Raw genomic sequence first — 144179 nt, 5'->3', positions numbered from 1 at the left:
TGAGAAACAGATCAATAATGAAATCCTTAAGTCCCTATAAATCCTCCTCCCTGCTCAGTCAGTCTTCACTTTACTTTCATTTTTTTTAATTCTTCTTCTTGTGTTTTTGGTGATTTACATTCATTATGAATATCGCCCCCTACAGGACAGTGAGGAGAATATATAATAGAAAATAACTTAAAAAATGTATCTGTTTCTCACCCACAACTATTAAATTATGTCTGAACACATGGATTTAAAAAATAGATCAATATGGATTACTTTTATGTTCCCTTTATGTGGATTTTGGAGCTTCAAAAATTTGGCATCAATTCTCCTGCATTGTATTGTCCTACAGAGCTGAAATATTCTTCTGTAAATCTTAATTTGTGGTCTGCAAAAGAAAGATCATCATACAGATCTGGGGTGCCAGGAGGATGAGTAAATAATGAGATGATTTTTACTTTTGGTTGAACTATTCCTTTAAGATAACGAAATAGGTTCCCTATCAAAAAGCTACACTTTGATGCTGCGCTGATATAGCGCTTTGGGAACAACTTTAGGAGTGACCAGCTGTGAATATGTGTGCAACATGTCAAATTGACTATAATTTATAGCCTCTGCTGGTGAGACCGTTTCATTTGTGGCTCCAAGCCAGGGGATTTCAGGGCCAATCCCCTAGGCTTATAAGGGTTACGCGCCACGTGCTATGTACCCTTTCTATGTGGTTTAGACCCCGGTTCCTCACTTTGGGTCCCACTCTAGGTGCGTCTTGCCGTCGCAGGTTGCTAACGACAGATGCCTCCCTGACGGGCTGGATAGTGGTCTTAAGTGGTCAGTCCAGCTCAAGGGGAATGGTAGGGTCATCAGCTCGATTGTCACATTAACTGTCTCGAGTTGATGGATGTATTTCTGGCCCTGAAATACTTCCTCCAGAGGCTGCAATGCAGATTCTCCTTTGGGCCCAGGACAAGCTCCTGTTAATCAGAGCAGCTTATATCCCTGGATGCCTGAATGGGAGCAGATTTACTGTTCAGACAGAAAAAACCGATGGGGGACTGGAAACTCCACCCTGAGGTAGTGGAACAAATCTGGTTGAGATTTACAGAGCAGATGTGGACCTATTCGCCTCCCAACAGACAGCGCAATGTCCTGTCTACTTCTCTCTGAGTCACCCAGCTCCCATGGGTCTGGACACGATGGCACATACATGGCCCAGAATGTGCTTGTATGCATTTCCTCCGGTTTCTCTGCTCCCGGGAGTCCTGGCCAGAGTTAGCCAGCAAGCGTCCTGCCTCTTACTGATAGCGCCACGTTGGCCGAACAGGGTATGGTTCCCAGAGATAATGTCTCTCCTCGACGGCTCGCCTTGGGCGATTCCGGACAGTAGGGACCTTCTGTCTCAGGCGCAGGGGACAATACCTCATCCCCGGCCCGAACTGTGGAACCTTCATGTTTGGCCCCTGAAGGGTACCAACTGAGGGACACTGGGCTTTCACCTGAAGTCATCGAGACCATTCTGAGCGCTAAGGCTCCCTCTACTAAATGTTATGCCAATAAATGCAGATCCAGTTAACTGCCAGATTGCTTCAGTTCTGACTTTCTGCAGGAAAATGATCAGCAGGCACATGCCCCGCCACTCACAGGGTTTACGTGGCCGCTCTATCAGCTTGCCACGCTTTGACCTATGGGATGCTGTTGGGGAGACATCCTCTGCTCGCTCGCTTCGTCCGTTGAGTCATGCGATTGAGACCTACTGCTGACAACTGCAAACAATGTTGCATTGGTTGATGCTATTGCTCTGGCCTACGAGGTTCGCGGTCAAGCTTCGCCTGTAGGGATCAGGGTTCACTCTACCAGAGGGGTCGCCTCCTCTAAAGCCTTGGCTAGAGGTGTCACTCTGCCACATGTTTGTAATGCGGCTGGCTGGTCCTCTCCACATACATTCATAAGATTCTATAGTTTGGATGTTCATGCCACTCCGGGCTCTTATGTCCTTGAGTCAAGCTCATGTCTGAGACCTCTCGCGCTCTTGTGAGCACAACTACACAACCGTAAGGGGTCCGGACATCCACAGTGCAGCGGCGTAGGTATTCTCGTTACCAAAGCGCTAAATCAGCGCAGCATCAAAGTGTAGCTTTTTGAAAGGGAACGTCTCGGGTTACTTAACTGTAACCCATTTTCCCTGATAAATGCAGAACGAGACCATCTGGGATGCATCAGGACTGCTCTTCAGACAAAATACCCTGACGATGCACCTGTGACGCATCTATTTATAGCCCTGCTACAGGTGCATCCAATGATGTCACCAGCAGAGGCTATAAATTCTAGTCAATTTCATTGAAGTGTTGCACACATATTCACAGCTGGTCATACCTAATGTTGTTCCCAAAGCACTAAATCAGCACAACATCTCAGTCTGCTTTTATCAGGGAACAGGGGTTACAGTTAAGCAACCTGAGACATTTCCTAGCAGAGTAACCACAGGACAGGTTCAACTAAGGTTTGACAACGAGACAGTGTTCAAATAATTTTGTCATTGTTTTGAACAGTATCTATTGTTAAAACAAACTACTTTTGGTGAAACGTTTTGTTACATTTCAGTTTTAAATAATACATATGCAAATTACACAATTACGTGAATACACCTCTATGTTTGCTTTGAGTTAATCATTTGGATACAGAAAAAACAAATGTTGTCATTTGACAAGAAAAGAAGAGACAAAAAAAAAACAGGAGGACCTCAGTGTGATGTTTTTACAAATCACAAATGTTTGGACATTTTTATGAAAATGAAAATTTGGTTCTGGTCAAAAGGAGTAATGCTAAGAAAACTTTTTATTTATATTAAATATTAAATAATTTATAATACATTTATTATATTAAATGTATATTTTTTACTTGGATAATTATGTTTGCCAACTTATTATTGTTAAGGTGTGCACATGTACATGTGTATCCAAGGTACATGGAAAATATTGTAATGCCTCTTGATCGTTACACCACTTGAGATTTAAGTCATTAAACAATGTATATACTGTATATATATATATATATATATATATATATATATATATATATATATATATATATATATATATGAATTAAACCAACATGGACACAAATATTACATTTCTGCGAGATGTTTTATTTTTTAAATGATTTCTCATTTTTATCATGACAACTTTAATTGTCAACAACCCATGTAACAAATTTTGATCTGAACTGACTTTATACATCCACTAAAAAGTGCCTTGAGACAAGTTGGTCAAAAGTGATTGTAAAATTGTCTCAGAAAAGTGAAGTTAGTTTAAAATTGTATTATCTAATTTAATGACATTCATACTTTTTTTAAATGTGATTTCAGTGCCCAAATATTTTGAGGGCCACTGTAGATTATAGTAATTTATTTTGGTAGTGTGTTATTCATTAATATGTAGATTATTTTTCTCTTCTTTTTTTTCCAAGCAAAGAAATTGGAAGAGAAGGGTAGGAGGCGACCTTCCTTTTGCATCTCATCGGTCAAAGGGCCTTGTGGTTTCACTCCAATTCTGGACAGTCAAAGCATATTGAGGGGTACAATTAACATCTGATTTCTACTCAAAGCTTTTGCTACTAAACATTGGGAAGGTCTGTATTGATTTATATGCCTTGTCATTAAACCAATATGCACACTGTTTTCTTATTTGAGTATAGGTTCTGAATGGAGAGATGAAAATGAGAATTTTTTTTATGGCTCCTCTAATGCAACTATGAAGCAGCAGCTAACCGATGAAAGCGATCTGAGTGTTGACATGACCTGTTTCTTTGAGGTACCGTTTGTGTATAACATACTGCATATTTTATGTTAATCATGTGAAAAGCACAAAGATGCTCTGAAAATCAATGATTAGGTACATTAATTTGTCAAGTGTTATTATTTCATGGACAACACCCTTGGAGTAACCTGGAGTTAGTGCCTTGCCCAATGGGGTTTGAATCTAAAACCTTACAGTTACCAGCCCAGAAATATAAACTCTATTATTATTTACTTACACTAAAAGTGTTACGCTATGTAATCACTTTTTTGACTATATTCAAAGTTTTTCTGAATCCACTCAATCTCTGTGTGTGAGGAACTAACAGACATGTAGCTATGTATCAAGTAGGCATGCTTTGGTGTTCAGTGTTTGCCTTTATCTTAACAGATATGCTTTCAGCTTCTAGAGATAGACTATAAGAAAGAACAGCTGACAACCTTCTCAGTATTGAGCTTATTTTATTACATTTTTTTAGTTTTACACCACTAGATGGAGCTGCTGCATAACATTATGTTTTATTGTTGGAAAACTTTGGCCTAGTAGAAATATCCTGTTATAAATAAACCCTTAATCCTTAAATTCTCACAATGTCCCACATTGCACAAGAAGGGACCTGCTAATTTGTCTAGAAAGAAAATGTTTTTCCTGTTGCCTCTCCCATTGTACACAGATTATAATTGGCATCAGACAAAGATGAGCTTGCTGTCTCAGCAGAGCCCTTATTGTACACCTAAAGTTCAATGCTTCAGAGTATGTGTGAGGTTTCCTGGCATTCCGTCTCCAGTCTTTCTCAGTTTTCAACCTCCATGGTAATTTCTTATAGCTTTACCTAGTGTCACTTACAAAATGTAATGCAATTTCATAGAAGATAAAATAAACAAATAAACTATTCAACAAAATGTAAGTTAAAAAAATCTAATTAAACTTAGAAAGTAATGGGAAAAAGCAAAGATCTTTTTGAGATTGTTGGTGGTGTAGTACTTGCCCATTGTGGGTGGTTGCCATGGGCATAAGTTGTTCTAAGTGCTTTTTATTGTGTTGCTGTGTGGTTTCAAGGGTGCTGTGGATTGTTGTTAAGGTGTTCTAGGTGGTTGCTAGATGGTTATTTACTGGCCCAAAAAATAAAAAAGCCAACCCCCAAGTCCCTACAACATGATAACACAGGAAGACAGCATGTTGTTTCCAAGAGTTCCGGTACACTTGGCCCTTTCCCTCAATGGAAATAAATAATCAGATGTTTATCGAGAGTGGGTAATTGAACTCTATTATACACTAACCGGTATTAAATCTAGAAACTGCATGGTTAACTTGCATCAAGATGTCAATGAGTGAGTATTTCAGTGCAGGAATTTATGTTGAGTCATAAAAGCCTTTATTGTAAAAGATCATTGTGGCAGCGGGGGCGTGGTCAAGCGCCCGTCCGGGAGAGAAGAGCGGTAAGGGCGCTCACACCTGGGCTAAAATTATGTCTAACACCTGTCTCTAATTGCAGTAGAGCGAGGAGAGCGGATAAAAGGCCAGCAGCCGCATGAGCAGGGGAGATCGACAGCGAACTCAGCGTTGAATCCAGAGACAAAGCCCTACTGAGTAGCTTGTCAAATTGTGTGTGTGTTCCAGTGAACAATTATTGTAAAGTTGTATCTGGTAAGGGTGCATAAATTAAAAGCCTTACGGTGCAGTTTAAAGCCCTGTTTCCTGTGTCGTCCTTCCCTCCGTGGAGAAGAGTGTTACACTGGTGCCGAAACCGGGAAGAATTATCCAAGTCATGGAAGGAAATGCGCCCGTAGAGTCCTCCCAGCTGGCGGAAGTCCTCCAGTCCCTCGCTACACTCCATCAGAGCCACCAACAATCCCTGCTTGAGCTCCGGCAAGACCAGGATCGTCGCTTCTTCGAAATCATGCGGGCTCAAGCAGAGGACCGGCACGCCATCCGGAGCCTCCTCAGCCAGGAGGCCGCTCCAGCCGCAGCCGCGACCCCGGACACCCGTGCCACATTGCCCCCACCCGCGTTACAGAAGATGGGGGCGGCAGATGACCCAGAAGCTTTCATCGACTTGTTTGAGCGAACGGCGGAAATTTGGGGGTGGCCCCAAGACCAGTGGGCAGCCCGTTTAGTCCCTCTCCTGTCCGGGGAAGCACAACTCGCGGCGCAACAGCTGCCGGCAACAAGCCTCCTGGCATACCCCGATCTGAGGAGAGCCATCTTGCAACGGGTTGGTCGGAGCCCGGAAGAAAGTCGCCAGCTCTTCCGGGCCTTGAAGCTCGATGAATCCGACTGCCCGTTTGCGTTCGCCCAGCGGCTCCGTGATGCCTGTCGGAGGTGGCTGCTCGCGCGGGACCGCGACGTCGAGGAGCTAGTCGACCAGGTGGTACTGGAGCAGTTTGTCCAGCGTTTGCCCCGGAAGACGGCCGAGTGGGTCCAGTGCCACCGCCCGGCGTCGCTGGAGGAAGCCGTCCGACTCGCGGAGGACCACATGGTGGCGATTCCCAGGGCGGATGAGCCCTCTCTCTCTGTCTCCCCTTCCCTGTGTCTTCCCCTGTTTTTTTCCCTCCCTCTTTCCTCTCGCTCTGCTCTCTCCCAGGGTCCGTTCCTGCCCCCGCAGGCGAGGAGCGTTGTGAGACCAGCTTCCCGGCCTTGGGAACACCCGCCTAGCCCTTCCCGTCCTTCAGCCGCTCTCCTCCTCAGGTGGGGGCACCCGCCAGCACGGGTGCGGCCGCGGCACCTGGGCCGGTCTGCTGGAGGTGCGGAGACCCAGACCACTTCCGGGATCAGTGTCCGCTGATGGAAATAGGGGCAGTGGTGCGGGTCTCCGATGTTCCGCAGGCTGCCCCGATCGGGCTGGAGCGTGCAGATTCGGTAAGAATCCAGGGGGGTACATACCAAGCTTTGTTGGATACCGGCTGTAACCAGACCACCATCCACCAACGCTTGGTTCAACCCGGGGCTCTGGGCTCAGCTAAACTGGTGAGGGTGAGGTGTGTGCATGGGGATATTCACAAGTATCCCGTGGTGACTCTGGCGATCAAATTCCGGGGAGAAAAACATAGTGTGGAGGCAGCGGTTAGTTCCCGCCTCACCCATCCGCTAATTTTGGGTACGGATTGGCCGAATTTTAGAAAGTTATTGGAGGGAGTTTGTGCGGATGGGTCCTGCGTGAAAGTGAAGGGGTGTGTGATGTGCGATGCTTTGGCGGGGGAGGCAGAGCCAGGGCCGTCCTCTGCTGCTCCGAGTGACGTGGGAAGGGGCGAGGTGGACGCTCCTCCTAACCGGGAATTCTCGGAGGGGGACTTCCCCTTGGAGCAGTCGCGGGATGAAACCCTTAAGCACGCCTTTGACCAAGTGAGAGTAATCGATGGTCAACATCTCCGGCCGGTGTCGCCGTTTCATACCCGTATTTTTCACTTATTAAAGATCGGTTATACAGGGTGACGCAGGGCGCTCAAACAAAGGCGGAAGTAACCCAATTATTGATTCCACGGAGCCGCCGGAAATGGTTTTCCAGGCGGCTCACTATAATCCCATGGCCGGTCACCTAGGGGAACGGAAAACACTTCTCCGTCTAATAGCCCGTTTCTATTGGCCGGGCATTGGCGGTGACGTCTGCAGGTGGTGTGCGGCGTGCCGTGAATGTCAGCTGGTAAACCCACCGGCCACCACAAAAGCGCCGTTGCGCCCTCTACCATTAATCGAGGTCCCCTTCGAAAGAATTGGGATGGACCTCGTCGGGCCATTAGAACGGTCAGCACGCGGACATCGCTTCGTGTTAGTCCTGGTGGATTACGCGACGCGATATCCGGAAGCAGTGCCTCTGAGCAACATCTCCGCACGTAGTGTTGCAGGGGCACTCTTCAAGATAATCTCCGGGTGGGGATTCCGAAAGAAATCCTCACCGATCAAGGCACGACTTTTATGTCACGGACACTTCGCGAACTTTACGAGCTCTTGGGCATCAAATCGATTCGCACTAGCGTTTACCATCCTCAGACAGATGGCCTAGTGGAACGATTTAATAAAACGCTCAAGAACATGATTCAGTAAATTGCATACACGATGACGCTAGAAATTTGGATAAGTGGCTAGACCCCTGTTGTTTGCAGTACGAGAGGTCCCGCAAGCCTCCACCGGGTTCTCCCCGTTTGAGCTGCTGTACGGGCGACGCCCGCGGTGTCCTTGACGTCATCCGTGGCGTGGGAGGAGGGACCTTCTAATAGTAAAAATGAAATTCAGTTCGTTCTCGATCTTCGAGCAAAACTCCACACACTGGGGCGACTAACACAGGAGAATTTGCTCCAAGCTCAAGAACGCCAACGCCGGCAGTATAACAGGGGTGCTCGGCTACGGGAATTTGCACCGGGAGACAAGGTACTCGTATTACTCCCAACATCGAGCTCTAAATTACTCACCAAGTGGCAAGGACCCTTTGAGGTCACATGACCGAGTGGGGATCTCGATTATGAGGTTAAACGCATGCCGATAGAGGGGCGCGTCAAATTTATCACCTCAACCTCCTGAAATTATGGAGGGAGGAGGCGGCCTCTGTGACGTTGGCCACGGTAGTTCCAGAGAGGGCGGAGCTCGGACCGGAGATAAACAAAAACTACAATCCCAGCACTCTGGTTACTTGTGGGGACCAACTCTCGCCGTGGCAGCTCACAGAGGTTTCTGAATTACAGAAGGAATTTGCGGACGTATTTTCCCCTCTACCGGGCCGTACAAACCTCATACAGCACCACATCGAGACCGAGCCGGGCGCGGTGGTGCGTTGCCGCCCCTATCGCTTACCCGAACATAAAAAGAAAACCGTACGGGAAGAATTAGATGCGATGCTGGATATGGGCGTAATAGAGGAATCCCAGTGATTGGTCCAGCCCGGTTGTTCTTGTTCCCAAGAGTGATGGGTCTGTTCGATTCTGTGTGGATTACAGAAAAGTCAACGCGGTGTCTAAATTTGACGCGTACCCAATGCCCCGTGTTGATGAACTGCTCGATCGGTTAGGTACTGCTCGATTTTATTCGACCTTGGATTTAACAAAGGGTTATTGGCAGATCCCTTGACACCAATGTCCCGTGAGAAAACAGCCTTCACCACGCCGTTTGGATTACACCAATTTGTGACGCTTCCGTTCGGTTTGTTTGGGGCACCAGCCACGTTTCAGCGACTCATGGATCGGATCCTCAGACCGCACACCGCGTACGCCGCTGCCTATTTAGATGACATTATCATTTATAGCAATGATTGGCAGCGGCACATGCAACATCTGAGGGCCGTCCTGAGATCGCTGCGGCGGCGGGCTCACAGCAAACCCCAAGAAGTCGCGGTTGGGCGGTGGAGGTACGGTATCTGGGGTTCCACTTGGGTCATGGCCAGGTGCGTCCCCAAATTGATAAGACCATGGCGATTGCGACTTGCCCTAGACCTAAGACCAAAAAGGGGTGAGGCAGTTCCTGGGGCTGGCTGGCTATTACAGAAGATTTGTGCCTAATTATTCGGACGTCACCAGCCCGCTGACTGACCTCACTAAAAGGGGACTCCAGATCCGGTCCAATGGTCAGAGCAGTGCCAACAGGCGTTACGCAGATTAAAGCTGCACTTTGTGGGGGCCGCTTTTGCATGCACCTGACTTCTCTCTCCCTTTTGTATTGCAGACGGACGCTTCAGACAGAGGGCTGGGGGCCGTACTCTGCAGCTGGTGGAGGGAGAGGAGCCCGGTGCTGTACATTAGCCAAAGCTCTCCTTAAGGGAGACTAAGTACAGCACTGTGGAGAAGGAGTGTCTGGCCATCAAGTGGGCGGTCCTCACCCTCCGGTACTACCTGCTGGGGCGGGCCTTCACCCTCTGCTCGGATCATGCCCCACTGCAGTGGCTCCACCGCATGAAAGATACTAACGCCCGGATCACCCGTTGGTATCTGGCCCTCCAGCCTTTTAAGTTCAAGGTGGTCCACAGACTGGGGGTGCAGATGGCTGCCGCCGACTTCCTCTCCAGAAATGGGGGGGGGAGTGGTAGGCAGGCCGGATGACGCCCCGGCCTGAGTCGGGCGGTGGGGGTATGTGGCAGCGGGCGTGGTCAAGCGCCGTCCGGGAGAGAAGAGCGGTAAGGGCGCTCACACCTGGGCTAAAATTATGTCTAACACCTGTCTCTAATTGCAGTAGAGCGAGGAGAGCGGATAAAAGGCCAGCAGCCGCAGAGCAGGGGGGAGATCGACAGCGAACTCAGCGTTCGAATCCAGAGACAAAGCCCTACTGAGTAGCTTGTCAAATTGTGTGTGTGTTCCAGTGAACAATTATTGTAAAGTTGTATCTGGTAAGGGTGCATAAATTAAAAGCCTTACCGGTGCAGTTTAAAGCCCTGTTTCCTGTGTCGTCCTTCCCTCCGTGGAGAAGAGTGTTACAATCATGATGATAAATACTGTAGGTTAATAGTTCATTTTCAAAATGTTGTCCGCTGCGTTCAGCATGTGCTGCATGAGCGTCTCTGCTGCCTCATCTCATCTCTCACTCTGGCTTTAGAGACACCGAATATGCAGCTCACGTGTTCAGTTTAAACTGTAACCTGAAGATACAGGCTGCATTTGAAAACTGGAAATTACTGCCTTTGGAGGCTGTATAAAGAGGTAGGATGCAATAAGGTGCTATTTAAACTGTTCAGAGACCAGTTTTCTTAAGAGATCAGCCAAAATAGCTGTTGGTCGGTTAAACCATTAAATGATGAGGTAGCTTCAGATGTAGTCGAAGTTCATATAAAACAGCCCAGACTCCGCTGTCCTCCGTCTGTGTTTTTGATATTGCTATTGAATCGCTTGTGCAAACAACGTCACAAAACACTTGGTCAAGTGACTAGATTACGTCACTATGGGGGATTTTTGGTGAGTGCGAATGCAAGCGGGGAAAAGTCTGCTTGGGTGTCCCGTTCCTCTTAAGAGTTCTAATCTAGAAAGTTAATAAGGGAAAAGTACCAGGATGGTAGGAAGGAAAGGGCCTATTATGCCAACTCATTGACAAATGGCATCTACTAACAGACATTTTTGCATCAGCTCCAGCATGTTTACCTTCCCCTGTCTAGCGAAGAGAAGCCTGTTGTGTCAGCAGCGTGGGGAACCCAGGTTCGGATACTGTGTTAAAACCATTAAGTAATTGTGTTTGCATAATCAGTGATGAGCATGATTTGGAGGTTGTGTTTTTCACATCTACATTTGTACTCAACTGATGGCTTAGGGTTGGGGTTTGTGGGGTTCAGTTTATAAAATATTCATTCCTCTTCACTGAATTACTGCCTGTACAGTTCAACTCGCTTCACAACTCACTTTTTCACCCTTCCGTGGACATTACACCCAGAAAATGAAGCTTACCTGTACCAAAACGCCCAACAATACTTACCACTTTGGCCACTGGGAGCTGTGTTTCGCATTTCAGTAAGAGCAGACAGATTTTAGATAAATAAATGTCAACCTACTGTTTCCGATTTCACTGTGAGATCAGTCTGGTCTATATGATATTCTTGTTCCTTTATATAGCTTGAATTCCTGTTTTAAAGTAAGTCTATGGATTTTTAAATGCATTTCATTGACTATAGTACACATTTTAGTATAATTTGTGTCTGTTGAACAAACGTCTAGGTTACGTATGTCACCTCCGTTCCCTGATGGAGGGAACGAGACGTTGTGTCAGAGAAGCGACACTAGGGGTCTCTCTTGAGCGCCGATATTCACCTTTGAACTATGAAAAAAGGCCAATGAGAGTTGGCAACCAGTATTTGCATGTCCCGCCCCCGGACATACGGTATTTAATACGGGAGTTCATTCAGGATTTTTCTGAGGAGCCGGAAATGGTCTGGCCACAACAGTGGCTCGGCACAGCGACGTGGCAGGGGAGACACAACGTCTCGTTCCCTCCATCAGGGAACGGAGGTTACATGCGTAACCAAGACGTTCCCCTTCTGTCGCTCTCTCCACGTTGTGTCAGAGAAGCGACACTAGGGGTCCACTTATAAAAGCGCCACGCGCTGAGCCGTGTACATGAACTGCTGATACAGGAGCGAGCAGGTATTCTTACGTGCAGGACGACCAACTGTATCAGGCTGCACGTACCCTTCCCCAATGCCCCATTTAAGCCATCAGGATTCCTTATCGTTACCCTGGAGGGGGGAACAAGGTGCTGGCCGCCAACCTGGGAATGGGCCAATCCTGGCCGGGCCTCTTTTCTCACTATGTTTCTCACATAGAGCAACTTAGGCCGGGGCCCTTACACGCATTGAGGGAAGGGGGTCTTAGCCCTTATTCAGGGCGGAGAAGACCCTGCGGAGGCCACGCCTACCCGAGATGGGAGGCAAGTTTAAGTGGCAAAACCATCAGAGGCCTGACTTAGGGCCTATGTGGAAAAGTCAGTGCGGTGGTGGATCCAGCCTATAGAGGGGGGAACATACAGCACGGCAGCCTAAGCAGGCATGACTGCCTAAGGGAAACACGGGAGTCAGCTCGCCAGAGGGGACAGAACCGTGGTGTTACACACAGGGGGAGTCCGAAGGAGGCCTTACCTGTGGAGCACCTATACCAGTACAGGGTAGCTTACGGTACCGCGAGTGGCTTGGGTCAGCAAGTTCCTCGCTGAACTGCACCCACGAGGGCTAGGGAGGAATCGACCAGTGTCCCAAACCTGAGATCTCTTGGGAATGAAGGCGCACTGTTTCCCCTGGTTAGGGGGAAGGGCACTAGGTGCAAGCGATTCACCTGGTCAGATCGTGGGCGTGCCACCAAGTTCTACGAGCTCGGTACCTGAGAGAACACAGGACGATACTGACTCAACTCGGAGATTGTAGAATCTCGCAAAAGTGTTAGGTGTTGCCCAGCCCGCTGCTCTACAAATGTCTGCTAGGGCAGTGCCTCTAGCCAGTGCCCATGAGGACGCAACACTCCTGGTGGAGTGAGCTCGGACCCGCAAGGGGGGGGGGCACGGCCTGGGTGTGATAAGCCAGGGAAATGGCGTCGTCAACCCTGTGGGCGAGTCTCTGCTTGGAGACAGCATTCCCTTTCTGCTGTCCCCCAAAGCAGACGAAGAGCTGCTCAGAGTGTCTGGTGCTGTGTGTGCGGTCCAGATAAATAAGTAAAGCACGTACTGGACACAGCAGTGAAAGGGCTGGGTCTGCCTCCTCCCGGGGCAGCGCTTGCAGGTTCACTACCTGATCCCTGAAGGGCATGGTAGGAACCTTGGGCACATAGCCCGGTCGCGGTCTTAGGATCACGAACGTATCTGCCGGACCGAACTCCAGGCAAGCGTCGCTAACAGAGAACGCATGCAGGTCCCCGACTCTCTTAGCGAGCGATCAGCAGGGCAGTCTTGAGAGAGAGGGCCCTGAGTCCAGCTGAGTCAAGCGGCTCGAAGGGGGGTCTCTGGAGGCCCGTAAGGACGACCGAGAGATCCCAGGAGGGGAACAGGTTAGGCCGGGAGGGAGTTATCCTCCGGGCACCTTTTAGGAACCTGACGATTAAGTCATGCTTACCAAGAGACTTGACGTCTACCGTGTCGTGGTGGGCCGCGATAGCGGCGACATACACCTTGAGGGTGGAAGGGGACAGCCTCCTAACCAGCCTCTCCTGAAGAAACACGAGCACTGACCTAACTGTGCACTTCTGCGGGTCTTCGGCTCGGGAAGAACACCAGTCTGCGAACAGACGCCACTTTAGAGCGTAGAGATGCCTGGTAGAGGGGGCTCTAGTTTGATTGATTGTATCTATGACGGTCGGTGGTAGGCCGGCTAGATCTTCCGCATCCCGTCCAAGGGCCAAACGTGGAGGTTCCAGAGGTCTGGGTGCGGGTGCCAGAGCGTGCCCCGTCCCTGAGAAAGAAGGTCCTTCCTCAGGGGAATCCGCCAGGGAGGGGCTGTCGTGAGGAGTGTGAGGTCCGAAAACCAAGTCCGGGTAGGCCAGTAGGGGGCTACCAGTGTGAAATGCTCCTCGTCCTCCCTGACCTTGCATAGCACCTGTGCAAGAAGGCTCACTGGGGGAAATGCGTACTTGCGCAGCCCCGTGGGCCAGCTGTGTGCCAGCGCATCTGCCCCGAGGGGAGCCTCTGTCCAGGCATACCAGAGTGGGCAGTGGGAGGTTTCTTGGGAGGCAAACAGGTCTACCTGGGCCTTGCTGAACTGGTCCCAAATCAGCTGGACCGACTGGGGGTGGAGTCTCCACTCTCCGCCGGGCAAGCTTTGTCTTAACAGCACGTCTGCCATCACATTGAGGTTGCCGGGGATGTGAGTGGCGCGCAGTGACTCCAGTCGCTGCTGACTCCATAGGAGGAGACGACAGGCCAGCTGTGACATGTAGAGGGAGCGTACTCCACTTTTTATGTAGGCTACGACCGTGGTGCTGTCTGTCCTGACTAAGACGTGTTTGTGCCGAATTAACGGAAGAAACTTCTGCAGGGCCAGAAAAACAGCCAGCAGCTCTAGGCAGTTGATGTGCCAGCGCAGCGGGCCTCGGTTCCACCGGCCTGCGGCTGCGCGCCCATTGCACACGGCACCCCAGCCCAATTTGGAGGCATCGGTCATGAACGCGTCGGGACACCTGCTGCAAGGGTACACCAGCCCTTAGAAAGCAAATGTCTGTCCAGGGTTTGAAGGTCTGGCGGCAGGCAGAGGTAACTTTTACGTTGTGCATGCCGCGGCGCCATGCTCGTCTCGGGACTCGAGTCCGGAGCCAGTGCTCAAGTGGTCTCATATGCATCAACCCCAGTGGTGCGGCTGCCGCGGAGGATGCCATATGCCCCAGGAGCTGTTGGAAACGTTTTAGCGGGACCACGGCGCCTGGCTTGAAGGAAGCGAGGCATTTCAGCACTGACTGAGCACGCTCGCTGGAGAGACGTGCTGTCATTGAGACTGAGTCTAACTCCAGACCGAGAAAAGAGATGCTCTGGACCGGGGAGAGCTTGCTCTTTTCCCAGTTGACATGAATGCCCAAACGGCTGAGGTGCCTGAGCACCTGGTCTCTGTGTGCGCATAGTAACTCTCGAGAGTGAGCCAGTATGAGCCAGTCGTCAAGGTAATTGAGTATGCGTATGCCGGCTACTCGGAGCGGGGCAAGAGCTGCCTCTGTGACTTTTGTGAAGACGTGAGGGGACAGAGACAGGCCAAAGGGGAGGACTTTGTACTGATACGCATGACCGTCGAACGCGAACCGTAGGAAGGGTCGATGTCGAGGGCAAATTGAGATGTGGAAGTACGCGTCCTTCAGGTCTACCGCTGCGAACCAATCTAGATGACGGACGCCAGATAGAATTTGTTTCTGGGTGAGTATTTTGAACGGGAGTTTTGACAAGGTCTGATTGAAAACTCGCAGGTCCAAGATCGGTCGTAAGCTGCCGCCTTTCTTGGGTACAACAAAGTAAGGGCTGTAGAAACCCTTCTTCGTTTCGGTTGGAGGGACAGGCTCTATCGCGTCCATTAATAGAAGGGAGGCGATTTCTTCATGCAGGGAATGAGCATGTTGGCCGTGTACTGCGGAAAAATGTACGACCACGAAGGGGGGCGGAGACCTGGCAAACTGAATTGCGTAACCGATTCGAATGGTCCGGTGCAGCCAGCGTGACGGTTTGGGCAGTGAAAGCCATGCCTCTAAACTCCGTGCTAGGGGCACCAAAGGGACGGGTTTTTTGGACGTAAGGTGCAGAACAGGTAACGTGGCGTCGGGAGGCAACTTGGCGTCCCGAGGCTCTGGTGCTGAGAATAAACTCAAAGCACTTACCTTGCTCCGCGCACCCGGCAGGGGGCGGGTTCATGACTGAGGAGGAGGTCTGATGCTGGCGTCCTCTGGACTCGTCTGAACCGGCCGGCCGGGGAACAGTCGTGGGGCTGAAGGCGGGGACACCGCGTCCATGGAGCCGGGACTGTTGAGGCCTGAAAGCAGAGTGCCGTGAGAACGGCATTTGCGGGCCATATGCCCCAGAGACAAAGGAAATAGCTCTTTTATTGAGAATTTGGGTACCGCAGCCCCGTTAAGGGTGCGGCAAATGAAAAAACAAAGGATTCTCCTCCCGGCCCTCCACCGGAGGACGGAGCGGTCTTACCACCTCCGGAGCTAACTTCTTGGACTCTGGGTGCATTGTCTAAGGAGCGCCTGGGAGCCTTCCGGGTCCTCGAGGGGGTCCGTGAGACAGGGGGCGTGCGCTTCCCACGGTTTGCTCGACGCTGGGGCCGAGAGCTGGGCCCGGGTTGAGGCGGAGCAGGAGCGTGTCTTCTGGCCGTGGGAGGACGCCTTCGTCGAGCAGACGGGGTATGGGCCGTGGCGGCAGGCTTGCGGCAAGGCATGATGTGAGAGATGGCCTCCGTCTGCTTCTTTACCGTGGAGAACTGCTGGGCAAAGTCCTCGACGGTGTCGCCGAAGAGGCCGAAATGGGAGACAGGGGCGTTGAGGAAGCGAGTATTGTCGGCTTCACGCATCTCGACCATGTTCAGCCACAGTTGACGTTCCTGGACCACTAGCGTGGCCATCGCCTGCCCGAGGGCTTGCGCTGTGACCTTCGTTGCTCTCAGGGCGAGGTCGGTCGCTGAGCGCAGTTCCTGCAGCATGTCAGGATCAGGGCCACCCCCGTGCATGTTGCGAAGTGCCTTGGCTTGGTGGACCTGCAGGAGAGCCATGGCATGCAGGGCGGAAGCTCGCAGCGTCCGGTGGCGCTGTAGGCCTTCGCTGTCAGCGAGGAGGTTGCTCTACAGGTCCGGGAAGGGAGTACGGGGCGACCTCGCCAGGTCGCCGCGTACCCGTGGCGCACTCCGCCGTCGAGGGTGGCGAGGGCGGACGAGCCTGTGGCGGTGTGACGAGTGGAGAGGGGTGCTCTCCACGAAGACGTCAGCTCGTCATGCACTTCCGGGAAAAACGGAACTGGGGGGGGCGAGGCTGTGAGCGGCCCCAGGAACCGAGACAGCGCCTGTGGCCGTCGGAAGCGGAGAGCACTCTACCGCATCCAGAAACAACACAGGGGCGGAAGGGCATCTTTATAAAGACACGTCCTTAAAAGGACGTTCAACGCCACTGTGTTTTGCTCTTTTAGAGGAAATTACTCTTTTAAATAAAAGTCACTCTTTTAGGGAAAAAAACTGGTGAGAGTTTTTAAATCTGCACTGTCGATGCGCCCAGGGGCAGGAATGCACAGCCGTGCAAACAGGAGAAAGCCGCTGTTGTGCGCCGTGGAATCCAACAGTTATGCAGCAGAGGGATGACAGGAACTCGGTGTGTAGTATCCAGCAGTTGCAGACACGACCATCGGCTCAGAAGAAATTTTCTGAATGAACTCCCGTATTTGCGCCGCTTAAATACCCGTATGTCCGGGGGCGGGACATGCAAATACTGGTTGCCAACTCTCATTGGCCTTTTTTCATAGTTCAGAGGTGAATATCGGTGCTCAAGAGAGACCCCTAGTGTCGCTTCTCTGACACAACGTGGAGAGAGCAACAGAAGGGGAACGACGAGTTATAAATTGAAGTTAAATACTTACCGTAGGCTTATGGGTTTATTCAAATCCTTAACCTCCCATATTAACAATAGTAATAGCGATCCTAAAACTGTGGTAAAAGTAAACTTCACTCTTCGTTGCCTTCCATTCATGGACATGCGAGTGCGGGAGAGTGAAAACAGAAGCATATGAAAACAAGCTTCATCAGAACTCCAAGAGAGAATCTTGACTTCCGCTATGCAAGATAGTTTGATGAACTTTGACTTGTGAATTAATATAGCCGAAAGATGTTTGACCAATGAAGGTTTAAATGTTACAGACAGATCTGTCTTGGTTCAATACAAAGAATATAAACTTCAAAGCTGCATGGTTTGCAGTGTTGCGGTGTCCGAAGTAATTTTACATGCTCAAAGCTTAGTGTGACTGCGCCTTTAGCAAGCACTGCAAGTAAAATGGTGAGAAAAAGACTTCAGAAAAGACATATCAGGCAACAATAAGGATTGAAGAGTGGAAGTGACAGCAAGGTCAAAACCTACATGTGGCTGTGGACTGATCTATGGAAAGGTACAATGAATCCCTCTCTCATTCTGTCAGCTGTCTATCCTCTGAACCAAGGCTCTGAATCATTCTGGGGAAGCTGCTCTGTAACAGGATAAATCTTTTGTGCAGCTGCAGCCTATATTAGTCTTTGATAATGAACAATGATACTCATTATCATTGTGCTGCCAACTTCTGCCTATAATTCAACATGCCACCTGGGTGTAAACCATGTTGTATTACTACTGCAATTATGAGGATGGGATCACTGTTCATGTCACAATATTCTATGTATATTTTTATGTCACAAATGACTTTGAGCTGAAAACCCAGAGACAGAATTTTGGCATACATATCTTTCTTTTGAGATAATTTCCCATTCTTTCCGACCCCACCATCATAACTAAGCTTAAACTTGACTATGCTGTAAAAACAGTATGCATTGAAATGTTTCTACTTTAAAATGATTTAGTAATAAAGAATAAACAATGCTCTCCAATTTTTACACTTTTGAGGATTCTTTCAAAGTTATAAAAAATAAAATATAATATAATAAAAACATTTGAGTAGAGGTCTGGGATAATTTGTTTGCAGATGCCACGTGGTTTGATAATTTGCTATTTAATGCAATGAAATTCATGCATTTGTAAGTGTGGTTTAAAGGAATAGTTCACCCAAAAATTATAATTCTTTCATTATTTACTAACCCTTTTGCTGTCTCAAACTCTTATGACTTTCTTTTGTAGAACACAAACGATGATATGTTGATGGGGATATGAGGTGTCTCAGATAAGAGATCAGATCTTCCAAAATCAAATGAAATGTTCTATAATATTTTTTAAGGCTGCTGATTTTATGTTAATTTGGTTCAATATATATATATAGAACCAAATTAACATAAAATCAGCAGCCCTAAAAAATATTATAGGCCGATTGGGGACCGGGCGCGCAATATTCCGACCTGGCCCCGCCCCCCTCCGCTCCACAATATATAATGCATATATTTTAACATGTTAAAACAAATAGCTTAATCATTAATTCATAATGCCCCTTTTCATGCATACATTTCCTAATAAAGAATTTTCCTGCCATTGGAGCAATTCAAGCTTCAAGTACCTTTTCTTGAAGCTCAAAGCATCCATTTGATGCATGTGTACTTAGTCCAACAGAAAAAACATAGATGGAACACAAAAATTCATGCTGTGAGAACATCTCTTAAATCTACCTCTGTCAGATTGACAGATTTTACAAATTGCTGTGACTGTAGGCCAGTGATTGGCTTATGCTAATTGATATGGAAATACAAGTATAAGCAAAAATATATTGATTTGCAAAGCCATTTTTTTAATCAGTACCTTTCTTTCTGCCACAATAATGTAATGTACTTGAATTATAATTACTTATTTGAATTATTGCATATATTTATTATTTTTATATATTATTATATTATATTATATTATATTATATTATATTATATTATATTATATATTCATATTCTATATATGTATGCTTTGGGGTTTTCCTTCAACTATTGAAATACTGTAAGCATTTAATTCTGATAGGTTACAACTTTTAATCGATTGATAGCCCTATGATTTTTTTTTAACTATACAAACAACAAATAGCATCAACTTGGACTGAAATCTTAGGGGGTTAACGGCACAATATGGTCTATCCTTTTATGTGAAATATTGTGTAGTGTATAAAATGTTAAAGAGGGTCAGATTTGGTGCTGTAGGTTTTAAATATGGAATATTACGATTTGTATGCAGAGGGCTTGGGAATGACACATCAGAAAGCTGCAAATCTAAGATGATGTAGTTAGCAAAAACTCTTACCTCCCCTTATAAAAAACTAAATGATTTCACAGACCAACTGAAGTGACAAGACACTGTGTGTGTGTGTGTGTGTGTGTGTGTGTGTGTGTGTGTGTGTGTGTGTGTGTGTGTGTGTGTGAGTGAGAGAGAGAGAGAGAGAGAGAGAGAGAGAGAGAGAGAGAGAGAGGTTTAACAAAAACTTTATTGTTACAATTAACAATCATACATCACAAGTTATCAAAATAATTTAGTAATGCAATCTTAAAAAAAACCTAAAAGAATAAAATACACAAATCATCATCAACCTCTTATTAAGAAAAAAACTAAAATACTCAAAAATAAATATTATTCCTTTTTGAAAAGTAAAAACAACAGACCATAATCAATTGTACATAAAATTTTATTAACTCCCCAAATTTTAGAAAACTTAATTTCATCATTGATAAGAGCATAAGAAGCAAATTCATCTTTAAGCCTTCCTGCAATTATATTCCTAAACATCTTTTCAGCATTTGTACTAAAACGTTGTAGTCCCTTATTTTTCCTTGTTTTCCAAATCACTAGTTTTGCTGTTCCTATTAAATAATTTAATAAACATGCTTTCCATCTGATAGAAAAACTATACTTCACCCCTCCAATAAAACATTTCTCTGAGAACTCCTCATTAAAAGCTTGAAACCAATTCATAAGAATCTTAAAAAGGCCTACATATCTTTCACATCTTAAAAACAAATGTTCTAAATTTTCAACCCTCCCACAAAACCTACATTCCTCGCCTACTGATGGATTCAGGTGTGCCACATTGACCCGTGAATAATCCTCTAGTGTAGATATGCAGTTCGCTTCTCTATGGGAGGTTTATACAGGGCTCTCCACCTGTCCCTCACAAGGAAGTCTGGCTCCAACATTTCTGGCCACTTTTAAAGTTTTTGTCTTGTAAGTGAGTCTTTATACAGAACTTTCACTGTAGTGTAATATATTGCTTTCTTTGATGTGTTCTCAGAAAACGCCAACTGAGGGGTTTCTAAAGATAATATAGATTCCCCTTCTGTCGCTCTCTCCACGTTGTGTCAGAGAAGCGACACTAGAGGTCTCTCTTGAGCGCCGATATTCACCTCTGAACTATGAAAAAAGGCCAATGAGAGTTGGCAACCAGTATTTGCATGTCCCGCCCCCGGACATACGGGTATTTAAGCGGCGCAAATACGGGAGTTCATTCAAAAAATTTCTTCGGAGCCGATGGTCATGTCTGCAACTGCTGCATACTACACACCGAGTTCCTGTCATCCCTCTGCTGCATAACTGTTGGATTCCACGGCGCACAAAAGCAGCTTTCTCCTGTTTGCACGGCTGTGCATTCCTGCCCCTGGGCGCATCGACAGTGCAGAATTAAAAAGCTCTCACGAGTTTTTTTCACAAAAGAGTGACTTTTATTAAAAGAGTAAATTTCACTAAAAGAGCAAAACACAGCGGCGTTGAACGTCTCTACTTTCTTCGAAGGCTGAGGAAAGCACATCTCCCAACCCCCATCCTCACTACATTCTATAGAGGGACTATTGAGAGCATCCTGAGCAGCTGCATCACTGCCTGGTTTGGTACTTGCACCGTTTCGGACCGCAAAGCCCTGCAGAGGATAGTGAGGACAGCTGAGAAGATCATTGGGGTCTCTCTTCCCTCCATCAAAGACATTTACAAAAAACACTGTATCCGCAAAGCAACCAGCATTGTGGACGACCCCACACACCCCTCACACAAACTCTTTACCCTCCTCCCGTCTGGCAAGAGGTACCGAAGCATTCGGGCCCTCACGGCCAGACTGTGTAACAGCTTCTTCCCCAAGCCATCAGACTCCTCAATACTCAGAAACTGGTTTGACACACACGTGTCCTGAGTTGCACTTTAATTACTGTCACTTTATAACTGTCTGCTACCTCAATAACTGCTATGTGCATAGAACATTATCTCATAGTATGTTATGTTTACATTTTTAGAAACTGTCATCTTTTTGCACTACTGAGTACTGGTCGGCGCTGCACTGTCTATTGTCCTGTTCATTGTCAGTAATTTGTTGTACTGTCCTGTACTTTTTGCACATGTTTGCACATGCACTTTATATAGGTATATATAGGTAGTTTATATAGGTATTTTATTTCGTTGTGTAGTCTCACGTGGTCCTATGTTGGTCCTTTGTTGTTTTTATGTAGCACCATGGTCCTGGAGGAACGTTGTCTCGTTTTGCTGTGTACTGTACTAACTGTATATGGTTGAAACGACAATAAAAACCACTTGACTTGACTTAAGGACGCGTCTTTATAAAGATGCACCTCCGCCCTGTGTTGTTCCTGGATGTGGTAGAGTGCTCTCCGCTTCAGACGGCCACAGGCATTGTCTCGTGTGTCTGGGTAGCGATCACACCGAGGCTGCGTTTGTGGATGGTTCATGTTCTCACGGCTGGATGACTGGTTCCTGGGGTCTGCGCGCCGCTCACAGCCTCGCCCCCCTCGGTTCCGTTTTTCCCGGAAGTGCATGACGAGCTGACGTCTTCATGGAGAGCACCCCTCTCCACTCGTCACACTGCCACAGGCTCGTCCGCCCTTGCCACCCTCGACGGCGGAGCGCGCGCCACGGGTACGCGGCGATTCCCCAGGTGGATAGGGCGGTTGCAATCCATCTATGCCCCGGTACCCCTACCACCTGGCGAGGTCGCCCCGTACTCCCTTCCCGGACCTGTAGAGCAACCTCCTCGCTGACAGCGAAGGCCTACAGCGCCACCGGACGTGCCGCTTCCGCCCTGCATGCCATGGCTCTCCTGCAGGTCCACCAAGCCAAGGCACTTCGCAACATGCACGGGGGTGGCCCTGATCCCAACATGCTGCAGGAACTGTGCTCAGCGACCGACCTCACCCTGAGAGCGACAAAGGTCACAGCGCAAGCACTCGGGCAGGCGATGGCCACGCTAGTGGTCCAGGAACGTCAACTGTGGCTGAACATGGTCGAGATGCGTGAAGCCGACAAGACTCGCTTCCTCAACGCCCCTGTCTCCCAGTTCGGCCTCTTCGGCGACACCGTCGAGGACTTTGCCCAGCAGTTCTCCACGGTAAAGAAGCAGACGGAGGCCATCTCTCACATCATGCCTCGCTGCAAGCCTGCCGCCACGGCCCATGCCCCGTCTGCTCGCCGAGGGCGTCCTCCCGTGGCCAGAAGACAAGCTCCTGCTCCGCCTCAATCCTGGCCCAGCTCTCAGCCCCAGCGTCGAGCAAACTGCGGGAAGCGCACGCCCCCTGTCTCACGGACCCCCTCAAGAGTCCAAGAAGTTAGCTCCGGAGGTGGTAAGACCGCTCCGTCTCCCGGTGGAGGGCCGGGAGGAGAATCCTTTGTTTTTCATTTGCTGCACCCCTTAACGGGGGCTGCGGTACCCAAATTCTCAATAAAAGAGCTATTTCCTTTGTCTCTGGGGCATATGGCCCGCAAATGCCGTTCTCACGGCACTCTGCTTTCAGGCCTCAACAGTCCCGGCTCCATGGACACGGTGTCCCCGCCTTCAGCCCCATGACTGTTCCCCGGCTGGCCGGTTCAGACGAGTCCAGAGGACGCCAGCATCAGACCTCCTCCTCAGTCATGAACCCGCCCCCTGCCGGGTGCGCGGAGCAAGGTAAGTGCTTTGAGTTTATTCTCAGCACCAGAGCCTCGGGACGCCACGTTGCCTCCCGACGCCAAGTTACATGTTCCGCACCGCTGCGAAGCCCCGCCGGGTACATCCAAAAAACCCGTCCCTTTGGTGCCCCTAGCACAGAGTTTAGAGGCGTGGCTTTCACTGCCCAACCCGTCACGCTGGCTGCACCGGACCATTCGACTCGGTTACACAATTCAGTTTGCCAGGTCTCCGCCCCCCTTCGTGGTCGTACATTTTTCCGCAGTACACGGCTAACATGCCCATTCCCTGCACGAAGAAATCGGCTTCCTTCTATTAAAGGACGCGATAGAGCCTGTCCCTGAAACCAAAATGAAGAAGGGTTTCTACAGCCCTTACTTTGTTGTACCCAAGAAAGGCGGCGGCTTACGACCGATCTTGGACCTGCGAGTTTTCAATCGGACCTTGTCCAAACTCCCGTTCAAAATGCTCACCCAGAAACAAATTCCATCTGGCGTCCGGCATATAGATTGGTTCGCAGCGGTAGACCTGAAGGACGCGTACTTCCACGTCTCAATTTGCCCTCGACATCGACCCTTCCTACGGTTTGCGTTCGACGGCCAGGCGTATCAGTACAAAGTCCTCCCCTTCGGCCTGTCTCTGTCCCCTCGCTTATTCACGAAAGTCGCAGAGGCAGCTCTTGCCCCGCTCCGAGTAGCCTGCATATGCATACTCAATTACCTCGACAACTGGCTCATACTGGCTCACTCTCGAGAGTTACTATGCGCACACAGAGACCAGGTGCTCAGGCACCTCAGCCGTTTGGGGCTTCAGGTCAACTGGGAAAAGAGCAAGCTCTCCCCGGTCCAGAGCATCTCTTTTCTCAGTCTGGAGTTAGACTCAGTCTCAATGACAGCACGTCTCTCCAACAAGCGTGCTCGGTCAGTTCTGAAATGCCTCGCTTCCTTCAAGCCAGGCACCGTGGTCCTGCTAAAACGTTTCCAACAGCTCCTGGGGCATATGGCATCCTCTGCGGCGGCCGCGCCGCTGGGGTTGATGCATATGAGACCACTTCAGCACTGGCTCTGGACTCGAGTCCCGAGACGAGCATGGCACCGCAGCACGCACAACGTAAAAGTTACCTCTGCCTGCCGCCAGAACTTCAAACCCTGGACAGACCTTTGCTTTCTAAGGGCTGGAGTACCCTTGCAGCAGGTGTCCCGACGCGTTCTGGTCACGACCGACGCCTCCAAATTAGGTTGGGGCGCCGTGTGCAACGGGCGCGCAGCCGCAGGCCGGTGGAACCGAGGCCCGCTGTGCTGGCACATCAACTGCCTAGAGCTGGAGTCACTGCGCGCCACTCACATCCCCGGCAACCTCAATGTGATGGCGGACGCGCTGTCAAGACAAAGCTTGCCCGGCGGAGAGTGGAGAATCCACCCCCAGTCGGTCCAGCTGATTTGGGACCGGTTCGGCAGGCCCAGGTAGACCTGTTTGCCTCCCAAGAAACCTCACACTGCCTGCTCTGGTATGCCTGGACAGAGGCTCCGCTCAGGGCAGATGCGCTGGCACACAGCTGGCCCACGGGGCTGCGCAAGTACGCATTTCCCCCAGTGAACCTTCTTGCACAGGTGCTATGCAAGGTCAGGGAGGACGAGGAGCAAGTCATTCTGGTAGCCCCCTACTGGCCTACCCGGACTTGGTTTTCGGACCTCACACTCCTCAAGACAGCCCCTCCCTGGCGAATTCCCCTGAGGAAGGACCTTCTTTCTCAGGGACGGGGCACGCTCTGGCACCCGCACCCAGACCTCTGGAACCTCCACATCTGGCCCCTGGACGGGATGCAGAAGATCTAGCCGGTCTACCATCTGCCGTCGTAGATGTAATCAATCAAGCCAGAGCCCCCTCTACCAGGCATCTTTACGCCCTAAAGTGGCGTCTGTTCACGGACTGGTGTTCTTCCCGAGCCGAAGACCCGCAGAAGTGCACAGTTAGGTCAGTGCTCGTGTTTCTTCAGGAGAGGCTGGAGAGGAGGCTGTCCCCCTCCACCCTCAAGGTGTATGTCGCCGCTATCTCGGCCCACCACAGCACGGTAGACGGAAAGTCTCTTGGTAAGCACGACTTAATCGTCAGATCCTAAAAGGTGCCCGGAGGATAGCTCCCTCCCGGCCTAACCTGTTCCCCTCCTGGGATCTCTCGGTCGTCCTTACGGGACTCCAGAGACCCCCCTTCGAGCCGCTTGACTCAGTTGGACTCAGGGCCCTCTGTCTCAAGACCGCCATGCTGATCACGCTCGCTTCCATCAAGAGGGTCGGGGACCTGCATGCGTTCTCTGTTAGCGACGCTTGCCTGGAGTTCGGTCCGGCAGACACTTTCGTGATCCTAAGACCGCGACTGGGCTATGTGCCCAAGGTTCCTACCACATCCTTCAGGGATCAGGTAGTGAACCTGCAAGCACTGCCCCGGGAGGAGGCAGATCCAGCCCTTTCACTGCTGTGTCCAGTACGTGCCTTACGTATCTACCTGGACCGCACACAGAGCACTAGACGCTCTGAGCAGCTCTTCATCTGCTTTGGGGGACAGCAGAAAGGGAATGCTGTCTCCAAGCAGAGACTCGCCCACTGGGTTGTCGACGCCATTTCCCTGGCTTATCACACCCAGGCCGTGCCCCCCCCTTTGCGGGTCCGAGCCCACTCCACCAGGAGTGTTGCATCCTCATGGGCACTGGCTAGGGGCACTGCCCTAGCAGACATTTGTAGAGCAGCGGGCTGGGCAACACCTAACACGTTCGCGAGATTCTACAATCTCTGAGTTGAGTCAGTATCATCCCGTGTTCTCTCAGGTACCGAGCCCGTAGAACTCGGTGGCACGCCCACGATCTGACCGGGTGAATCGCTTGCATCTAGCACCCTTCCCCCTAACCAGGGGGAAACAGTGTGCCTTCATTCCCAGGAGATCTCAGGTTTGGGACACTGGTTGATTCCTCCCTAGCCCTCGTGGGTCGCAGTTCAGCGGAGGAACCGCCGACCCAAGCCACTGCGGGTACCGCAAGCTACCCTGCACTGGTATAGGTGCTCCACAGGTAAGGCCTCCTTCGGACTCCCCCTGTGTGTAACGCCACGGTTCTGTCCCCTCTGGCGAGTGGACTCCCGTGCTTCCCTTAGGCAGCCGCGGCTGCCTCGGTTGCCATGCTGTATGTTCCCCCCTCTATAGGCTGGATCCACCACCGCACCGACTTTTCCACATAGGCCCTAAGTCAGGCCTCTGATGGTTTTGCCACTTAAACTTGCCTCCCCTCTTGGGTAGGCGTGGCCTCCGCAGGGTCTTCTCCGCCCTGAATAAGGGCTAAGACCCCCTTCCCTCAATGCATGTAAGGGCCCCGGCCTAAGTTGCTCTATGCGAGAAACATAGAGAGAAAAGAGGCCCGGCCAGGCCAGCAACATGTTCCCCCCTCCAGGGTAACGATAAGGAATCCTGATGGCTTAAATGGGGCATTGGGGAAGGGTACGTGCAGCCTGATACAGTTGGTCGTCCTGCACATAAGAATACCTGCTCGCTCATGTATCAGCAGTTCACGTACACGGCTCAGCGCGTGGCGCTTTTATAAGTGGACCCCTAGTGTCGCTTCTCTGACACAACGTGGAGAGAGCGACAGAAGGGGAACGTCTAGGTTACGTATGTAACCTCCGTTCCCCTGATGGAGGAACGAGACGTTGTGTCTCCCCTGCCACGTCACTGAGCCGAGCCACTGTTGTGGCCGGACCATTTCCGGCTCCTCAGAAAAATCCTGAATGAACTCCCGTATTTGCGCCGCTTAAATACCCGTATGTCTGGGGGCGGGACATGCAAATACTGGTTGCCAACTCTCATTGGCCTTTTTTCATAGTTCAGAGGTGAATATCGGCGCTCAAGAGAGACCCCTAGTGTCGCTTCTCTGACATAACGTCTCGTTCCCTCCATCAGGGAACGGAGGTTACATACGTAACCTAGACGATCTGCCACTCCACTTTCTTGTTCTTCATCAATGACAGAGGTGACTTTAATCCTTGAAAATTCCAGTCCACTTTTAATATCCATCAAATATATCCTCCTTATGTACTCCCTGTAACTGGTTGGCAACACGTTTAAAATTTCTTCTACCAGCTAAGATGTGAGATGTGAAGACCTCAAGCCCATCACCTCTCCAATGGCCTTTGCGTCTTTCCACCCATTTTTGTTCAGCAAGTGCCCCAACTTAACAACTCCATTTCTGAGTAAGCATGTACGTACACTTACTGAGCACAACAGCCTGGTCTGCAACATTGGGTAAAAAATTAAAGGTTCCTCAGTAACCCAGTGTCCTTATTCATCCAACACTATTTCAGTTTTAAAAACAGTCCTCCAAGTATGTAGCATTGACTGGTAAAAAGGTGTAAGTTCGGACAGACTCAGCTCTCCCGGCCTTATTAAAAATAGATGTCTGTCCAATACAAGACCACCAGCCTTCTCTAAAATCCCTTTTGCAGTCTGAGTCCAATCCAGTTCTTTATGGTATAGTAGTCTCTGTGCCGCTTGTATTTTGAAAGCGCGAATGTGGATCTTTACATCCACCAAGCCCTGTCCTCCTTCCTGAACAGGAAGATAAAGCGCTGCTGCACGAATTCAGTGCTCTCCACTCCAAAAAAAATTCCACAAATGCCTTTTGAATATTACAAATCATATCATCAGGTGGCTCCATAAAAATAGTTTGATGCCATAATGTAGAAGCGGCCAGGTTATTAACTACTAGAACTCTCCCTCTGAATGACAATTGTGGTAATAGCCATTTCCATTTAGACAATCGGGCAGACACCTTCTCCACTATTTCCTCCCAATTGTTTGCTTGAAATTGTTTATTCCCAAAAAAAAAACACAAAAAATGTTCAGCCCTTCTCTTCCTCACAGCAATCCACTCAGCAATAGTCGAGGTCCTAACCCCTCCCTCTTCCCGATAATAAAACCTTCAATTTTTCCCCAGTTTACTCTTGCTGATGATACTTTCTCATACTGTTCAATAGCCTTTGTTAACACTGTAACATAATTTTGACTAGTAATAAAAACTGTAATGTCATCAGCATAAGCTGATAGTGACACTCTAGAATTACTTATTACTCCAGGAATTGAAATTCAACACATATCTCTTCTTAGCCTACACAAAAAAATATGTTCAATCACAAGGCTGTACAATTGCCCAGAAAGTGGGCAGCCTTGTCTAATACCTCTTAATACTGGTATTGGTGCACTTAAACCACCACCTGCTTTTACTATCACAAAGTCATTAGAATATAATAATTGAACATATGATATAAAAATGTTACCAAACCTAATTTTTGTAAGACATTAAAAAGATAACCACGATCAACTCGATCAAAAGCTTTCTCTTGATCTATTGATAAAATGCCAAGGTTAGAATTATTAAGATGATTAAAATCAATTATATCCCTCACTAAAAAAAGACTGTCTATGATCGACCGATTAGAAATACAACATGTCTGATCCTTCTGAATGAATAATTCCAAGTAACACTTGAGTCTGTTTGCTAGACATTTTGAGTATATTTTGTAGTCCAGACACAACAAAGTTACTGGTCTCCAATTTTTCAGAATTCCAAGATCCCCTTTCTTTGGGATTAAGGATAGTTCTGCATGTCAACAACTTGTAGGAAGTGACTTGTTTTCAATAATTTCTAAAAGTACTTCATATACATCTTGACCAAGAAACTACCAAAATATTTTATATAACTCTGCAGGTAGTCCATCAATCCCTAAGATCGCCCGGTAGACATTTGTTGCATTGCCTCCTGTGAGCTCCAGCAATGTAATTGGTTTGTCCAAGGATATTTTCTGCTCATTCCCTAATTTGGATAATTCATTTAGTAAATCAGAACCATTCTCAAAATCACAACACTCAGCATCATATACGTCTCTATAAAAATCTGTCACCAGCTTCTTTATTTCTGCAGGATCTGATGTAAGAGTCCCGTCATTACGACAAAGGTGTTACATTTGCATTTGATGGACACATTTCTTTCAAGGTTGAAAAAGAAAGTAGTAGGAGCATCCATATCCTTAATAGAGCAAATCCTTGCCCTTATTAATGCTCCATTTACTTGCTCTTGTAGAAATAAAATAAGTTAATTCCTCTTTTTTGTAAAAGTTTTAAACATTCATCACTCGACTATTCCACATCTTATCCAAATAAAATCTATCTAACCTTGCCCCACTTATCCTACTATCAGAGACTTTAAGACACGTGTACTTTTTACTTGTATATTTCTACCTCTCCTTATGTCCATCATCTGAAATTCAGTAAAAAAAATGTACAACACTGTACTTGATTCATTATGTGGCTCCTCCCCATTTCTATCAATCGTAAAATCAATGGTACAGTTCCAATCACCTCCAATAATAAAACATACATTATTTTTATCAAATTTCTGAATTGCTTTTTCCAACTTTTTAAAAACTTCTATTTGCTCAGGACTTCAACAGCTTTCTCAAAAGTTACAAGAAATCATTTATCTTTTGCAGTGTGTATCCATCATGCATAATTTGTGATCCAAATCAGAGATATCAGATAATGTATCATCATCTCTAATCTCAGTTCCAGCAACCATTTCTATACTTTCTGACATTACAACATTGATCAACAAGAACCATTTCAACGCTATTCCTTCTATCATCATTAATCATTACTCCATTTTCATTTGCTTCTGATACATCTTCATCTTCACGAGGTTTCAACGTTTGATCAGTAGCTTTACTTTGATCATCAGTGACACTTCCAAACAATTCAACATTGTTTCTTTGCTCTGTGACCTGAGCTTGTGATTCCTCTGAAAAGGGCAAATTTTTTATCAGACTCCACCGTCACAGCAGCAGAACTAAGTCCAGCAACCTCCTCTCTAACCTGATCCTTATGTGGCCACGCCATCCTCTTATGCCCTATGTCACCACATTCAAAGCATCTCATGCTGCCAGTATTCGCGTTAACCATATAAGCTTTTCCTTCATGCTGCACTCTAAATGATATATCCAGCTCTGTGCCGTCTGTGCACTTGCCTCCTGAACGACATGACATGTTTCAAAGCTTCACTTTTGCATCTTAATGGTATCATTTTTATCTCACTTGCCAACTTTTCATATCTAGCCAGGCCCCGTTTGATCTCATCATTATGAATGAAAGGGGGTACATTGGAAAATGTTATTCTCGTAGTTGGCTTAACAAGCGATGAAACGATAACAAAATCTCCAATTACAGTGATTCCCTCGCTAATCAAATGGATAACCAGACTTTTCTCCTTGAGAAAAACCACCACTGGCTTGTTCATTCTAGACACTGAGGAAATGTTGTTAAATCCAACTTGCTAACCTACCACCAGTAGCACATCTTCCATGCTCAAATTGAGCACACCTAATGAGCGATACAGGTGATGCTCCTGAAGCGGGGGGACACGCCATTCTACCGTCACAGAGAATAAACAAAAACGTAAAAATCTGAAAGAATTTTCCACTAACAAACAAAACAATTAATAGAAAATGACAACTGAAATTTGAAAATGTAAAGAGGGAAAAAATATTCAGGATTCGTTCTCTCCACATAAGCACCCTCACCCGCACCCAAAACCTCCCAGCATGCACCAAGAGAGAAGAGAGAGAGAGAGAGAGAGAGAGAGAGAGAGAGAGAGAGAGAGAGAGAGAGAGAGAGATGTGATGTATGAGTATGTCTGTGTTTATAGTGGAACTGGCCTCTTTTTGACCCCGAGAATAAGCAGCAGAGAGTAATCTCTTGCAAGTTTACTTGCTGCTAGAAACATCTTCCATCTTGTGTGTGTCTCCAGTCATATTTTCCACAGCCCAGATATCTCCTGCTGTGTGTTAATGTAAAGTTCTCCTCAGTTTTACATGTTTTCTAAGTGGTATGTTTAGTATTTCATCCTCCATGGAGCCATTACATTTTGTTTTTAAATAAATGGTAACACGCCACACCACCCTTTATTTATGGTGTTGAAATACTGAACAAATCTGTTTTCACAAATCCATGGGTATTATGATGTGTTTTTACAGAAGTTCAATGTTCTCACTGTGATAATATTTTAGGTCTGGGCAATATAGGTAAATAAATTACATATTAAATTTTTCAACCTAATATATACATATATTGACAATCATGCATTTGCTGTGAAATGGCTAAAAAGAGTGATTTTTTTTTTTAATCTTTGGGACCAACATGTTTAAATGCTGGAAGTACACTGAAAACCCTAATAAGTTGACTTTACTAAATTGATTGAGTAAATGCATTCCCTCAGTTGAATTGATTAATAGCATCTCAAAAACTTGTGTAATAAAGTCTACTTAACTTAGAGTTCACATAGAATTAAATTAACTATTTAAGGAAAGGTAACTAGATGCAAGTAGACTAACTCAGATTTGCTTTAGTGTTGTTGCTTCAACTTAATAATTTTAATTTAATGGACTCAAATTTAGATAATGCAGTACATAACACAGCTCAAATAAAATTATAACTGATTTTAGGTCAATCATAAAATACAGAAATAGAGTTAACAGTCACCCTATCATGGAGATTGAGTCCCGCCACACCATGGAGAAAACAAATTTCAGCCATTTGTATCCGTGATCTTATTCTTTTGGTCATTACCCAGAGCTCATGACCATAGGGGAGAGTAGGGATGTAGACCAATTGGTAAATAGAGAGCTTTGCCTTGTAGCTCAGCTCCCCCTTCACCAATACAGTCCGGTACAGTGACCGCATTACTGCTGCCACTGTTAGCAGGCTGCAGCCGATCTCACGCTCCTTTCTCCTCTCACTTGTGAATGAGACCACAAGATACTTAAAATCATCCACCTGGGGTAAATTAGCTCCCCTTACCTGGAGGGTGCATGCCATTATTTTCTGTGAGAGAACTGTGGATTCAGACTTGGAAGTGCTAATCCTCAATCCTACCAACCGCTTTACTCTCGGTTGAAAACCGTTCCAGCGTGTGAATGTGACGGTGACGATGAGACATCACCTTCCGGTCCACACATAGACTGCCCTCCTGACCTTGGCTGCGCCTCAATATCCTGTACATGAAAATCACAAACAGAAGTGGAAACAAAGCACAACAAGAGTCCAACACCTACGACCATGACTTCATGCCGAGTATGTGGACACAGCTAGAGATCGAATGACCCACAATAGTGGCCACGGCACCCACGACGTAGGCCTACAAAACACATGTAGACTGGATTGGCAAACTCCCATTCCCCCTCAATTATCTGTGAAAAGTTGAAAAACTGGTCCACTGTTCCACGTCCAGGACAGAATCCGCATTGTTCCTCCTCAATCTGAGGTTCAACTATCGGCCAGAGTCTCCTTTCCAGCACCCTGGCATAGACTTTCCTTGGGAGGCTGAGAAGTGTGATACCCCGGTAGTTGGCATACACTCTCTGGTACCCTTTCTTCAATATAGGGACCACCACCCCAGTTTGCCAATCCGAAGGCACTGTCTTCGAGGTCCATGCAACATTGTAGAGGCATGTCAGCAATGACAGCCTCACAACATCCAGGGCCGTAAGCAGTTCTTGGCAAATCTCATCCACTGCCAGAGCTTTGCCACTGAGGAGCTTCCCAACTACCTCCGTGACTTCCACCAGGGAAATGGATTCTGAGACACTATATGCCTCTGGCCCTACCTCCTATAAGGGATGCATATCTCTTGGGTTTAAGAATTCCTTGAAGTGTTCCTTCCACCTCATTTGAGGTTCAAATTTCTCCACCTTGCTGAACACAGCTTGAGCAAGACTCCTCCAATCCATCCTGGGCTGCCATATTTATATATACATGTACACACACACACACACACACACACACACACACACACACACACACACACACACAGTTGTGAAAAATTAGAAAAGATTACTTTACTAGTCTAATGATTCTTTAGGAATCTTAATGGCCAAGTAAAACACACATGAAAATTGTATTAACATAACTTAATTTTATACCCCCAGCAAAATCATTTTTGAATAATTTCTGAATATTTTATGACAGTATAATGGCCATTCCAGTTACAGAATATAGTATGGCTGAGTGCACTGTTGATATAAATTTTACTAATGTCTAATGAAAGAAATGAATAAATTCAGAAACTCTAAGTTGCTTTTGTTTTCATCTATTTGATCTAATCTCACAATTTGGATACATATCTCAAAGATTAGTTTGTGTTGTGATTTAAGAGGACAAGAAGAGGACACGCTCTGAACCCAAGTGCTTGGGAATGGGAATCTTCCATTTGGAAATTCATAAAAAGAAGAATAGGTTGTCTGCTTAACCCAAAACACAGATGCAGCTATTGAATGTTTGGCTTCCAGACTGAAATTCACTCTTTTAAACAAGTCTCCCAAGGCCTGTTTCAACCAGTCGTCTATGTTTAGACCAGTGGAAAAAGCAAAACCATTGCGGCCGTCTTGATGAGGTGCACTTTATGGCTCAAGTTCACCTCTGCAGATGGCTTTGAGTTTTCTTTAGTTATTAGCTTGAAGGGTAGCAGATAGATCTGCTTTTGCAGTGTGGACCATGTCCAAAACCCATGTGCATGTGTGTACATTTAAGTGATTGTTTACTCAGAAGTGACAATACACCCCCTTGTCGTTCAATTTTTTCATGGAACACAAAATACACAATAGTACAAATTTCAGGCTGCTCTATTTCATTTAATAAAACTGTATTGTGACAAGTGGCTTTCGAGCTCCAAAATAGACTAAAAACACCATAAAAGTAATCCAAATTATTCATAATCTATATTCCAAGTCTTCTAAAGTCATTTGATAGTTATGTGTGAGGAACAGGCTGAAATGTACGATGCTATTTGCTGCAAATCTCATTCACATTTGTGCACATTCAAACCTGGCACATCACAATGGGTCATCAAACATGTGAGAATCAATAATGAATTGGACAGATTACTTTTATTGGACTTTTTTTTTGTCCTTTTTTTTTGGGGGTGTCATGCAAGTTTGGAAGTACATGGAGGTGAGAAAATGTTTTCAGAATTTTTATTTGAAATTGTCATTGGGTGAAATATCCATTTAAATTTATTATTATTATTATTATTTATTTTTTAAGATAAATAAAATATCAGTAGCTCATTCTTAACAACATGGTATGGATAGTCAAAATATATAGTTACATATGCTTAACATTTAGCAATAAATAAATCCAAATATACAGTTACAAATCTGAATATATTGTTACAAATCCAAAATATATAGTTATAAATTCTGAAAATATAGTTATAAACCAGAATATATAGATTTAAATGCATGGTTATATATCCAAATATTATTGTAAATCCAAATATATGGTTATAAATCCAAATATACAATTGTAAATCTTAAAATTTAGTTTTTTTAACTGTATAAATATTAATATATACTGTATATTTCACTATATAGTTGTAGATTTGAATATAAAGTATTTATACAGGGGTGTAGGAAATATCTGAAAACTTGGGGGACATTTTAAATCTTAGACATTCAAATCTAAATATTACAGTTTTAAAGATTCTTAGTGAACATGTGATAAGAATATGTGAGGGTTTTTTTCAGAATATGATTTATGTGTGTAAGAATATGTGATAGCATATCAGCTGAACTTTTTAGACACATCTGCAATTTTGTTGCATGATAGAATGGTAGAACTTTAACTAAAATGTATTAACCATGTATGAAACATTGGAAACATTGGTCCAGTTAGCCAGAACGAAAGAATTATGACATTAAAATATTCCTTAATGTAAGTGTCAAATATTACTTGGACAATTTCAGAAGCATGTGTCACCTCTCAGTTGTAATCTACAGTAAACTGTTTACTTGGTCAATAATTATTTTTTTTATTAATTTTTTCTTCCTAAAATAGATAAACCACTAACATCACCATTGCTAATCATTTAAATTCATATAATTGCAAAAAAAAAAAAAAAAAAAACACTATCATTGTTTAGATACTTTGATATAAGATTTTTGTTGTCACACACATGACCCTATGAAAGAAATCCTTAATGTTTGTTCCCTTCAGTTTTTTGGCTGGTGGCTGTACATGAGAGATTATTGGTCATTTATTGTTGGTCATAATATTTATTTATTTATCATTAAAATTACTAATTATAAAGAGATCAGAAATTAAAAACTTATGAAAAGTTAACAAAATGGGATTTTTTTTCCCCCATTTGTTTAACAACAACATTAATTTACAATAGTCAAAGATGACTTCTCTTTTTGCTCACAGCTTGTCACATGTAGATTGCTTACTGTCAAAAGCTCAGTGTCTGTCTTGCTGCCTAGCAGGTTGTTGGGCTCATTAATATTAATCACATTGTCTGCGTTCACCCAAACTGATTTGCCACATGACACATGAGTGCTAGCCAATGGGATAACTGCTTTGAAGTTAGTTCTGGCCAGTGCCGAAGCGACCAGCTGAATTACTGAGGCATAGTAATTTGATCTTAAATGCTTAATTTGGGGAACGGCCACACTTTTCCCCTTGCACTATGATTAAGCAAAACACCTGTATTAAAATGTAATTAATATTTCTCAAAAAGCGACACGTTTTGTTATTTCTAAAACTGAGGGGGCATGTTCCCCCAGTTACTGGCTGCTACACCCCTGTTTATCCACTGATAAGTAAAAAAAATTAATAAAAAGGCTTTCCATTAAAAAATAAAAATGTATATTCACAGTGTTACCCACATCAGTTAAACATAATACTACTACTACTACTACTACTACTACTACTAATAATAATAATAATAATAAGAAGAAGAAGAACAATAATGGAAATTGTAATGTTAAAATGTAACATTAAGTATAGGTTTTCACAATAAATTACAAGGTAATTTATACTTTTTACTTCTAAAACATAAACATTTTTACAGTAGCATTTTTACATTTTCCATAAAAATGTATAGCATTTTTACAGTGAACTAAAGCATCTACCCCTAAACCAGTGATAGGAGGAGAGGGAATAGCAGATATAACTTAATGATTAGAGAAAGAACAGTGAGGTTTATGAAGACAGACAGAATGTGTTTGAGGAGAGAGAGAGAGAGAGAGAGAGAGAGAGAGAGAGAGAGAGAGAGAGAGAGAGAGAGAGATTGTATGATTGTGACAGACCAACAGACAGAGATTGTATGAGCGAGACCGACAGACTAAGTGAAACCGTTTGTCTTCTGTGTGGCGTTATTGTTAAGTAGACAGAACTGTGTGGGAGGGGTTTAGCCGTCCGTAAAGTTAACAAAGCAGACTCCTCTCCTTATATAGCTCTCATTGTGTGTGCATGCGAGTATACATGAATGAGCGAGTGTCAGAGAGAGAAAAGAAGCTGTCTGAGACCACAAATGTTGTTTATGTGTTTGTGAGAGCGTGAGATAGACGTAAATAGTGACAGAGGGAGTGGAGATAGTGAAGGAAGGAGAGCGGTGGCTCTATGTGTTTCCTTTGTTTTGTATTAATGACACTGTGCTGTGCAGAGGAAAGGAAACACAGATCGGCTGTCAGTCCCAGCGCACATTACAGAGGGAACGGTTAAACAATTCTCTGGAAACACACACACACACACACACACACGCTCATTTGCACCTGTTGAGCTCAATCCACTTCACGACCAGGAGTCATGTTCGTCTCCACAGTTGTGTGAGACTGTTTTCGCATCCATCAGGGGTCTTCACTTCTTCTAACAAGAGAGATGTCATCGCTGTATTCACGCAACAAGGACCTGTCCTCTCGCTCCAGAAAGTCCCTGTCGGATTCTCCACCCTCATCCCCGTCACCCAGCACTAAAAGCTTCAGAGTAAGAGCCAGCCGTGATTGCTTAGTATTTGTGACAGTAACAGAGATGTTGAAATGGCATTATTGTGTCTATCTTGATGGAATATTGTCTTGTGCCATTGGAGTTAAGAATGAGGATACACATTTTCATGTGTTAGCATTCATTACAATATATATCAAAATAATGTAAATATATATATATTTTTTAATTATCTGAGACCTCACTGAAAATATTTTTTTCCAAAGCCCTATTTAAACCTGGAAATTTCTTTCTACGAAAAGTTATAATGTAAAATGAAAAAGAAAAGTCTAAGATTCTGCACCACATTTGTAATTAACTGCATATTTTTGACAGCATGTTTATTTGTACTGTACAGAAGGTCAGATTTTTTTTGCTTCCATTAAAACACACAAGAATAATCAGCTTTGGCACAAACTTGTGGAGTCCATGCATGCTGAGTACAGGGGACTTACCACATACATTTTGAAATGTATGTGCATTTTTCAATTTAACTTGTCACTAAATTGTTTCACAATTGTGCTATGCTGATAATACATTTTGTAATAATAATAAAAATAAATAAATTAGAATATATTTAGAAAATATATCAGCAATGCTTTAGGAACTCTTTCTAGTAGTTCTACACTTCCACAAGTAGGCAAGTAAATCTGTCTAATATTGAAATTAAACTTCTTTCTTGGTTCAAGGCAAAAACAAAGCATCTTTGTGATCTTAAATGATTGTGCTGTCATTGAGGGATGGCATCAGAGAATGGAATTGGTGAACAGAGAGAGTATCTGTGATGTATACAGTGATTCAGTATGAGTGGGAGTGATTCCCAGCAGTCATGGTTCACTTAGTTTTCAAAATACCCCGGCCACGTCTACACGTTTTCTTTTAATTGTTGCAGAGCAGAAAAAATAAAATAATATACAATAAAATAAATTCATGTTTGCTGTGCATGGAAATGTTCTGGGTAATTGTCAAATAACTTGAACAGTTTAAGCAGTACTTAAAGTTAGGTTTTCTGAAGTTAGTGTTTTTTTTAGTTCATTACTATATGGTTGCTGTGGTGTTTTGGGTGGTTGCTAGGGCATCGGTTGCTAGGTGGTCGATTACTGTCCCAAAAGCCCATAGCTCAAAAGAGCACATTCTGGTTTCCAGATATGGGAACCCCCCAGTATATGGTGCCCTAGGCGCCCGCCTACTTCGTCGAAGTCTAGAAACGGCCCTGTACGAAAGTTTATTATTTACATTTAGAGGTGTGTTTTAATACCTAACCCTATGGGATTGGCAAGCTCTATTAAATATGAAATCTATAAGGTGTATATCCTATTGAAGCTCATTTACCCCACCCACGGGCCTGACTTCACTTTGCTAGAATGATTCACATTAACTATAAAGTGTGCTGTTCAAAATTGTTAATAATGTTGACAAATTGTACATCTTATATATATATATATATATATATATATATATATATATATATATATATATATATAGTATATATTTAAATAGTTTTACGTGAATTATAGCATGCCATAATGAAGGACATTGTTTGACATTTCATTTCAACTAGTCATTTTTTGACCAGTTCTGAATGGCAGTTTTAGGAAATGTTTTGAATCATATTATGTGTGTGTTTGTGAACAGGGTTTGTCCTGTATTATTAACAGTTAATAGAATTTGTTTTCATAATTTTTTTTCTGAATCTGCGCTGAGCTCACGTGCAGCCAACACTGCACCCAGCTAATCCAATATTTCATTTTATTAGATTTAAACATCTTGCCTGGATAAAAATAACCTTTTTAGACTAAACCTCTTGTGTGAATTAAAGCTCTGTAATGTTCTTTGAGAATTGCACTCCAGCATTAGTTGTCTAATGATGAAATGACAGGGCATTCTGTGTGTGATAGGGAAAATGCTAAATGCCACACCTTTTGTGTTAGACATGAATGATACATCAAAACGTGCAGCTTGTTGAGTTGAGGTATAGTATTCCTTTGTAAGTGATCAGACTTGTCTTTTATACTGTCCGCCAGGCAACCCCCCCAAAAAAAGAAAACATGAGACAATCCCATAAATATACGTTTAAGAAGGGACCCAAGCCATTATCTAAGGACCACAATATCATGTTTTGGGGGGGACATGGTTTTTTACTTGGGTCAGTAAGGGTCTTTTCACACCAATAATACCGATAATCTCAGAATGACTTAACAATCACATTGGCAATCACTCACAACATAGCATTGTGGCAAGACAACTCATATTTTATTTTAGTTTTTACTTTAACTTTAATAATTATTTAAACTAAATTAATGAAAGTGCATAAACTGTTCCACATGTTGTGTGAATGCCAGATTCTAGAGGTGGTACACTACTGCACAGTTGCCTTTAGGACCAAGGAAGTTTGGCCAATATGTGGCTGCATATATCATATAAATGTCAGGGTAATAGAATTAAAAACATCTAGGTTACTATTGTAACCTCTATTCCCTGATGGAGGGAACGAGACGTTGTGTTGAAGAAGCGACACTAGGGAGAGAGCCTCCTGAGAGCCTCGTGCATCTCTGAACTTGAGAAAAGGCCAGTGATAAAATTGGCAAACATAATTTGCATGTCCCGCCCCCGGACATAAAGGGAGGGAAATATGAATCTGTCCATTTAGGTTTATGCCATGAGGAGTCGCCTCCTGAGGTTCGGCCATAATAGTGGCTCGGTTCAGCCTAGACGTTCCCGTCTGTCGCTCACTTCGATGTGTCTAAGAAGTGACAGTAGGGGTCCATATTTAATCACACCATGCGCTGAACTGTTTATGTGCGCTGCTGACGCAGGTGAGGGCAGGCAGTTGCGTGCCAAAGCGACAGGCTGCATCAGACTGCATGAACCCTTCCCAAATGCCCCATAAAATCGGCATAAACCTTTTAGGTTAAAGGCACCCCGAAGGGGGGAACAAAGCAACGTGCCAAGCATGGGAGCATGCAGCGCCAGCCATGCCTTTTCTCTCTCTATATTTCTTGCATAGAGTCAAAGCAGCTGAGGCCATCTTAACGCTATCACACGCATCGGGGAAGGTGTTCTTTTCCAACACCTATTCTTTCAGGGGAAAAGACCCCATGGAGACCACCACATGCCCAGGCTGGGGGGAGGTAAAAAGTGACGAAATATGTTACACGGTTTTCAGGGCACATGTGGGAATGGCGCGGTGGTAGATCCTACCTGCTGCGAGTGAGGAGTTGCTACAACACGGTGACCGGGGGGGCAGCGGCGACTGCGGGTCTGTCCGTAGGGGGACCGTACCGTGGAAAATACACACAGGGGGATTCGCAGAGTAGTTTCAGTACCCATAGTGGGACTGGTCGGGAATTCCTCCACTGAATTCGTGGATGAGAGGACTAGGGAGGAGTCATCCAGGGAGCCGGTTTGGCGGGGTCTCCTGGGATAAGAGCATACGTGATCGCCTTAGTGGAGGGGAAAGGCACTAGATGCAAGTGGTACACACGGTCAATTGCTCCACGTTGCCGATTTCTACCGGCTCGGACCCGAGAGAACACGGGCCGAAACTGACTCAACCCTGAGATTGTAAAATCTCGTAAAGGTATTGAGTGTTGCCCAGCCCGCTTCTCTGTATATGTCTGCTAGGGAGTTGCCACTGGCCAGTCCCCACGAGGATGCCACACTTCTTGTCGAGTGTGCGCGAACCCGCTAGGGGGCGTGCACGGCCTGGGTGTGATAGGCCAATGCTATGGCATCAACAATCCAGTGGGAAAGCCTCTGTTTGGAGACAGTGTTCCCATTTTGCTGTCCACCAAAGCAGACAAAGAGCTGCTCAGAATGTCTAAAGCTCTGCGTGCGGTCCACATAGGTACACAAAGCACGCACCGGACACAGTAACGAAAAGGCTGGGTCTGCCTCATCCCGGGGCAGTGCTTGCAGGTTCACTACTTGTTCGTAGGTACCTTGGTCATGTAGCCCGGTCGCGGTCTTAGGACGACATGAGTGTTTGCCAGACCGAACTCCAGGCAGGTGTCGCTGACAGAGAATGCTTCCAGGTCCTCAACCTTCTTGATGGAAGCAAGCGCGATCAGGATGGCCGTCTCCTGAAGGCCCAAGAGGACCACTGAGAGATCCCAGGAGGGGAACAGGCTTGGCCGAGGAGGGTTCAACCTCTGGACGCCTCTAAGGAACCTGATAATCAAGTCATGCTTACCCAAGGACTTTCCGTATACTGCGTGGTGGTAGGCCACGATAGCAGCTACATACACCCTCAAGGTGGAGGGGGACAGCCTCCCCTCCAACCTCTCCTGCAGAAATGAGAGCACTGACCCGACTGTACACCTCTGCGGGTCTTCAGACCGGGAAGAACACCAATTTGCAAACAAGCTCCACTTCAGGGCGTAAAGTTGCCTGGTAGAGGGAGCTCTGGCTTGGTTTATTGTGTCTACAACGACAGGTGGTAGGCCACTTTGATCTTAAAGTTATTGAGTGTTGCCCAGCCTGCTTCTCTGCGTATGTCTGCTAGGTAGTTGCCACTGGCCAGTCCCCACGAGGATGCCACACTTCTTGTAGAGTGTGCTCAAACCCGCAAGGGGGCGGGCACGGCCTGGGTGCGGCTACATACACCTAGCGGCGACATACACCTTCAAGGTGGAGGGGACAGCCTCCCCTCCAACCTCTCCTGCAGAAATGAGAGCACTGACCCAGCTGTGCACGTCTGCGGGTCGTCAGACCGGGAAGAACACCAATTTTCAAACAAGTGCCACTTCAGGTCGTAAAGTTGCATGGTAGAGGGAGCTCTGTCTTGGTTTATCATGTCTACGACGACAGGTGGTAGGCCACTTTGATCTTCCGCATCCCGTCCAGGGGCCAGACATGGAGGTTCCAGAGGTATGGGCGCAGATGCCAGAGGGTGCCCTGTCCCTGAGAAAGAAGGTCCTTCCTCAGGGGAATTCACCAGGGAAGGGCTGTAGCGAGGAGCACGAGATTCGAGAAACAAGTCTGAGTGGGCCATTAGGGGCCCAGAGTAAAGTGGACTTGTGAGTAAAGTGGACTTGTGAGGGAATTCACTAATTCAAATTATTTAATGTTCTATTCATCGTTTTTAACTATTTTAAGGAGAAACAATGCATTTTACAGAGATATAAAGGAAAATAAAGGCACAGAAAGCTGAACTCTGCAGTATCCATCCATCCATCCATTTACCCGCTTATACCATGTGTCACAGGGAGTGAACTTGGCAGCATGAACTTTGAACTTCATTTTGAAGTGTGCCTTTTTCCTTTCAAATTTGTATGCTCCGCATCTGTTGTGAGAAGGCTTGTGTAATCTTAGATGGTATCTGTATCATATTGAGAATCAATATAGTGGTTATAAATGATTTCTAAATTCAGCAATCAATGCGTTGAAATTTCTTTGATTCATCGATGCAATTTACAAATCTCCAGTTTATAATTCTAACCAGACAAATCCAGTATGTACTATTGCATAATAGAATGATCTTCAGATAGCAAAACAATGAATAATTTTGGGTGCTCTGTTGGGGCTGTTGTGCACATTTCTAAACCCAATAAAGGCAGTATTGATGTGTGGCGACTGTGTTTACACCAGCGAAAAGATACCCATAAAATCAGCAGGTGCTGCAGCTTTGCTGTCATAAGGAGGCAATGCACTGAACAAAAAGTGAAATAAATGTCCTTTAATAGTATCCACTGCTTTGCCAAACCTTGAAGTGATTGCAACAGTCCAGTATGACATCACTAAACCCATTTCCCAGTCTGCAGACTTTTACAGAGGTTTAATCTTTAGTGATCGTAACTGTGGGTTAGCCACATAATAAGACAAAATTAGCTGAAGGAAAGGGTCACAATGTTTTATGTTTCCTCTAATCATAACATGTCTTTTTTTCCCAACAACAAAATTGCCCATGTGGGTTTGAAATTTCCATGACGAGAGGGGGCCTGTGCACGTGAGGTCTCCTTGGGAGTAAAAGTGAAATAAAGAAAGACATATACACATTAGTTTTGTTTTTAGTGGTCTACTATCCCTTGTGTATACAGGACATTTTTACCCCAAACAACAGAACACAGGATAATAGACACTGATCTGAATCCTTGTGTGAGAGTTTTCACCTTTAATATAGAGCATAGAAATAGAAACAAGCCAAACTGGAAACAGCCAAAGATGGTTTGCTGGTCTTAGTTAACCTGGGCTCCAAGCTTGTCAAAGCTAATGCTCATTTGGTTAGCCAGCTGGATTTCCAGCCTAAAAAGTTCCTCAAACCTGTCTAAAACCACCCAGCAGACCAGCCTAAGAAAAACAAACCAGTTTCTGCTGGTTTAAGCAGGTTTTTTAGCAGAGTATAGGCATCTGATAAACAAAACAAGCAATCAGTTTGAAAACAAATGACTTCATTTGTTATTTGTTAATGTGTCTGTGTCTTATCGCATGGAAAGAGGCCGCAGCAGGGAAGAGAAAGAGAGCAGAGGAGAGAGAGATGAAGAGAGAAAGAGACAGATCTGCAAAGCAGAACCGTCTTGTTTTGGAGTTGTTGATATACTCTATTTGAGTTTGGGGACGCTCACATTTTCCATTTTGCAAGTTGGCAGATGGTCTAGCTGGCTCTCAAAGGAGGATGAAGGGATGAGTGGGGAAGAGGGAAAGAGAGGATTAAAGGGGTTGCATATAAATACTTCAGAATGAGCCAGAATCTGTAAATGTTACAGTTTGTGCAGTTATGAGATCAGGGTGAAGCCCACAGCTGCATGAAACAATCACAGACTGTTACTTCATAGCATAGGCCTATTTGAGAGCTCATATGTGCTCAATGCAAGGAGAATTTAGCAACCTGCTGCTTGCATGCTGTGACCAAAATATGGTTCCACATGCCTCCTCTCCTCGCCTTTGATGTGATTCACAAGGTACAGTTGCCCTGGTACACTCATCCAGCTTACCCCAACCAAATCCTCATAGAACCATTGAAAGAGAATTGAGTAAATAGTTCCTAGAGCTTTGTTAAAAGGATGAGCTCTGCCAGCAGTGCCAATCAGGGTGTGAATTTGTGGTATTGGGGGGGGTGGTGTGTTTGTACATCTTATTCCTTGATGTAAAGGAATAGTTCACCCAAAAATGTACATTCTGTCATAGTTTATTAAACCTCATGTCATTCCAAGCTGGCATGAATTTCTTTCAAAGAGAATTCTAAAGAATGTGTTGTGTTTTCCACACAATTTTGTTGAATGGAGACTATAGTTTTCAAGCTTTACAAAAGACGTAAAAGCACAATGAAAGTGTTCCACAGGACTCATGCACTATATTCTAAGCCTACTTCAGCCATACAATAGTTTTGTGCAAGAAATCTACTGAAATTTAAGGCATTATTAACACCCTGTTTACACTGGATGAACGTTGTCCCAAAAGCAAATCACTCCCATCGTAATAAATGATCTGTCTACACTGGATGAGATCGTGTTGTCATATCGCAGCGCCAGTTGCTGTTCTATTTTACTTTCAATTCTATGCGTCCAGTGTAGACATCCTCAAGCTGTTGCACGAAATGTTTAAAAATTCCTATACTAACAGTTTTATTTCTACACAGTGGCAAACTTTTCTGAGGCACCAAGGCAATTTGGTGATCATAAGATTACCTATAGAGGTTTCTATAAATAGGAATTATCATTATCATTGTATAATTTGCAGAGTAACGCAGTGTGAATTTGATCACAATTAAATGGTAGGTTTGTGTTTACCCAGAGGTAATTTCTGCATGCTTATATTTCTGTTAAAGAGACATCCCTATTAATCTGGTTTAGGGTTATTTTTACTCACAGAATGGAATGTCCACCCCAGCATCAGCACTGCCTTACATGGTTTACTGTGGTGAAAGTGTGCACTCTGTTCCTTCTCCCTCCATTTTTGGAAGCAGTGCGCAAGCTTGGGGACAGTAGGTGCCCATCGGTAATGAAGACCTTTGAGGGCTTTGAAACTTTAAATAGGAACAGCGCAATGCTTTGATCAAGGGCTGAATGGGATTTACCCAACCTGGACATGTTCCTAGATTAACATCCTTGTTGGTCCAGGAACAATATTTAAATTAACCAATCAGATTAGAGTTAGTTAAAGAATGTAGGTCCTAGTCAACAGAGTAATAAACAGTTGCAGCAAGGTGGCTTTGCTCTATAGGATCGGGATCGGGTTGGAAATTTGTTCCTCAAGCCTTATAATGTGCGTATAATTTCCAAACATCAACAAATGTCTATAAGACAATTCAGAGGATGTATGATTAGTCGGGCAGTACCAGCACTAAAATCAAAACAAGATGTTCTCTGCAACACTTCACATGTGGAGGTCATAGTGGCAGTTGACACTGGCATTAAGCGGTCCATTGGAGCCTTAACAGGAGTCATGTGGAACCCCCTTAAGGGATAGGGATTAGGTTTAGGGCTGGGATTAGGGGTTTAAACATCTTTCTTATCAATCAACAGTATCATGTCTGGGCTATGGTTTATTAAAGAAATGCTCTTTCTGGACCAATAAAAGATGCTGATCCAAGAACGTGCCCAACACATTTGTTGTGTTTTATTGTGGTTACATGTAAACACAAGAATGACCCTACTAGAAAACAAGCAAACATCTTAAACCAGTCTAAGATGGTTTGCTGGTCTTTACTGGTCTCCTAGTCTGGTCAGACAGGTCTGTTTTCTAATTGAAGAGGGATTTTTGCAGACCAGCTGGCCGAATAAATAAATCAGATGATCCCCAGCTTTACATGTAATCTTTTTGGCCTGCATGGGAGCAGCAAGACCAGCTTAAACCAACTAAGACCAATGAACCATTTTAGGCTGGTTTAAGGAATACATCTTGCATACTAAGGCAAAGGACTGTTCGCCCACAAACTGCAAGCCACCCTCTAATATCACTGATATTGCAACAGTTATGTAAGTCATTGCTCTGTCAGGTCAAGCCCTGTTTCTCTTAGAATTAAACTTGTGTATCATGGTCAGAGTGCAGGTTCCTGGAGTGTGCTATATAACCACATAAGGAGAGACATTTCTGAAAGTACTGTGTAAACATTCATGTCGGCCTGTCTCAACAGTGGCAAGAGGCCACACTCCCATCCCTTCTGTTTACTTCAGTGAAAACACACCACGGCACCATGCCAGTAAATAGCATAAGCAGTTATGGGCATTCAGACAGATTTGTACTGTTACAAAAGGTTGTATATGTGATGGCACAGATCTTGCTTAAATATCCATTTAAGCAAGATCTGTTGTTCACCCAAAAAGGAAAATTTTTCATTATTTACTCTCATTTTATCCCAGGTGTGTATAAAAAAAGTGTCTTAGCCTAGTAGGTCCTTCAATTGCAAGTGAATGGCGATTTCTCTTTTGAAGCACCAAAAATCACAGACAGTCAGCATAAACATCATCGATACAACTCTAAATACGACAAAATGAATGTCCGCTAAAGCAATATGATCACTTTTGGTGGGAAAAAAAGACCAATATGTAAGTACTTTTTAACTATAATCCAATGCCTCAGGAGAGGGTTGAGTCCAAGCAGTCTCTCGTGTGATGTATTCCTGTTGCCTTGGATACTAAGGTAGTCTCACATTCTCCTCTTGGTTGAGACATCCAGGATAAGCACACAAGTGCACCATTGTGAGAAAAGAAACAGATAATAACAGATCTAAACCAAAATCAAACAAGCTACTGCACAGTAAATCCCAACTCGCTCACTCCACTTAAATTTTTTTTGGAAACGGCTTGCACATAAATCTTTTAGTTTAGTTGAGCACAGTAACATGAACATTTAGAGTACACTGTATGGTACAATGTAGGTGTCGTTTCTACACAAAGTTTTTAAATGGTAAATGGCAAAATCACTACATGAATACAAAAAATTGTTTGTGTTCATTAGACTGTTAAATTATATGTTATGTGCACAATGTATTTGTTGTTAATTGAACTTGAGCACATTAGGCACTATGTGCTTTATAAATCTTAGTACAGTTAACTCAAAATTTAAAACTTGTTGACTTAACATTAAAAAAATATGTGTTTCTGAGTCAAGTGAACATAGCATTTTTATGTTGTTTTGACATTTCTGACCATTTGTGTAGACTCTACACTAAAAATGTGTGTCATAGATGAGTTTGGATTTACAGTGTGTACAGTGTTCCTCCTGCACTGCTCTTCCGGCTGTGTCGCACTTGTGTCAGTTCTCACATGTTTCAAATTCCAATGCAATTATGTCACACATGTACCACTGCTCATTGGAAGCATAATTTATAGTTAAAAATGTACTTTAAATATTAATCTATTTCACAGTAAAAGTGATCGTGTCGCTTTAGAAGACTTGTGTCATATGGATGAAGTTTATGCTGACTGTCTGTGATTGTTGGACCTTCAAAAGAGAAATTGCCATCCACTTGCATTTTAAGGACCTACTGAGCTAAGAAATGTTTCTATTTTTCTTCAAATGTGTTCTGGTGAGGGTGAGTAAAAAATAAATTTTAATTTCTGGGTGAACTACCCCTTTAATTAGTTTTGTCAGGACAAGAAACCCCTACTTTTTCCCTGCCAAGCTTTGTCTGATTTTAATGACCAAATTCTCCAAGTTCTTTTTTGGTGTTGTTCTTTGGTCCCCCTCAGACAGTGGAGACCAGTGAACTGTCATTCCTCTCTGATGCATAATCATGTGTGCTGCAGAGTGTCCAAACAGGATGTGCTCTCTTTAGCAGAGGTACAGAGGGGATTCTATAAATGCCTTTCCTTCTCTCTTTCTCTCTGAACTGAACCACCTTAAATCTGAAGCAATGCAAAGAAACATATTACTAGGCCTACAGAATATATGGCCACAGGATTCCATGAAAAGTTCCTCAGAATTCTCTAGAGGATGAATGCCTGTTATTTGCAAAGTTATTCACATGCCCTGCCCCTTGCATGTTAATTTATTAAATATTTTGGCTAATTTGATCATGCTTTCAACTACCAATTAAAGTGTACTTTCAGCTCTGTTAGACACATTTAATCATGTTTAAACCCATTCAGATTTTCCATGCAAGAGCAGTGCACAAAATGCTAAAATAAACAAATCAAGCATATTCTGTCTGGACCTGCATATTACCCATGAAATATGCAATAACTTTTCTCCATGTTTGTTCTTTATGACATGTTCCTTAAATTATATTGTTTCTGTACATCTCTTTTCCATCTGACTACCTAATTTGCATAGTGTTGTTCTTTAGGTACAATATGATTTATTCAAGTATGACATGTCCCTGGATCAATATCCTATGTTGGCACTGGAACAACATTGTCAAACAAGCAACTCATTCTAGCTCTAAACCTGAACCTAACTCTGACCTTCCCCTAAAATCAGAGGGAAATGATTGATATGAAAGTTGTTAAAGCCTATCTGCCTAGTCCTAAGATTAACCCTATTTCTAAAAACTGATTGGTAGATAGGGATGTTGTTCTGGGAACATATCCTGAGGGAATCATGTTAAAAGGATAATTCACCCCAAAATGTATTTTCATTATTTACTCCACCTCATGGGGTTCCAAACCCATGTGACTTAAATTTTTGGGTTAACACCCATTTAAGCTGTCTTTCAAAGTGTTTTTCTACTGTATGTTCACACCCAATATTATTCTTGTGGATTGTGACAAGTTTTTTCTTGTATGACATTTAAGCAGCTATAGACCTAAGTAGACATCCAACCATTTGATTTCTTGTTATGGTAACAGACTAAGTGGTTAAAGGGTTTCTGTAAAGAGGGTAACATTTATTTATTTTTTTACTGAGAAATGGCTTCATTTACATTCATGGATTACCTAAAATGGAAGTTTCCAAAAGATTTACAGTCCACTTTTACAAGATTACAGGTTCCCATAAACACAAGTTGATTTATCTGCTTGCTCAAGGAATTAGTGTGGAAAATAATCGTAATAAAAAATAATTTACGAATACAGTTTTGTTAGAAAAGTGTTCTGGACAGTCAGAAGATATCTCAAGTCTTTATGATATGCCTTGCTGTTGTTGCTAACTGGAGTTGGGGCGAGTTCAAGAGGGAGTAGGGTGTACTGTACCAGTTAATTTGCGACATGATGTCATTTTTTTTGTAGACACACACACACACACACACACACACACACACACACACAAATTTGGGCAGATGCACAAGTTAGCTGCGACATGATATCATACTCTTACATGCTGCTCCAGACTTTTTAATGGCAGACTCCCATTGAAAGCTTAAGAGGTCTTAGCAATGTAGAGTTTGACCTTCTGAATCTTCTGTAGGATCAGATGAATAATATCACAGGTTGGATCACGCTTATAAATTCTCTTGTTTGGACACTAAGTGCAGTAAGATGGAAGGTAACTGATGGTACAACCACCGATTCTTTGATATTAGTGTAAATTAAACTCTTAAGTACTTCAAGAAATGCCATGGTATTACTGTGGTAGAGTTCCAAATAATGTCCACCATATAATACAATAGTACCATGTCCAAAAAACATCGGACAACCATGGTAATTTCTGTTATTTATTATTATAATCTTTCTTTTTTTTTTTGTTAGTTTAAATGGATAGTTCATACATAAATTAAAATACTAATAATTTCTCACCCTCATGCCATCCCATATGTGTATGACTTTCTTTCTTTTGCAGAACACAAATTTAGATTTATGGAAGAATATATCTTATCTCTGCTGGTCCATACAATGCAAGTGAATGGGTGCCAAAATTGTTATGGTCCAAAAAGCACATAAATGCATCATAAAAGTAATCTGTACGACTCCAGTAGTTTAATTAATCTTTTCTGAAGCAATATGATAGGTGTGGGTGAGAAACAGATCAATATTTAAGTAAATATAATACTAAAACGATATGCATGAAGAATGTGAATCAACAAAACAGGAGAAGAAGAACGTGAAAGTGATCTGTTTCTCATCCACACCTATCATATCACTTCTGAAAATGTAACTGTTGGAGTCTTAGGGGAAGTCTTACAATGTACTATAACTGTAGTTATAATTATATAAGAGAAGGTATAACTTATTATAAGGTGCATTATGAGACATTATGAATGCAGTATAATTAATGTGTAATGCCTTCACAATGCATTATAAATATGGGCTTCATAGAAAGTGTTACCAACTATTCCTTTAAGTTCCCCATCCAAATTGAGCTGCATTCTGCTGTATTTTTTAAATGACAAATTCTTTTGCATATTTTATTGATTTTTTTTTTTTCACCCCTTGTAGCAAGACCGGGCGTCAAGGTAAGGTTATCTGTTATTTTTCTAAAACCATAATTTTTCCATTTGCTCCTGTTTCGTGATAGATGCATGCCTAAAAATGGTATGACCAAAACCTCCCTGATGATTCATTTTCCCTAATGGCAGCAGGTCAGACTCAAGTGGTGTGGAGGCCTTGTCAGATAGACTGACACCTCGGACAAGCACCTACACACGACGAGAGAACAGACTCGCCTCTTTAAACAAAACAGAGGATGATTCTGCCAGCAAGGACTACAAGAAGGTCAGATAACTTTGATTAATCTTTGATCAATTGTTTATATTACAAATTCAGTCCTCAAATACTTTCCCAAAAGAGACAATACTGTTACATAACATTGGTACACACATAAATTTTGATCTCAGGTACAATGTAGGAAAGGGAAATAATTTTTTCTTTAAAAAGTAACTTTTTATTTGAGATATGGTAGAGTTCAAACATAAATTAATCTTTGCTAAGTTCTGATTGGAGAACCAGTGCAGGCCAGTAGTTTGCTATTGACTGACATCAGATAAGCAATTTCCAGCATAGATGATAATTAAGCCAGATGAATTCTACTCTTGTTTGTTTGATTTTTTTCAGCTGTATGAGGACGCACTGGCTGAGAATGAGAAGCTAAAGTCTCGACTGGAGGACAGCAAGCAGGAACTTTCTAAAATCCGCTCACAGCTTGACAGAGTAACACAAGTGAGAGAATATTCTCAAGAGATGCGGAGAAAAGGAGAGATGTTGTGTGGTTTTATTCATCAGTGACCATCATCTAGCACAAAGAGTGCCCTGTATTAAAAACAATAGCACATACTGGGCTTCTGCATCCAAGTGGACTCCAGCATCTGTAAGAAATTACAGTCTGTGAAAAGCCCAAAATATACCTATAGACTGGTCCAGCAGTATTTGATTCTTAAAGGTGAAGTGTGTATTTTCTGCAGCACTAGTATCACCATTCCATCTTCCATTGGTCGGCCAAAAAGATAGTTCTGCCCCAAACCCATGCCATTAGTTGAGCTAATGTCACTGTGTTGGGCTGATGTGATGCTTAAACAAACAATGCATTGTTTAGATGGTGTCACAGATTCACAATGCTTAAATTCTTCAGGGAAATCAACCTTCAAATGGCTTACATATAACTGCCTCTGCATATTTAGCTGGGATAGGAGAAAGTATTCTAAAGAAAATAAATAAATAAAATAAAAACATATCACCTTTAGAACTATTTAAAAAAACTAAAACAAAGATAGCCTTTTTATATTTACATTGAATATGTATTTAAAGTGCCTTTGTTTCATTTTAAATTATTTGGATTCTGTGTGCATTTATTTTCTTTTGTGTTTCAGAAGCAGGACAGAATATCAGAGAGGTCCACTGTATTTGAATCAGAGAAAAGGGTATATATAAATATATCATCATTATATATTGTCAATATTGACTTTTTCTAAGTTTATGCATTTCTCTCTAGTGTTGAGACATTTCTACATTCTGATCAGTTGATCATCTTACAGCATATTATATATATATATATATATATATATATATATATATATATATATATATATATATATATATATATATATATATATATATATATACTTTTTTTTTGCTTTTATATATATCTTTTTTTCTGCTTTCACAGGAAAAGGAAGCATTGGAGAAGCGGGTCTCAGACATGGAGGAAGAACTAAAGGTATGTCTAGAAATATTTAAAGTTTTTTTTTTATGGCTTTGCTTTTTTGCCTTGTTATTCTGAGCCCAAACTAGTTTAGCTGCCTGAAGATAGGGTGAAGAGCATGTTAAGAGATGCTAACCTCAAAATATACACTATAGTCACTAGTAGCGTAAGTCAAGTGGTCATACAATGGTGATTGTAGCTACTGTACCTATTTAACCCACATTAGGCAACTGTGACACAACTATGCTAGCTAGAGCTCCCAAGCTCACACTAAAGCCCTGTCCATTACTCTCAGCATTGGGACTGTCAGCAAAGCTCTGTAGTTCCAAAGCATCTCGCAGCTGCATTAGTATATGGTGACCTAGTTTCAAGGGTCAAACTGAATCCAGCACAGAGACACGGCATGGCTTTTGTTCAGCATTCCAGCAATAATTGTACATAGCTGGCATTTTGAGGGCCAAGAAGAACACTGTGCCAAATATATCAGAGGCCAAATCAGTGTGAGGAGGTTGAATTATCTGCAATGACTGTATTCCACCAGGCTCAGTGGAATAATTGATCCATGTTGCAATTGAGGTAACAAGGTGTCTGGGCTGCTTTGACCAATAATTCCTGATGAGACTCTCATTTATGTTACAAATATGCAGATAGTTTACATTTTCAGAAGACCATCAAGAACAGCTACAGTATTCAAAACTTTGTATACTTTTCAGGCCACAAGTTGAAGGAGCATTCACACTGACTGTGATGTAATCACTGGAGGTCAACACGTTTCTTTACTTTTGATTTCTTGTAGACGTTCATCTTGAATACATTATCCACTTGTATCAAGAGGTGGATCACGTTAGCTCATTTCCCTTTGGTAGTCACTGTGCATTTGTATAACACCATGTACAAGTTTCCAGTATTGAGCAATTTGTCTGTCCACAGTGAATGCAAAACTGCTGTGTGATGTGACATGAACACAGCCAATCAAAAGATGTACATTACTGAGGCAATGTTTTAGTCACTTAATGAGGATAATAATAATAATAATGAGGATGTCTTGATGCAAAAATAATGCCATACATAGTTTTCATTTATCAATTAGAATCATACAAAGTCCAGTAAACATAAAAAAAGCTAAATTAATATTTAATTAATATAATATTATATTATATTAATATTAATATTTGTTACAAATAATATTTGTGACAACCTTTGCCTTCAGAACAGCATCAATTATCTTACTGTAGGTACACCTGGACACTTTCTTGGTTGTTAGCAGATAGGATGTTCCAAGCTTCTTGGAGAACTTACCACAGTTCTTCTATCTATTTATGCTGCCTCAATTGCTTCTGTCTCTACATGTAATCCCAGACTGACTCAGTGATGTTGAGATCTGGGCTCTGTGGTGGCCATACCATTGGTTAAAGGGCTCTTTGTTCTTTTTATATCCAATTCTATTTGCAAATGCAATGTTGAAATCTAAAATTTAATTTTTTTAATGATACACTAAAAGCAGAATTAAAAAAATAACCGTTTACAGACAAATGTTTTTGTGAACAATATAATGTCCCACTACTTAGTAGGTCCTCGTGATGGCACGTTTACTCACCTCAATCCGGGTGGCGGAGGACAAGTCTCAGTTGCCTCTGCTTCTTAGACAGTCAATCCGTGTATCTTATCATATGGTTCGTTGTGCATTACACTGCGTAGACTCACAGCATGGAAGGCTCATGCTATTCTCAGCGATCCAGGCACAACTTACCATGCGCCCCACTGAGAGCGAAAAGTCCTAATCAGGACCACGAAGAGGTTACCCCATGTGACTCTACCCTCCCTAGAAACCGGGCCAATTTGATTGCTTCAGATACCTGGCTGGAGTCATGCCCTGGATTCGAACTCGTGACTCCAGGGGTGGTAGTTAACGTTAATACTCGCTGATCTTCCCAGGCCCCTCAGTACTCTTTTTTTTAATGTACAGGAATGAGGAGCAGGATTTTGGACTAATAATGTAGAAATAGAAAACAAGAAAACAAGAAATAGAAAACAAGCAGTTGAAAAAAAAAACACGTCAAGTCACTTGACTTGGTCGAGGTAGGTTAGAACAAAAATTCAGAATTCAAAAGAGATCCATGTCCCTTGTCCTTTTATCATGCCATACCTGGTTAGGACTGTGTAAATTTAAGCTAAAGTTAAAGCTCAACTTTGCCATCTGTCGCATCGTTAACTGTCTTTGTTGCTCATGTCACCTCAAATCTCAAACTCGCATTACATAATGAAAATGAATGACTTCCAATCACTAGTGACTAACAATGCAATGCTTATCGGAGTATTGTGTTGTTGACAAATTCTGTGGGAATCAACTTAAGCATCTCTTGTGTGTATTGCATGACGGGTGCTATTTGTGTGATATCTGACTATTTTTCCCTGTCGTCCATCTCGCCTCAAATAAAAAAATCCAACAAGTTGCAATAATAGTGTGATATGGTAAAATTGTTAGAAATCGTACAAGTTAGAAAGTACAAAAATGTATGGCTTTCACCCCATAGAGAAAAACGTCTCGGGTTACATGTGTAACCCTTGTTCCCTGAAAAAGGCGGAACGAGATGTTGCGCTGCTAAGCTGAATAATGTGTGGAACACGTCAATGAACATTGACCGGAATTTATAGCCTCGGCTGATGTAATCATTAGATGCACCTGAGGCCAGGCTATAAATGGATACGTCACCAGGTGTCGTCAGATACTTCTTTTTGAAGAGCAGTCCTGGGACGTCCCAGTGCGGCAAAGCAGCGCAACATCTCGTTCTGCCTTTTTCAGGGAACAAGGGTTACACATGTAACCCGAGACGTTCCCTTTACAAAAGGCTTCACTACGATGTTGCGCTGCTAAGCGCTACGGGGAACGCAATACCCATGCCGCCGCACTTGGGGCTGTCCGGACCCCTACGGTTGTGCAGTGTACTCACAAAAACGTGAGAGGTCTCAGACATAAGCTTCAGATGTCGACTCAAGGGCATAAGAACCCGGAGTAGCATAAACATCTAAACCATTCAACTTTGATGAATGTGTGCGGAGAGGACCATCCTGCCGCATCACAAACTTGTTCAGGCATGAGCTGAGATGTCGACTCAGGGGCATAAGAGCCCGGAGTAGCAAAGCATCTAACCCATAAAGTTCGATGAATGTGTGCGAAGAGAACCCTGTCGCAACACAAACTTGTCATAAAAACTGATGAATGTGAGCGGAGAGGACCAGCCTACCGCATCACAAACTTGTTCAGGCATGAGCTGAGATGTCGACTCAAGGGCATAAGAGCCCAGAGTAGCAAAGCATCTAACCCATAAAGTTCGATGAATGTGTGCGAAGAGAACCCTATTGCACCACAAACTTGTCATAAAAACTGATGCATGTGAGCGGAGAGGACCAGCCTGCCGCATCACAAACTTGTTCAGGTATGAGCTGAGATGTCGACTCAAGGGCATAAGAGCCCGGAGTGCAGAACATCCAAACTAAAAACGTCCAATGAATGTGTGCGGAGAGGACAACCTGCCGCATCACACACTTGTTTAGGCATGGGCTGAGATGCCGACTCAAGGGCATAAGAGCCCAGAGTAGCAAAGCATCTAGCCCATAAAGTTCGATGAATGTGTGCGAAGAGAACCCTATCGCAACACAAACTTGTCATAAAAACTGATGAATGTGAGCGGAGAGGACAAGCCTGCCGCATCACAAACTTGTTCAGGCATGAGCTGAGATGTCGACTCAAGGGCATAAGAGCCCGGAGTAGCAAAGCATCTAACCCATAAAGTTTGATGAATGTGTGCGAAGAGAACCCTATTGCACCACAAACTTGTCATAAAAACTGATGCATGTGAGCGGAGAGGACCAGCCTGCCACATCACAAACTTGTTCAGGTATGAGGTGAGATGTCGACTCAAGGGCATAAGAGCCCGGAGTGCAGAACATCCAAACTAAAAAGGTCCAATGAATGTGTGCGGAGAGGACAACCTGCCGCATCACAAACTTGTTTAGGCATGGGCTGAGATGTCGACTCAAGGACATAAGAGTCCGGAGTAGCAAAGCATCTAGCCCATAAAGTTCGATGAATGTGTGCAAAGAGAACCCTATCGCAACACAAACTTGTCATAAAAACTGATGAATGTGCGTGGAGAGGACCAGCCTGCCGCATCACAAACTTGTCCAGACATGAGCTTGAGATGTCGACTCAAGGGCATAAGAGCCCGGGGTGGCAAAACATCGAAACTATAAAAATCCAATGAATGTGTGCAGAGAGGACAACCTGCCGCATCACAAACTTGCTGCAGAGGGAGACCTCTAGCCAAGGTTTTAGAAGAGGAGAGCCCTCTGGTAGAGTGCGCCCTGAAACCTACTGGCGAAGCTTGACCGTGCGCCTCGTAGGCCCGGGTAATAATGAGGATGCCTCTTTGAGGGCACCCCCCCCACCAAGCCGTGGCAAACCGCAGTGGCCACATAGAACCTGGCAGTGGTGAGGCAAGTGCCCGCTGACAGTTCTTTCTAAAGAAAATCCAGAACTGAAACAAACTGGCAGTTAGCTGGTTCTGTAATAAGAACTTTAGTAGAAGGAAACGCATGCAGGCGCATTTGCGTTACTACGTTCAGCCCCTCCCAAGGGGGAGGGGGGGACTGGGCGACTCGGGGAGAAGTATTATATTATATATAGAAGTATATAGGAATTAGCTCCGAGAAACATATCCTGTCCGGCCAGCGCGGCGCCATTAATAGGAGGCAAGACCCTTGCTGGTGAACATCGCCAAGACTCCCGGGAGCAGAGAAACCGGGAAAGAAATACATACAGATGCATTCGGGTCATGTATGTGTCTTAACGTCCAGACCCAAGGGGGCTGGGTGATTTCAGGGAGAAGTACAGGAGACATTGCGCTATCCATAGAGGCGAAGAGGTCCTCTTCTGCCCTAAGATCTCACCCAAATTTGTTCCAAGTGGAAAAAGCCTGGCATTTAAAAAGGTCTCGATAACCTCAGGAGAAAGCCCTGTGTCCCTCAGTTGGTACCCTTAGGGGCCAAACATGAAAGATTCCACAATTCGGGGCAGGGATGAAATATTGCCCTGTGCCTGAGACAGAAGATCCTTCCTCTTCAGAATCGCCCAAGCGAGTCGTCGAGAAGAGATTAGCTCCGAGAACCAAGCCCTGTTCGGCCAGCACGGTGCTATCAGTAAGAGGCAAAAACCCTTGCTGGCGAACTCTGGGCAACTACTACCTTAGGGTGGAGTTCTTAACTCCCACGTTGGTATTTCCTGTCTGGACCGTAAATCTGCTCCCGTATACGGGCATCCAGGGATATAACTGACCTGAGTGACAGGAGCTTACCCTGGGCCCTAAGGAGAATCCGACGTGTCAGAAATACAGCTGACAAGAACGTGGGTCTCCTTGAAGATTTATGTAAGAGGCTACTGATGCATTGTCCACCCGCACCAAGACATGGCAGCCTCAGGAGGAGGTATTTCAGTGCCAGAAATACAGCCATCAACCCGAAACAGTGACTGTGACAACCGAGCTGATGACCCTCCTATCCCCTTAAGCTGGACGACCACTTAAGGCCGCTACCCCGCCCGTCAGGGAGGCGTCTGTCGTTAGCAGTCTGCGACAACAAGACGCACCTAGAGTGGGACCCAAGGCAGAAAACCGGGGTCTGAACCACATAGAAAGGGAACGAAGCCTGAGGCGCTAACCCTATTTAGCCCAGGGTTTTGGCCCTTGGAAGAAATCCCCTGGCTTTTGGCCACAACAAAAACGGTCTCATGAGCAGAAGGTCCAGAGGGATCACCGTGGACGCATTCGCCCCGAGACCTGGAAATCGTTGATACTGATAACAGTGCAACCTTGACCTAGCCTGACTTTGCTCAGGGTGATCTGAATGGACTCAATCCTAGCGGGAGACAGTTGTGCCCGCATTGTAATTGAACTCCATACGATGCCCCGATAGACAGTGTTCTGAGTGGGAGAGAGGATGCTTTTCTTGGCGTTGAGCCTCAACCCCAGAGAAACAGATGAGCTAAGACGATGTCCCTGTGCTGAACTGCCAGTTCCTGGAACTGCGCTAGGATCAGCCAGTCGTCTACGTAATTCAGAATGCAGATGCCACGGAGTCGCAAGGAGCCAGCGCTACATCATGCATTGTGAATGTGCGGGTAAAAAGGGCTAGGCTGAGTGAAAGAACCTGACCCTGGAAGACTTCGCCCCCAGAAGTGAACCTCAGGAACTTTCCATGTTGTGGCAGAACTTCTAAATGAAGTATAGAAGTGCGTCATAAGATCGATGGTGACCAGCCAAACGAGTTGTAGGGCTTGAGACATGACCGTCTTGACAGGCATCATCTTGGACTTGAACACCCACGGGTAGTTCAAGCTTTAAGATCTAAGCCAGACGCCACCCCTCACCCTCCATGGGAAATGGGAAGTATTTAGTGTAATAACCTAACTCTCTCTCTCTGGAAGGGGAACACATATCATTGCCCCTTTAACCAGGAGATTGAGTCTTGTTTTTTTTTTGTTTTTTTTTTACAAAAAAAAGAATTCCGGTTTACGGTAATGAGAACACGCCGTTGAAACACGGAAAAAGCGGCGAGAGAATTAAATCCTGAAGCCCTTATAAGACCCACAGAACAGAATATATCCGGCAGAAGTTTCCACACTGCCAGGATCTCTGAGATGGGTATTATATTTTAACACTTCCTGTTGAGGGGTTGTCGGGTGTTTCGCGTCCTGAATAAAATGCAGGAACAGCGAAAACACCCAATTTTGACGGAAGCCTCTGCAACCCGAAACACCAAGAGGTGGCAGGAATGGAGGGGCTTCGAGGGGGTACCGGGAGGGGTGAAGTGAAGCATGCACCCCGTCCCGAGGGGAGCTACCCTCTAATCTAGGCACAAGACCATCAGGGTTTTCTCTTACTAGAATTTATAGTCCTGAGGTCTTGCTTCGGGGGCTGGCGAGGGTGGCGAGACTGTCCCCAATCCCTGGGAGGAGGAGCACGACTCGCCACGCTTTGCTTTTGAGCCTCCCTTCAGTCAGGACCGAGGTGGGTCTGAGGCTTGCTCGTCAAGCGCAGAACCCACACTCAGGTCGTCCAGGAGGCCAGCCTGGTACGCCTGAAAAACAGCATAGTGTGCAGAGCAGCACCAGCCTGACCTGCTGCTTGATAAGCCCTTCCCACTAAAGTGGAGGTTGTCCTACAAGGCTTTGAGGGGAGAGAGGGCTTCTTAAGTGACGATGCCGAGTCCGGCGAGAGATAGCCCGCAAGCGTCTCTTCGACCGGCGGCATCACTGAATACCCCCGTGCCTCAGCACCCACGATAGTCGAATATAATGACGTCGAGGGTATGTGAACACGGGAAGAAAATATATATAGATTTTTTATATATATATATTTATTTATTTTTTTTGTTTTTTTTTAGGGGTTCTCCATGAGCGAAAAAGCTCTTCATGGAGGTTATCAAAGAAAGGGAAGGGACCCATGAGGCGTTCCTTTTCTTAGACTGGAAGATAAAATCTATCCCGTAATTGGTGCGTTTGGATGGTCTCTTTTTCGCGTGGCCAGTCCAATCTGGCAACCGCACGAGTAACAACATCGAGCAATTCCTCCGTAGATTTTTTATCGCGGACGGAAAGCTCGGAGGTGGGAAGAGAATATCGATCCACCTCATGATCCGAAGAAGCGTCGGAACGCGCTTCGAGATCATGTGAAGGACCAGCTGGGTTTGGGGCGAGAGTGAGAGAAAGGGATCAACCCGTCTCTTGCTCCTCAGCCAAATCCATGCACGAGCCCCACGAACGGTCTTTTCGTGAGTGCTGACTCCCGGAAGCAAGCGAGGCGAGCACGACGCACTCTACCTGTTAAAGCAAATCGAAGTGCTCGCACCCGCCCTGCTGCAACGCGAGAGCAGCGTGCTCTACCCCCAAACAAACAGCAAAAACTGATGTGTGCCGTCTTCAGCTATAGAGCGAGAAGAGGGGAACACGCACCGTTTGCTTTCAGTCATTCTCTCTCTTTTTTTTTTTTTTTAGAAATATATATATATAATATTTTCTAAACAGAAGAGAAAAATAGAACAACGTTCACTGCACACTGCCTAACAGAATCTATCTCCTAACAGAGGAAAGTTTTGACAGGGTGTGTGAAACACACAGAAACAGAATCGCTCTGAAAAAAGAGTTTCTGACGACACCTGGTGATGTATCCATTTATAGCCTGGCCTCAGGTGCATCTAATGATTACATCAGCCGAGGCTATAAATTCCGGTCAATGTTCATTGACGTGTTCCACACATTATTCAGCTCGGCTCACAGCTAAAGCTGTTCCCCGTAGCGCTTAGTAGCGCAACATCGTAGTGAAGCCTTTTGTAAAGGGAACACAAATGAACCAATGGACAATGTTATTACGATTAGAGGTTGACCTATATGGTTTTTTCAGGGCCAATACCAATAACAATTTGTGATGAGGAAGTGGGCAGGGCCGGTCTGTGAGTGCACATGGCCGGCCCCCAATTGGGCTAATCAGCCGAGGAGAGGGATAAGGCCAAGTCAGATGTGGCAGTTCTAGTGAGAGAGAGAGACACACACGCAACTGCCGTGTGTTTATGTTTGTCTTTTTAAGTTTTCATTAAACATTATTTTGACTGTTCAGCCAGTTTCTGCTTCCTCCTTGCCTAAACCTTTTTACACAATTCTTCGTAATCAAGAAGACCATTAACCAATATTTGGGGCCGATATAAATTTGCAGTAAAAATTTAAATTTTAGTGTCAAAATTTAACACAAACTCCAACACAAAACATTCTTCAAATGCCTATGAACTTGTTTAATGAAATACTGCAAAACAGAACATTTCAATATTATCTTTTGAAAAATACTTGAAATCAACATATCAACATAATTTTGTAAAAATAAAGTGGATGGAGCTTTTCGCAGCATTTCTTTTGAACTGAAACTTTAAATGTATAAAAATAATGAACTAAACAGTTAACATATAAAAATAATGAACTAAACGGTAACATGTTAACACGTGATAGATGAGAATTAACATTATTGGAGTTGACACACTTCATGTAGCTTGCTGGCTAGCCCGTTTGGTCAAGTGCAAAAAGGGCAATGGGATATTTAAAGGTGAAATATTTAATGCTAGCAAAGTTGATATAACATTTGCTTAACCTCCTAACGTTGGTTAGCTAGCTACCACTATCAATGTCATTACCTAGCCGTGAAATAGGGAAACCACAGTTGAGGTGTGCAACATGGAATATAGATAAACATAGGGGTTTTAAACAAGTGTTCCAACAATTTTTTTCCACTGTAAGTTCCTCTAACCCAAACCTAACAATGATTTAATTTGAAATAATCTTGATGTGCCACGGAATAGAAAACATTGGTGTTTGGAACGAGACGAGGAAAGTGCATTTCCATTTCATTTGTATTGCATAAATACTGTAAATATGGATGAGTTATCAAAATTGTTTACAAATGTTTCCAGTAGTTGATATAGGGTGGCACCTGTCAGAATAATTGATGAGGGGTGTGTCCGGAAGTAGTGACAGATGTTTATATTTGATAACCATAGCCAGAAATGTCAGGCTGAATGTATGTTTGATGTCTGACAGGAAGTCTGCTCGAGAGAAAACAATAAACTGGTTTTCACAGGGAGTCTGTTTGAGAGATATCAATAACTGGATGTTTTGACAGGAAGTCTGTTTGAGAGATAACGATAAACAGTTTTTTTTCACAGGAAGTCTGTTTGAGAGTTAAAGATAAATGGATGTTTTGACAGGTGTTTATGTCTGATAACAATAACAAGATTTCTCTGACTGTAGTTTGAGCTTTGGTTGCCAGGATGTCTGGTTGGTTGATAACAGTTGGATGTGTCTGACAGGAAGTCTGTTTTGTGGTGACAGGAAGTGTATTTTAACTGCCTATGGCTTGACCTTTGGTTTGACAGATGTTTTAAGTTATAAGTTTTGTCAAGAATGCAGTTTAAAAGGAGACCTGAGTCTGAATAAGGGTGTGTTCACACGTAGTTCGGTTCTCTTGGTTCTCTTGTTCCGGACGAAAAAAGAAAATTATACATTTAGTCCTGGATCGCTTAATGTTCGCGCTGGCATTTTTAACACAGAACCTAAAGATACAAAACAAAAGGCATAAGGATAAGGTCACAACCTGATTGGACAGCTTTTATGAAGCATATTTTGTGACGGAACTTGCCGAACATCCAAAACAATGCTGTCTGCTGGGCTAAATGTGCTTGTTGGACCCACTTGTCTAGGCTTTAAAATGACCTTGGAGTCACTTGGTCCAGACTCAAGACACGCAGCGCTGACAGATAGCGCGTGAAGGTCTCCCACCCGTTTAACTGATGATAGGGCAGTTAGAAAAACGGTTTTAAGTGAGAGGTGTTTCACATCCACGGATTGAAGCGGTTCGAAAGGGGGGGTTTTCATAGCTTTGAGAACTATAGAAAGGTCCCAGATAGGAACCGATGGGGGGCGCGGAGGGTTCATCCTTCTAGCTCCCCTGAGGAAGCGGATGACCAGCTCGTTTTTACCCTGTGACTGGCCGTGCAGGGGTTCAGCGAACGCCGCGACGGCCGCCACGTACACTTTGAGTGTTGTTCTGCAGGCCTTAGACGGGAGCACTGGTTTAGACCGCCATCTCGCGGAGTGCGGGCAAAGGTGTGCTGCTACCGCATCCTCGACCGGAGGGATGGAAGCGTAGCCCTTCTCAGTGGCGCCGTCCACCGACAAGAGAGGTGGAGACGTGGGATCGGACCCCGGCCGAGAAAGGCGCGTTCCATGATTTGGAAAGCTCGGCGTGGAGTTCCGGCAGGAAGGGAGCGGCCCGGGTAGCGGGTGCTGCTCGGCGGCGGCTCTGTAGAAAGCAGCCGTCAAATCTGTTGGGTGCCTGCTCAAGGGCGGTGACCACTCGAGCCCGAGGCGGTCGACGGCCTGTGTGAGGAGGCGTGTTAGTTCCCCTCGACTCGGCGCGGGTCCTGCTGGATTCCTGGGCCGAGGAGGAGGCGTGTGAGCCTGACCACTCCTCGCTGTCCGAAGCCATGATGGAACAGCCCTTATCCTCTGCTTCTTCGTCCGAGATGGCAGCAGAGCAGCCGCTCGGCGGCAACTGCGCATCCCGGTGGGCGGGGAGGGTGAAGGTGATGCTCGAGGGATGGGCTCCGGCGAGGCAATCGCTTCTACCACTGTTTCCGGCAGCCTTTGAGAGCGGCGCTTTTCTCTTGCGGCTGAGCGGAAGGCGGCGCGGCGGCTTCGGTCCTGAGCGCTCGAGTCGAGCCCGCAGGGTCGACATCGGCAGCTCCTCGCAGAGATCGCATCCGCCTGGCGAGGGCGAGCTCTGCATGCCCCAGTCCCAGGCAGAGAGCGCAGATGATGTGGCGGTCTCCGGTGCTGAGAGGAGCGCGGCATGAGGCGCAAGTGGAGCGAGGCATCTTAAAAAAGACGCTCGTACTCTTTTGTGAAGTTCTTTAAGAACTAGCTTGCTTTTAAAAAGGATACGTCGCCGGATGGCATAGCTTGCAGGATGGCTGAAGGTGGCGAAGACGGCCGGCTTCTTCGAGCGCTGTCCACGCTTGCTTGATGCCCCTCGAACGGCGACACGGCTTCCGGTTCAGTGATGCGAAGAGCTTCGCTGAAGAGATGAAAATCAGGGTTCCAGCCTACGAACTACACTTATATGCACTCTAGTCACGCCCTTTTTGGCGGGCTTTGATGCAGTGAGCGCTCGGACGCCTCTCATTGGATGCGAGTTCGCCCAAGCTCATCTATAGGCTGCAGCAGTTGTCGCAGAGCAACCAATGAGCTCGCTAGCTAGCCCGCTCAAGGTCTGCAGCTGCCGCACTGCGTTGACAATGGATACAAAATTAAGGATAATTTTCTGGCTTCAATATCTCAGAAAAGATGAATCTTTCCCGTAGCGTAAGCTAGCTTACGCAATACGAGAGAACCTCTCGTAAGAGAACAGTCAATAATAATAAAAAAAAATAATAATAAAGTCAATAATGTGTTGGCTGCTTCATTCAGGAGCTGGTTTGGCTATTAGCAATAAATAATAATTATCAAAGATAATTATGAATTAATAAAATCAATTGAACATTGATTAGAATCAACATTAGCTTTATAATCCTTTAAATCAACAATCATCAAAGATAACTATCAATTATCAAAATTAATAGAATATTAATAAGGATTAATATTGCCGGGGCACCACCCTGGAATCAAGGACTAATAACCAAACAGCATAGCAGTCTCACTATAGGATTGTTCTCTTAGGAAAATTGATGTCCAGATACTTGAAGGCTTGAATCCGAGCACTGATATCCCCTGCCAGCCCTTGACACAGGTGCATGCAGAACAGTACCACCTGCTGTGGCAATGTTTTCTGACGTTAAAGAATATACAAACTAGTCAGTCCACTTGAGCCTTCTCTCATTCCATCCATCACAACCACTTCTGGGGCAGAGAGAGTGGAAGGACTACGTTTTTAGAACCTTCTATGCTCCTCCTTTTTATATGCGTCTATGACAATACAAACTCAGAATCCCATCTTGCATTGCAACGAAAATATGGCACTGTGCATTTGCGATCACATCTTATCATAATCAATCGTTATAAACATCTAAAAACCACATTGTATTTTTGATAATATATCATTTGACCTTCAGTGAACCCGCTGTGATATAATCTGTCCTCCAGTGCATCTGCTGTGAAGTGAAAGGTAAGATTTATTTTAATTACAGTGCGCTTTCAAGAACTCATGCTGGTAGATCCGTCAGTACAGGAGAAACTCACATGCAAAAAGGTTAATGTTGATTGATTGGTCACTATGGGAAGAAAAGTCTAAAAAACATTTTACACATGCCCACCCCCCCGGATGCGTACTTTCATGTCTCGATTTTACCTCGACACAGACCCTTCCTACAGTTCGCGTTCGACGGTCAGGCATATTAGTATAAGGTCCTCCCCTTTGGCTTGTCCCTGTCCCCCCGCTTCTTTCCGAAGATCGCAGAGGCAGCCCTTTCCCCGCTAATGGAAGTGGGCGTTTGCTTACTTAATTACCTCAACAACTGGCTTATTATAGCGCACTCTCGAGAGTTACTGTGTGCACACAGGTACCTGGTGCCCAAGCACCTCAGCCATTTAGGGATTCGGGATAACTGGGAAAAGAGCAAGCTCTCCCCAGTTCAGAGCATCTCTTTTCTCTGCATGGAGTAAACTCAGTGTTAATGATAGCGGGCCTCAAATGCGAGTGCATGCTTTCACTTTTAGAGGCTCCTGGAATATATTGCATCCTCAGCCGCGTATGATGCATATGAGACCGCTACAGCACTGGCTCCAGGCCACTCATATCCCTGGCAACCTAAACATCACAGCAGATGCTCTGTCGTGGCAGGTGGCGCTCAGGGGAGAGTGGAGTCTCCACCCCCAGGTGGTCCATCTGATATGGAGTCGATTCGGCAAGGAACAGGTCTACATGTTCAGGCAAGGAACAGGCAATCCTCCTATTGCCCGCTATACCGCGGAAGCTCCCCTTGGTACAGATGTGCTGGCACACAGCGGGCTGCACAAATAAGCATTTCCCCCAGTGAATCTACTTGCTCAGATTCTGAGCAAGGTCAGGGAAGACGATGAGCAGGTCATTCTCGTGGCTCCATATTGGCCCACACAGACCTGGTTCTCGGACCTCACACTCCTCGTGACAACACCTCCTTGGCAAATTCCCCTGAGGAAAGACCTTCTCTCTCAGGGACGGGCACCCTCTGGCACCCACACCCAGACCTCTGGAATCTCCATGTCTGTTCCCTGGACGGGACGCGGAAGACCTAACTGGTCTACCGCCCGCAGAGGTTAACACAATCACTCAGGCCAGAGCTCCTTCTACAAGGCAGCTGTATTCCCTGATGTGGCGTATCTTCGCTAAGTGGTGTTCTTCCCATGGCAAAGACCCCCAGAGATGCGCAGTCGGGTTAGTACTTTCCTTCCTGCAAGAGAAGTTGGACGGGCGGCTGTCCCCCTCCACTCTCAAGGTCTATGTAGCTGCTATAGCAGCATAACAAGACACTGTGTTAGGTAAGTCTCTCTGTAAGCACAACCTGATTATCAGGTTCCTGAGAGGTGCCAGGAGGTTGAACCCTCCTAGACCGTGCCTCTTTCCCTCATGGGACCTCTCCGTGGTCCTTCTAAGCCGTCTAGGCCGAGTTAAATGCCTTCTCATTGAAGACTTTCCTCCTGACCATGCTCACTGTCAGCGAAGAGTGCCTAGAGTTCGGTCCGGAAGACTTTCACGTGATCCTGAGAACTGACCGGGCAATGTGGCCAAGGTTGCCACGATCCCTTTTAGTGATCAGGTGGTGAGCCTGCAAGCACTACCCCTGGAGGCAGACACAGCTTTATTATTGCTGTGTCTGGTGAGTGCTTTACGCATCTATTTGGATCAGAGCTTTAGGTGCTCTGAGCAGCTCTTTGTCTGCTTCAGTGGACAGCGGAAAGGGAACGATGTCTCCAAACAGAGGCTTGCCCACTGGATCGTGGATGCCATTGCTTTGGCCTACCAGACCCAGTTTGAGCACACTCTAAAAGGAGTGTGGCATCCTCGTGGGTACTGGCCAATAGCACCTCTCTAGCAGACATCTGTAGAGCAGCGGGCTTGGCAACACCCAATATCTTTGCAAGATTTTACAATCTCCGTGTTGAGCCAGTTTCATCCTGTGTTCTTTCAGGTACGAACAGGTAAGTTTTGTTACGCGGGGCTGCTGGCCGGGTGTATCGCTTGTGTATAATGCCTTTCCTCTCCACAAAGGTGAAGCCATGCACTCTTCTCTCCCAATGCGTGTTCCTGATCTGTGAACCCTGGATGTTCTTCAACCTAGCCCTCTGGCTCACAAATTAAGCGGAGGAATTTGTAGTCGGATCCAGTACGTGTGCTAACATGCCCTGTACTGGTGTAAGTGCTCCACAGATCTTGGTTACCCCCGTTATCCTCCTGTGATGTGTCTTCCACGGTACAGTCTCCCTTTTTTCCGGTAGACCCGCGTCTCCCTTGGCAGATTCCCACTACCCCTGTCGCTGTGTTTGTAGAGCTCCTCCCCTATGAAGGGCAGGACCTACTGACGCGCCTCTTCCATGTGCACCTTTAGGCCCATATGACGTATTCACCACTTTTTTACCCTCCCCTTCAGGACAGGGTGTAGCCTCTGTGGGGTCTTTTCCCCCTGAAAGAATAGGAACAGAAAAGAATGCCTTCCCTGGCGCGTTTTATGAGCATTTAAAGGTCCCAGATGAATCTAAGGTACTGTGGAGAGAAAAACTTAGAGACAAAAGGCTGCGGCTGGTGCGTCTTGAGGCATCTGGGGAGGCTACGTGCAGTCTGAGGGCATCTGTTCCTACGCTCACAGTAGCTTGCCTACACCTGCATCGGCAGTTCACGTAACACAGTTCAGCCATTGTGGTGTTTTGTATAGGGATCCCTAGGCTCACTACATCGACACAACGTCGAGTGAGTGTCAGAAAGACTACGTCTCGGTTACCGTAACCTCCATTCCCTGATGGAGGGAACGAGACGTTGTGTTCCTCTTGCCACAGGCTGAACTACATCGATTTAATGGCCGGGAACTTGTCTCGGCTCCTAAGTGCAAAAACCTGAATGAATCAGCATTCCAACCTCCCTTTTATACCCGTATGTCGGGGGGAGTGTCATGCAAATTCTACTTGCCCATTTTCAATGAACTTTTCTCAAAGGTGTCTCGGGCTCTCTAGATCGACCCCTAGTGTCACTACATCGACACACCGTCTCGTTCCCTCCATTAGGGAATGTCTTGGGTTACTTAACTGTAACCCCTGTTCCCTGATAAAAGTGGAACGAAATGCTGCGCTGATTTTAGCGCTTTGGGAACAGCTTTAGGTGTGACCAGCTGTGAATATGTGTGCAACACTCGTCAATGAAATTGACTAGAATTTATAGACTCTGCTGGTGACATCTATAAATAGATGCATCATAGGTGCATCGTCAGGTATTTTGTCTGAAGAGCAGTCCTGGGGCATCTCGTTCCGCTTTTATCAGGGAACAGGGGTTACAGTTAAGTAACCTGAGACGTTCCCTGTCAAAAAGCTACACTTTGATGCTGTGCTGATTTTAGCTCTTTGAGAACGAGAATACCCATGCCGCCGCACTGTGGATGTCCAGACCCGTTACGGTTGTGTAGTTGTGCTTACAAGAGCGCGAGATGGCTCACACATGAGCTTGTGATGTTGACTCAAGGGCATAAGAGCCCGGAGTGGCATGAACATCCAAACTATAAAATCTTATGTATGTGTGTGGAGAGGACTAGCCTTCCGCATCAGAAACTTGCTGCAGAGGGACACCTCTAGCCACAGCTTTAGAGAAGGCGACCCCTCTGGTTGAGTGAGCTCTGATACCTACTGGCGAAGCCTGACTGCGTGCCTTGTAGGCCAGGGCAATAGCATCCCTCACCGAATGCAATATAGTCTGCTTGGTGGCGACCGCCCCCCTGTTGTGGCACCCATGGCAAACCAATAGTTGCCCTGACTTGCCACTGGCTAATGTGGTGGACATAAGTCTGAAGGGCACAGACTGGACAAGTCTGTGAAGTCTTTCCTACTCCAGCGTTGTAAATTGCGGGGAGCAGAAGGCTTGGAGAGTGACTGGATGTACAGTCGAGTAAGGAACCTTAGGCAGGTAGTCAGGATGAGGGTGCAAATTTGCTTTAGCCATTCCTGGGGCAAAATCTAAGCAGGCTGGCAAGACAGACAGAGCCTGATCCCCAATTCTTTTTAGAGAAGTAATTGCCATAAGAAAACCATTTGAGAGTCAGAAGTTTATCAGAGGTTCGAAGGGGGTCTCATCCAGAACCTCAAGGACTATTGGTAAGTCTCAAGAAGGAATCCTGGTCCTAGCAGGAGGTCTCAGTCGCATGGCTCCATGAATGAAGCAAGAGAGCAGATGTCTCCCCAATGGCACCCTGTCAATCAAGGCGTGGCAAGCCGATAGAGTGGCCCCATAAACCCTGAGAGTGGCGGGGCATGTGCCTGCTGACAATTTTTCCTGCAGAAAGTCCAGAACTGAAGCAATCTGGCAGATAACTGGAACTGCATTATGTGCACTGCACCAGCTTTCAAAGACACCCCATTTATTGGTGTAACTTTTTCTAGTAGAGGGAGCCCTAGCACTGAAAATGGCCTCGATAACTTCATGCGAAAGCCCAGTGTCCCTCAGTTGGTACCCTTCAGTGGCCAAACATGAGGGTTCCACAGCTCGGGCCGGGGATGAAATATATTGTCCCCTATGCCTGATACAGAAGGTCCCTCCTGTCTGGAATCGCCCAAGGTGAGCTGTCGAGGAGAGACATTATCTCAGAGAACCATACCCTGTTCTGGCCAAGACTTCCGGGAGCAGAGAAACTGGGGGAAAAGCATACAGGTGCATTCTGGGCCATGTATGTGCCATCGCGTCCAGACCCAGGGGGGCTGGGTGACTCAGAGAGAAGTAGAGGGGACATTGCGTTGTCTGTTGAGAGGCAAAGAGGTCCACTTCTGCCCTGTAAAATCTCATCCAGATTAGTTCCACTACATCGGGGTGGAATTTCCACTCATCCGCCATTCAGGCATCCAGGGATATAAGCTGCTCTAATTAACAGGAGCTTGCCCTGGAACCAAAGGATTATCTGCCGTGCCAGTCTGTTCAGCTGGCGTGAACGTAGACCTCCTTGATGGTTTCTGTAAGAGACCCGCTGTGTTGTCCACCCGCACCAAGACATGGCAGCCTCTGGAGGAAGTATTTCAGGGCCAGAAATACAGCCATCATCTCGAGACAGTTAATGTGACAATCAAGATGATGACCCTCCCATTCCCCTTGAGCTGGACGACCACTTAAGACTGCTCCCCAGCCCGTCAGGGAGGCGAATGTCATTAGCAACCTGCGCTGGCAAGATGCAGCTCGAGTGGGACCCAATGTGAGGAACCACATAGAAAGGGTACGTAGCACATGGCACGCAACCCTTATCAGCCTAGGGGATTGGCCCTTGGATGAAATCCCCTGGCTTTGTGCCACAACTGAAACGTTCTCATGTGCAAAAAGGCCCAAAGGGATCACCGAGGACTCAGTTGCCATGAGATCTAGTAGTCGTTGATCCTGATGAACAGAGCAACCTTGGCCTAGCCAAACTTTGCTCAGGGTGTTCCGAATGGACTCGATTCAAGCGGGAGACAATTGTGCCCGCATTGTGATCGAATTCCATACGATCCCCAGATAGGTAGTTTTCTGAGTGCGAGAGAATGCTTTTCTTGGCGTTGAGCCTCAACCCCAGAGAAACCAGATGAGTTAAGACAATATCCCTGTGCTGTAATGCCAGTTCTTGTGACTGTGCTTGTGTCAGCCAGTCGTCTATGTAATTCATAATGCGGATGAGTGTCTCTCCGTGCTGACTAAAGCAGACATAGACCGGCCAATGGCGCAAGCCATCTACTTGGTCACGCGGAGAGACAAGCCTCTTCGTCATCCATGTTGCCCATACTCATGTCCTTCAACAGATCAGCCTGGTATGCCTGTAACACTGCCAGAGTGTGCAGGGCAGCACCAGCCTAACCTGCTGCCTGTTAAGCCTTATCCACAAGCGTGGAGGTGGTCCTGCACGACATTTTGGGGAGAGTGGGTCTCTTTAGCGATGATGCCGAGCCAGGCGAGAGATAACCGCAAGTGTCTCTTAAACCAGCGGCATCACTGAATACCACCGTGTCTCAGCACATACGATAGTTTAATATGTCGACGTCGAGGGCACAAAGACACAGGAACTATAAAGATTCCTCCATGAACGAGAAAGCTCGTCATGGAGGTCATCATATAAAGGAAGGGACTGATATAACGTTTCCTTTTCTTTTTTTTCTTTTTTGGACACCAGACATAAATTTGTCTTCTAGTTTGGAGCGTTTGGCCTCAGCCACTTTATTATAGTGCGTTGAATGGTGGGTACTCAAAGTCCACAGACTCAAGAGATTCAGTGTCCCCCTCGTGAACTGAAGAGAAGCCAAATTGCACTTCAGGCTCACGAGAAGGATCAGCTGGATCAGGGGAGAGAGCGAGCGATAGGGACGGACCCGTCTCTCGCTCCTCAGCCAGATCAATGTGAGAGCCCCACGATGAAAGAGTGGGTGCTGGCTCTTGGAAGTAAGCAAGACGAGGGTGAAGCATTTTGACTGTAAACAGATTGCACACACCCCGCCCCAACACAAGAGCAGCATGCTCTTCCACCAAACACACAAAACAAAATCGGTGTGTGTCCGTTTCAGCCATAGAGCGTAAACACGGGAACACACACTGCTTGCTTGGCTTCACACTCATTCTTGGAAAGGAGAAACGGTTTTCTGCGCACTGCCTAACAAATTCTAACTCCTAACAGAGGAAAGAAAGTTCTGACAGCTTGAGAAGCAGAACAAATTATCTGAAGATGCACCTGTGACGCATCTATTTTTAGCCCTGCTACAGGTGCATCCAATTGATGTCACCAGCAGAGGCTATAAATTCTAGTCAATTTCATTGACGTGTCACAGCTGGTCACACCTAAAGCTGTTCCCAAAGCGCTAAAATCAGCGCAGCATCAAAGTGTAGCTTTTTAACAGGGAACGGAGGTTACATTTTTGTGAGTCATGAAGATATGGCCAATAACCTGCTAAAAAGACCAGCTTAAACAGCATGCAATTTCCTTGCAGGTATAGGCTGGTTTATGCTGGCTAGTGCTGGTTTGGTGTTGGTCTTACTAGTGGACTATCATAGCCATAGCTGGTGAGGCTGGTTGACCAGCATGGTCTTTCTGATGAATCTGGTGAAGCTAGTTTAAAAGCCTTGTGACAAGTGCCCCTAACACAATAAAGCTGGAGACCATTGTGTAGTGTCTACTAGTAGTGCACTACTGTTTAAAAAAAAAAAAAGAATTAACTTCCCCATTGAGAAGCTTGATTTGTTTTTCTTACAAGTTGTCATGAAGGTGAATGCAGGCTTGTTCCATTTGTCCTTTATGCTATTGTTGTGTTTGTCCAGCACATATTTGTTGTTGCCTGATGATTTTTGCATTCTTATTCTATCTGTTTTGTTCTTCCTCTTTAAAGTCATCATGAAACAGCATTTGCAAACACATTTTACTTCCATAATGTGATGTATTTTAATGAGAAAAAAATATAGTGGTTATGTAAGAAACATAGCCAGCAGGGGCTAGCTGAACCATGCTAACTATCCAGACCTTAACACCTTGGTGGCGCCAGCCAAACTGTAAAGTCGCTTCATATGTAAATAAGTAAACAAGATCAGATTTGATTGATTTCATGTAGATTTTAATATTTTACTAACTCAAATACACTAATCCTATCCATTTTCTTCCCAAACTCTCTTTAACGTTACCTCACACTTGTAATTCCCTGCCCTTTCTATATTCTCAGACCCTTCCTGCTCTGGCTCGACTGCAGGCTCTCCGTAGGGGGAACGAGCGACTCCTAGTGGAGAACAAAGCCCTGCTCCACACACTCGCCCTCCTTTCTCAGATGGCTTCTCTCCCCGAGACGGAGGATCTCTAGTCCTTTGCTCTGTCTCTTTCTCTCCCTCTTTCCAGTTCTCCATTGTACCCCATAGTCCTCTTTCTGCAACACTCTCAGGCAGGTCTCTCTGTCTATTATGTTTGTCTTGCATCACAGAGCTTTCCGTTAATACTTTCTTTCTTTCTTTCTTTCTTTCTCCCTTTCTCCCTTTTTCTCTTGTGGGTCTGGTGAAGGGCATCCCCTCACATTCCTACTGCAGACGATGACTTTGAAGATATTTTTAGCTCTTCCAAACCCATGACCAAACTTCTCCTCTGTACTCTAGCAATGTCAATATGAAATCACTGCTACAGAACTTCTAAATACTAGTAGGACTATATCTATCAAACATTAGTTTGTTTCTTCAACTTGAGGCATTTTAGGCGCTGTGGACTTCTAGACAGGCTTGTTAAAAATCACACTCTATTTTTCTTCTAATTTGTCTAATATAATGTCCAACAGTATTAGTACATGCATCACAGATGATTTCTGTCATTTTGTCTTTTTTTCTGAAATTCTGTGATGGAAATAACATTTTTGAAATAAAATGACTGACTTCTTTGCCTTACTAATGCTAATTTCAAAGCTAACATTTTATGTATCTTAAAAACAAAAAAAAAAAACACATAAATAATATTTTCATACTTTTCGTATCATTTGGAAACATTTACAGCTTGATTGGAAATTATCTCAAGCATCTCAAGCATGCTCTTCATGGACTCTTTTGTCAACTTGGCAAACTGTGAAAATGGCACGAAAACTTTGGGACAGTCATTATTATCCTTTTCACACAATAATATATTGTAATGGCTTATGTTTATTGCATACATTTTTGAGATTATCATAACAAACAGACCCAAGAGCAGAGGAACAGTTCAAAGAATTTATTGACAACAAATAATAGATTCTGTGCGTTGTGGAAGTCAGGAATAGAATCATGCAATCCTCCATTGAAGCTTAGCTGACACGTATCAAACTGGAAGGCAACCACACACCAGACACATGGGCAACAAACAGATACACAAGACAAGAACAACTAGGCTGATAGTTATCTTTCTGATAAATATGCGTGCCTTTATTACTTAAAATATCAGTTTATCTACCCTGTGTTGAGAATTGCTAAAATGTCCTCAGTGCTGTGAGACTCTGTCTCTCTCTCTCTCTCTCTCTCTCTCTCTCTCTGTGTGTGTGTGTGTGTGTGTGTGTGTGTGTGTGTGTGTGTGTGTGTGTGTGTGTGTGTGTGTGTGTGTGTGTGTTTGTTTGTTTGTTTGTTTGTAAAAGATAGTGTTTTTATCCAAAGCCTGGAAAGATGTGAAATGAAAGTCATGAGATGCTGGCTTTGCTCTGTTGTTAAATCTTTTGTAGTGCTGGCATTGCTATTTTACTTAGAGCACTTTTAGGAGGAGATGACCCAGAAAACCAGCCTTCTCTCTGTTTGCCTTGTTTTTTACCCCACTTATCTGAATACCACAGCATGCATCAGCACATATTCACAATGCAGTGTGCCAACTGCCATTCATACCACTATAAAGGTGAATTTAAAAATAATAGGCCTACATTGTTATCTGTTGTGATATTGAAACTTTGAAACATCTCTTGTTGATTTGTTAACAAAAGAATTTCCACAGCATGGCTATATTACATATTTTAATTTGTGCACCAAGTAATTCTTTTTGTGTTGTTTTATTTTTTATCTGCACCTAAATAAATGAATAGCACTTTTTCCAAACAGTATGCTGTCCACTCACATGAGATGAAGACTTCAGTCATATCAGCGGCCTAGAAATAGTGGCTTTATTATACGTAAAGTGGGTTTGCCCCCTGATGGTGCTCACCATGTTGAGATCACATGACCAGACAAATATTGCTGCTACTATCTCATTTGCTGCTGTGGAATAAATTAATCATGGGTGACGAATGCACCTGTAAATAGTGTATTTCTTTAAGGGTATAATTAAATAATAATAATAAAAAATAAAAAAATGGAAATTACTTAGTGCACCTTTAAATTTGTCTTATCTTATTGATTGTAGAAATTGTAAAATTTCTGAGTTAATAATCCATAATCTTTTTTTTGTTTTACCAAAACCTAACTTCCCTCTCTCATTATGAATTCCAGGTTTTGACAGAACTCAAATCTGATAACCAGCGACTGAAAGATGAGAATGGAGCCTTAATTAGAGTCATCAGCAAACTCTCCAAGTGAGGAATTACATGAAGCAAAGAAAAAAACACTTGGGTCAACACTGAACAGAGAGAGACCAAATGGGAGAAACCTCAGAACTTCAAGTTTCACAATGTCCTCCATATACACCAACCTGATCAGTATCATACTTGATAATGGGTTTTTGTTAGTTCTCTTGGCATATCATTTCCAAGGTTAAGATGTTTTCACAAAACCAGAGATTTACCCTGCTGGAAAATCCAGCAAAAACCTGCTTAAAGTGGTAGCTGGGTTTACATGGTTTCCGAGTTGTCAAAGCTAGTCTTCTAGATGATTGACCGGTTGAGTTGGGGCTGACCTGGTAAACCAAATTCATCAAGTTGGTGAGAGCTGATAGACCATAGAAAGATAGATCTTAGATTAAGCTAGTGGAGAGCTGGTTGAGCTGGTTAACTATGTTTCAAAAAACAGCTTGAAATGGTTGACCAGCATAGCCACCTGCTGGTATGACCTGTTTTTTCAGCAGTGTACTTAATTACAAGTGTCACTGTAGCCACAATTTTGGTTTCAAGGAGGTGCCACAACTATGTCAAATAAATTAAACTTGTTCAAGATCATAGGAGGAAGCTTTCTAAACCATGCTGAAAAGACCAGCATAGAATGTTTATGCAGGCTGGTTTAAGCAGGTTTTGGTGCCAGTCTAACTGGTGGACCAGCTTAGTCATGTTGTTCAACAGCAAAACTTACTTGGTCTGACTGGTGAAGCTGGTTTGCCAAGGAAGTCTTGCTGGTTTTGCTACTTCAGAAGCCTTTTGGGAACACACCAGTATCCAAAACACCAAATACTGTATGCTGGGACCAACTGTGCCGGTCTTTTCAGCAGGCAAGAGCTAAACAAACTGTCATTATTTTATATAGTATGCAATTACACACAATCCGATCCAATTGTCCTAAAGCAGTCAGGTGTCTTAAATTGGTCAATTACTTTTCTGAATCTCTTCCAATTCATTGTTAAATGGAACTTTCCCACTGAGAAATGATGTTACTTCTTATAATCTACTTTCTGTGCAAGTCAACCCATTTGTCCAGGACTTTGTTGTTCTGTCTACTTTTTTAATAACAGTGTTTTCTATATGTAATGAGGTTGAAGAATTGTTATATAGCACCCTTGTTGAATGTGTTTTATATTTATTTATGCTTTCTGGATTTTATTTCAGAGTGTATATGTACAAAACAAAAGCACATCACTAGTATTGTTTTTTTTTCTTCATTTTTCATCATTTTTAACCTGTAATCTTGAACCAATGCTCACAGCACTTTGTTTATGATTGTGTTAACTGTTTGCCTATTATGACTATTAATTAAAGAAACACACCACAAAATGCAAGAAAATATTGTCACATGACTTATTATGTGTGGTGCTGCCCTCTGCCTGCTTGCTTTCTGAAATGATTAGCTATATAGTAGGTGTGGGTGAAAAACAGATACAAATGTAAGTCCTTTTTTACTCTAAATGTCAACTTTCACAACTACATCTGAAAGTCACATGTGGTGGTTTAGTTTCACTTTCACATTTGAAAGGGAAAGTTAAAGTGTTGATTTAGAGTAAAAAAAAGCATTTAAATATTGTTCTGTTTCTCACCAACACCTATTATATCCCTTCTGGAGATATGCATTTCAACACTGCAGTCATATGGATAACTTTTATATTTCCTTTATGTGATTTTTTTTGAGCTTCAAAGGTCTGATCACCATTCACTTGCATTTTATGGAATTACAGAGCTGAAATATTCTTTTAAAAATCTTAATTAGTGTTCTGCTGAAGAAAAAAATTCATACACATCTGGGATGGCATTAGGGTGAGTAAATGATGAGAGAATTGTCATTTTTGTGTGAACTATCCCATTTCTCTATCATCTCAGCATTGTTTTGCTTTTAGTGTCTGTGAAATACATAAAATGGTCAAAAAGTGGTCTTATGAGCATCTGAACAAATTATATTACAGTATTTTAGTATTTCTGTGCCAGCAATGTACAATATTTAAATATCCATCTAAGTTCCATGAAATATATATATATATTTTTATCAGACCTCTATATAGTTTTTAAGACACTAATCTGTATGAGCTGCTTCTGAAACAACAAATGCTCCGTTTTAATTGTAAGCCAAAATCTGGCAGTGAAGATGGAAATTAATTTAGCAATTTAGCAATAAAAAACGTACTATAGAACATAATAATAATAATAATAATAAAACAATATTATTATCATCATCATTGTTATTATTATTTTTGTTATTATAAAGAACAAATCAAATCATAATAATGGAAATAAAATGAATTATTAATAGAATTATTGGTTACATACTAGACACAAGAACTGTTTCTTCCTATGTTAAATTCCCATGTTGAAATTTGTTAAACAACACCACAGTGAGACAGAAATAAGTGTAATTAAAAGGCTTTTATTTTTACCATTTGTTTCAGAACAGAGCTGGTAACACATATGATACATCTTTAGAGCTATTTGGTTCCCTTTATGTCTTTACAAGGATGTACCTTAGGAAAAGTCTGTGAGCAACGTTTTGTCAAAGTGTCCCATCAAGGGCTAAAGCATGCGATTGATCCACACTAGGCACGACATTACTTACATGAACACACACACACGCACACACAAGAACACTGGAAGGTACAAACAGGCCTGAGGGCCAAACCCTCGCAATCTCCCACTGACTAAAAGAACAGAACACAACAAATAGAAAATAAATACAATTCCATATAAGCAGAGTGAAATGTGCAAGAGAAAACAAAGAATAGAAAAAGAGATCCAGTGGCAAGCTTTTGTTAATTTCCCCCAAAGCACTTGCCTAGATGTGTGACTATGCAAAAGCAGACATAAAGACATCAGCTCTTTTGTGGTAACACTTTATAAAAAGGTTCTGCATGTTAATATTAGTAAATACATTTGGTATCATGAACTACAATTAACAATTATTTTTATACAGCATTTATTAATATTAGTTATTGTTCATTTATAAAAGCACTATTGTGTATATTTGATAGTTGTTCATACAGTAATGAATTAACCAATGTTAATATACAACTTCAAATGTTGTTTTACATGTTTGAGTGTAAATTTTAGTAGTAAATGTAGAAATTCACATTAACCAAGATTATTAAATGCTGTAAAATTCAGCTATTGTTCATGGTTAGTTTATGTTAACTATTGCGTTAACTAAAGTTAACATATACAACCTAATTGCACAGTGCTACCTTTTTTGCTATTTTGTTTGTTGGCTAGAATCCAAAGAAATCTACAAAAATCATTAAAATGTCTCTGCCGTGGGTGCCAGAACAGTCTCTCTTTCAGTTGTACAACATAAAACACTCAAACTGAATGAACACTCTGAATCGAAACGTTTGCAACTCATTGAAACCCTTTTTTGTGTTGTTCTCAAATATCTTTGCTTGCAAGCAACAACTCTGTTGTAGACAATTAGGAATGTATTGTGCATTGTGCATGCTGCCATATAGGCAGAATGGCAGTGTTTGATTAAATAACAACAAATGATTATTTATTAAAGGGCCTATGCATTATTGTTGAACAGTTACACACACTCAAACCCCAAACATTTTCTGGTTATGCTGATTGAAATTACTTGGACAAGTTAAATTCTGCATAATTCTAATACATTTCCAATAATTTAAATTAAATAAATAGATAGATAGATATCCATTTGAAAGCATCTACATGTTTAAGTAACATTTTCCTATATCAAATATTATTTTTATTGTTACATTTGCTTATTATTTTTACTTAATTTATTTAATTAATTGTATTATTACATTAATAATGAAAAATAATTATAAAATTGTTAATAATATTTGCATTAAAAGGCTTAAAACATCTGGAACTTTGTACGTTAAATGTTTCCATGGTTACACAACCCTTTTAAACCACCCTTTTGAATTGCCCTTTGCCCCTAAATGCTTGTGTGTATATACATAGTGGAATAGCAACAACTACACCAACCAGTGTACAAACAAACTTCCCTAACACAGTTTGTGTTAAATCAAGGCATTTACAAAACTCAATAAAGATATCCATAATACAAACAAAAAACAAAAGAAAATCAAAACATTGCAAAAGCATTATTTAGAGACTGACAATTGCAAGTTAAACTGCCAATAATGTTCAAATCAGCACACTTTTAGGAACCTGTCCAGCCCCAAAGCTTCACAGACTAAATTAATTGTGAGGAGACACACAGGCCTATGAAAGGAGGAGACATTTTTAGAATCATCTTAAGTACATCTATATAGCTGAGCTCCAAAGATTTAAGCTCTAGTCTTATGGCTTTATCTTATCAACACTCACTCTCACGCACACTTAATGTTTATTGGCTAGTTAAATGCTGTAATCATGTAACATTTCCATAAATAAAAGCTTTTAGAAAGCAATGGGGACTCCAAGTTTTCTATAACACGATTAATACAATTGTGCTAATGCAACTTTGTTGCCAAAGGTATAAATCAGTTGGTCTGAAAAAATCACGTAAGAATGACATAAAGTCAGATAAAATGGCAGTAAACGTGACTTCTCTTATTGGCACTGATTGTGAAAAAGACAAAAATTATAATAAAGTCTTAAATGAGAAAAGGAAACTTTATCTACTTCATAATGATTTTGTATGATCCAAAATTTTGCATCATTGTTCTTATAAGATGGGGGAAAAGATTCAGACTTGGAGCCCCCTACAGAAGTTTTTACTTCTTAGAAACATATTTTAACAAAGACACTCACAAATATTATAAAATTAAGATAAATAATCATTTGGAATAAAATCAAGTAATAAATATGTTAATAAATTAATAAAAAACAAAAACAAATCTGCTTTAACAACATTAGTAGACGGCAAGCATGCGGCTACGTTTTCATTCTGTATTAGTCCACACAAAGCACTTAACATATTTGCTCATGATGTTCAGGCATGGATTGAATCTGAAAATGAAAATTAGTCTAGTGTAGTTCATATTCTCTCCAGTACCCACTCACGGAAAATAAATACATATTTGTTTTCATTAGAAAATATACACAGTATGGTATCCCCCTCCTTTTTGTTATTAAAATGACAAAGAACACCTACTTAGGTACACAACATATTTTTGCTTCATCTTTGAAACATGCACATCTTTTTATTGTAACATGCAGTATCATAAAGTAGGAACTATGCATATATAGGTAAAACTACACTATGGATTTGAGGAGAGGGTTATTAATTGCAAGATTGTGATTTCTTTGTTTACGCTTTTCGTAATATGGGACACATTTGTGTTTGAGAGTAACCTCAAAAATAACTTACAATAACAGAGTAAAAATAGACATTGATCCTTAAATGAAGTGTGTTTCAATATAAATAGAAAAACCATGAAATTGTATAAACATGTAATAAATGATAAATAAATGATGAATAACCACACATTCATTAGGCTTGCAAAGAGACATAAAAATATCTAACTGCACTTTGAATGTGGATGGAAGAACCTGCAATTTCACAATCAACAGAGCTATTGCAACCGAACGTGGCTTGTCAGAAAATATGCTTCTTTGAATATGGGTAACTGCATGGTAAGTACAACCATTTCTTCCTCAAATTCACTCTTGGCTCTCTAAATGTAGCATTTGGTCTGATTTAAAAAGGCTATGCACATCAGTGGCATAGCCACGGGTGTGCCAGGGTGTGCAGCTGCCACACAAAATGTAAGCTTGCACACCTAAATCAAATAGCAGGTTTTCTTTTTTACGCTTTACTGTTTGCATCATGTCAGACATGGTATTATACTTTATATATTGGCTTCGTAATTAACATAATAACAGTATATATATATATATATATATATATATATATATATATATATATATATATATATATATATATATATATATTATTATTATTTATTTTTATTAACCAAACCTCCCTATACTCCATAAATACAAAGAATGCTCAAAAAGCTTTTGAATCTTCTTACAGTTGTGCATTCTTCTGTTCAACACAATGCATAACTGATTTATTTCTTATCCACAATTAAGTTTTATAACCAATTAATTTAACTAAAACCTGGTGTGTTTTTACATTGTGCAAATTCTACCATAATTTATATTTGTGTCTTTAGTATATTTTGTAAAATAATAATGAATCATTCCAAACTATTATTATTATTATTGATGAATTATGAAGCCTCATATTTTTATATCATTTATTTTTTAAAGTAATTTAAACTACACAGAGATTAAAATTCATTTTATTATATTTCACTTAATTGTGCTTTTGTTCTTGCACACCCAAGGTCTTATTTCTGGCTATGCCACTGATACACACTAAATTACGCTCTAAAAATAAATGTAGATCAGTTTCAGGCGTGCCATTTGCTAAATTCCCCAACTAGTAAACAACTTAAGATATCATCATTGCTAAAATATGTTCTCCAGGCAATACAAGTATCAAATGCCAGAAAATGAATCTATATCATTTAATCATAGTTCATCAGTGAAATCATATTCTGAGATTTGCATTGTCAAACGATGAATCACCCACTGTAAGCACTAAAGCAACATTCAGATTCTAGAAGTTCCTTGTATTGTTAACAAATGCAAATTTGAAAACTTGCATCAAGAATGCAACGTCACTAATCGATAGAGCAACATACATGTAGTGCCAGTAGTGCAAATAATTTCAGCTGTTTGGTCAAATGTGAAGTAAATAAATACACACAAGTACACAACAATGCCCTCTGCCAAACTCTCACTCCTTGTAAGAACTTCAGGTTAAAACCAAAATTAAAAAAACATTAATAAACAAATTCTGGAATAAATTCTTAATGAGCAGGTCCAGAAGGTAAAAAACATGAATCAAAGCAACAAACTCCCAAATGCAGGTAAAAATACTGATAAAAACAAAGTTATCGACTAAAACAGAAACACACGTTCATTTAAAGTGCTCAGGCAGAATACATTTAATACAACAAATCAAAGCGAAGAAACAAATACACAAATGCTAACAGGGAGATGTCCCTGGAAGCTAAGAATTGCTTATTTTGTGATGTTTGAAGGCTTGTCTCCTTTATGTCAGGGTGTGTTAGGATGTTGGGCAGTGGAAGAAGAATGGAAGAAGAGGTTGTTTGCAGGCAGTGTAATCGATGACACCTGAAAAATTCCTTCTTGTTGGGTCAGGAGCATCTAGTCCAAATATCTGACCATTCTCCTTTATTATAATTATGATTATATATATTTTTTTTCATTTTCATAATTATAAGTCATTTTTAATTGTCCTTTCAGACTAAACAAAAGTAACTGAATGCATTTGATCTAGATGACCAGAGAATCTAGAAGGAATGTGTTAAAATTAGGCAGTGGAATAGGCAGTGTGTTTCTATCCCTGGTCCCCGATGCAAAATTTTGGAATGCTGTGGATCTCTTGGACTTTTGGGTGAAAATGTCCATAACTCCAAGCTGTGCCAAAGAACACTCTTCAAAGGACATACTGACCTCTGAGATCGGCTGGTCTTGACGAACTTGATCTCATTTGTGTTGGGTTGTAGCAGTCGATGAGATCCAGTCGTCTTCATTTGAAACCTCTAGTGTCCACTCTGGTGGCCCATGGCTGTAATTCAGTGCTGATTGGTTGTTGAAGATGCTGTGCATGTTGAAAAGTGGAAGAAAGAAAGAAAGAAAGGTAGGGAAGTTGGGGAGGAAGTAGAAGGGAAGTGGCAGGATTATTTCTTGGCATTGAGGGCTGCTAGCGACGCGTCCACCTCCTCCTCAGGTTTGAGTGGATGCCACTGAGCGATGGGCCGCCGTGGATTTGTAAGCATGTCGGACCAGTGCCTCAGCTCAGTGCCCTGTGCTTTGCTGCCCACCCAGATCTTGCCGATGGCATCGTTCTTGCCGATCTTGTCATAGTCCAGCACTGTGATCACAGCTTGGATTTTCTATAAAAATCAGATATTGTGATTAACTCTACATAGTCTAATTGAAAAGACACACTGCAAGGTAAGCAATGATCTCTATATTTGATTGCCAATTCTCATTTTCAAAACGAGAAGACCCCATGAAATCAAAATCAAAATTGTGTGGCTTTATATTCATGTTAGCTTTGACTGTATGTTGTGTACTCATACACTGCAAAAAAAAAAAAAAAATTTTACTGAGCAATATTGTCTTGAATTTCAGTACAAATATCTAAACATTCTTTAAAAATATATACATTTTACATGAGAAGCTAAATTACATATTGTTTTCAGATACATCTGACACGATTTTTGATTCAAAGTGAAAACAGGATTGTTTTTCTTTTGCCATTGGCAGATAGTTTTTTTTATTGTTTAAGGCATAAACTCCACTAAGTATTGTACAATTTTTGTGAAAAGAAGACTTAAAGGGATAGTTAACCTAAAAATGAAATTTCTCTCATCATTTACTCACCCTCATGCCATCTCAGATGTGTGTGAACTTTCTTCTGTAGAACACAAATTAAGGTTTTTTGAAGAATATTTCAGCTCTGTAGGTCCATACATTTCAAGTGAATGGGTGCCAACATTTTCACGCTCCAAAACGCACAAAAGTCATAATAAAAGTAACCCATACGATACCAGTGGTTAAATCCATGACTTCAGAAGTGATATGATAAGTGTGGGCAAGGAACAGAACAATCAACTTTTTTGCTTGAAATTCTTCTCCCTTCTCAGTGGGGGGGCGATATGCCTGTAAAATGTAAATCACTAAAAACACAAGAAGAATGTGAAAGTGATCTGTTTCTCACCCACTCCTATCATATGACTTCTGAGATCTAGACGTTGATTTAACCACTGGAGTCAAATGGATTACGTTTATGCTGACTTTATATGTCTTTTGGAGCTTCAAAATTTACCGAAAAATTATTAATTTGTGTTCAGCAGATGAAAAAAAGTCGTACACATCTGGGAAGGCATAAGGGTGAGTAATTGATTAGAGAATTTACATTTTTGGGTGAACAATTTCTTTAATATCCTGTGTTTTTATGCTTTTCAAGTAATTTTTCTTGTTTTAAGAATGTTTTAATATTTTTACTGTAAAATACGACTTTTACAGTGTAAAATAGCATTTTACAGATATAGCATTTTTTCCCAGGAAAAATATTGATGACTTCCCTTGAACTTAAGCGTGTATACAATTTTTAGTGAAATCAAATGCGCTCTAGAATGAGAATGTCCCTCACCCTTAATAAAAGTTGCAAATCATGCACACAAAAATGTATTTTCTTAATCAGTGCTTTTGTCACTTTCCAGTAAAAATATCTAAACTAAAATATATATTTGATTAAGAAGAAAAATGTCAATGAGATGTGATGTAAACTGAAGGCTATTTAGTTGTATACAAAAGAAAGAAAACTTTTATCGACGAGCCATTTTCATGTCTATATGGACGGCATGACATTGACCGATTCCACAATAAAAAACTCTGACAGGTGAGCATGACTGAACACAAAGAAGGAAAAACTTTATATTGAGTCCTGCAAACTCTACCTGCATTTGGTCCTGTGGAATCTCGAAACTGAAGGACTCGTTGTAGTACGGGTTCAGTGTGTTCTTCTTCACTGTTGTCTTCTTCTTTTTCAGTCTCTTTCCATTTTGTAGAAGATGAATCTTCACATAAGGATCTGTAGAGACAGAGCATGTTCAAACATACATTTATAAACACTTGACATTCTGTTATGTATTTTGCTTACATTAATGCCAATGAAAGAATTGGACAGAAGCTTCAGTACTGTGTATTCCACAAAAAGACTTCTCTAAAAACTAAAGCTGGTAGCTCAAGCAAAGTTTTTCATGCAGAGATTAAGCACTTTTTCATCCAGATCAATCAAATTGAATACATTTTCTGGCAAAATTCTAATATTTGATGTTATCCAGAGTGTCCTGCTGAAAAACCAGCTAAAACCAGCCTAAGCTGGTTGGTTTTAGAGGGTTTTTGGGCACTTTTAGCTGGTCAGGCTAGGGGACACCAGGCCAGTTAAACCAGTGGAGCACTATCTTGACAGGCTGGGAGGCCATTTTAAACCAGCTAAATCCTGGTTTATAATTGACATACCCGCTTGATCGCGAGGGCCGGTGCGCAGCATGTAACATCATCACGGATGTTTCCTAGACTTCGCAATGCTGTATTTTGCTAGGTCGTGAAGATGGCTATTTTTGGAACTTTTCACTCAGTACTTTTTGGTATTTTCATTGGAGCCCCTGCCTACAACCTACACAACATCAACAATCACTCAAAAAACAGGAATGTGTGTCTCTGCCGGGATATGAGAACATATTTTAACATCCACAATTTTACACGCAGCAACTTTAAATATAGGCCAAGTCTAAGTATATTCCTTTGTGACTTTCATTTTCACTCAATACTTGAATGTTCAAACTTAAATCTTGAATGACTGTTTTGGACCCATGTTTGTTCTAATTTCTAACCCATGATTAGCCTATTTTGCCTGCAACGTGTTTTGTGCAGCTGCTGTTCTAAGAGCCGCCAGCAGAATGCAGTAGTGAGGCCTGGCTGAGAGAGACGCATGGCACAGCGCGAGCAGAGGACTGCAGAGTCGGCACGTGAGCGCAATCTGTTCTGCATGGCTAACGCTGATATTAAAGCACAAGCGTGACACAAATACACTCCGGCAGCACTGAAGCCTTCTGTGCATGTCTGCCAGAAACATTATGTATTTATATCAAAACAAATAATGAGTTAAATATGCACATATACTCTATCTTTAGGGCAGTTATTTTATTTCGATTTAAAACAGATATCTAAATATCATTGTACTATGGGCATATGCATGCATATATATGCCACTGCAGGCAGGAATAAGATGGAGTTTGTTAACTTCCACCCACTCTCTGGAGAGACATGCATTGTGTGTGTATGTGTGTGTGTGTGTGTGTGTGTGTGTGTGTGTGTGTGTATGTGTGCGTGTATTTATCACTTTGTGGGGACCAAATGTCCCCATAAGGATAGTAAAACCCAACATTTTTGACCTTGTGGGGACATTTTGTCGGTCCCCATGAGGAAAACAGCTTATAAATCATACTAAATTATGTTTTTTGAAAATGTAAAAATGCAGAAAGTTTTCTGTGAGGGTTAGGTTTAGGGGTAGGGTTAGGTTTAGGGGATAGAATGTAAAGTTTGTACAGTATAAAAACCATTATGTCTATGGAAAGTCCCCATAAAACATGGAAACACTATGTGTGTGTGTGTGTGTGTGTGTGTGTGTGTGTGTGTGTGTGTGTGTGTGTGTGTGTGTGTGTGTGTGAGAGAGAGTGCGTGCGTGCGTGTGTGTATGTGTGTGTGTGTGTACCTGAAAGTCCTCCAACATCCATCTTTTTCAGATTCTTAGCCTCAAGGATACATATGGTGAGTTTTCCAGCTGTAGGTACATAGCGCAGGGAGATGCAGATGTCGCCAAGCTTTTCAGGCTGTGTGTGTTGGGAGAAAATAAAGTAGATGCTTAACACATGTTTTTATTAGTGCTGTCAATTTAACATGTCAATTTAGTACAGTTAGTTATAAACCATTATGCAATAAAATATAGTTTCCCCTGAGCCACCAAACCATACTTGAGAGCAAGCAGTACGGAATGATTAAGGATGTTCATTTAATCCTGTATTCAGAAAAAGCAAGACAATAGAATGGAACAGAGTGCAGTTGTGTCGAGAAATGTTTGGTGTTGTTCTACCAGACTTGACGTCATGATGTTTGGTCATGCGACGAAGAAGAACCAATAAGGTTTGATGTTACCAAAGTCTCCACCATATTGGGTTCAGCCAGACAATGACCAATAGCACTTGTATTAAAATAAATGGGAGAAATTGGAACCCTTAGTATGGAGGATGTAGAAAGAAAGTCCCACCACATAGGTAAAAGAGCCAATCACCACAAGCAGAGGTACAGATATTCACTGTGAATCATTTCGGGAACGCATATGCACTTAGCTGAACAAGTTTGAAAAATAGTGGGGTTTGTTTGCAGGATCTCAACTAAAGAAGCACATTTATGAAATTATTGTTGTCAGATTTAACAGCTGATTTGAAATATGTTCTTTGATCGTAATCGACCAACCATTTTTGAGATTTTGATGTTTCCCCATTCAGGTAGATAGGACTTGTAGTGGTACTTCCATGCTTGTATCCAGAGAAAATATTTGCCCAGAAGCATTCCAAAGAAGGCCGCCAAGTGAACTGCCATACCTTGAAGGAACCTTTGTTCAATTAAAAAAGCTGAAAAACAGCGTATTATGCTCTGTTCATCATACAAAGGGATCTTATGTCTTTAGAAAATGTAGAATATGACATGTAGACTACTTAAATGACACTTTTGGGTGCTTTATTAAGTGTAAAAGTGAGCCCCATATACTGCTGTTATACTCAATTTAGCCAACAGGACTACTTTAAATGATCAATAAATTATCTCCTTTTGTGTTTTTGTATAGACAATAGTCATATGGGTTTGGAACAACATGGGGGCGAGTAGATGATGACAGAATTGTCATTTGTGGGTGAACGTTTCCTTTAACAAAGTATCTTATTCACACAGTGATTTTGGGGTAAGAAAAAAATACGGAATGAAAGAATGTATTTCGCAATTATGTGTCCTATATCTTCTATTATGTCAAGTTTAATGATTTGGAAATAAAACAAACCTACTGGCTTTAAAAGCCACTTTTAATGCCTATTCAATGATGTTCACATCGGGCACAATAATGTGATGGCTTAATTTGGGGCTTTTCCTGGCAAGCATTAAAACATATGATTATTACATCAATATTGTTTCACTTTACTACTGGAATCCTACAGAGTCTATCATGAACATATGTTAAGATCAGTGGAATAGATTTGGCTTGAACATTGTGGGGGGTGAGGGGTTACATTGATCATGGTGTAAATATTGGGGATTGTACTTGCTTGTTTTCATTATTGGGAATCTACACCCTTGGTTAAGATACAAAAAGAAAATAATTATATAACATTATGGGCATAAAAGCATGCTTAGCAGTGCCGGTTCATTAACTCTCATTATTATTAGTGCTCGACAGCTGCTCACTCTAGTTAACATGTTTGAAGTGACGTGTTAAGTGAAGAGGTTTACCTCTTCTTTCTCTGCACTGTCCAGGTCTCTCCACTGCTCAATGGGCTGTGCCAGATCCAGGGTGTTCATGGGAATCTTCACCTCACCTATCACATCGTGCTTCGAGAAACGGTCGAAGTCATACACAGACATGACCAGGGACTTTCCTCCCATTTCAGTGAATGGAATCTACAAATCAACATCAGGTGATTACAGGTGATACAAGTTACTAATTACTGGTGGTATTTGGGATAGGATGCATCAGAACGTTTTGGAATTTACACAAACTCCTAACACTAAGTGTTAAACATAAGTTAATAGTAAATGGTCAAATCTTGTGGCTAGTTGAGGAGTGGTGTGCTATTGCTTTTGTAATTACAATTTTCGCCTGGTGGATGATACAAATTTTGACATGTATGAAAAAGGTAGTGTACCTTAAAGTGGAAAGTCTCATTGAAGACAGGGTTGAGAGTTTTCTTATGCACCTTGGTGTCGTACTTCTTCTTCTTATCTGGGAGAATGAAAACTTTGACGTACGGGTCAGAGGTGCCACCACTGTCCATGGAGAGAAGATCTGCAGCTTGCAGGATGCCCACTGTCAGCTATATAATAAAATATATGCATGTCAATCTTTTAAGGTTAAAGGCCTACGAAAAATACACTTTACATTGAAATTCTTCATAGACTTTTATTTATTCAATAAATTGAATGAGTTTTTACTTGGTAAGGCTTCTGACTGGTGTACACACTGTTATACAATAGTTCAATCATCCCATTTTTTATTTATTTTATTGCATTTTCTAAAATGTCTCAAATTAACCCCAAACAGAAGATATGTTACTATTGCAGATAACGTCACAATAATAAAAAAAAATATATATATATAAAATTAATAAAATTGGTAAAACAGAGAGATAAAGCTTAAATGGTAACACTTTACATGAATGTTCCCTTTGTTCAAAGGGGTTCGATGATGATTAATAAGTCATTTATAAATCATTGATATGCAGTTATAGCAATATAAATAAAAAGGACAACTTTCATGCAATACTTGCCAAACAGTGTACATTTTAACTTACACATTATAAATGCTTAATAAATACACTTATTCATTAAACATAAAATGCCCTGATTCATAATTTACATCACAATGCAGCAAAAAGAGACTGTTATAGTGAGATTAAAAGGAGGTGTTACAGTCTGTCATTTTGCTACAATCGACCCTTGTGTTTATATTCATTACTGTAATGCCTTGACTCACTTTTGTTGTCACTTCCTTGTCACGTTGATGTCAAAATAATGGTGCTACTCCCGATTTAAATAGTCCTAGTTACCTAAAACTAACTATCTAAAAAAAACTACCTTTCAGGTATTAATGCTTATTCACAGCATTTATATATCATGACCACTAAACCAATCTGAACTTCATGTAAATAGGCTGCTAATGTTCAGGGCTCCTTTATAAATACTTCATATGTGTCCACTTTACATCAAGGTGCATTTTGATAGGTTACTAATGTTCAATAAGTGTAGTTTCACATTTATAACATGAGGTAAAATGGCTCACTATTTGGCAGGTATTGTATGGAAGTCAAATTATTATACATGTTGCTATAACCATATAGCAATTTTTTATAATGGATTTGTAAATGTATTATTAGTAATTAATGAATCCCTTTACAAACCCTTAACAAAGAGAATATTAATTATCTAAAAAGTGTCATCACTTCAATAACATCAGCCTACTGTTATTTAATTAGGTCAGAAAATCATATTAAACAAATAGGTTAATTTTTATAGTATTTTTTACAATACTTTTATGATTAAAACACATACAGTACAGCATTGGGGTCTCTGAGACCCAAGAGACTTCCAGAATGTAAAAAAAGAACAGAACAGAATGGTTAAAATATTGGGAGAAAACAAACTGAACAACAGAAACAGAAAGCTACATTTTAACAGAATTTCCTCACTCAATGCTGATTTGTTTTAACGCAAGTGTAAGGTGAGTTTACCTTGTTGTCAGAGAAGTCATAATCCAAGGAGAACTGTAGTTTTCCAAGCTTTTCCTTTTCTTTGGGTTCCTCCTCTTTCTCTTCAGTTATTCCCATGTCTATATCTTCTTCATCATCATCATCTTCCTGTTTCTGGAGAGACAAAAGAACAGAGGCGTTAAAGGAGAAAGCAGTGCAAAGGGGATGAAAGTAAATTAAGTTCTCCAATCCTGCTTCACTGGGCCAGTTCTCATCTTACCTGATGTTTGCCAGGTGTTAAACCACCTGGGTGTTACTGTATGTAACTAGTCAGCAATGACCTTGGTAGTAACCTGACTTGATTTCACTTTTCCTTTCAAGACACCATTTGCATAAAAAATTTACTTTGCAAATAACATTTGTAGAGGGGAAGAGACAGGAAAATATATATATATATATATATTACGAAAATAATTCAGAAGAAATTTTGTGACTGAAAAAATGTATTTTTGCTCACATAATGTTGCAGAACAAGTGCTCTGACAGATCATAACTTTCCACTTTCACCTTAGCACACAAAACACATAACAAAAAATGATCCTCCTCGCTGCTATTCGAAATGACAATGGAATTCAAATAGAAATGAATGTTAATTAACTTGTATTGTAATTTATTGTGATTTACTTTCATAATGATTATGTTGTAACTGTTATGTAATTGAATACAATAGTGATGTTATCTTACAAGGCTGTCTAAAACAGAACCCAACTTGTTGATGTCATTGTTATCATATGTTATTTGCTGTCAAAGTGGTCGGTTCTTCATCAGAAAAGTTGACCAGACTTCATGCTGATAGTTAAAAGTCTGGCTTTGCAAAACTAAAGCTTGGTATCAGTGTGCTCTAAAATACAAACTATTAGTGTTGAACAAATGAAAGCTCCTGCAAACAGGCAGTGTTTTAGAGGCCAGCGGTGTGATCAAGCAGTAGTTAGTAGTTACACTTGGCAAGCTCATCCATGTGGGATGCCCAACTGCATTACTACTAGAGCCCTACTGTGTCTGTTTCATGAAATCAAGGTCTTCTGAGATTTTTTATGTGTTTTGTAGAATTTATGCAGCTTCAAAAGCAAAGCTAGTGAAACAGCATATATTAGCTTATATATATAAAGCTGTCTGGTTCAGCTTTTGGGGTAGGGAGGAGGGGGGAGCAAATTATATAATTACAAGAATACAAGAAGAATGGAAGAGTTGAATCAGAATGACTCTAAATAGAGGACAATATTTGACTCACCTCTAAAAACACTCATATCAGATTACATAGCTATTTAAATGAGGACATGCAATAGACTTCTTTTGATTTTACATACAGGCAATTATAATTAACCCAATCCTATGGTGCCTTGATCCTGCCCCACACACACACACACACATACACACACACACACACACATATATAAGGTAACATTATTGTGACATTATTTCTCGCAATCTTGACAATTGCAACTTTGTATTGAATTCTGACTTTTTATGTCACAATTGTTGATATAAAGCTGCAGTTCTGAGATATAAAGTGAATATTGTGAAATATACAGTAATGTTGAGCTATAAAGATATAAGGCTCTATTTTCATGCGTGTGCAAAGCAGAGCACTACGTGCTACAACCGTGTGTACCTTCTTAGCCAATTTTCATGACAGCGCTAATTCGAAGTGCAATATTCGTGCCAGCATAAAACCCAAGTGGGCATGGGTGGGAATGTTTGCACAATCTGTTGGTGTACGCGCACAATCTGTGGGTGTATTGTGTTGTAATAAAGTGGCACAAAGCTGAGAAATAGGCCTTTGCGCTAAGATGTTTCAAAACCACTTATCTCAGTTTAAACTCAGCTCCTGCAATTGCAGTTTGGAGATTCCACCAGCAGGTGATAATAAAGTTCATTGTGGGCGGCTGTGGCTCTGGTGGTAGAGCGGGTCGGCTGCTAATCGCAGGGTTGTGGGTTTGATTCCCGGCCACATGACTCCACATGCCGAAGTGTCCTTGGGCAAGACACTGAACCACAAGTTGCTCCCAATGGCAGGCTAGCGCCTTGCATGGCAGCTCTGCCACCATTGGTGTATGAGTGTGAGTGTGAAAGGGTGATTGAGACACAGTGTAAAGTGCTTTGGTAACCACTAAGGTTAAGAAAAGCGCTAAATAAGTGCAGACCATATACCATTCATGTCAAGACACAAAATATAGTGGAACATAAAATAATATCCCTGACAATAACTGTCGTAGCTATTTTATGAAACCAATAATTATGAGATTTGTGTTAAACTATCGATAAGGTAATAGTTTATTTTCAATTATTATTATTATGTTTATATATATAATTGTATTTATGATCTAATTTATATTACCCACTGCAGCCTCAGCCTTCTGTTCTTGGCAGACAGAAGTGGAACCCGACATGGTCTTCTGCTATTGTAGCTCATTCGCCACAAGGTTTGACGTGTTGTGGATTCTTAGATAATATTCTGCTCACTACAGTTGTACAGAGTGGTTAACAGAGTTACCATAGCCTTTCTGACAGATTGAACCAGTCTAGCCATTCTCTGTTGACCTGTGTCATCAATAAGGTGCTGCCGCCTATTCTGCCGACAATCATACCTTGGTTGAAATCACTGAGATAAAAAATGTTCCCCATTCTGGTGGTTGGTGTGAACACTTACTGAAGCTCCTGACCTGTATCTGCATGATTTTATCCATTGCAATGCTGCCACATGATTGGCTGATGAGGTAATCACATCAATAATTGGTGTACAGGTGTTTCTAATAAAGTGCTCGTTGAGTATATAAAGTAGCTATTGCGAAAAAGAAAGTCATAATTCTAAAATATTAAGTTTTACTTGTGAGATAATAAGTCACAATTGTGAAATATAAAGTTGCTGTTGTGAGATATAGTCAGAATTGTGAGATATAAAGTCACAACTGTCAGATATAAAGTCAAAATTGTGTGATATAAAGTCGATAAATAAAGAAATTATGTTGAAATTGTGAGATAAAATCATTATTGCAAGATATAAAGTCGCAATTCTATATAAATGTGCAATTCTTCTATATAAATATGCAATTCTTCTATATAAATATGCAATTCTTCTATATAAATGTGCAATTCTTCTATATAAATGTGCAATTCTTCTATATAAATGTGCAATTCTTCTATATAAATGTGCAATTCTTCTATATAAATGTGCAATTCTTCTATATAAATGTGCAATTCTTCTATATAAATGTGCAATTCTTCTATATAAATGTGCAATTCTTCTATATAAATATGCAATTCTTCTATATAAATATGCAATTCTTCTATATAAATATGCAATTCTTCTATATAAATGTGCAATTCTTCTATATAAATATGCAATTCTTCTATATAAATGTGCAATTCTTCTATATAAATATGCAATTCTTCTATATAAATGTGCAATTCTTCTATATAAATATGCAATTCTTCTATATAAATGTGCAATTCTGCTATATAAATGTGCAATTCTTCTATATAAATGTGCAATTCTGCTATATAAAGTTGCAGTTGCATGAAATAAAGTCAATATAATCAAAACTGTAAGATATAGTCTCAGTTGCAAAAAAGTTGCAATTGTGAGTTTACATTACGCAATTGCAAGAAATACAAACTCACAATTATGACAAACTGTGTGAGAATAAAAGTCAGTTACATATTTTATTCTGAGGTGGGATCCGACTTCCACATAATCCCAAATCCTGCCTTTTACAACAACATTTAAAAAATAAAATAAAACCTATTTTATTTATTGAACTTTAAGACATCTAAATTTAAGACATCCCCAATAAATCCTTAAAATGAGGTTTCAACAGATTTAACTCACTTCTGGGAACAGTTTGTCCCCAAATTATAATTAAGTAAATCCACACACACTCAACAACACACATACTGTACTCATTCCCTCTCTCTCGCAGAGACAAAAAAGCATAATTTCTTATATTTAACAGGCATGATAGAATGTGTTCATGCATGCCAAGCCACAAAATGCAACCTCTGAAAATATTCCTTACTGATTGTATAATTAATAGAGCCATACCAAAGAAAACCCTTAGAATTCTGGCATTATATGATTATGAAGATTAGTGATGTAACAGACTAATGCAATATTCCTAATATGAAAAGTGTTGGACATTCCGAGGCAGTCATGCTAATTTACAGTGCATTCATCTTAGCAAAGGTGGCAGATGGAATAAGAAATGGTGAAGGAGAAATCAAACACCAAAAATACATTCTGTGTGTGTGTGTGTGTGTGTGTGTGTGTGTGTGTGTGTGTGTGTGTGTTTGTTTATACATTCTGTATAAATCTGGTTTAATACTCATAATTCAAATCGCTTAAAACATTATTATTATTTTTTTTTATTGTAAAAATGCAGAATTGTTTTTGTGAGATTTAGGTTTAGTGGTAGTGTCAGGGGATAGAATCTATCTATCATCTCTCTCTCTCTCTCTCTCTCTCTCTCTCTCTCGTGCGCATGTGCGGTGTGACTGTGGGGAGCGTGTGTTTGGAGTGAGCGTGTAGTTGCTGTGTGAGGTACGAGTGTTTTTTCTCTATCTCTTCTCTTTTCTTTATTTAGTTGTCATTCTTTAGTTACAGTTTGTGGTTTTCTTTTCTTTTTTGTGGAGATTTATCTTTGTAAAAAGGAAAGTAAGTGTTGTGTCTTAGCCTGGGTGTCAGCCCCGCTTGTCGGGAGCATGGCTGCCCCAGGCAGCGGGAGTTTTAACTCCTGACAAGGCGTCATGGTGTCAAAATAGATTCTGCTGCTGGTGTGGAGGGATGCAGTTTAGCGGTGGGAGAAGTAGTTGGTTGTGAGAACATTGTATCGGCGTCCCGTATGAACAGCGCTGTTGTTGTATTTGTGAAGACTGTTGATCTAGCAAATGAGTTAGTGCAAAACGGTGTTGTGATTAACGGTATTTTTACACCAGTGCTGCCGTTGTCTACACCTTCAAAAAGGTGACGTTATCTAACGTGCCACCATTCATCCCAAACGAAGTCTTGATCAAAATGCTTGCCCGCTATGGTAAAATAGTTTCTCCGATTAAGATGATTCCGATTGGTACCAAATCCCTCTGTTAAAACACGTTGTGTCTTTTAGGCGATACGTTTATATGATCCTGCAGGACAACCTTGACGAACTAGATTTGTCGCTTAATTTTAGATTTGAGGATTTTAACTACGTTATCTTTGCCACTACGAACAACATGAAGTGTTTCAACTGTGGCGAGATGGGGCACTTGATCCGTGCGTGCCCAAGTAACGGTAGACAAGATAGGCCAAATGAGGGACCTGTACAGGTGGTAAATGACGGAGATGCTGTGAATGTTACCGAAAATCAGAGCGTTGTTGCGACTGTCACTGATAATGAGGTAGCTGGACCAAGTTCAGTGCAGACAGCAGCTGCTGTGATTGTTGCTGAGGCAGTGGATGTAGAGCAGATAGTTCGCTCTGAGGAAGATGAAGCTATGATGGTTACTGTGGGCGAAGAGAATAAAGTGGAGAATGGAGACGCTGTTGCTGATGCCGCGGACATTCTTTCTGTTAATGATGATGAAGCTGCGATAATGACTGAGCTGGATGAATGTGTTTTTAAGACGCCACAGAAGCGAAGTTTAGGGCAACGTCCTACAAAACGGCAAGCGAAAAGAGGTTTCAGTTGTGATCTGAGTCAAACGGACACTGAAAGTGAAAGTGATCTCTCGGATTTTAGTGTTACGTGCAGTTTGCCACTAAGTGGTTTTTCTAATAGGGATTACAGTGCGGAGGATATCAAATCCTTTTTAAAGATAACAAAGAATGCAAGGAATGTCCGTATTGAAGAGTACTTTCCTGATGTTATACAGTTCATTGACAAAGCAAAAGTTTATAGGAGTGAAGGGTGCTTTAGCAATGTAGAAGTATTTCGTCTGAAGAAAATACTTGCTAAACTTAATGTTCAACTAGGGTCCAATACTAGTAAGGAAAAATGAAAAGTACATTCATGTTGGCTTTTTATTTGAGTCTAATTGTTTTTTGCTTTCTTCATTTATGGGAGAAATATGCATTGCTTCTCTGAATGTTAATGGAGCAAGAGAGGGAAAAAACGTTTTTATCTTTTTGAAACCTTTAAACAGAAAAAGGTTGATGTTTTATTTGCTCAAGAGACTCATAGTGATGAGATAAACGCAAGTGATTGGGCAAGAGAGTTTGATGGATTATCTCTTCTTAGTCATTTGAGCTCCACCAGTGGAGGCGTTGCTATTTTGTTTTCCAAAGGTTTTATTCCTCTTTCATATCATGTGGAAGAGATCATAAAAGGCAGACTTTTAAAAGTCAGAGCTCAGTTTGAGAATTGTTTTTTGTATTTATTTCTGTATATGTTCCTACCAGGACAGTTGAAAGAATGTGTTTTTTAGATACTTTGAGTCAGGTTTTAGCAAACTGTAACACAGAGGATGTTCTGATTTTAGGGGGATTTTAATTGCACAGAATGTTTCTGTGACAGAAATCATGTAGAGCCGCATATGCCATCACAAAAGAGGCTTATCGAAATGATGAAGTCTAATGAGATTTTTGATGTATGGAGGAATTTTAATCTCACTCAGAGGCAGTATACTTGGGTTCATGTTCGAGATAATTTAATATCCCTAGCGAGGTTGGACAGATTTTATGGCCATAAACACCAACTTAATATGTTCAGGGGTTGCTCTATCATCCCAGTTGGTTTTTCTGATCACAGTCTAGTTAAGTGTGCTGTGACAGTGAGTTCTGTTAAACCAAAAAGTGCTTATTGGCACTTGAATAATAACCTGTTGTGTGACCATTTTTTTCAAGGTCTTCTTAAGGAATTTTGGGTTGACTTTAGATCCCAGAAATCATCCTTTCAATCTATCCAGCAGTGGTGGGATTTTGCTAAGATACAAGTTAGACAGTTGAGTCAACTTTATACCTTCAATGTCACAAGAGACAGAAACATTGAGATTGAAATGTTAGAAAAGGAACTAAATAATTTGCAAGAACTTGCCAATATCACCGGTGATTTGGCCATTATTAAGAGTTTTAGACAAAAAAGAGCTTTTAAATGACCTTTTGGATGTAACCACACAAGGAGCACTGGTCAGGTCAAGATTTCAGAACATAGAGCTGATGGATGCACCTTCTAAGTTCTTCTTTAATTTAGAAAAAAAGAATGGGCAAAAAAAGCTTATTCACTCTCTACGCTCCGAGTCTGGAGTTCTGTTGTCAGACCCCTCTGAGATCAGAAACAGGGCAGTTTGCTTCTACAGAAAATTGTATGAGAGTGAATTAACTCATGTTGAAACAGATGTGAGTTTTTTTGCTAACTTACCTCAAGTTCCTGATGAAATCAACGCCGAACTTTGTAAAGCTATAACACTAGTAGAACTAGAAAAGGCACTTAAAAACATGGAGGGTGGTAAAGCACCGGGAATCGACGGGCTACCAGTCGAATTTTACAAAACGTTTTGGACAGAGGTTAGCCCGGATTTACTGCAGGTTTTAAATGAAAGTCTAGTTAATGGGCAGCTACCTCGAAGTTGTAGAAGGGCAGTCCTCACTCTTCTACCAAAGAAAGGTGATCTAAATGAGATCAAAAACTGGAGACCTGTGAGCTTGTTGTGCTCTGACTACAAATTACTCTCTAAAGTTCTAGCAAATAGACTAAGTGAAGTTCTTGGCCGAATTATTCATCCCGACCAGTCTTATTGTGTTCCTGGGAGACGAATCTCTGACAATATCTCCTTTATTAGGGATATTTTGGATATTGGCAAAAATCTAAAATTAGACTTTGGTTTACTGTCCATTGACCAAGAAAAAGCTTTCGACAGAGTGGAACACACGTATTTATGGAATGTTTTAACAGCTTTTGGTTTTAGTAATGTTTTTATCTCCTTGATAAAAGTGTTGTACAATGATGTTGAAAGCGTCTTGAAACTTAATGGAAACTTGTGTGCCCCTTTTAGAGTTTTTAGAGGAATCAGGCAAGGCTGTGCCTTGTCTGGTATGCTATATACATTAGCTATAGAGCCCCTCTTAAACAAAATTAGAGCAAATTTGCATGGTTTACATGTCCCAAGGTGTACTCATGTTTTTAAGCTATCGGCATATGCTGATGATGTTGTTGTTTTAATTAATGGACAAAGAGATATAAATGTTTTGTTGGGAATTCTGAATGATTTTAAAAAGATTTCTGCCACAAAAGTTAATTGGTCAAAGAGTGAAGCAATATTGGTGGGTAATTGGGCCAATATGGAGCCAAGGCTCCCAGAAGGTTTATCTTGGATCAAGGATGGCTTTAAATACTTGGGAGTGTATCTAGGGGACAGAATATTCATGCAAAAGAATTTCGAAGGAATTGTCGAGAAGTTTAAGGGTCGCCTCAACAAGTGGCTTTTTTACTCCCTAAAATGTCCTATAAGGGACGAATCTTGATTATTAACAACTTAATTGCTTCTACTCTTTGGCACCGATTAATTTGCGTGGATCCTCCACGAGATATATTGCCAAAGTTACAGTCAATTTTAGTTGATTTCTTTTGGGACAAAATGCATTGGGTACTGAAAGCTGTTCTGTATTTACCTAAAGAGGAAGGGGACATGGCCTAATTCATATACAGAGCAGAATAGCAGCTTTCAGGGTTCAATTCAGCTCAAAGACTCTTGACTGGACCAATAGACTCAAGCTGGAAATTCGCTGCTTGCGTCATTCTGAGGAATTTCAGAAATCTGGACTTTGACAGATCTTTATTTTTGTTGAACCCACAAAAAATGGATCTGTCTAAAATGCCCACCTTTTACCAGAACCTTTTTAAAGTTTGGTCTTTGTTTAAGGTACAGAAGCTAAGCACCACAAGCTCTTTGTACTGGTTACTGCAGGAACCTCTGATTCTTGGGTCACGTTTGGACTTATCCAGCGAAAAGTCCTTTCCTGCAATTTCTGATATTCTTATCAGAACCAGGTTGTTGACACTTGGACATTTGCTTGATCTGGCTGGACCGGCTTTCGAGGATATCGATATAGTTGCTGGACATTTGGGGGTAAAGTCAAAGCGCGTCACGGCCAAGCTACTTGAGGGGTGGAAGTCAGCACTTACGTCAGAGGAACTCATGCTACTGGGGGAATGCACTGAAGGCTCGGTTGCCCCAAATTGCGGTGACCCCTTTCCTGATCTGTACCTATTGGCTGACTTTGGAGAATGTGAAAGTGTTTTTTGCAAACCAACACATTGATGTTAATGGGTTCGAACCCAGTGTCTGGAAAACTCCTGTACAAAAACTGTGTCAAAATTCTGAACAAACAGTCTTTCAACAAAAGAGTCGACACGCCTTGGCGCTCTGTCCTCCATCTGGGAGAAAGTATTAAACCAGAATGGAGAGCATTGTACAAATCACCTTTGCCCAAAAAGGTTGGGGACTTACAGTGGAGAATCCTGCATGGCGCTATTGCGGTGAATGCACTTGTTTCAGTTTTAAACCCTGGTACTAGTGACGAATGTCCATTTTGCTTTCAGAGAGAAAATGTTTTTCATGCCTTTCTGCATTGTAACAGACTTTTACCGTTATTTCAGGTTTTAGAGAGTTTATTTGATCATTTTGACGAGATTTTCACTTTGGAAATGTTTATTTGTGGTTTTAAATTTACTCGAGTCGTCGATTTTGTTGCCAACTACTGAACTTTCTATTAGGGCAGGCAAAAAGGCTATTTATGACACTCGGAAGATAAAAATTGAACGAAATTCAAGCATCAATTTACCTATTATGTTTTTTAACCTTGTGAAATCTAGAGTCTTAATTGACTTTCAATATTATAAGTCTATGGGGGATCTTATGTCATTTGAGTTGATTTGGTGCTATAAGGGAGCTCTGTGTGAAGTTATTAACTAGAGTTTACATTTTGTACATGCTTTAGAATGATAGTGTGAAAATATTGCTTTTTTACTTGTTTTTTGTTATGAATTGAATGTGTATAGTACTTTCCTTTTAGGTAGGAACTGATTGTGTTTGTCCCGAAAATTGTAATAAAGGTGTGTTGAAAATTCAAAATCTCTCTCTCTCTCTCTCTCTCTCTCTCTCTCTCTCTCTCTCTATATATATATATATATATATATAGTTGGTTCTTATACTTTATATATATTATAAAGTATAAGAACCAACTGCAATTTGATCAAATCAAAATGTAATCACTAAAGGTTTTCATCATATTATGATTTAAATGCATTATTAAAACTACTTATTTAGCCTAGCTTTTTTAGGTGCTCTTCACTACCACAAGAAAAAAATACTGGTTTGTAAAATCTCCAAAATGTATGATGTGCTTTAGTTGTTAACAACCAGACAATGCATGCACATTAGCTGGAACTGTTAGTCTATTAATCACAAAGACATTTGGAAAAGGTTATTACTGTACATACTATACAGAAACCTTAGTGGAGCGGTTCCAATTCTCAGGGTACCGAATATAAAGTATATTTCAAACTGAACCACACGAAACTTACACTCACACACACTATCAAGGACATAAAAATAATAAAAATTTTAAAAACTCACTAAATGCACACGTACACACACCATTGCAATTTGGCTCTTGGTTTCTCTAATTTCTTCCATACCTACATTATTCCATGGTTCATCTCTACATTTTAACAAAAATAGGAACAAATATTAGTTTTTTCTTTCATCACAAGGGTCGTCCAGGAAAGTTACTCTCAAGTCAAGTTGTGGTCATTCACTGGTGCTCTTATGAAGGGCATGTATTTGGCTTTGTTTGAAATGCTGCTTCACCTTATCTGGACATTTCTGCTGGTTCCTTTTCCTGACAATAATCGCTTTAAGAAAGATTTGAAATAATGTCCTCTACTAATCCAAACAATATAAAAAAATGATCGTGCATTAACTTAGGGAAAATACAGGTTATATTGGCATATATAGGCTTGGATATATTTAGATAGGTGGAGCAGCTTTTAGAAGACAAATCGCCAAAACCATACCCTTTCAACATGCATGTTAGAGGGGATTGGTGTTTTGGTTTCTCTAAGTAAGTTGAAATGAAGTTTAAGTTCATAACCAAATGCACATACATTCCTAAAGTGGCATCCCTTATGTTGGTTTGGCTTTCAATCACCCATACTGCTCATGTGTATGTGGCATGTCAAACAGGTGGAATGCGAGCCCTCCCCAACCCACCCCAAACTAGTTCCTCAAGCAACCTCAGCACTCATGTAGCTTGCATGATTCAAGTAGAAGCCATATATTTCATTCCAGCCAGTCGACATAGCCCACCTTCCCCTGCCCTGGTCAGAGCTTACACCGTGCGGTCAGAGAGGGGTGCTGCAAGCCATGTCACACCTACCGTAAGTAGACAGGTCCACCACAGTCAAGACACACGGAGCACATATCAGACATAAAGCGGGAAGGATAGAAAGATGAAGAGATGGAGAGAGAAAGGGAGAGATTGAACTCACAGAAGACAGAATCAAGTTGAGATAATCAAGTAAACACTTAATGGACATGTATCAAAAATTAGCCTTTTTTGTTCAATAAACATCTGTTATTCATCATTCTAATAACCTTTACTTATTACACGGCTCTCTTGAATACTTGATTCTGTCATTGACAAAAAAGGAGGTGATACAAATTACAAATCTACTTTAAAAATGTATTTATGGCATTTAAAAAAATATTACAAATATCATGGAATTCTGAGTCACGAATATCAAAAAGTTTTTCTTATGGTTACTCCATTTGACATGAACAAATATGCTTTTTCATTAAAATGTCAAAATATCTGATTTTCTTTTTCTTTTTTTTTGTCACAAGACAACATAATAGCTACCCACATGTTAGATCACCAGATAAAAAAAATAAATAATAATATATATATATATATATATAGAGAGAGAGAGAGAGAGAGAGAGAGAGAGAGAGAGAGAGAGAGAGAGAGAGAGAAATACTAATAAAACATTAATAAAAACAACTTATGTCAACTTTCTTTTATAAGAACTGTAGCTTGTACTGAGAGAAAAAAAGAGCATCATTGACCCATAAATTAATTTTGTTGCAGTTTTAACCTTGTTGCATTTTTTTCAGTGCTGTAATGCATTGTTATTTCTTGGTGGAATATGTAATATAATAAGATACCATATAAGATTGTAAAATAATTTCAACTCAAGTATTTGGTAAGTAGCCGTGTAATAAGCGAGATGTACAGTCTGTCTGCATTTATTTCAAAATAACAATTTACTTCTACAACCAATTTTTTAAAGTACATAAATAATAAGTCTGTCTTGATGGTGTTTATGCACAAATTTTGTTTTTGAGATATTTATACAGCATAGCAACTGATATTTTGGGATGTAATAGGGCAGAACTTTATTGATTCCCAAGTAGAAATTAGCTTGTCAAAATAACAGAAATACAGCACACAGCAGGGCCCAACACAACACAGCAAATATAGCAAAACTCTTTAGCTGTTCAGCTTTTATATTTCCTACATAGAGATAAAAAAGATTTAGTGCTGCTGTGCATCCGCTGAAAAAATGTGTCATTTTTAACACAAAAGCACAAGAGATTAACAGCACACATTCTATGGAAAACCAAATTATATGAACACAGCAAATGAAATGACAAGGCGGAAAATCTTTCATGTAGCTTTCCTGCTTTACAGGCCGCAAATAACGTACAACACTGAATATTTTATATTCCATGAATATTAAATTGCCAAAAAAAAAAATCTTTTCAGAATACCAACCATCCATTTACTTGACCTAGAAACTATATTGGGGATATGTGAGGCAGTAACATGGCCATTTTTAAAACAGAGGAGCTTATGTTTTGAGATTGCTGAAATAAAAAAAATATACATGTATTTTATGAGCAAAAGCCTAAAGCATTATGAAAAACAAATGAAAAAGATGAGACAGTATCCAACAATATTAAACACATTAGTATTAGGCAGAAATTAGTTCATCTTTTTATCTTTTTTTTTCACTACTCTTGACTGAAATTTTAGAGGGATGGTTAACCCTAAAATGAAAATGCTGTCCTTATTTACTCATCCTCATTTAATTCTGTCATTTATGATTTTCTTTCATACACGAAACACAAAAGGAGAAAATTAGCAGAATATTGACACTGCTGTTTTCCTTTCATTGAAACTGAATGATGACCATGGGCTAACAAGCTCAAAAAAGGGAAAAAATAACCAGACAAAAAGAAAGCTGCTGCAGGGGAGAAGATCATCCGTGAATAACAACTTTTACTCTGGTCTTTTCCTCATGCAAAGCTATTGTATGACTTTAGAAGACTTGGAATATAGCACATTAGTTATATACTGTATGGACTGCTCTTATGGTGTTTCTGGAGCTTGACAGCCTCCACCATTCACATTCATTGTATGGAAAAGAGTTGTGAGGGCATGCTGCCTAACATCTCCTTTGGTTGTTTATGGACATAGTCATATGTGTTTGGAAAGACCCAAGTGTGAGTAAGAAATGACAAAATTGTAATTTATTGGTGAACCATCCCTTTAAGGCTGAAGAGCCGTGTGGGTGGTGTTAGGTGGTCATACCTCTCCTCCCTTCATGCTCTTCATTCCCATGTCTTCCTTCCCTTTCTTTCCCTTCTTGCCTTTTTTCTTCTTAAGGCAGGTCTTTTTAACAATGCAAAAACAGCAAGTGAGTATGAGGACCACAGCTACGATAGCGATGGCAATGATGGCCCAGGGAGGTACTAAAAGTGAAAGACAGAGACATATGGAGGAATAGGGGCTGGGAAAAAACAGTGCTATTAACATAGCCAAGTGTTTCTTCACCATTACCCCTTGACTAATAAATAATAACAAATAATATGCATTTGCAAAGCTGTAGCTTCTGGGATATTCAAGGATAACTTTAAAATAAATATTTGTTAAGACAAACTTTGATGTTGGTTTGACAAAGCCTTACCTGAATATTTACAGTAAAACAGTTTCAAAAGACAGGCAGACAGACAGACAGACAGACAGACAGACAGACAGACAGACAGACAGACAGAGAGACAGACAGACAGACAGACAGACAGATAGACAGACAGACAGACAGACAGACAGACAGACAGACAGACAGAGAGACAGACAGACAGATAGACAGACAGACAGACAGACAGACAGACAGACAGACAGACAGACAGACAGACAGAGAGACAGACAGACAGACAGACAGACAGACAGATAGATAGATAGATAGATAGATAGATAGATAGATAGATAGATAGATAGATAGATAGATAGATAGATAGATAGATAGATAGATCTATAGAAAACACTCACATGGTAGCTTGTCCATTTCATTGAGGAACTTGTTCTTGATGTCACCAAAGACGTCATTCTTGCTGACAGGGCCCTGATGCTCAGTGGAGTTGTCTGCCGGTGTAGATACAGCAGGGGCCATCGTCAGGGCACTGGCACCAGTGGGCACGGGGGCCACCATGGCCTCAGGGTTATTCTTAAACAAATTCTCCTTCATGTTTGATGGCTACACCAACAGAAACCTTAATGGAGGAAAAAGATGTGTTAACATGGGTGTCATGAGTACATCCTAAATCACTGAATGTTGCGTTGGATTTACTACATCGTCGCCAGTAGAAAACTGAATGAAACAACCTATTTGCTCCATACAAAATTTACAAATATTGCCAGCATATAGTTACTGTAGGAGTGACTGTCAGCATTATGTGATCTGATCTGTCTGATCTCTTGATTATCAAAACATGCCCAATTATGTGAACAAAAATGTTAGCAAGTGGGATTTGGCATTGAAAATTAATCCAAATAGTAAGCATGCATATACTAACAAGTACAAACATACTTCTAAAGTAAGATTTTACTGAATTAAAAGTTTTTTCTTAAAGGGGTCGAAGTCACATCGTAAAATGTACCTATGTCTGCTTGTAATGTTAAAAAAATAAAATAAATACAAAATAAATAAATAAATGTGTGCCAAAACCAAAGGAAAATGTGATACCTCTTGAAATTATAATTTTAATTGCAAGACTGAGCATGAAATATAAGACAGTAGATGTTTTGATCTAAAGTCTTTACATTAGCCCTTTTTCTTTTACACAGAAAAATGTCAAATAGAGCTCTGCGGTTTTGCATAAATTAATGAAAATATAAAACTCTCACATTCTAAATGATTCAACTGAAGCAGGATCACCCACGATGAAAAGAATGATACATGAAAGGAAACTTACCCTCTGATTTCTTTAAAAAAAAGCACTGCGATGTAGGACAACAAAAAGGATTTCTCATTTCTCAAACGTCAATTTCCTGCTCCAGTGTTGCAGAGTCTGTCTGTACCCATTGCCTTGCGTAAATAATTTAATGAAGTTGACAAATCACTGGATAAGCCACTTTATTATTCAAGGCCCCATTTCTTCACTGAAAATGTATGGAGGAATGCGCTATAATGCAGTTATGCAATCTGACATAAAGGAAAATAAGACAAGAAGAAAACTATTTTTTTATATATATATATAATATGCATTGCCACAATAAGCCCAGGAATGTGCTTAAAAGTAAATAGGGTCGATGTCGATTTGTCACAATCCCTTGTTGTCTGCCCTGTGTTTCTCACTTGTCACCTGTCCTAAACTACACTTCCCATAATTCCCTGCCCTCATCACTGCCAGCAGTCATTCATTGTTCTCACCTGTATGTTGTTTAGTCCTCATTATCCTTGTGTATTTAAACCCTGTTGTTTCACCATTCGTAGTCGGTTGTTAAATGTAGATGGCATGTCTGTTCCTATATGTGTTTTGACCCTGTTCCTCACATGTGTTTTGACCCTGTTCCTCACCCGTGTTAATATTTGCTCTTGTTAAAATTTTAGTTTCCCATCGTGGATGTTTGATTTGTTCCCGTGTCTACCTGTTATTTGTATTTATTTATAGTTTCATTAAAACCACTAGCCGCACCTGGATCTTGCCTGCTTGACTTCTCTTTATACATTCTTTACAGATTTTATGTTCATGCCTCAACCACAACCACAACATCTCCAATATTCTTCCTCCTTCAAAGTGCTAAATATCAAGCCAGCCCACAACTCGATTATTTTGGAGATTATTACATTTGAAATGAAATGGATGCACCAATTAATCGTTTTACAATAAGGCCAGGAATGTGCACTAAGAAAGTAAAATGCATAATTTTTTATTTCATCTTGGCTTCAAAATATTTCAATGTTCTTTTAACTTGTACACCCTGTTTCTAGTCAATTGTTGAAAGCATATGGACTTTCAAAGGTCAGTTTAGCATTTTTAAAACTGTAAATCTGTAATTCCAACTTTAAGTGGGATTGGCTCTTGACTTTACCACCACAGATGGGACTATCAGATCTTTGATAAGGCAATTGCAAGCAAATTAAATGCTTGGTTTGCCTGAGTACCTGATGTCAGAACAAAAACTCCTCCTTTGCAATGTATTATGCTCCTTTTTATAAAACACTACTTCAGGCATATTTACAGGATGAGTCAGAGCCAGGATCAATTGCAAGAATACAAATACTGACAAAAAATGCACTTGTTTGAACAGCTTGTAACCAACCCACTGCTGTCCAATTATATGATATTAATTACTCATGGTGAAAACAAAGAGACAAGTGATCTAAGGAAATTGGCTGACTAAACAATCCCAAGGTAATTTCAACTGACTTACAAATGAATGTGTTAAATGACTGTAGAGCTCCAAATGGATAAATACCTGAGAGAAAATGAGAGATAAATTGTAGCTTATCTGCCAACAGACTGGAAGTTAATAAACAAAAGGCAGATTATGATCTGTTGTCAACATTTGTTGCTGTAGCTGTCCAAAAGCTTTATTTGCAAAGATTAGTTTATAAAACTGAAAGTGTAAACAAAAAGTAATGTTGCCAAAACCACAAATGTGCTAGAAGAGTAAAAATATATTTTCTCTAAGACTCTATGATATGCTGATAGATATGTGCGGAGAACCAATGTACATTTGAGAGCTGAACAATAGGATGGGGCTTACGCCAAAGGGAACTAGTCTACCCTATCCATGATTATTCACATTTATTCAGAGTCTTTCTGGTTTAAAAAATGACTTATTCAGCTCCTTTAACTGTATTATTAGAAAATGAATTCACCTGCAATTTGTCTTTAGAAAACTGCCCTCATATCAAATCAAAGTTTTCCCTCTCTTTGAAAGCTATAAAAGGCAAAATTCATGACTGGTTGTGAGTCAGCTATTACAAGTGCTGACCTGGCCTTTTCAGCGGATTTATCCTGCTGAGCCACAGCGTCACCGGTCACTGTCTCTCATTTTTCACTTGACTGAGCCCGCACGCTCGTTCCAGAAGGACCACCTTGAATTAATCCCACCATAAAGCAGTCAAATTCTGTGAGATAATGTACAACCACTCCATAACTGTATTATTATGGTTAGTTTTGTTCATTGGCCTGAGGTGGGGAGAATGTATTTTGGTAGTTTTCTCACATCTGTGACAAAGTCCTGGCAAACAGCTGTGTAAAGGGAATTTGATGCTAGTTTGAAGGATAAGGTGGAGAAAGGGCCTTGATCATCTGGACGTGATGCTTTAAATGATCTGTCAACTGAACTTGTTGAAAAGCTGCAGTTTGTTAGTGAGACACACCGTAGGATATGAAGCAGAAAGATTAGATATATTTGGAAAAAAGAATGAAAGAAATAGTCACAGTGGGACAATAAAAAAAGACCTATGTGTTTTAACATCAGCTGCTTATGATTTATTTCTTGCTTTGTTGTTGTTATTTTTGAAATAGAAAGTAATTGCTTGATAATACTGTAAAAAGTGATTTGCTTTACTTAAAAATGTTTTGCAATATTTCCACCCTAGTTCAAATAGTGTATAATAATAATATAATAACACTTTACTATAGGTTCTATTTGTTAACATTAGTTAATGCTTTATGTATCATGAAAAAACAATTACATATTTTAATATATTTATTATTGTTTGTTAATGTTAGTTAATAAAAATACAATTGTAATTTTTTTGTTTATATTAGTTCATAGTGCATATAATAATGTTAACATTCAACTTTTGATTAAAACATGTATCAGTATATGTTGAAATTAACATGAACTAAGATTAATAAATGCTGCAAAAATGTTGTTCATTGTTAGCTCATGTTAACTAATGTTGTTAAGTAAAGTTAACCAATAAAAACCTTAATGTTATGTGTTATGAAAAATAATAATACATTTTAAGGGATAAAATAAAAAAAAAAATAATTTGAAAAATTCCTTGTATCTATCTTAATTAAGAGTTTAAAGCACAGCAATAGAGAAACAAGTATGCCTATACTATATCAAATCCAGAAAGCAAGCCTATTTTTTTCACATAAATCAAAACCCATTGTACAACCAATATAGCAGTGTACTATAAAAGATATGTACTGTAGTTGATCTTCTAAGGGTGATGATGTCCTGAAAACAAATGAACTGCAGCTCTGGACTTAATTTGACTGATAATAGTGATTATTGGTAAACTTTGAATAGATGAGAAATAAACAGTTTCCTGACAACTGACCCTGCCAATCGTTGTCAAGCTTACACTTGATGTTAGTGATTAATGAATATTTAATAATGCCACTCTGGTACACAGATAAGCACTATTATGCTAGCATAATTGCAAGATTGAGCACTCAATTAAAAATCCCTGTTACCTTACATCGTCTAACATCTAATCATATTAATGTATAATAAGAGCTACAATATCAAAGAAAGTCCACTTTCAAGTCATTTTTGTCCATACAAGGTGAAAAAAACAAAAACAAAAATAACATAATTAGTTGTTTTTGTTTTGAGCAATACTACACACTGTGCCATAACTCTGAGCTCTGATTCTGTAGAGACCTCCCACTCTCTCTGGATAGATATTTTCTATTCAGCCAAATATTTGTTAGGACAGGACCTGGAGCTTTTGTGTTTTATTATCAAGAACATTGTATACATCATCTTTGTTTGTGTAACACCACTTATGTAATGAAGGACTTTAAATGATAATTTGATTTGTTAATTTATTTGTACTATTCTGCAGTATCAACTCTAACTTTGAGTTTGTGTTTTCATGTGGTTGTACATTTTCTGTACAAATATACAAACTGATGGAAATACTATATGTTCAGGTCATATTTCACACTATTTATTTCTTTATTTACTTATTTTATATTGGGTTTTAAATAAGACGCAGACAGGTTTTGTGAGATTTATATATCAAACTAAATGTAATTCTGGACTATTAGCATCCTTGAGAAGCAATAACAGTTGTTGATGTGTGGATTGCATAAAGATATTATGCACACACTGAACAACAGAAGTTTGGCAGATGCCCTGAAGCAATTATAATTATGGGATGCAGGAATGATATCTAGTTGGATCTCCAAAGGTTTGATTTGAACTGCCAAATGAGCCAGGGCCATTTCTGCTCCTTCTGTTCCTCCATCACTTCTTACGATCCTGTTTATTTGTGCTTGATAAAACTTTATCTAAGTCAAATGTGTCACTACACCTAATGAGCTTGACTGCAGGACAGTTTTATTGTCAATGTGGGAAATCGAAGAAATATGCTCTCTGGTTCACTCAACGTTTTTCTTGATTGCTTCATATTTATTTAGTTAGTTAGTTAGTTAGTTTGCTTATGTAGCCAAGTGGAGAACTTTCATGAAATTTAACTCTTATCATAAATTGGACGTCGCTCCTTTAAGAACTGGAGTTTTTCTACACCTGCTTTTCGGCACTCTCTTGTGTTCAAGACATGAGAACTTATGTTGTGCAAGAGAACTTGTTTGAGAATTATATTAGTAAATATCTAATTTCACACGATACAAGATGCTTATAAATTGCATTACATATATTCAGAAGAGTCATATTTAAAAATGTTGTCTATCCTTTTCGAAGGATCCATACTCTTCTGAAACCGACAGGTGACCATGCTTTTGCTGTAGCAGAACCCAAGTTTTGGAATAGCCTACCTATTTGTATTAGAACTGCCTTAACAGTACGCAACTTTAAATCAAATTTTAAAACTCGTCTCTTTTCTATAGCTTTTAATCAACCCTAATATACTGTGATATTTTAATTTATTTTATATTTTATTTGTTTTTTATAATCTTTATATAGTATACCATTTAAATGTTTTCTATTGTATTGGTTGTACAGCACATTGGCCAACTGTTGTTGTATTTAATTGTTCTCTATAAATAAACTGATATTGATACTGACATTTGCACCGGATTGCATGTATGGAGTTTGACCACGTTTTGTGCACATGCGAGGATTGGGTATGAAATTTAGTATTAATCATATCTCATTTGAAGATTTATAGCCCAGTGTGTTTTCCAATTAACCTTTTCATGAGTATGAGTGCCCTCTGGAGTGAGTTATTTTTGCTCATGACAATGCACAGCCGGTAGAGGGGGGCAGAGTGTAGATGAGTATTCTTTTTTATATTTGATTTCTTGTCATAAAAAAATTAATAATAAAATACTGTATATAATACAGTAAAAATGAACAAATGGGTTATATATGCTGTACTTTTTTATTTACTTTGTTTTTATAGCTGTAAAAAACAAATAAAAAATGTATATCAGCAGTCTGGTTTGTCTATATTCATTGTTTGACTTCTCAGACATTGTGTGTGTGTGTATGTTTGTGTGTGAGCGGGTTTGGGTGGCTTATGAGGACATTTGTTTTAGGTTACAAACTGGTAATTACAAGGGTATTTTGCTATAAATGTGCTTTATGACGACATTTCTAGTGTCCCCATAATTCAAATTTGCCTATAAAACATACTAAAATGTTTTTGGGAATATTTGTGAGGGTTAGGGGATAGAATCTATATTTTATACAGTATAAAAATCATTATGTCTTTGGAGAGTCCTCATAAGGATAGCCGCACCAACATGTGTTTGTTTGTGTGTGTGTGTGTGTGTGTGTGTGTGTGTGTGAGAGAGAGAGAGAGACAAGCGCTAATGTAAAAAGACTTGGCTGCGTGCATCGTATAATTGCACACAATCTGCATGTTTTCACTGTGAGTATACAAGTTTTAAACTGTTATCGTGCTGCTTTGTATTTCAGAAAAAACATATTATATGTCTGAAAAGAATGTTCTGAGTTGCTGTTTGTGTGAATAAAAAGTGCAACTGCACCTAATAACAAGCAGACGTGGCTGCGTGCATGGGAAGATCGCATTTGGATATGATAGCTGTGCATATACAAGTTGTGAACTGTTATCGTGGTACTTTGGTGACAATTGGGCTGTTTGTTACATAAACATATTATGTGCTTGAAAAGACTCTTTGAGTAGCTGTTTGTTTGATGAATGACAACAGCTACTAATGAAAACAAATGGCGGTATGCGTCGGTGGAAGTTCACATTTGATGTATTGACTGTGCGTATTAGAACTGTAAACTTTTTATTGTGCTACTTTGTTGATGATTTTGATGTAAGTATATTAAAAAACATATTCTGTGGTTTAAAGACTGTATGAGTAACTGTTTGAACAAATATAAATTACAGACGCTTGACCAGTGCAGCCTATGTCGATGCATAAGCCTATTTTAATCTGGTAGCTTGTAACACAACTGTCTGTTGCAGAAACACATATGTGTGACACTACTCTGCGGGCACCACGTATGAAATGGTTAAGTGAACATGTGTAATGTGAATTATATTGTTTTAAACTGTTATATATGTCCTTAAGCATGTGTTAAATGTATGTGATTGAAGCAAGTACTTAAATGCAGAAAATAATGTGAGTATTTAAGCATGTTTAAGCATGTATTAATTATGTGTTGAAGTATATAGGTAAGCTAATGCCCTGTTTTTCCTTTGATTTGTACATTAGCCTCAACCGTATTTCACTACCGTTGTAGGATATTAGATGCAGAAGAGCAAACAATTGCTGCATTATGAGTTGAATCTAGAAACCCAACTTTTAATCCTGGAATTCTTCAGCGTCATAAGTCAAAAAATTCTGTTTGACTAGGCGGCAAAAATTCTAGCTGAAGCTATAAAAAGGGACTTGTCCAGATAGCACATGACTTGAGAAATTCATGCTTCTGAGGAAATACCCCCACATTTAATGGTTCTTGCCTGACACTGCCATCAAGACCATCTCTGCAAAGAGACCCTAAGGAAAGATAAAAGACAGAGAACACACTCCCTGGAAACCCCAGGAAAGGCTTAAACACTCTCTGTTGTTCTTCGATGTAAACCAATTTGCTACACTTAAACTAGACTCATTATATCATGAGACATCATGATCATTATTCTGCACACAGCAGGTAATAAGGAATCCATGAACATTACAAATAATGTCACTGTACTTCACTGAGTTAACCCTCTAAAATTTACAGAATGCTTTTGGACCCAAAATGCACACACATAATTCTGAAAATTACTTTGAGCAGTGATTACTTTTATAACTGACAAATTAATGATTATAGCCTGATATACCTTTTAAAATATGTGTAGTAATTTGGAATCACTTATAACTGTCAAATCAATAAGTATTAGCTATAATCCTGTATCATGTATGAACTTGCTATAAAGAGCCAAATAACCAAGCCATAGCAAGGAAAAGCAAAGCAAGGAAACGCATTGACATGCAAGTACATCTCCAGATTTTTGCTGAAAGTGCTGGTGTATTATGTAAATACTTTGGGTAATCCGATTGCAAAACGATTTAGACTCAAAGAAGGATAAATGTTCCTTAAGGCATTGTCAACAGACTCCATAAAGTTTATTTTCTCTGTATTGATAATTATGTCACTATACTAACCAACCTGTTTCATGTTGTATGTGTTTGATTAGTTTTTGTTTAGAATAGCAATACAATTTGTTTGTATTCAAAGATAATTCGACTGTGGTATATTTTGATAAATACTATCGTCACTTGATTTAAAAAAATGCATCAAAGCTGTACCTAAAATATGTGTGATATTATTTTCAAAAAGCCATATTTTCAATTTCAAATAATTTCCATTATAAATTTCCTTACATAATGACAGAATAAGGACAGTTTTAAGTCCTAACACACATACTGTTCTTACATTTTGTTGTTTCATTAACGTATTTAATTTTTGTATTTTATTTCTTTTTTATATATACTTCCCCATTGACTGCTGTTTTTTCCTTGTGTTTAAGAGCCGTCAGAATGAAACTATTAAAAAATTATACTTAGTTTTTATATTGAGATATTACTATTAAAACAATTTTTTATCTGGTGCTGATTATTTTCAACCCACCGGCTTCAATTAGAACAGCACAAAACAACTCTATACTATACATTGTCAGGGTTCTCATGTTCATGGAAAACCTGATCAGGTAATTTTTAAGGTATTGATTTCCAGGCCTGGAAATGTGATGGACATTTATACATTCTAAATAAGTCACAGAAAAGTCATATAGATTTCTTTTGATCAGCTTTAAAATTATATCAGTGAGAAATTGCTCTTTAAAGTAATTTTTTAACAAATTATTATCCTTCACATATCGTCATTGAAATGTCTTGCACTCAAAGCACACTGACTTATCTGGGCTGCAGTTCTGTTGTGTTTGTTTATTTGTTCTATTGTATTTACAATATGTGTAGAGGCAAAAACAGATAAAACAGCAGGAGTATCTCAAATAGCTCTAAAATCACTGCGAATGGAATGAAGATAATGGGTACCATAAAAAGCAATGGCAATCTTGTCCTCTGAATGCCATGCAGTCACCTCTAAAGCAAAGACATGGACACAACCCTCTCATTCACTTCAGCTCATCTCTCTCTCTCTCTCTCTCTCTCTCTCTCTCAATACAAACATTAGGATAAATCTCAGTCTTGGCGAGTCCAGCGATCATATCACCTTGTTAAACACACATAGTAGACACTCCAGCAAGAAGAAGAGGAGAGAGATGTCAAACATGTACAAACATTCTATTTTAAGTAGGGTCCAGTGAAAACAATGAGGAAAGGAGGATTGTATGTCACTGGGGAGAATAAAATGCATATAAAAAGAGAAAAGATCATCCAAGATCAAAACAAAATCAAAAGAGATCTTAATTGTTGTTCTTAATACACAGCTTTATTAAAGTGAATGATTCGATTAGGGGAGACCGGGCTAGTTGTTACACCTTTTACTATAATTATTTCTCAGGGAAGGCTAATTTCTGCATAGCCACATACCATAAAGTCTTTGCTGCTAAAAAATGAACACTGAACACAGGGCATTGTAACAAAGTTTCAGGTTGGGTAGATAAAGGAGGAAGCGGGAACCAGTTTCTAGCCACAGTTCCTAAGAGCATTGCTGGCTGTTCCGAACCCTGACACTGAGCAAAGTCAGCCACCCGTTTGCCTTCGTTCAACAGCTCCCCAAAGCCTGCTGACAGTGGGTGCTGGGCGAGGAGCCCAGCGAGGCTGTGGGCATCATCTGTGGGATTTTCTTTAACTTTTTTTTTTATCAGAATGAGATCATTTTTATCAGTTTTTAGAAAAATCATTAAATCACTAAACCATTATGACGCTTTGGATGCTTTAGGTGATTTCCAATTCAGAAGCATTCTCATTCTAGCTGTCTTTTTTGCATAAGCAAAGGCCTGTTCTTTATTGTTAGTCATTTGAATATTTTCACCTCAGACACCAAACAAGGCATTATAGGGTTAGGTTGAATATTTAAATTAAAAGCTTCAGTTAAAGTTTCAAACACTGAAAACCAGAATTCTCTCAATTTAGAACTGGAACAAAACACGTGGGCTAAATCTGCCTTACCTCCCTTCAGACGATCAAACATTTCATCCACATTTGGCCAATTTGGTCTTATGTAGTAAGTCCGATAAATAATTTTTAGCTGAATCAAGTTGAGTCTTGCACACAAAGAAGTTCCATTATCTCTGATAAGAGCTTTATCTCAGGTATCCTCAGATATATCAGTTCCTACTTACTCTTCTTACTCTTCTACCCAATCTGCTTTTGTCCTTTATATTGATATATTTTGGAGTGACATGATTAAGTTGTACATTTCTTAGATGAGGCCCTTAAAGTGTAAAGGGACCTGTAAAATAGATTCTAATAGTGATTCTGATGGCAGTTGAGGGAATTCAGAGCTCTGAGCTTGGATGAAGTGACGAACTTGAAGGTAGTAGAAAAAAAAACTGGATTTAGGAAGATTACATTTTTTAGCAAGATCACCATAACTAGCAAAAACAAAATATTTATAAAAAGTCTTTGCATTTATTAAAACCTAGATTTTGCCATTGCTTAAAGGTCAAATCTAGTTTAGTGGCTGGAAAGAGGTGGTTGTTACATATGGGCTTTGCCAGGAAATATCAATGAGTTGAATGCTTGTCTGAACTGGATCTATATCTGGACAGTCAAGCTTACTATTGGAATTGAAGTGAAGTGCAATGGCAAAAAATTTAATTTTGTTGTAATCAAAACATGATGACTTAAACGATTTAGCCTTCGCCACCCACTAGTCCGTATCTGGAGCTTGGAACCAATATACAATTTTTTGCGAATTCTCTGCCCAGTAATAATTAAGCTATTAAATTGGGAAGTGCCAATTCCCCATTTCTTGTTTGTCTCTCAAGAAGTGCTTTATGTATCCTTGGCCTTTTACCCTCCCATAAAAAAGAAAATAAGCAACTTGTTAGTTGAATGGAAAAAGGATTTTGCAGAAAGATTGGGAGACCCTGAAGATGTGATGGGATCTTTAATTGGACCTCAGTAGATTCTATGCATTCAGGCTTAAAATGGGACAAATGTGAGGATCCTTTTTATTTTTTTACATTTACATTTATGCATTTCACGGATGCTTTTATCCAAAGCGACTTACAGTACTTACAGGGACAATCCCCTCGGAGCAACCTGGAGTTAAGTGCCTTGCTCAAGGACACCAGCGACCTTCTGATTAACAGATATGTGCTTTAGCCCACTACACCACCACCACATATATTTATGTATATATATATATATATATATATATATATATATATATATATATATATAAAAACCTAAAACAGTTTTACAAACCTACTCATCTTGATGTATGCCAGAGTTATGAAAATGAGTTCTTTCTTGATCACACATGAAATTACAGTGATCTTTGTATGATGTCATGTGAACTTCAGTGTAGAAAAGATTACAATATTCCTACACTTGCCAACAAGAGACATGTTTTGCTTAGTGCTGTTTTTGCTCATTTTCATATGATTTTCCAGATCATTTATCACAGTTACATAAATATTGCATCACACACGGGGATTACAAGGTGCTATATCACATCACACAGTAAAAAATCTTTAATAAGAATAAAGATTTGTAGACAAACATGTGATTCAGAGCAGCAGATCTGAGCACCAGTCTGACCTGGGGATTTTTCAGCCTGTGCTGCACCAAGCCCCTCCTGCTATTTTGAAGAGCAGTATTTCTCCTTAATTAAATATTCTAATTAAATTAATAAGCATTACAAGCCAGGCTCCAGCTGACCAACTTCAACCTCTGTCCCACTCATATGCATAACACCTCCCCCCCCCACACACTTTCACCAGAGCCTGCAAGACAACGCATAGTACGAGCAGATGCAGGAACAGGACATTTTACTGTAAACATACAGTACTGTACATACACTGTCTAACGCAGTGAGAACTAAGACAGACACAACACCCCACACTTTTTGTTGATATGGATTGACTGAGCATTCTTTGCTCTCCATATAAGAAACAGATCTTGTCCTTGGGCATTTCATGATGGTTGAACATTTTCACTGGAAAGCCCACTGATTGAGCTCAGTGAGATGAGAAAGAGTGCTTCCCGCACATCCCTGCGGCCATTAGGCCGCTTTGTTTCTCACTAATGAGGGTTTTTATGGACCTTGGGCGAAACTGGACACACAAACAAATGTGAAGTGTAGAAATGATTTGCAGACTCTTGAAGAATGGTTCACAGTACATAGTCTGTGAAATCACATCTCAGATCTGTCGATTTCTACAGAACTGTCAACCCCAATAAATCCAAATCCATTTATGACAATAATCTCTGTTTTGCTGCTGTACAAAACAATATTTATGTAACACTTTTAATATAGCTCTTGGTGGACTTTTTCCACATGTTTCACAGGCTTGTTTTAGCCTCAGTGTTTTTTCCTAAAGGTAAAGCTGCTCTGTCTCATTAATTGCGAATTGTATCTTTCGGTTTATTGGGTGCCCCTATGGCTCTTTAATTAAGCTGCTGTTTTTAGAGAGGAATTAATCACTGCACCATGGCAGCGAGAAGCACAACCACACCTATAAGTGCTACACTTATCCAAATGATTTTGTTTTTCTTTTTTAAGATACTGTATTGGCAGATCTGGGATGACAATCTTGGAATGAAAATGAAATTCAACCTGCCATGAGGTTTGAAATAAATATTAAAGTCAAGATTTTGAGTTAAAAATGGCTTACAATGGTTCATTCTACATACAAAGCTATAGTATGACTATAGAATCCTATAGTGCACAAGTAATATGGACTACTTTTAGAGTAATTTATAGCATGTTTGTGTCTTTTTTGGATCTTGACAGCCACTGGTCACTGTCATTGAATGGAAAATAGACGCCTAGACATTTTGTTACATATTTTGTGTTCTAGAAGAACATTTTTGGTTTTGATCTTGAAGAGATCAAAGATCAGAATTGAAATTTTTGGTTGAAATATTACGAACAATTCCTTGACCATGTCTGATAGAGTTTGATAACTACTGACCTAGTGCCTTCAAGAGAATAGGAGTTCTCCATCATAAAGAGGGAAACAAGTGAATCCCATTATGTAATATTACAAAAGTTTTTGTTAGGGTTACCTTGTCTTGTTTCACTGTTGCCCTTTTGTTTGCCATTTTTGTCCCTTTTGTTTTCCGTAGTTTTCACTTTTGTCCTTTGTTTAGCTCCACAGTCTCCCTGTTAGCGTTCGTGTTGGTTGTTCATTGTTTTCACCTGCCCTCGTTAGTTGTCTTTTGTTTTAGTTTATCACCTAGTTATCTTGTTTGAGTTCTGTTTGTTCATTGGTTCATGTCTTCCCATGTCCACGTATTTATACCCTGTCTGTTTGGTTAGTCAATGTCTATCGTTGAATGTTGTTAGCCTGGTGTGTGTGTGTGTGTGTGTGTGTGTGTGTGTGTGTGTGTGTGTGTGTGTGTGTGTGTGTGTGTGTGTGTGTGTGTGTGTGTGTGTGTGTGTGTGTGTGTGTGTGTGTGTGTGTGTGTGTGTGTGTGTGTGTGTGTGTGTGTGTGTGTGTGTGTGTGTGTGTGTGTGTGTGTGTGTGTGTGTGTGTGTGTATTTATCACTTTGTGGGGACCAAATGTCCCCATAAGGATAGTAAAACCGAAATGTTTGACCTTGTGGGGACATTTTGTCGGTCCCCATGAGGAAAACAGCTTATAAATCATACTAAATTACGTTTTTGAAAATGTAAAATGCAGAAAGTTTTCTGTGAGGGTTAGGTTTAGGGGTAGGGTTAGGTTTAGGGGATAGAATATAAAGTTTGTACAGTATAAAAACCATTATGTCTATGGAAAGTCCCCATAAAACATGGAAACACAACATGTGTGTGTGTGTGTGTGTGTGTGTGTGTGTGTGTGTGTGTGTGTGTGTGTGTGTGTGTGTGTGTGTGTGTGTGTGTGTGTGTGTCACTTTGTGGGGACAAGGATAGTAAAACCCGAAATGTTTGACCTTGTGGGGACATTTTATCGGTCCCCATGAGGAAAACAGCTTATAAATCATACAAAATTATGTTTTTTGAAAATGTAAAAATGCAGAATGTTCTCTGTGAGGGTTAGGTTTAGGGGATAGAATATAAAGTTTGTACAGTATAAAAACCATTATGTCTATGGAAAGTCCTCATAAAACATGGAAACACAACTGTGTGTATGTGTGTGTGTGTGTGTGTGTGTGTGTGTGTTCCCTGCCCGTTTTCCTCAGTCTTGTGTTTATTTCCCCATTGAGGGTTTTCCTTTGTGTTTGTTTATTGTCTAAATTAATAAAGAAGTTTGCATTTAGATCCGCTCTCCTCGTCTGCCTCCATTCGAAAAAATTATTAATAGTAGGAAACATATATTTTATCTTTTAAAGGGATATTTCAGCCAAAAATGAAAATGTTCTAATCATATACTCACTTATGCTATCCCAGAAGTCAATGACTTTCTTTCTTTTGCTGAACACAAATTAAGATTTTTAGAAGAATATAGGTCCATACAATGCAAGTTAATGGTGATGATCAGAACTTTGAAGCTCCAAAAATCACATAAAGGAAACAGAGAAGTAATCCATATGACTCCAGTGGTTAAATCCATATCTTCAGAAACAATATAATAGGTGTGGGTGAGAACATACAAATATTTAAGTTTATTTTACTCTAAATCTCCACTTTCACTTTTACACCTGAAAGTCACATGTGGTGCCTGTTTAGTTTCACATTAATATCTGAAAGTGAAAGTTAAAGTGGAGATGTGTTAACTAAAGTTCTGTTTCTCTGTGGATTTAAACAGTGGAGTCATATAGATACATTTTATATTTCCTTTATGTGATTGTTGGAGCTACAAAGGGTCTGTTCACCATTCACTTGCCTTTTATGGACCTACAGAGTTGAGTAATTCTTCTAAAAATCTTCATTTGTTTTCAGCAGAAGAAAGAAAGTCATACACATTATATAACCACCCCAAAATGAGATCTCTGACATATCTTTCTCGTGTCTCATTAACAGCAATCAGAATAAATGGAGAACCAATGGAAGCTTTGGCTTTAGTCTCTTGCTTCTCATATTTTTCTCCTAAAAAAAAAAAGACTCCAGTAATGTGCTTAGATTTGCCAAGATACCATAGAGATACCACAGACAATCAAAAGTCAGATTTCAATATGAACTCAATATGAAGCATTTCTCATATTCTTCAAAGGCCACATTATTAGTGTTATCCATATTATATAGATTTGTATACTTACAGTATGTAAGAAAATATCTCATTGTTTCTCTTATTTGACCCGAGTTGATTAGGAAGTTTAAGACAAACATCTGGGACAATCTAAGCACTACACATTGGTTCTTACAAAGCTTCACAAACTACAGTTCTTATGCATATAATTCTATGTCTCTCACACACATGTAAGTGTACACACTTAACATAAGCAGACACACAAAGTGCTTTCGAAGCAGAAAAAACAACCCAAAATCTTCTATGCTTGGTACCATTAGTTAATTATGTTAGTCCAGAGAATTTGAAAAAAAAATGATCAAAATAAAAATAAAACAACAACAAAGCTCCAAAAGCTTTAAAAGCAGCTTTAAATTCTCAATTGAATGTCTGAGCTCAATGCTACACTGTACTGTACTCCAGTTTAGGTCTGAAGCTGTGATGACATAGCATTCGTCCTTGAGAACGTCCCTTCCTGTGATCCCCCAATCTACTGCAAGAGAATCCCAAGAGGGTAAGAAAAGAAAAAAACACTTGCCACAGAGAAAGAGAGAGAGAGAGAGAGAGAGAGAGAGAGAGAGAGAGAGAGAGAGTGAGAGAAATATAAAAACCACTGACGGGTGACGTGAATAACATTTATAATTTCATTACAGTAGCACCTGACAAGGGGTGGGATATATTAGGCAGCAAGGCAGTCAGTTCCTGAATTTCATGTTTTGAAAGAAGGAAAAATGGACAAACTTAAGGATCTGAGCGATTCTGAAAAGGGCCAAATTGTGATGGCTAGATGACTGGGTCAGAGCATCTCAAAAACGGCAGGTCTTGTGGAGTGCTCCCGGTAGTGGTTAGTAACTACCAAAAGTGGTCCAAGGAAGGACAACTTGTGAACCGGCAACAGAGTCCTGGGCACTCAAAGCTTATTGATGTACGTGGGAAGGGTAGGCTAGCCTGTCTGGTCTGATCCCACAGAAGAGCTACTGTAGCACAGATTGATAAAAAACTTCATGCTGGCCATGAAAGAAAGGTGTCAGAGCACACAGTGCATCGCAGCTTGCTGCATATGGGGCTGCGTAGCCTCAGACCTGTCAGAAAAGTGTATACAATGGGCACGTGAGCGTCAGAATTGGACCATGTAGCAATGGAAGAAGGTGGCCTGATCTGATGAATTACGTTTTCTTTTAGATCACGTGGACGGCCAAGAGCATGTGCATTGTTTACCTGGGGAGGAGATGGCAGCAGGATGCACCATGGGAAGAAGGCAGGCAGGCGGAGGCAGTGTGATGATCTGGGCAATGTTTTGCTGTGAAACCTTGGGTCCTGGCATTCATATGGATGCTACTTTGACACAAACCACCTACCTAAAGATTGTTGCAGACCACGTACAACCCTTCATGGCAATGGTATTCCCTGATGGCATGATAATGTTCCCTGCCACACTGCAAAAATTGTCAAGGAATGGTTTGAGTAACATGACCAAAGTTCAAGGTTCTCACTTGGCCTCTAAATTCCCCAGATCTCAATTCGATTGAGCATCTATGGAATGTGCAGGACCTACAAGTCCGATCCATGGAGGTCCCACCTCACAACTTAAAGGACTTGGTGCCAGATACCACAGGACACCTTAATAGGTCTTGTGGAGTCCATGCCTCGATGGGTCAGAGCTGTTTTGGTGGCTACACGATATTCGGCAGGTGGTTTTAATGTTGTGGTTGATTTGTATATATATATATATATATATATATATATATATATATATATATATATATATATTACACATACAGTATATAGTAGAGGATCCTAAGTAACCACAAAATATATCAAACTAGATCTACCTGAGGATATTTAATGTAAATACACTATAAAAATGTGCTTCATGAATCGGTTGAACATCTGGTTGAACATCTACATTAACTGCAATAATTCAAGTCAGAATTATTGCAGTAGGCCTCTTATGACTGAATCAGTCTGACTGCATACCAAATGAAGGACATTTATAAGGTTCAGATCAGGTAGAAATACCCTTTAAGAGAATATACACGTTTCCACATTTTACAATACAGATCTTGTGTGTGGATTATATGGGTAACACTTTACATTAGTGTTCCCTTGGTTTAGTGTTTATAAATGTGTCCATTAATGACTACAAAGTCATTTACAAATACATTCTAAATCATTGATATGCAGTTGTAACAACATGAATAAGAAGAGGGACTTTCTTGCAATATTTGCCAAAAAGTGAGCATTTTAACTTACATATTATAAAAAAAGTATATGTTACATATTTTAATAATAACATTTATTCATACTTATTTTAATCAAAAACATAAAATGTCCTAATTCATGATTTGTCACAATGTAGCAAACAGACTATTTTAGTGAGATTAAAAAAAGAGGGTTTGCCATTTTGCTACAGTCCATTTTGTTTATATTTTTTACTGTAATGTCTTGACTCACTTATGTTATCAAATTCCTTTATTTATTTATTTATTTTAATAAATTAATACAATTAGTGCCCACTTTACAAGAAGGTTAAAAAATTGTTATTAAGCATTTCCAACTTGTGAGGAAAAATGGCTAACTATTTGGCAGGTAAGATAGTCACCATTTTTATGCATGTTGTAATAACCATTGTTACAATCTCAGTGATATGTAATGCATTTGTAAATTATGTATAAGTATTATCAAACCCCAGTATGAACCCAGTAATAAAGTATGGCCATTATATGGGATAACATGCAGTTTTTAGGGTAAAATGCTTTTTAGATACACACCTATTTGAAGATAGTTAATTTGTGAACTAAATAAAATAACATATGATATAGTCAAATTGTATTTATAAAGTGTTCTTTACACAATGCAGGGTTAAAACCAATAGTTGCATTTTAAAGCTGCTAGAAATGCAGGCGTTCAGAATCCCCCTCTTTTTGGTACCGCACACCTCTTTTAATGCTCTCCATTGTCTGTGGTCTTTTCTTTTACGATCTGCTTTGACAGAAGCTGTACCAGAGAGGCAACATATTGTCTTGCCACTGTTCGGCGGTGCAGAAGTCAGAAGTGTCGATCCCTTCGCCCCCTCTGGGGAAATACAGCAGCTGTCAACGGGACCAACCTCTGGAAACTCTACAGGAAGCAAACTGTAACCATGCACGGACATAGTAAACACCCACCCATCGGCTCGTGCTTGACTTTCTCGCACACTGCTCTGGGACCAGCTACCCATGACCGAACTGTAACTCCAGCTTCTATTAGGTATGAAAGAGCACTGACCCTACATCAGCGAGTAATGGCAAGTTATTTTCAAATTGAGTATTCCCTTTTAAAACTGATTAGAACATTGCAAAACATCACTTGCTCTCACCAACTACACTTTACAGACACTTTTTAACTTAACACAAAAAGCTACTTGAAGGGTTTTCAGAAGAGTTACACAAGACAAAAGCAGTCCTAGGCATACAGTATGAATTAAACTGCAGTACTTTATATTTCAAGAGGCCACTCTATACTGGGCTTGCCTCTGCATAAGTACGTCATAACCATTTAGTGAACACTCTTTTCATCATCAAGCACAGCTCTGCTCCCCTTCCTGCATCCAGATCACCCCATTTTGCACCACTTAAAAAAACAGAAAAAGAAAACAAGTTCAAAAGCTACACACCTGACTGCAGTGTTCTCCTCTTTCCTAATCCTCAACGAACGTCTGGGCCATACACCACCGAGGCACTTAGGGGTTAACGTTTTAACAGCGTGCAAACATATCTTGCTCGCTCTCTTCCATCAGCCTGAGAAACTGCAGTCATCCCCCCTCGCCACTCGTTACTGCAGCAGTACACACACACACACATACACACAAACACACACACACACTTTCCCCTCCCCTCCTTATGTGCTCTCTCTCTGTCACTTTCTCTCTCTCCACCAGAGAAATCCCCCCTCAAAATACACACATCCTTTCCTTCTCTCTTTTCCTTCCCCCACCCCACCCTTCCCATTCCATCCTCTTCCTAAGCTGCCTGATTGGAGATGCTACTCACACAGCTCTGCATGCATCCCAGTTTCCTTTTCTTTTCTTTTTTATATCCGTGTCGGCTCTTGCGCTGTGGGGTAATCAGCTCGGGCCAATATGCAACACTTCCTCTGCCTTCCACATCCAACTACGTGACCTTAAAACAACCTGTTGTTTATGCAGAAATGCATCTCGTAAGACTGTAAAACACAGTACTGAATAGGTTTCTGGACAGAAAAGTAAAGGGAAAAATGGAGTGGTAGGATGATTTTTTAAAAAGAGTGGCTTTAGAGCATGGAGGTTTTGCTGCTCACAATATGTTGCAACAGAAAGAGAGAGAATGGGAGACAAAGAGGAAAAGCACAAGGAGAGGGATGTGTAACGGATATGTAAGGCATAACGTATAGTCAGCTGGTCATTGTAGAAAAAAATAAACCCTGACAGGGAAATCAGAGACCTCTGCTTTCTACGGGCAGGAGTACCCTTGCAGCAGGTGTCCCGTCACGTTCTGGTTACAACCGACGCCTCCAAGTTGGATTTGGGCGCCGTGTGCAACGGGCGCGCAGCCGCAGGCCGGTGGAACCGAGGCCCGCTGCGCTGGCACATCAACTGCCTAGAGCTGCTGGCCGTTTTTCTTGCCCTGAAGAAATTTCTTCTGTTGATTCGTGGCAAGCATGTCCTAGTCAGGACAGACAGCACCACGGTGGTGGCCTACATAAACCGCCAAGGCGGAGTACGCTCCTTCCACATGTCACAGCTCGCCCGTCGTCTCCTCCTTTGGAGTCAGCAGCGACTGGAGTCACTGCGCGCCACTCACATCCCCGGCAACCTCAATGTGATAGCGGACGCGCTGTCAAGACAAACCTTGCCCGGCGGAGAGTGGAGGCTCTACCCCCAATCGGTCCAGCTGATTTGGGACAGGTTCGGCAAGGCCCAGGTAGACCTGTTTGCCTCCCAGGAAACCTCCCACTGTCCGCTCTGGTATGCCCTCACAGAGGCTCCCCTTGGGACAGATGCTCTGGGCACAGCTGGCCCGCGGGGCTGCGCAAGTACGCTTTTCCCCAGTGAGCCTTCTTGCACAGGTGCTATGCAAGGTCAGGGAGGACAAGGAGCAAGTCACTCTGGTGGCCCCCTACTGGCCCAACCGGACGTGGTTTTCGGATCTCACGCTCCTCATGACAGCCCCTCCCTGGCGAATTCCCCTGAGGAAGGACCTTCTTTCTCAGGGACGGGGCACACTCTGGCATCCGCATCCAGACCTCTGGAATCTCCACGTCTGGTCCCTGGGCCGGACGCGGAGGATCTAGCCGACCTACCTTCGGCCGTCATAGACACTATTAACCAAGCCAGAGCCCCTTCGACCAGGCATCTTTACGCCCTGAAGTGGCGTCTGTTCATGGACTGGTGTTCTTCCGAGCCGAAGACCCGCAGAAGTGCGCAGTTAGGTCAGTGCTCGTGTTTCTTCAGGAGAGGCTGGAGAGGAGGCTGTCCCCTCCACCCTCAAGGTGTATGTTGCGCTTATCGCGGCCCACCATGACTACAGTAGACAGCAAGTCTCTTGGTAAGCACGACTTAATCGTCAGGTTCCTAAAAGGTGCCCGGAGGATGACTCCCTCCGGCCTAACCTGTTTCCCTCCTGGGATCTCTCGGTCAGTCCTTATGGGACTCCGGAGACCCCCTTCGAGCCGCTTGACTCAGTTGGACTCAGGGCCCTCTCTCTCAAGGCCGCCCTGCTGATCACGCTCACTTCCATCAAGAGGGTCGGGGACCTGCATGCGTTCTCTGTTAGCGACGCTTGCCTGGACTTCGGTCCGGCAGACACTTTCGTGATCCTAAGACCACGACCGGGCTACGTGCCCAAGGTTCCTACCACACCCTTCAGGGATCAGGTGGTGAACCTGTAAGCGCTGCCCCGGGAGGAGGCAGACCCAGCCCTTTCACTTCTGTGTCCAGTACGTGCCTTACGTATTTACCTGGACCGCATACAGAGCACCAGACGCTCTGAGCACCTCTTCGTCTGCTTTGGGGGACAGCAGAAAGGAAATGCTGTCTCCAAGCAGAGACTCGCCCACTGGGTTGTCGACGCCATTTCCCTGGCTTATCACACCCAGGCCGTGCCCCCCCCTTTGCGGGTCCGAGCCCACTCCACCAGGAGTGTTGCGTCCTCGTGGGCACTGGCTAGGGGCACTGCCCTAGCAGACATTTGTAGAGCAGCGGGCTGGGCAACACCTAACACTTTTGCGAGATTCTACAATCTCCGAGTTGAGTCAGTATCGTCCGTGTTCTCTCAGGTACCGAGCCCGTGAGAACTCGGTGGCACGTCCACGATCTGACCGGGTGAATCGCTTGCACCCAGCGCCCTTCCCCTAACCAGGGAAGCAGTGCGCCTTCTTTCCCAGGAGATCCCAGGTTTGGGACACTGGTTGACTCCTCCCTAGCCCTCGTGGGTCGCAGTTCTGCTGGAGGAACTTCGCCGACCCAAACCACTGCGGGTACCACTAGCTACCCTGTACTGGTATAGGTGCCCCACAGGTAAGGCCTCCTGTTCGGACTCCCCTGTGTGTAAAACCACGGTTCTGTACCCTCACGAGAGTTGACTCCGTGTTTTCCTTAGGCAGTTACAGCTGCCTCGGTGCCGTGCTGTATGCTTCCCCCTCTGCGAGGCTGGATCTACCACCGCACTACTGTTCCGCATAAGACCTAAGTATAGGCCATGCGATGTATTTGCCACTCAAAATTTGCCTCCCTCCCGGGTAGGTGTGGCCTCCGCAGGGTCTTCTCCGCCCTACTAAGGGCTAAGACCCCCTTCCTTCAATGCGTGTAAGGGCCCTGGCCGTAGTTGCTCTATGCGAGAAACATAGAGAGAAAAGAGGCCCAGCCAGGCTGGCCCGTTCCCATGTTGGCGGCCGTCACCTTGTTCCCCCTCCAGGGTAACGATAAGGAATCCTGATGGCTTAAATGGGGCATTGGGGAAGAGTGCGTGCAGCCTGATACAGTTGGTCGTTCTGCACGTAGGAATACCTGCTCGCTCCTGTATCAGCAGATCACGCATACGGCTCAGCGCATGGCTCTTTTAAGTGGACCCCTAGTGTCGCTTCTCTGACACAACGTGGAGAGAGCGACAGAAGGGGAACGTCTAGGTTACGTATGTAACCTCCGTTCCCGATGGAGGAACGAGACGTTGTGTCTCCCCTGCCACGTCGCTGAGCCGAGCCCCTGTTGTGGCCGGACCATTTCCGGCTCCTCAGAAAAATCCTGAATGAACTCCCGTATTTGCGCCGCTTAAATACCCGTATGTCCGGGGGCGGGACATGCAAATACTGGTTGCCAACTCTCATTGCCCTTTTTTCATAGATCAGAGGTGGATATCGGCGCTCAAGAGAGACCCCTAGTGTCGCTTCTCTGACACAACGTCTCGTTCCCTCCATCGGGGAACGGAGGTTACATACGTAACCTAGACGTTTTCAACAATGCTAGTGTATCCATGTTTTTTAATTTGTATTGATGTTGATCTAAATTAATAATCTAGAGATGAGGAACACACAAATGAGAGTTATGTATCTGCATATCGTTCTTGATTGGCAGCATTATGTGAAATGTACTGCAGAAAAAAAACAAAACAAAGGACAATCCTTCTTTTAAGCACACTGTTACGACAGCAGGTGAAGGCAGGGTGAGGATCTAAATGCATTTTTTATTGCAAACGATGAAGACAAACAAGACTGGAACAAATAAAACGTCCACGATGGGAAAACAAAACAAAAACACGAAAAACATCCAAAGAGTACACAGGCTGGAGAAACATCCACGGAGGGCAACGATAACATTACATATGAACAGATACATCCAAACATCTACATTCAACGACCAAGTGAGACTGACAAAACAACGGGGCTTAAGTACACAGGGATAGTGATGATCAAGCGAGACACAGGTGAGAACAATGAATGACTGCAATGATGAGGGCAAGGAATTATGGGAAGTGTAGTCTATGACAAGTGAAACACGGGGCAGACAACAGGGGATCGTGACACACACATTGTAAGTGGGGTTTATATCAGTGCATGAGTATTCATTAAGTTATGCTTTTTACATTATGTTTGTGAGGTAATAGTTTGATCGGTTGATTTTGCCAATTTAAGCAGATAACTAGATCTGTGTTAAATATGTAAAGCTATTTTTAATATCACATCCTGTTTTTTACCTCTATGTTGGTGACAAACTGTAGGAAAAAAAGATAGATCTGGTGTGTTCTTAGAACACTTATGCATTTTACTGAACTAAATAGATATGATGACTAGGGCTGAAACAATTAGTTGACGTTATCAACCACGTCGACAATAAAACATTGTCCACAAAAATGTTCATTGCATAATAGTCATTTTATCTAATTTAACATAACATGAGGTCACATTAAACTCTAATGATGACGAGAGAGTGCAGCACTGCAGCACTGCACTTTCCAAACAGCTTCAGGTGATGTAGATCGTAAAGTATGAGGGAGTTATAAATAAATGCAAAATAAGTAAATACAGAAGCAAATACAGAATTGTGGAATAAGCGGAGCAGGAGCTCCCGCTCCACTGAAGCAAGACTTGCATGTCTAGTGTCTTTAAAGGAAACACTCTGGCACTTAAAATAATACAGAAGCAGATGACGTAAATAACTACAAACTCCGAAACTGGCATTTCTCTGTGCGGTCAGCGCCTCTACTGTGAGTTGCGTGAATGACCCGATCTAAGGGGGAGAGATTGAAACAGCAACGGCTGATCCACACAGTCATGGGGACTCTCGTCCCTCGAGTATATATATATTTAAGCAATATCACATGAGCAAGAGTGCGATATGGCCCTACATCAGCACTGCTGTAATTCGGCCAAGTGTCCTAGGTAATCACAGCAGTGCTAATTTAGGGCTATAAAGCACAATTGCATGTGTGATATTGCTTATATATATATATTTATTTTTTATTTTTTTTCAATACCATATGAGGGTTAATACTAAATATATCTATAGATGCACTGGCTACCTGACAGTTTCCTATAATCTACTTGAAAATTAACTACAAATTTAAATTCAACAAGCTCTGCGAAATATAGATGGTTTGCACAGAACCACAGAGAAAAGGGGAGCAAATGACCACTCTTGGAGGTATTGACTCAGAGGAATTGGCGGCAATAGCCCATCATAAAGCTGCTGGCAAAGCATAAGCCCCAGAGTGTAAATGGGGAACAATCAATAGCTTTTATGACAGAGACTAAGACAGCTCTTTTATGGAGTTTTTAAGCATATGGAAAAGCACTGCACATTTGCAGTCACTGGGCATGATGACATCATAGCACAGAGCTCTGCAGATATAACACTGTTTTAAAAACCTAATTTTTAAGTCACACTTCATTATGAATTAACAAACTCAGTATAACACATGCACAATGAATTCCCATATCAATTCAAAATCAATGGTCTGAATGAACATGTGATTCTTTAGCTTTTCTCTTCTTGATTGATCAAGCAGATAGATTGCCCTCTGAAATGCACACACAAACACTCTGCACACACTTTCGTATGTGCATTATTAGCCTTTTGTCAGCCCCTCTCACTGAGTTTCCAGGCAACTATCAATTAGGGAGATGACTCAGATGAGTTGTTGGGGGTGGGGTCTTGAAGGAATCAGTTTCATAGCACAAAAAGGAAACCCTTTAAATCATGGACCTCCCCTGCAGCTCAAGAATTATCACACTACAGCCACCCATCATGGTGCCGTCTGGCTGAACAAATCTCCATCGCAAGGCTCCATTGCAGAATATGTTAGATTTTGATTTCAGAAAACTCCCATGAAGCCCAAAATAGGGGCTGTGAAAGTTTTCACTTATTAACCCAATGTAATTCGACAGGAAGTATTCATTGAATAAAGTTACAGTACCTGCATCCAGTGGCGGAGATAGGGGGTGACATTGGCTACTCCACTCACAATTGCAGTTTTGGTAATTTTTTGTCTTAGGGTACAATTAATTTTTTTAGAGGTGGAACTGTCTCTGTACAACTGCAACACAGAGGGGACTTACCATGTGTGCACCAACCCCCATCCCCCCATCCAAAAATGTCTGTGCCACCACAGACTGATCGCTGGACCCTGCCCTGCAACCCCTGTGATAAACTCCTGGCTCTGTTCCTGCCTGCATCAGGTGTGCTACCATGTTGGGCTTTTTTTGTATTGGGTTTAGACTGTTATTGGGTTGGTGTCTGGGCATAAAATTGTACAGCAGTATAATTCGTAAATTAGGCCATAGATTCACTGGCTACCTTGCAATATTCATGGCATTTCTTAAAAATAAATATGTCGTCCTAAAAAAGGAGAAAAGGAAAAAAGAAAAGAAATATGGGAGTGTGCCTTGTTTGCATTGGGTTTAGATAGTTACTGTATACTTTAGTCTGGTCCACTCAAGGCTGAAAAATACTCTATGCAAGTAGGTGAACACAGACTCTACTAGGTTTGCAAGCTTAATAACGTGCATAGTTGATTCTAAAATGTGTCAGACAGTAATTCATAACACAACCAGTCTGATCTCATTAACATACATAGCTATTTGTATGTTACTATTTGTAACATTTAAATGTACTTGTTTGCATGATTGGATAGACACGAAAACGTACAATATGGACGTAAAGGAGTTCAATGGGAGCCGGCTTGGCAATATAAATCATATTTTAATGAATAACTTAAACCAAAAGACAAACACACACACACGACGGACATGTTCGTCTCTGCATCAACGTCTGCCATCGGCCTTTATCGCTCTCGGAGGCTTAATTAGCCTGATAAGGGACCGGGTGTGTATAATCACGACCCAGCCCCGCCCTCACACATTCCTCCCTCGTTCTCTCAGGTTGGGGAGCCCCCGGCCTGACGTATATCCCCCCCCTCTATCCCTGGGGGAGGGCATGCTTTAAGCCTGGTCTGCCTGCAGGTCATCCCCATCTACCTGGACGAGGGAGGGGACAAGGGGAGGGAAACAGAAATAATTAAAATGGGGGGGGTACTTCCTGTAACAATGTAGTAACCCCCCCAAAAAAACACTAAAATTTAAACGAGAGGGAAAAGGCCAACGCAGAGCGGCAGTGAGAGAGAGAGAGGAGAGAGAGATGAAAAAAAAAACCTACTCGCCGGTTCTCCGATGCACCGTCGCATGGTCCTCGATCACTTCTCCACCCTCTCAGGCGGATGACAGCCACTTCTCCCCGGGCAGACCGGAGTCAGACTCACGACCCCCGGCAGTCAGAACGCCCCTCCACATTCTCGGCGACTCGTGGGGACACTCCTCCACCCCTGGCAGCGGCCCTACAACTCCAGGCGGTCGGGGAACACTACTCCGTCTAATAGCCCGCATTTATTGGCCGGGGATTGGCGGCGACGTCCTCAGGTGGTGTGCGGCGTGCCACGAATGTCAGCTGGTAAACCCACCGGCCACCCCAAAAGCGCCATTGCGTCCCCTTCCACTGATCGAGGTCCCCTTCGAGAGAATTGGGATGGACCTCGCCAGGCCATTAGAACGGCAGCACGCGGACATCGCTTTGTATTAGTCCTGGTGGATTATGCAACGCGATATCAAGAAGCAGTGCTTCTGAGCAACATCTCAGCACGTAGTGTTGCAGGGGCACTCTTCAAAATAATCTCTGGGGTGGGGATTCCGAAAGAAATCCTCACCGATCAGGGCACAACTTTTATGCCACGTACACTTCGTGAGCTTTATGAATTGTTGGGCATTAAGTCGATTCGCACTAGCGTGTACCATCCGCAGACAGATGGCCTAGTGGAGCGATTTAATAAAACCCTCAAGAATGAATAACTTAATTCAAAAGACAAACACACACACATGACGGACATGTCCGTAAACATCTCTCTCTCTCCGCACCACCATCTGCCATCATCCTTTATCCCTCTCAGAGGCTTAATTAGCCTGATAAGGGACCGGGTGTGTATAATCACGACCCGGCCCCACCCTCCGCCCTGCCACAATGGATGTTTGAAATCATCTAAAATGCATATACGTATTTACAGCTTTAGAAATGTAAAATACCGGCATGCTGCATGGGTCTGTTTGTAGCTTGTTAGCCTGCTTTGCATTGCTTATTCCTCTCCTTATTTGACCGCAAGCTTAATTTATTTTTAAATAAATGTATGTTACCACGCGGACCCGTTTTCTTTCTTTTCTTATGTTTTTCGGCTTGTCTACATCTCACATTTTGACTGCATTAATTTGTTATATCTATCTCAAACCTCTGCTGTTCAGGATCTAACACAACAACAGCAAACAATTGCGTGATGGATTCACATCAATTGCAATCCCTTGCCACTCAAGACCAACCGTAACAACAATAACAAATTGCGGTAAGTCATAGCATCCACTCATATTATTGCCTCCTGCATTGCATGCCAAATGTTTACTATAGCTTCTTCCATCAGCAAGACTTGACTTAGACATAGATTTTTTAGATCCCTTAACCTTACCCGAACCTCTAAACATAACCACATTTCAACAATATAGAAAACATGTAACAAGTAGATTATTGTACAGTAGCAATAATCTTTGTTACAATATTATAATTAATATATATTTTAGAGCCTCTAATCCAACACCTACTCCTAAACCTAACCTTTGCCATTTATTAAGCAGGCAGAGAAATTTAATCACAATAATTAATTCAGAAAAATTGGAAATTTCCTGTTTCCCTCATGTTTCATGTGTCTTGTTCTAATTGGTCTTTTGTTTAATAGTCTTGTTATCTTGGTTTCTGTTCTGTTATTGGTCCATATGTTATTAGTTCTCTCTTGTCATTGGATGCCTTTTTATGTTGTTACTCTTTTGTTTGTTACCCTCGTGGCCATCCGGAAACAGAAGAGGAGAAGAAGGGCTACTACTCCCCAGACACTGCCCGTGTTCACGGCCAAGGAGGATGTTCCCCTGTCACTGCAAGTGTTCGCTACCACAGAGGTCATTTCCCTGTCACTGCTAGTGATCACGACCATGGATGTCATTCCCCAGTCGCTGCCAGTGCTCATGACCATGGAGGTTGTTCCCCTGTCACTGCCAGTGTTCATGGCCATGGAGGCTATTCCCACCTTACTGCCTGTGCTCATGACCATATATGTTGTTCCCCTGTCACTGCCAGTGTTCACACCAATGGTGTCTGTTCCCCTGTCAATGTCTGAGTCCACAACCATGGAGGTCGTTCCTCTTTCTCTTCCTGTACTCACAGCCACAAAGGCTGTTCCCCCGTCAATGCCAGTGAATATGACCATGGAGGTCAGTAAAGGTCAGAAAAAAATCACTGTCTATGCTCACAGCCACTAAGACTGTTCCCCTGTCATGGCCAGTGACCGAGCCTTCCACGGCTTCACTCTCTGAGCCTTCCACGTCTCCACCCTCTGAGCCTCTACCTCCTGAACAGTGGCAACAGCACAAAGCTCTGTCCCCTCTGCCCCGAGACACCTCCCAGGCCTCCTGACCCTGTTCCTGCCCTGTGGCCACCTCTAAGGCCTCATGAGCTTGTCCCGGCCCTGTGGTCACCCCCCAAGCCACCGGACCCCGCTCCCTTCCAGGAGCCACTTCTCTAGCCACTGGCTCCACCCTGGTCTCCTGCTCCATGGCCTGTCTCGCAAGGCCATGCTCTGTCTTGCCAGGCCATGCCTCACAAAGCCCACCACCACCTCAGCCTTAGTCTCCTGACTCACCACAGTGTCTCGATCTTTCGCCAGCTCCGGCCTTTGCTCTACCATGGTTTCCAGCACCCTCAGGCCCCATGTGGTCTCCAGCCCCATCTGGTCTCCATGGTCTGCAGCCTCATCTGATTCTCAAAGCCCCCCAGCTCCCTATTGAACTCCTGTTTTTGTTTATTGTTGGGCGTCGTGGAGGGGGATCTGTCATGTAGTGTGTTTTGGTCATGTTTTGAATAATGTTTTTTGACTTCATGTCTTTTATTTTTACTTCCTTGTCTATAAGTATTCTTCATAGTCAAGTCTAGTTTAGTTTATGTTCTTGTTATATTATGTTTTTTGTTTTTATTTCACATTTGAATGCCAGCACTGTAAATAAAACTGCACTTGGGTTCTCATACATCTTCATCTGGTCTTCAGCCACATTGCATTCATTATGTTAGCCAGAGGGGAACTGGCCCCCACAGTGAGTCTGGTTTCTCCCAAGGTTATTTTTCTCCATTAATCAACATCTTATGGAGTTTTATGTTCCTTGCCACAGTCGCCTTCAGCTTGGTCACTGGGGTTATTAATACAATTATTATTGAATTACTTATTGAATTACTTAATTATAACACATCCAGTTTAATGGCACACACGTTCAAATGTATGTTTCTGCCATGAAAACCAGTCATTCAAAATTTTCAACCAAAACATGCTTCTTTTTTGTTTTCTTTTTTTCAATAGCTCAAAATATTCAAATGAAATATTGGAAATGTAGGAAAGCTGATCTATTACATATTATATAAGATTGCACATATTAGCATACTATAAAACAGTGTTGCTCAACTGATAGGTCGCAAAGCCAAAAATGGCTGAATGTAAATGTAAAACAAATATTTTGAGAATATAGTCAAAAATTTCAAATTTGCGAGAATACGAGAATAAAGTTGTAGCAATATGAGAACTCTCTCTTCATGAATGAGGTGTGCATTAGTACAGTAGTTAGTAATGCCCTATTAATTATTTAGCTAATAAAAATGTCACATTTACCAGACACAATTCACGCATAGTGAATGTGGTAACGCCTCAGTTATAGTATTGTGTTGAGAGCAAAATCCAACAAAAAAACAGACCATGTCTTGGTTTCCCAAAGACGTTGCACTTTAAGCGTTTAAAATCATCTTAACTAAAATTTCTCATTATTTTAAGATGGAGTAACGTCATGGTTACTGTTGTAACCTCCGTTCCCTGATGAAAGGAACGAGATGTTGTGTTGATTGTAGTGACACAAGGGGTCTCTTCTTAGAACCTCGCGTACCTCTGAACTTGAGATAAGGCCAATGTCAAGTTGGCAGACAGAATTTGCATGCCCCGCCCCCGGACATACAGGTATAAAGGGGAGCGGGCAAGCTAATGTCAGACAGGTTTTCACTGAGGAGCCAAGAATAAGGTTACAGCGCATTACAGTGGTAGGGATAGTGACATGGCATTGGGGAGGTTACAACAGAAACAAGACGTTCCCCTTCTGTCACTCACTCAACGTTTTGTCAATTGTAGAACGCTATGCACAAACCCGTGTTACGTGGCTACTGAGCCAGGTGCAAGCATGCTGTTGAATACTAGAAGCAGCTGGGTCGGCTGCACGTAACCCTCCCCAACGCCCCCAATAAAAGGTGTCATATACCGCTCTTAGGTTCCAGTACCCGTACAGGAACAGGTTGACATGACTTGTATGGGAGCCAGCCGGCCAGCCACGCCTTTTCTTTCTCTACATTTCTCTTCATAGAGTTAAAAGCGGCTGGGGCTCTCTTAGCGCTACAGATGCATTGGGGAAGGTGTCCTTTCCCGTTCCTATTCTTTCAGGGGGAAAAGGCCTTGCGGAGACCACAACCTGCCCAAACTGGGGGGAGGTAACTTGTGGCTAATACACACGGGGGTTGTCAAGCCACCCGTGGATATGGTGAGGTGGTAGATCCTGCCTGACAAGGGAGGTGTTGCTAAAGACATGGCGACCGGAGGGCAGGGAGGACTGCCCAAGGGAGACGCGGGTCCTACCAGCGGGGGGACCATACCATGGAAAATACATCACAGGGAGTTGCCTGAAGCTGGAACTGTGCCTGTGGAGCCCAAGCCTGGCACGGAGCGCTCGACTTGTAGTGAATTCGGTGGCGATTTCCTCCGCATTGAGAACATGAACCATTCATAAAACGCTGCCTGCATGTGTTCGCAGCCCAGGCACATTAGACAGCGTTTATGACCATTAGAAGTGGAGAGAAATCGATTGCATCCAGGAACTACACAGAGGCGGAAGAGCATCTTGAATAAGACGAGTCCTGAAAAGGACGTTCAATGCCTGCTGTGTATTACTCTTTTATGTGTGGAAACTCAAACTCTTTTAGAGGAAATAAACTCTTTTAGGAGGAGAAACACTCTTTCAGGCAATGAAAGTGCTTTCGAAGTGTGGACTGCACAGCGTGCAGAGAGGAGAAAGCCACCGGAATGCAGTGCTTATCACCAGTAGAGGTGAGTGGAACAGTGGTGAACTCAGCTTTGATTTTGCACAACCGCTTGCCTCCGAAGAAAAAATCTGTCTGACATTCACTCACCTGTTCCCCTTTATACCCGTATGTTCAGGGGCGGGACATGCAAATTCTGTCTGCCAACTTGTCATTGGCCTTTTCTCCAGTTCAGAGGTTCGCGAGGCTCTCAAAAGAGACCCCTTGTGTCACTACAATCAACACAACGTCGAGTGAGTGACAAAAGGGGAACGTCTGTTTCCAAAATCAGCACGCAGAATGCTTGTTAAAGTATTTGGGAGCTGTCCGGTCCAAAGGTGCTGAAACTTTGTCAGATATGTCCAGGAGTTTGTCTTCTCTAAAATACTGACAAACATGGAAGTATTAACTATTACATAATTTAATTATAACTGGATCTAGATATATGTCAAGCTTTAACACTCTCCTTCATCATTAGTGTTTGATGAATTACTGCTGAAATGATGGGCTGAAAATGTTCACAAACATCTCTTTTAAATAAAATTCACATTTATTACTTTTTAATACTTTTATTTGTGGTAATAGTGCATTCTAAATTGCAGCAGGCAATTTTTGTGAATGAAGCACAATCTACACTGAGACTAATATACATAGAAAAGAGGCGTACTTGCACATTGTTTGATTTTACTTCACAATTTATTCTCAAAATATTTTTTTTATGTATATATTTCAATTTATTCTTTAAATATTATGGCTTTAATTTCATAGTGCTATGACTTTATTCTCGTTATTTTTACTTTATTCTTAACATATTATGTCTTTAATCTCATAATGCTACTACTTTATTCTAGAAATTTTGACTATTCTCAAAATATTATGACTTCATTTTTGTTTTGTACGCCATCGTAGAAATGTAACTGACCAATCACGGAATATAAAAATATAAATGGGCATCAACTTTTTAAGGGAATGAGAAAAAACTAGTCATATGTTTTTTTATTAACGACAAAGACAATGTGTTCAATCAAACCCTATAATAAATTAATCTGCAAATTAATCTGTCGCTTGGCAAAAGCTAGCCAAATTCTGCATATGCCCTCATCCACTGTTTTGGTACTATGTTGGGTCACCATTTGATGTCCAATGTAAAATCATAGTCCTGAAGCAAAACTATTTGAGAAACACTGCAATAAAATACAACAAATGTTATGAAGCATCTGATTTTGAGTAATAGACTCAGTAAGAGTTTCTTTAAGTTTTCCAAAGGTTGTGCAACATTAGAGCCTAAAGTAAATAAGATAAAGCATCATGGGTTTTGCCTACTACTCTGCTCTGTGGCCAATGTCTCTGGGACAGTCCCAATCCACATAATAACCATGACTTCTATCTCCATTTGCTCACAAAATGTCAGAGATAAACTGGCTTAATTACTGTCTCTGCAAGCAATCTTTCTCTCTATATTATATGGGCACACATTCTCTTGGTCTCTCAATAAAAACTTTTCAGAATCCTGCTGTTTCTTTAATTGAGTGCTAATGTGAAAGAGCATTAAATGATCTGTTCGACCATTAAAACCTAATCCCACAGAATTCCCCTGAAATTCTAAACAAACCCCTCAAATTTTTACAATACCACTCATACCACTGGATCATTCATAAAAATGGCAAGCAGTACCTAATACCCAAACCACCCAATACCCCTTCCAAAACAATAAATAAATAAATAAAAATGTTGTGGGGTAAATATGTATGTTTTAGCCATGTTTTAACCTTGATCACCAAGTTGTCAGGATTCTTCAAGAATTGCATAATCAATGAGCCTATACGCAATATCCATAACGCTGACGTTACAAAACATCATCATTACATACAATAACACATATATCAATATATATATTCATATAACAATGTTTGTATTGTTGTTCTGTGATGCATATTGTATTGATTTGTATTGTTGTTGTTTATTGTTTGTTTTCTGGAAAAATGTGCAGTACCAAGGCAAATGCCTTGTAAATGTAACTTACTTGGCCAATAAACCTCTTTCTGATGCAGTTTTTTGCTTGAATTGTTAGCATGATGCGATAGTATGAGTGTTTGTTAATAAGCACAGCATATACTGTATCTCTACAGTAATATTCAGTCTAATGCTCATTTACATGCTATGACACAATACAGATATTTCAATGATCAGTTATTGATTTCATGTATGTTTTGTTTATTAAATTCAGAAACATTGTACTTGTCCACTATTAACACTTTGATGAGCAATTATTAAAAGGTCAACATCACCGGCATGACTTGTGAGATCTCTGTAGTGGTCAAAGCTTCATTTACTGGCATCTCATCACACTGAATTCCTTTCAATGCTGTTATAAAAAAGATCAATCTATTACTATGGTGATGAGCCATACACATAAGGACAAATAGCATAATCTTGACTTAGAACAGCCAAGTAAATAACCAAATTTCACTTACGTTGTCATATTGTTAGGCAGGCAGGAAGTACAAAGAAGTATAATTTGAGTCTGACCTTCTAGGACAAACTTCATTTGAAGGACTATTTCAAATTACAACACATAGACCCAAACAGAACCGTTCAGAGCCAGAAGCTTGCAGCCACATGACAATATTACGGTTGTTAGCCTGCCCAAACCATGAAGAAACAAACCTAATGTGGCAGATCTGAGACAATCACTTTAAAGAGAATTGCCTCTCCATTCTTTCTTGAAGGAGATAATTGGATCTTTCTCTTACTTGTTTGTTTCCCAGAAGGCCAAATGACAAACAGAAAAGACAAAGCAGCCCCTGATGATTGTGAATCTCTGTTTAATTGTTTTATTCGTGTCCATACTGAAGGTACTAAGCGCTTTTGTCCACTCTGATGATTCAATTTCAGGAATGAGAACACATAACAGGCCAGAGAACAGGAGGCCAAATTACATGATGCTACATTCTTGGTGTAAAGAGCAAAATTGCTCTTAAAAAGGAAGTATCAAAGCACCTTAAAAAATAAAGGAACAAAGCAAAACATAATTTGAAAAAAAAATAATAATAATAATAATAATAATTGTCAAACCTTGCTTCAGAAACCTGCTTTAAAAGGAAAATCTTCTGGGTCATTTTTGTTTTTTCACCATGAGATATTAGTAGGATATAGGTGAACAATGTTGATTCAACATCCCACGGAAATTCACTTTTAAATCTATTTAATCAATCTATCTGATGTGCAATAAGCAAGGTTTATTATAATTAAAATGCCATTACCATATTATTGCTCAAAGTTTAGAGTATTATTTCTCAACTGATGGTTTGCAGGTCTGTTCTGATGGGGTTTTGAACAACAGGGAACAAAAAATACATTAAATAAAATGCAACGCATAGTGAAAATGTCAAAATAGCCTAATTACACTTTTCTTGTTGATGTCAAAGTCATACTTCCAATCATCAAACTATATAGTATTTTGGAACAAATTCATCAGTCACTTGGTACATTAGCCATATTAGGCAGTTGTCACTATGGACACGCTACATAAGATCCCCTCATTGTAAAAAATTTTTAAAGAACAAAACAATGCAAAGTAAAAGAAATTATGACCCAGATAACATTAAATATGTGCAACAAGAATAAACATGGCTTGTGCCAACCAAAAATTGTGTTTAGTGAATTTTTACCCCATGAGCACATGAAAGCATTGAAATTCAACCAAAATTCAACATTTACAATCCAAACACTCGAATTCATTTATAAAACTATAAAACATGCCCGCTGTTGTTTATGTATTGACAATTTTCCTATTCAGCCAAAAGGCACGTTTACAATTACAGTACATTTATAGTACCTTTGTATAGCGAAATACAGTCATCTAAATTGGAATTAGTGCTTAAAAATTTTTTGCAATATTACAATATTTTATTTGAACCCAAAAAAGTTTTGGTATCCTGGGGGATCCAAGCATTTGAGAGGCTGGGGGAAAGGAGCACTGAGTGAGTGGGCCAAATTTCTGTGAAAATTATTGAAAAGGAGGTCCCTGCAAATACTAAGATCATGTGACTTTGAATAAAAACTATGGCATCAACTCACAATCATTATCTAAATGTGGCATGGTAGCATATTATGTGAAAACCACTAACCTCGCGGTAAAAGTTTAAATCTTTTACATGCTAACTATATTTCAAGTGACATTCTCTGCTTAAAATATTGATGAATTGTATTATTACATGTTTATGTAAAAAATTTATGAATTTAATATTTACATTTTTCATAATCTGACACAATATTTGTATCTCAGAGGATATGTTACCCTTTTAGAAGAAAAATATCTGTATATGAATGGAGATTGGATGGAGAATGGTTGACTGTTTTACAGAAAATCAGTACAATTTTTAAGTAATTAGTTCAAGGATTGGATCAGGGTCCCATCAGACCCTGGTTACATGACCCCACCCCTACATGGTGAAAAGCCACTTATGTTAAGCAACAATGGCAAGTTTGAAGAATTATTACAAATTAGGAAAATTGTGCTTTGGCTGGAAAACTGCTGCAAAATGTAGCCTACCTTAGGAATTGAGAGTGCCCATATTTATCTTTTCTGACTATCCTAAATGAAACAAAGGGTTGGGCCCAAATAATCTCCTTATGGTGTATCATCACAAGGCCCTATCAATCAGCTCATATTGTGCTGTAAGCCAAATATCCCGGTGTCACACTGTACTTGCCAGGGGTCCGGGGCCCTTGTGCTCAACTTGCACTGTATTATCCAAGGGCCCTTAATTTGTCAAATTTAAAACCAACATTTTTAATAAAAAACATGAAATTGTTTTATGTGGGCCCTAATGTGTCAGAAAATATCAATAAATTAAATTCTGAAGTTACTTTATGGTCTTGCCCTTTTTAGGGTTGAAAAACATTTTACATTTCTATAATAAACTTAATATTTTAAAATAAACTATATTGTCACGATCCCCTGTTGTCTGCCCTGTGTTTCTCACTTGTCATCCCGAACTACACTTCCCAAAATTCCCTGCCCTCATCACTGCCAGTTTCATTGTCCTCACCTGTGTTTAATGTATCATTATCCCTGTGTATTAAAGCCCTGTTGTTTGTTCATTTGTGGTCTGTCGTCAAATGTGAATGTTATGGTTGTCCTCGATGTTTCTCCTGCCCGTGCTCTCCGTGGATGTTTTGTTTCATGTTTGTGTTTTGTTTTCCTCTCGTGGATGTTTTGTTTGTTCCCTGTGTTGTTTTATTATTTTGAGTTACCCTGTTCACCCTTTTGTTCATTCATTAAAGAACTGCATCTAGATCCTCACTCCTCGTCTACCCTCATCTGATTCATAACAATAATACTATTTTGGTAATGTGTTGGGTCATTACTTGATGCCTAGAATAAAAAAATGGGTCAAGTCATCATACAGTACATGCTCACAATGGACTGCTTTTGTAACATGCCAAATCTCCAATCGCCAGTTCCGCCTTTACTGGCACAAGACCCTCAAACAAACCCTTTCTTCTGAACGAGCTTTCTCCACACTAGTGGTGTGCAGCAAAGCTATTACCTGTTTCTGTATTTGTTACTATGCAAAATTATTTATTTTGCTTAAACCGAAAGTGCCTAAACCTCATTTTAAAATGTAACTCTCTTACATTTGTAGTTTCTGCATATAAAATATGCCTTAGATATGCCGATTTATATTATTGTTATAATTATTATTGTTTTTAATAATAATAAAAATAATTACAACATTAATATTAATATTAACAATTATTACTATTATAGCATAATAATAATTATTACTATTTAATTTTATTATTGATATATTCTTTATTTTTCTCACCAGATGAAGCTGAATATGTAGGCTACATTAACTGTGGAATGTGTATTTAACTTTGGTTTCTCCTGGTATTTCTGACATTAATATCCGCTGAAACAGATTTTTCGTTTAGCCTAGTCTGTGCAGTGTGTAAATATAACAACGTTATTCTGGGGGCACGAGGTGTCAAGCAATTGTGATAGGTCAAGCACACAAATATTAATTACGAATTTTAAATATCCTACAAATACAAACATTAAAATAACTGAGAAAAACAATAAGGTAGAAACACCATAAATCTATATCAGAAAGTTTATGGTAGACAACACTCAAAGCTTATTTTCTGTGCACATATTTTAACATTAAAAAATGATCACTTCCCTGGTCAGGAATTCAACATTGCATTGAATCCTTAATGCTTATGAATCCTTATGTGAGAACTGTGTGAAACATTTGGTGTTTATGTATTAACAGGCATTTTAAAAAGTGGAAAATGTGTATAATATAGTATCTTAGTTAACATTACTCATGATATTTATAAATAGATTTCTGAGACGCACACAATTAACAAATATTGAAACGGAGTCGGAAATGTGGCCATCCGATTAACTTGAAATCATACTGTGCACATTTTCATTCATAATGTTTACATTGTAGTGATACTGGCTTCACAGACTCCTCATTGTTTTATAATTTTCTATGTTTATTTAAAATATCGCTTAATACCTGTGCTCATCGGATGATCAGTCTTCCGAATATTTTTTCTATTATTTGGATGAATTAGTTATTTGTTTTGAAGTCATTATTCGTGCCTTTCCAAATACGGTATTCAACTTTGGGCACATCCCTACTCTACACATCACAGGGTACAGAAAATCTCTGTGCAATAAGATTGGGAGTTAGGCTTTCATTCACCCCCGAGCGGCACCAACACCAAAGCTGCCTTTTGGAGAGAGACCTGGGTGTGATAGGCCAATGTAATGGCGTCCACTACCCAGTGGGAAAGCCTCTGTTTGGAGACAGCGTGCTACAAAATGTTTTTTTGCGTGAGCATTTTGAACGGGAGTTTGTGCATGGCCCGGTTGAAAATTCGCAAGTCCAAGAATGGTCGTAAGCTGCCTTTCTTGGGAATGATGAAGTAAGGGCTGAAGAAACCCTTCTTCATCTTGGTCAGAGGGACAGGCTCTATCGCGTCTTTGAGTAAGAGAGTCAAGATTTCCGCCTGGCAAATTGAATTGCATAACCGAGTCGAATGGTCCTGGCCAGCCAGCGTGACGGATTGGGAAGTGAGAGTCACGTGTCCAAACTCCAAGCTAGGGGCACTAAGGGGACGGGAGGCAAGGGTGCGTCCCAAGGCTCTTGTGCTGAGAGAAGACTTAAAGCAGGGGGCGGGTTTGTGACTGAGGAGAAGGTCCCGTGGAGGTGTCCTCTAGACTCATCAGAACCGGCCGGCCGGGGGAACAGTCGTGGGGCTGAAGGCGAGAGGTCTGCGTTCAGCGTGCCGGGACTGTTGAGGTGTGGCGGCAGAGTGCCGTGAGAACAGTATTTGCAGACCAGGTGACCCAGAGACAAAGGAAATAGCTTTTTTACTGAGAATGTGGGTACCGCAGCCCGAAGGGGGTGAGGCAAATGAAATAAATTCAACAAAGGATTCTCCTCCCTGCCCTCCACCGGGGGACGGAGTGGTCTTCTCACCAGCTACGGAGCGAACATCTTGGTCTCTGGGTCGGGTGTCTCCGGACCACTTGGGAGCTTTCCGGGTCCTCGAAGGTGTCCGCGAGACGGGGGGCATGTGCTTCCTGCGGGGCCCTCAATGCAGGGGCTGAGAGCTGGGCCCGGGTTGAGGCAGAGCTGCATGTTTCATAGCCACAGGAGGACGCCTCGGCAAGCAGACGGAGCGTGGCAGGTGGTAGAAGGTTTGAGGTGGGGCAGGATGTGTGATATGGCCTCCGTCTGCTTCTTCACCACGGAGAACTACTGGGCGAAGTCCTCGACGGTGTCGCTGAAAAGACCGAACTGGGAGACAGGCGCGTCGATGAAGCGTGTCTTGTCCACTTCGCGCATCTCGACCAAGTTCATCCACAGATGACATTCCTGAACCACGAGAGTGGCCATTGCCTGCCCGAGTGACAGTGCTGTGACCTTCGTGGCCCTGAGGGCGAGGTCAAGTCAAGTCAAGTCAATTTTATTTGTATAGCGCCTTTCACAACACACATCGTTTCAAAGCAG

The 144179-nt window shown here is 41.5% G+C and overlaps 2 protein-coding genes across 4 annotated transcripts; one reads left to right on the top strand and one right to left on the bottom strand.

Moving 5' to 3' along the window:
• Positions 1–36530: 36530 nt before the first annotated feature.
• On the top strand, positions 36531–76228 carry LOC127628883 (protein phosphatase 1 regulatory subunit 12B). 2 transcript variants are annotated; one of them, XM_052105835.1, is made up of 7 exons: positions 36531–37070; positions 50321–50337; positions 50464–50596; positions 50936–51040; positions 51688–51738; positions 51984–52034; positions 74759–76228. In XM_052105835.1, exons 1-7 carry the CDS (start codon positions 36966–36968, stop codon positions 74843–74845), a joined length of 549 nt encoding a protein of 182 aa, XP_051961795.1. In that variant the 5' UTR covers positions 36531–36965; the 3' UTR covers positions 74846–76228. The 2 variants fall into 2 exon arrangements, with proteins under 2 accessions (XP_051961795.1, XP_051961794.1); XM_052105834.1 differs by having other exon boundaries at positions 36532–37070; positions 50461–50596; positions 74759–76227.
• A 4553-nt stretch (positions 76229–80781) lies between these two features.
• Positions 80782–123772, bottom strand: syt2a (synaptotagmin IIa). Of its 2 annotated transcripts, none has more exons than XM_052105118.1 (9): positions 123601–123772; positions 104287–104507; positions 103549–103709; positions 89964–90095; positions 88383–88550; positions 87970–88137; positions 86183–86300; positions 84363–84496; positions 80782–82790 (listed from the first exon to the last, which is right to left on the bottom strand). In XM_052105118.1, exons 2-9 carry the CDS (start codon positions 104480–104482, stop codon positions 82575–82577), a joined length of 1293 nt encoding a protein of 430 aa, XP_051961078.1. In that variant the 5' UTR covers positions 104483–104507; positions 123601–123772; the 3' UTR covers positions 80782–82574. The 2 variants fall into 2 exon arrangements, with proteins under 2 accessions (XP_051961078.1, XP_051961079.1); XM_052105119.1 differs by having other exon boundaries at positions 89964–90089.
• Positions 123773–144179: the final 20407 nt, after the last annotated feature.

Source organism: Xyrauchen texanus, chromosome 35, assembly GCF_025860055.1.
Source record: "Xyrauchen texanus isolate HMW12.3.18 chromosome 35, RBS_HiC_50CHRs, whole genome shotgun sequence".
NCBI classification, from domain to species: Eukaryota; Metazoa; Chordata; class Actinopteri; order Cypriniformes; family Catostomidae; genus Xyrauchen; species Xyrauchen texanus.
This window is presented reverse-complemented; position numbering and strand designations above follow the sequence as displayed.

What these genes read in the sequence shown, in the direction of transcription:
- LOC127628883 (XM_052105834.1), top strand. Translation starts at nt 36,966, where the DNA reads ATGTCATCGCTGTATTCACGCAACAAGGACCTGTCCTCTCGCTCCAGA. An exon ending in AGCTTGACAGAGTAACACAA is followed by an intron (nt 51,041 to 51,687) that starts GTGAGAGAATAT and finishes TTTGTGTTTCAG; the next exon opens with AAGCAGGACAGAATATCAGA. An exon ending in TATTTGAATCAGAGAAAAGG is followed by an intron (nt 51,739 to 51,983) that starts GTATATATAAAT and finishes CTGCTTTCACAG; the next exon opens with GAAAAGGAAGCATTGGAGAA.
- syt2a (XM_052105118.1), bottom strand. Translation starts at nt 104,482, where the DNA reads ATGAAGGAGAATTTGTTTAAGAATAACCCTGAGGCCATGGTGGCCCCC. An exon ending in ACAGTGCAGAGAAAGAAGAG is followed by an intron (nt 86,301 to 87,969) that starts GTAAACCTCTTC and finishes CAACACACACAG; the next exon opens with CCTGAAAAGCTTGGCGACAT. An exon ending in TTCCACAGGACCAAATGCAG is followed by an intron (nt 82,791 to 84,362) that starts GTAGAGTTTGCA and finishes TGATTTTTATAG; the next exon opens with AAAATCCAAGCTGTGATCAC.